The 144,179-nt window shown below is 39.7% G+C and overlaps 1 protein-coding gene across 6 annotated transcripts; it reads left to right on the top strand.

The window, feature by feature from the left end:
- The first annotated feature begins 31,859 nt into the window (after window positions 1–31,859).
- Window positions 31,860–142,539, top strand: ARHGAP12 (Rho GTPase activating protein 12). Of its 6 annotated transcripts, XM_061178003.1 has the most exons (19): window positions 31,860–31,939; window positions 48,577–48,615; window positions 50,227–50,981; window positions 95,019–95,282; window positions 101,038–101,178; window positions 102,265–102,345; window positions 108,559–108,684; window positions 111,942–112,016; window positions 119,038–119,099; window positions 123,173–123,254; window positions 129,005–129,106; window positions 131,401–131,499; window positions 134,277–134,379; window positions 135,911–136,027; window positions 137,822–137,920; window positions 139,243–139,320; window positions 139,420–139,554; window positions 139,784–139,886; window positions 140,716–142,539. In XM_061178003.1, exons 3-19 carry the CDS (start codon window positions 50,304–50,306, stop codon window positions 140,888–140,890), a joined length of 2,520 nt encoding a protein of 839 aa, XP_061033986.1. In that variant the 5' UTR covers window positions 31,860–31,939; window positions 48,577–48,615; window positions 50,227–50,303; the 3' UTR covers window positions 140,891–142,539. The 6 variants fall into 6 exon arrangements, with proteins under 6 accessions (XP_061033986.1, XP_061034015.1, XP_061034005.1 ...); XM_061178032.1 differs by lacking the exon at window positions 101,038–101,178; XM_061178022.1 differs by lacking the exon at window positions 108,559–108,684.
- Window positions 142,540–144,179: the final 1,640 nt, after the last annotated feature.

Below are 144,179 nucleotides of genomic sequence, written 5' to 3'. Positions count from 1 at the left end.
AAATGTGGGGTTACTACCCCATGGGGAATTTTTGCCCTTATTGAGTACTTCAAAAAGCTTTTCTTTCTTTCTTTCCTTTTCTTTTTTTAAAATTTGGCCTCACCTCACAGCTTGCAGGATCTTAGTTCCCCGACCAGGGATTGAACCTGCACCCTTGGCAGTGAAAGCGCTGAGTCCTAACCACTGGACCCCCAGGGGATTCCCTGGATGTTCCTCTTTGATACGACACCAAAATTTGACAAGTAGCAGTTTATGAAAACTTAACTGCAGTGTGGAATCTGAATCCATATCAGTGAACTCTGTGTATTCCTTTCTATTAAAATCCATCATTCATTTGTGCTTTGGATGGATATTTTACCCATGCATGATATTGATCTTGCAGACCCCTGAAAGGGTCTTGGGATCCCCAAAGGTCCATGGACCACACTTGGAGAAGTGACGATTTATTTATTTACTCGTTTATAGTTTGCTCCTCTCAGCCCCACCCTCTAGAGAGGAGTCTTGTTTATCCTGTAACTCCTGCACTTAGAACAACGTCCAGCTCATCGAGGGTACTCAGTAACCATTAGCTCAACGAGTGGACCTCAGTGATTCTCTAAGAGAGGCATCCCAGAAAGTTTTCTTACCACTTCACGGGGCTGGTTCATGTTTCTCCATAACCCTGAGATTACATTACATGTTTCTCCATAACCTTGAGATTACGTCCCATCCCACATGCTGTGAGGTTGACCCTCCTGTCATCCAGTGACAGGGGCAATGTCTCTTCCCCTTAAACCTGGGAAGATCTTTAGGACAACCACCACCAATGGAGTCTGGCGGAAGTGATGCTAGGTGACTTCTGAGGCTAGGTCATAAACAGGCCACTTGGTGAAACCCAACCACCATGCTGTAAGGAAGCCAAGCATCCATGTGGAAGGGATACGTGTGGGTTTCCAGCATCAGACTTCCCCGGCGGTCCAGTGGTTAAGACTCCGGGCTTCCACTGCAGGGGGTGCAGGTTTGATCCCTGGTCGGGGAACTAAGATCCCACATGCTGTGCAGCACAGCCAAAAATACAAGCCAGCATCAACCACCAGACAGCGTGAGATGATTCAGCTCCCACCTTCAGTATCCAACTTCCCCATCTGAGCAGATATGGGAACCAGCTCTCCCCGCCCAGCCCTGCCCAAAGTGCAGGCTTGTGAGCAAAATAAATGATGAATCATTTGATGGCTGTTGTGAGCCACTATGTTTGGGACGATCTGCTGTCCCGCAACAGATAACCAGAACACCGACTGAACTGGTGTCTGCGTTTTTACAAGAGCCCTCAGTGATTCATGTGTACATTACAATGTGAGAAGTATTGGTTTAAGTAAAATTGGGTAACATGAATTCTCCTACTGCCCTCAACGGCACTGATTGCAAATTATGAAAAGCTGCATAATGAGTGAAACTCATATAAAGAGTAATTATTCCTAGAAAGCTGGGTAATTATTTTCTGTTAAATCTGCTGTGCTCTCTAGGTGTTAGAACTTGTCCAAAGCTTGGGTCAGACTCACAGTTGGAGGGTATCTTCTCCACGTGAGAGAGAAAAAACTGGCAAAATAATTGAGGCAAGCCAAAAAATTTTAGAGGCCAACAGTCCTGAAAGTTTGCAAAGATGAACACTGAGGATGTGTGACTAATATCTAGTAAACTCACTGTATCAAGGGCAGTAATCATTTTAATAGCAGATGGCTTTCAAATCTTTCAAAAACAAATGGTGTCATGCTATCAAAGTTAAGTGCAGATGAATATATGCAGGTGTTTGCTATTAGTTTTTTAAATATTTATTTACTTCTCTGGCTAGCCGGGTCTTAGTTGTGGCATGTGGGATCTAGTTCCCTGACCAGGGATTGAACCCGGACCCCCTGCATCGGGAGCGTGGAGTCTTAGCCACTGGACCGTCAGGGAAGTCCCAGGTGTTTGCTATTCTTAAAGCATAACAACAAAGCTGTCATTCAGATCATCCTCCTGGGATTGAGTCTGAAAGCATATTAGCTACAGGTCTATGGTTTCATAACGCAGTATACAGGGGTAGCTTTCGTACCTACTAGTATATGGGGGTAATTAGCATCATGCTTAAGGTCTTTGTTCATTTCAGTTTAGTTTACTGTTCTAAATTCTAAATCAACCCAAATCACAACTATCAATGAATAACGATCATCAGCTGTCACACGATGTCAAACAACTGGATATGTCACAACATCTATAATTTTTTCATGAATGTTCGTCTCCAACCAGGTGTGTGGCATCCAGTGGGCACAGCCAGGTCATTTAGCATTTCCTCCTGACCCTCTCAGCCTCACGTGGGATTAGACTATCCCTGCAAAGAATGGTCCTGTAGCTGCTGTTATATTACGTGCAGCTTGCCTTATTCATTTCCCAGTTATTAAAAATAACTTACTAGTAAGAGTTCTTAGTTGCAAGCAACAGAAATAGATTCTGGCGAACTTAAGCAGAAAAGAATTTATTGGAAGGCTAGGAGGGGCTCATGAACACTATAGGAGGAGGAAAGGGCAGAGATCAAGCAAATCCCAGCCCCACCCACTTCCCCATCCCCAGTGCCATCACCGCACTAAGATCATCTTCCCAAAGACCCACCCTTCCTGTAGCACCACCTCCGGGGCCAAAGCCCTCTTGGCTTCCATAAGCGAGAGGTGGATGTTGGAGATACAGACTGCCCTCCTGCCAAGACTCCTCCCAGCGGGAGAAAGATTACTCCCCGTCAGAAAACTGGGATGTTACAAAAAGTGGGATGATGCTGGACATCCAAAACCCTACATATGTCTGCTGCAAATAACGTGCAGGGTTTGTTTCAATTATAAAATAATGCCTGTTCATTGTGGAAAATACATAGTATTGTCTTTCTATATTTTTTCCTAAAATTGGAATTCTATTGAACTATTGTACTATTTATAACCAACTGTTTTTCACCTAACAATGCACCGTGATCATTTTCCATGCCATTAACTGTTCATCTGCAACGTGATTTTCAATGTTGGGGTGGTCTTTCTTCTCTATATTTATTTTAAGTCACTTAGGCAATTTCTCTTTTACTTTTCACCATTGTAAATGATGCTGGGCTGAACATATATTCCTTGTTTTTTCCCTCTTTGGCTTATGTATGCTGAAACCCGTCATGTACCAGGCACTGTGTTAAGTGTTTCGTGGGCATTTTCTCATTTACTGCTCACAGCATCCCTGTGTGGTAAATCCTATTATTATCACCATTTTACCATGAGGAACACGCTGCCTGGAGGCTTGCCTAAGGTCACTTGCCTAAGGTCGCACAGCCACTGACAGTCACCAGGTAGCCTGCGGGTCACACAGACGGCAGATGTAGAACCTGCCTGTCAACCCCGGCTTGTCCGCTTCCAGGCTCGGGCTTGAACGTCCTACCTTCCTTTATATGCAGAAATAGTTGGGCAATCCACGAGTATTTCCTTAGGGTACTAAATCAGGAGATGTGGAACTGAGGGAGTGAAGGCTTTTGACACGTACTGTCGTCTGCTGTCCTGAAAGTTACATCAAATCATACTCCTCCTTTCCCACACCATTGGCCAAACCTGGTGGGCATCATGTTTAGCAGAGAAGCTTTGCCAGTCTAGCTGGTGCAAAAAAAAGGTATCTTGGGGCTTCCCTGGTGGCGCAGTGGTTGGGAATCTGCCTGCTAATGCAGGGGACACAGGTTCGAGCCCTGGTCTGGGAAGATCCCACATGCCGCGGAGCAACTAGGCCCGTGAGCCACAACTACTGAGCCTGTGCGTCTGGAGCCTGTGCTCCGCAACAAGAGAGGCCGCGATAGTGAGAGGCCCGCGCACCGCGATGAAGAGTGGCCCCCCCTTGCCACAACTAAAGAAAGCCCTCGCACAGAAACGAAGACCCAACACAGCCAAAAATAAATAAATAAATTAAAAACAATTAAAAAAAAAAAAAGGTATCTTGATTTTTATTTATTTTTTTAATTGACGTATAGTTGATGTATAACATTATATAAGTGTTCAATGTAGTAATTCACAATTTTAAAAGTTATAATTCATTTATAGTTATTAAAAAATAGTTACTATATTCCCTGTGTTGTACGGTATATCCCTGTAGCTTATTTTATACATAGCAGTTAAATCCCCTACCCCTATACTGCCCCTCTCTCCTCCCCTCTCCCCACTGGTAACCACTAGTTTGTTCTCTATATCTGTGCATCTTCTTTTTTGTTATATTTGTTAATTTGTCGTAGTTTTTTAGATTCTGCATATAAGTGATATCATACAGTATTTGTCTTTCTCTGTCTGACTTATTGCACTTAGCATAACACCCTCTAAGTCCATCCATGTTACTGCAAATGGCAAATTTCATTCTTTTTTATGGCTGAGTAATATTCCATTGTATATATGTACCACATCTTCTTTATCCATTCATCTGTCAATGGACACTTAAGTTGTTTCCATGTCTTGGCAATTGTAAATAATGCTGCTATGAACATTGGGGTGCATGTATCTCTTTGAAATAGAGTTTTTGGGTTTTTTCAGATAAATACCCAGGAGTGGAATTGCTGGGTCATATGGTAGCTCTCTTTTTTGAGAAACCTCCATACTGTTTTCCATAGTGGCCGCACCAATGTACATTCCCGTCAACAGTGCAGGTAGGGTTCGTATTTTGGTTTTTAAATTGTGCATGTTTTATATTATATTATAACGCCAGCTACATTTTATGGTTGTTTACTATGTGTCCATAGAGTGTAAGCCCAGAGAGGGTAAAGACTGGCATCTCTTTTGTTCACTGCTGTATCCCCAGCACCTAGCAGAGTTCCTGGTACCCAGCAGTCACTCAATAAAAATTTGCTGAATAAATGAACAAATAAGCGAACGTGTGAGGCACCGAGGGCAGCCCTCCACCTGGGTTATCTCATCCGGTCCTGACAACTCTCTCTGTTTACCTGGTGTGAATACCGCGCTCACAGGCGTCTCTGACAAGCGGGGGCCCCAAGAGCCTTGCTCTGAACCTCAGGTTCAGCTGCCATAAGTAGGACTGCCCACCTCCCTTGGCTTTCCCCAGGGTCCCCCAGCTGGGTTCCTGGTATAACACATAGGCTACTTTTAAAGTCACATCACCCCAAACATATCCCCCAATTCGGTGAAAATATGCCCATCCACTTTCCCGTGACTTAATTTTTTTTACAAGCCTTTTGATTTAAAAAAAAAATTAGTATTCAAAAAAAAGCTCATTTTTAAATTTAACTTTTGGTGACACACCATCATGGAAAAGAATATGAAAAAGAATATATACGTATAACTGAGTCACTTTGCTGTACAGCAGAAATTAACACAACGCTGTAAGCCAACTCTACTTCAATACAGTCTGCAAAGAAAAAACACTTAAATTTAGCTTTCCTGAGTCTGCGCTTGTGCCTGCAATACTTTCCTAGTGATTTTCTGCTCCTCAGAAGAAAAGGGCCCTTGACCCTGTCACCGACACGCTTAGCAGCCGGGAGTGGGCCGGGATGACGTGGGCTTTTGCTTTCGGCATCTCATAGGAATGCTCAGTCTCAGGCACGAACCCGCTGGGGTTGACCCGGGCACAGGCCACATGCGGGTTCTGGTGCTGCCCCACTCGGCCTCGTGTAAAAGTGAACAACGCTGACGCCAGGGGCTCAGGACCGCCTGATTTGACGGGCGGTTGTGTCGTAAGCCGGCCTAGGACTGTCGCCCAACGTAGACCATGCCACCTGCCTCTACACCCAGAAGACGAAAAGAAACAGAAACCTAATTTTATTTATAGAGGTTGGAAAGAACTCTCTGTGTATTAAAAACATTAGCCCTAATCCTTTGCCATACATTTTGCAAATACCTGCCATCGTTTTCATTTCCCTGTGAGTTTTATTTACGATATATATATTTTTTAAACTTGCGTATGTTTTTCCTTTTTTTGTAGCAAAATCTTGTCTTCCCCTTTATGGCTTTTTTTCTTTCCTGTTACATATAGAAGTCTTTTCTGCTTTAAGTAGGCTAATAAGCATACAGAATAACCATTTCTCTTGGGAATTCCCTGATGGTCCCATGGTTAGGACTTGGCGCTTTCACTGCTGAGGGCCCGGATTCAATCCCTGGTCGGGGAACTAAGATCCCCACAAGCCGCATGGCGGAAAAAAAAAGGCCATAACCAACTCTCTGTGGAATTATCTGGAGTTGGGATAAAGAAACCTTAGCTTTTCAATGTAAAATCAAGGTGGTGGTTCACAGAATCCCTCCATAATGGCGCTGCGCTGGCACCAGATTAGCTTTGCAACGATTCTGGGGCAAACTACCCACTCCCAGGCTGGGGTGTCAAAGTTCTTGGCTCTGGGGGAGACGATGGATTCATCGGTTCTGTTTCTTCTCCGGGTCCTACAGACCGCAAAGCATCCACCATCACAAGTACTGTAACCGAAAGTGGGGTCTGGCTGCTCCCACTCAAAAGCCAATAAAGAGGCCAGGCTGGTGGAGAGGAAAGGTTGCTTTATTTCAGAGGTGGGCCACGGGGGGTGGGGCAGACCCCTGTCCAAGGCCGACTTCCCCCACTGACAGCCAGCGGGCAACAGCTTTACAGGCGGAGGGAGGGGGCTACGTGCAGAAACAGCGCAGTCAGCTCTGACCGTCATCTTGACATTGGTCATCGGTGGTCTGACCAGCATCATCTTGATCGTTTTAAGTACAGTTATTCTTCAGTTCCAGGGTCGGTTTGTTTCCATTTCTTTGCAACCAGTTCTCAGAATTGTGGCAGCTTGGGTCATGGCTACAGTCTGGTCATCATGTAGTTAACTTCTTCTACCTGGTGAGGGTTTCGGTATCTGTAAGACAGCTCACAGGGTATGGCTCAGATTAGTATCTATAGCCCTTGAGAAGGAACGAAAGGTCCTTGACTATGCTTGATGACTAAACTGTTATTATTTGGTCTCCTTTGACTGTTTTCCTTTGTTTCTGCATCTTCTCACATCTCTGATTAAACTTATTCTTTGGCTAAAGTTGTTCCACAGCCAAAGGCAGGCTGAGGACATGGGGGGCAGGGACCATAGGGTCCTGCACCGTTTCAATACTACTTCAGTTGCTTGGGGTCAATAACCTTGCGTGTTACCTGGCACTCTTGTAGGCAGCAAGGAGGTATGTTTGCATGAACATGTATATATTCATACAATTTTTCTCATTAAACTTCTAAGGACTGAAAAACAACAACAAAAATTAAATAGCTTCAAAACAGTCCTCTACAGTCGTAGAAAGTTAGATAAGGAAGGGAAAGGAAAAACATACAAAAAAAGCACAACTCACCCGAATGCGATATATGTTAAAACATGGAATTTTCTAAGCACATGAGTGAGAATTGGTTAGGATTGAAGGAATTTGCACCGTAAAATGAGTTTACTGGTTATTCGTAATAAATTCTAAGTATTCATTGAATTCCCATGAATTCCAAGTAAAGGGCCCTGCTTCCAGTTTCTTGGAAGAAAACCTGGATCCCATAAGAAGGTGGGAGGCATATTAGGGGCTTATTTTGAGACACTGGTCTCCCAAAATATACAAGCAAATCAACTTTGTTTTGGTTCTATATCGAGCATGCTAATTGTCTGGATACAGCTATATCTTACAGAAATCACAGCAAATGCAATATCGTCCCTTGGGCTATATAATTATCAAAAGCACCTTCAGACCTTGTTGGAGCCTCCCTCTGTTGTATTTGAAGAAATAAAGTTACAGCAGCAGCCTGAGGTTATGTGGTGACAGGATGGAATGATACTCAGCTGCTAATTAGAATTTTCTGAAATATTAGGGCAAATATCACAGGAAAATCCCACTCAACATTATAATAAGTTTAAAATGCCCGAGGGCAGCTATTAACTTCTGAAAATAATAGCAGGTATAAGCTCTTGAACTGAGGTTAATCAACACATCTATGACCTACACAGTTTGCAGAGGCTACAGCCTGATATTTTTATAGACCGATGTCAGTCTGGTTTTTATACCCAGGCTTATGGATTTATACATTTAAAAATATCTTTTATTTTTATTGTAAAGCTGCTGCTAAAGAAAATTGGCTTCAGTAAACATTCTTTTGATATTGGATTCCACCCTCTTTCTTTTTTCCTTGGAGATTATTTTAGGCTTTTCATCAGGGAGAGGTGCTTAGGTAACCTACAAACACAAGACATAAACAGATCTCAAAGACAAAGTCGTGTTGACCTTATACGGACCTTCAGTTCATGAAGATCTGTTTCAGATCTTTTGAATGAGTCAAAGGAAACTTGGCAAAATGATTCTTTTTAACATCAAATTACAATTGAAAACCTTATTTGAACCATGAAAAAATTAGAGAAACAGTCCAGAACATAGCCAAATAATGTAGTCTTTACCTAGCTACAGGATGCTGTTAACTGCTGAATCTTGATTTAAGATTTGTATTTAATAAGATGCGTGCAGCTACTATAGTCAGCCTACTTACAGATTAAAAAAAAAATACCCCATCGTTTCATCCAGAGAAGAAAAGTTCATTTTCTTCTCATTCAACACAGAAAATATTCAAACATATGGCAGAAATCACATATGACATTTTAACAGATTCTTTTGCCTGATCCTGTATGTATTTACCTATTTTTGGTCATAAGAACATAAATATTATCTTATTGCACCAACCCCAGTGTATTAGTTATCTATTGCTGTTTAACAAATGGCCCCCAAATTTAGCGGCTTATAGATTAAAATGTCGATCTTTCCGTTTTTGTGGGTCAGGAATCTGGGCACAGCTGAGCTGAGTTGCATGAAGTTGCAGGTTAGCTGACAGCCAGGTCTGGGGTCTCATCTAAAGACTAGACCTGGGCAGGGGTGGGTGGTCGGGGGAGGAGCCACTTCCAAGCTCACACACCTGGTTATTATCAGTCTCAGGAAATCAGCTTCCAAGCTCACTCACAACATGGTCGCTGGCTTCCCCAAGTGAACCAGGCAAGAGAGAGCTGGAAGGAGAGTGTCCAAGATGGAACCTACAGTCCTTTGTCACCTAATCTCTGCATTGAGGCCATCGCCGCTGCCATGGTGTCTTCTCTAGAAGTGAGTCACTAAGTCTAGCCCACGTGGAAGGGAGCGGGGATCAGAGGGGGATTATTTCAGAGGCTCCTACCACGACCAAAATCAGCCTATGGTGACCTTGTGGAGAGGAAGTAGCGAGCTGTGCTCTGTTGTTTTTGTCTGCCTACTGTCTATTTGGGAAATGACCTCTTCCTCCTTCTCAGTCTGTGTGGCTCTGGAGACTGAAAGCTCCCCTCGCCCTGGCTCTTGCGGGGTGGGCAACTTTGTGGCCGGAGGGAGTGGTTCCAGGATGAGCCTTTCAGAGCCTTTTTCAGGAACTGACAGGGGTGCTGGGAGAAACAGGGTCTCCTAAGGTCACAGGTGCTGTGAAACATGGAAAACTGGAATTCTTCTGTCTTCTATGTCTATATATAGGACTCCTTTGCTCCATGTGAAAAAATTCTTAGTAAAACAGAGCTGAGAGGAGCAGGGTGAGTGAACCACACCAATCCTCATAACATCTCCTGCCCGTCTGTGCCCAGCTTTGCCTGAAGTCAGGCTTAACTTTTCTCTTTGCAGTTAGTTTTGAATTGGGTTTTTATCACGTGCAACAGCAATAGAAAAATGGTTCTGACATATGTTAGAACCATTTGGGACCCCATGAATAACATGGAGGGGGTCCCAAATACTCTATCTTCCCTTAATAAAACCATCATAGCAGTGTCTTTTATGAATTACCTAAATACTTACAGTATATTTAAAATTTTCAACCTTATCAGCATAATGCTTAGAAAATTAAGCTCCATGTTTTTCCTATTGTGTGAACCATTTCCTTTATTCACCTTAAATTTACTTTTCTCAAGATTCAGGAAATGTCTTCTTGTTCCATTTAAGTTCCCTAAGAGCAGGGAGAAATGCCTTCTTTTTTTTTTTTTTTAATTTTTATTTATTTGTTTATTTTATTTATGGCTGTGTTGGGTCTTCGTTTCTGTGCGAGGGCTTTCTCTAGTTGCGGCAAGCGGGGGGCCACTCTTCATCGCGGTGCGCGGACGTCTCACTGTCTTGGCCTCTCTTGTTGCGGAGCACAGGCTCCAGACGCGCAGGCTCAGTAGTTGTGGCTCACGGGCCCAGTTGCTCCGCGGCATGTGGGATCTTCCCAGACCAGGGCTCGAACCCGTGTCCCCTGCATTGGCAGGCAGATTCTCAACCACTGCGCCACCAGGGAAGCCCCAGAAATGCCTTCTTAATTATTATTTCCTGTCCAGCTTGTAGTGCAATAGCTGGCCGCATAGCGGATCCTCAGTAAGTGTTTAATGAATGAATGAGTAAACGAATCTTTTAAGTATCCTTGAGGTTACTGTTCCCTAAGTTCAAGACTTTATTTTTGCCCATAGGAAGATCAGTTCAATATTTTCACGCTAACTTCAGGTTATTCCTATATACTTAGGCTTTTCATAATCACTGCTCCAAATAATTCACAAAAGCATTAAGCAAGACTAATCATAGGAGAATGCCAATGTTTACACTTCTTCCCCCAAGAAGTGCCCTGAATCCTAAACCATTGTTTCTCATCTCTGAGCAACTTCCCTCTGCGTCACCCCAGTCTCCATCATACCACGATGACTCAATTTTTAAAATAGCCTTTTGTGTGGAACTTTGTGAAAGGCTTTTTGAAAATCTTAATGGATGCCATTCATGAGCTTTTGTCCATACGCATATGCACCTCCTACAAGAGCTTTATTAGATCGATGAGGCCTGATCTCCTCTTGGAAAACCATACGTTCCCCTCCAGCTCCTTCCTTGCCTCCCCCAGGTGAATTGGTGTACAATTGTCTTTGGGGGAGAAGGGCTCAGGTCTTCTCTGTGGATCTGCTTTGATGGGTCTTTGATCCTTGTCAGGTATTGTAGAATAATGTAAGGTGGAGAATGCCAAAATCAAACTCTCCTAAAAGGGATGAATAACTATGGTTAAGTTAGCATGTTGAGGTCAGAAACAGGGAAATAGGGACTCAGGTGTGGTCAATATGGGCAGAAAAAAGGAAGTTAGGTTAGAAATATAGGAAGTTGGTGGTTGCTAGTCAAGGGTCAGGAATGTCTCAGGTCCTTTAGGAATTTGATAGTGTCATTGGTTTCCCCTTTCTTCATGCTTCCATCCTGCCTTGGAAAATGTTCCTTCTCAGACGTTCCCTGGAGGCTTTTTTTGTCTCTTTAATGTGGTTGTTTTCCAGATTCTGTCCTTGGTTTTATTGTGCCTCCCTCTAATGTTCTCCATTGTCAATTTCATGTCCTCCCTTGGATTTAGGTTGTCTATTTATTCTATAGACTGATAGAAATGTAAGTCATAACAGCAATACATAAATGTGTAAATTTCGGGCACACACTTCTTCTCTGAGCTTCAGATAAGTCTATTCACCTGCCTAGTGGACATTTCCATGTTGATAGCCCATAGATGCTCCAAACCTGTGTCAAAAATCAAAGAACATCTTAACATGTCCAAAATCAAATGCATTATCTCTATATAATTTAAGGCCTTTTTTTTTCCCCTTTGGCCGCACTGCACGGCTTGTGGGATCTTAGTTCCCTGACCAAGGATTGAACCCGTGCCCCTGCAGTAGAAGTGTGGAGTCCTAACCACTGGACCACCAGGGAATTCCCGAGGCCTTTTTCATTATAGGTGACCAAAAACAAACAAACAAACAACAACAACAAAAAGAAACCCACCATATTTCATGGAATCTAAGGAGAATCTGAACAGGATAGCAGTACAGCTAGGATCAGAAAGACCTGGAACCAGGACCTAAAATCCTGATGATTTCTCTCTCCAAATTATACCTCTACATTCCCCCATTTATCTGTTTCATAGCTCCCCTTGATACAGACTAAATTCTTCTGCTTCTCCATCTACCTGGTGGGAAACAGCGAAGATTTCCATTTTGCCTGCTTCAGTCATACAGAGCAAGACTGACCTGATTCTTTCTGTGTCTTCAGTTCAAAATCCCAAAGAAGAAAGTCATTGGCCTGGCCAGGGTCAAGGTGTCCGCCCATCAATCAGTCAACTTTGGCCTCACGTACAGGGTTACAATGTACGTAATTTGAAGTTGTCCTGTAGTTCACTGATGCTCTGCTCATTTTGCATTCAACCTTTTTTCTCTGTGTGTTTCATTCTGGAAAGTTTCCATTACTATGCATTTCTACTCTTTTCTTCACTTGTGTCTTAATCTGCTACTAATCCCATCCAGTATATTTTTCACTGTAGATATAATATTTTTTGTGTCTAGAAGTTGCTTGGTTTTTTACTTTATTCCATTCCTCTACTTAATGAGCTTAATCTTTTGTTTAGATTCTTAAGCATATGGAATATATAACCATATATAATTATTAATATAACAACTGTTTTAATGTCTTTGTCCACTAATTCTATCTTTGTTGAATTTAATGTCTCTGTCCTCTCTGGGTCTGCTTCTATGGATTGCTTTTTTTCCTCCTTATTCATTGTACTTTCCTGCTTGTTTGCATGCCTGGTCATTTTCCACCAGATGCCAGATGTCGTGAATTTTACCTTCTTAGGTGCTGGGTATCTTTCTATTCCTATAAATGTCTTCTTGAGCTTTATTCTGGGAAGCAGTTAAATTACTTGGAAACAGTTCAATCTTTTCAACGTTTCTCTTAAGCTTTGTCAGGCAGGATGAGAACAGCCTTTATTCTGGAGTTCATTCTGCCATTCCACTGAGGCGATGCTCTTACGCATACTCTACCTGATGCCCCGTGAATTACAAGGTTCTTCTTTCCAAGATTATTCCCTCTGGTCCTACCCTTGAGTAGCTCCCCCACACTCAGGTGCTGATCAGTACTCACCTGAAGACTTTCAGGGACCCTGTGCAGGTCTCTGGGGCTCTGTCCCTGGGCCGTGCTCCCCTCCCTGTGATGCTGCCTGAGATCTCCATGCCAGGGCCTCCCCAGACGCCCAGGCTCCACGCTGGCTCCCGTTCTCTAAGGTGCCCCCTGGAAACTCTCCAGGCAGGAAGCTGAGACAATCACAGCGCTCATCTCATTTGTCTCCCCCCTCTCAGGGATCATTGTCCTCTGTTGCCTGGTATGCAGTGTCTGAAAACACTTGTTTTCTGCATTTTTCCTCCTTTTGAAATTGTTTCAGATGGAGGAGGGTAAAGCCAGTCACTGTCACTCCATCTTGGCCAGAAGTAGAAGTCCAGTTGAATCTTTTGGAACTATTTGCAGCTTTTAAAAACTTTGGGCTCTTGGGGCTTCCCTGGTGGTCCAGTGGTTAAGACTCCACACTTCCACTGCAGGTGGCACAGGTTCAATCCCTGGTGGGGGAACTGAGCTCCCACATGCTGCGCAGCGCAGCCAAAACAAGTTAAAAAAAAAAAAAAAAAACTCTGGGCTCTTGAATGTCTGTGCACTTTTATGTCCACTTGAAATGTCCTTCCTTTCCACCCTGTCTGCCTGGCAAGACTCAGTTCTGGCATTAGCTCCTCCCAAACCTTCCCAGTGCCCTGATGCCTGCACGAGCATTCTTCCTCTGTGCTCCACGACATCATTCACACACCATGCAGGCTGGTCCCCTCAATGAACTCCAAGCCCTGTGTGCGCAGATCAGAGCTTATTCACCTTTGTATCTTGGAATTTAACACAGCAGGTGCTCAACATATGCTTGGTGAAAGGAATTGAAAACTGTATATAATTACACCCAAACAGAGAACAATCTTCGCTGTTTATTTCACAGTATTTTATAAGCTGTTACCTGCACAAATGGGCTATCACTTAAACATTCCTCTATTCTGAAGTTCTGATATTACATGTCTTTGGGTCAAGTGTGTCATTAGCAAAATTCTCAGCCATCAGACTGAGGCGATTCTCAACCAGAGTAGTTTAGTTAGAAGCGTATCTCGCACGCCCTCCTACTGAGGAGGGTGGCAGACGGCTGGCATATGTCTGTGCGTTTGGTTTGTTGCTTTTGTTGAACATGAGCTCTTTTCAGTGTGTCACAGATTTTGAAAAAGGGCTTGTGTATTTACAGCTCATGCTGAGAAGAGCGCAACCGCAAACTCCAAGCAGACAACTTCATCATTTGCTTCCTCATGGGGTGAAACGCTTCCCTGACTCAAATCAAAGTCACACCACTGTCTCTAGCAGTGCTTTAGAGCCTATGGAGGTGCAATGGCCACTCAGTGGAAATAGATGCTAAAGTTTGACATTAGATTTGTCGGGAGTTAGACCTCTGAGATTCCATCATGTGTCCTTCCTGGACTACACATGTTCTCGTATGGTAAAATCTCCCCACTGCTCCCTTCCCAGACCTCTAGCACACCGTGTAGTTTGAGCTTAAACCTACTTGAGGCCTCAGTGCTTTCCTTTTTAACCTAAATAAAAAATTTACCGGGGGAACTTCCCTGGTGGCGCAGTGGTTAAGAATCCGCCTGCCAATGCAGGGGACACAGGTTCGATCCCTGGTCCAGGAAGATCCCACATGCCGCAGAGCAACTAAGCCTGTCCGCCACAACTACTGAGCCTGCGCGCCACAACTACTGAGCCTGCACGCCACAACTACTGAGCTCACGTGCCACAACTACTGAAGCCCACGCGCCTAGAGCCCGTGCTCCGCAACAAGAAAAGCCACCGTAACGAGAAGCCCGCGCACCGCAATGAAGAGTAGCCCCCGCTCACCGCAACTAGAGAAAGCCCATGCGCAGCAAGAAAGACCCAACGCAGCCAAAAATAAATTAAAAAAAAAAAATTACTGGGACTTCTCCGGCGGTCCAGTGGTTAAGAACTCGTGCTTCCACTGCAGGGGGCGAGGGTTCAATCCCTGGTCGGGGAACTAAGATCCCGCATGCTGCACAGCGCGGCCACAGAACAAAACAAAACAAAATTTACCTGAAAAATAACTGACATAGGGCTTCCCTGGTGGCGCAGTGGTTGAGAATCTGCCTGCCAATGCAGGGGACACAGGTTCGAGCCCTGGTCTGGGAAGATCCCAAATGCCGCGGAGCAACTAGGCCCGTGAGCCACAACCACCGAGCCTGCGCGTCTGGAGCCTGTGCTCCGCAACAAGAGAGGCCGTGACAGTGAGAGGCCCGCGTGCCGCGATGAAGAGTGGCCCCCGCTTGCCGCAACTAGAGAAAGCCCACGCACAGAAACGAAGACCCAACACAGCCAAAAATAAATAAATAAATACGAAGCTTTCATTTTAAAAAATAAATAAATAAAATAACTGACATAAATAGGACATGTTAACTGTAAAAGAAACAAAATATGTGTATGAGCAAGTAAATAATAATCACCTATCATCACACCACTCAGAGTGTATTATATATCACATATTGTGTATCACAAAGTGTATAATATGTATCTTACATCGTACCTGCTACTTTGTAAATTGTAATCTCCTCCCGCCCCATATCTTTCCAAGTCAACTAATATCTTTTCTAATTCTCCAAAGCAGTAAAATTTAAAACAAAGTCTTTTACAAACATTACTTTTTGTTATGCTCCCTCTTTCTTTCTCTCTGGAGTATCTGCATTTTAATTAAAAACTCTTCATTTGCAGCAACATGGATGGACCTAGAGATTATCATATTAAGTGAAGTAAGTCAGACAGGACAAATATCATATGATATCACTTATATGTGGAATCTAAAAAAAGGATACAAATGAACTTATTTACAATAGAGAAATAGTCTCACAGACTATAAAAACAAACTTATGCTCAGTTACCAAAGGGGAAGGGGGGGGCAGGGATAAATTAGGAGTTTGGGATTAACATGTACACACTACTATATATAAAATGGATAATCAACTAGGACCCACTGTATAGCACAGGGAACTCTACAGTAAGTCTCCTACATTTGAACGAGTTCTGATCCGAGAGCATGTTCGTAAATCCAACAAAGTTAGCCTCGGTACCCAACTAACACAATCGGCTATATGGTACTGTACTGTAACAGGTTTAGAATACTTTTCACACAAATAGAACATAAAAAACAAACACAAAAATAAAGAAAACATTTTTAATCTTACAGTACTGTACCTTGAAAAGCACAGTAGTACAGCACAACAGCTGGCATACAGGGCCTGGCATCAAGTGAACAGGAAAGAAGAGTTACTGACTGGAGGAGGGAGAGGAGGTGGGAGATGGTAGAGCTGAAGGGTCCTCAGCAATAGGAGACAGAGGGCAAGCTGCAACTCCACTCACGCCTGACGTTGATGGAACGCATGTTCGCACCCTTGAGTGTTCTCAACTTTCTCTAGCCTCAGGCCGTTTCCTCACATGAACGTGCTGATCACACACATGAAGACCTGAGGGGAACCCTCTGCAGTTCCCAAAAGCTCTCTTTTGTAGTCTTCTTTGCTCTCCAGTACTCCTCCCTGCAAATTCTAACCACTTTCATCTCAATTCTATCATTTTCAACTCTGTTTCCTGGACTCAAAGAATCCCTTGGGCGCCATTTGTGTTTCTCCTCGTTGAGCTACAGCCTGGAAAGTGCAGACAGTGAGCTGGGACGACGGTAGAGCTCCCCTCACGTGTTTCCTTCTCTGAGGGAACACTGTCTTTTTTTTTTTTTTTTTTTTGGCCACACTGCCTGGCTTGCAGGATCTTAGTTCCCGGACCAGCGATGGAACCCGGGCCCCAGCAGTGAAATCCTAACCACGGGACTGCCGGGGAAGTCCCAGGAACATTGTCTTAAGATTCTTGTGGGCCAATATCTGTGAACCAGTGTTTCATATATTTTGTCCAGTTTCTTAGTTAAGAGGGTAAATCCAATTCCTATTCCATCATGGCTGGAAGCATAAACCACTTGATGCTTTTTGATCCCACTAAGTGACCTTACTCATGGTGTGATATCTAGTAACAAGACAGGCCCAGGGAATTCCCTGGTGGTCCAGTGGTTAGGACTCTAGGACTCGGTGCTTTCACTGCTAAGGGCCCGGGTTTGATCCCTGGTTGGGGAACTAAGATCCCACAAGCCACACGGCATAGCCACATAAAAAAGAAAAAGAAAAAAACAAAACAAAACCAAAAACAAGACAAACAGGCCTATAATTAGACTGATACACTCAGTCAATTATCTACTGTGTATCAGTGACACTTTGTATCATGGGCTGACAAGCTCCCTGTTAAAGACTAGTCTCCAGTTTTTTGGGTGCCAATTTTTTATTTTAAAAAATGTGAACCTATGGAAAATTTGAAAACCTTGAACAATGGAATCCATAAGCCCTTCATCTAGGGTCACAAATTATTACTATTTTGCTGCGTATACTTCATGTCTCTCTAGTTTTCAACCAATTAAAAGTAAGTGTTACACCTAAATATTTATCCTGCATCTTCCAAGAAAAGGACATTCTCTTACATAACAATAGCATATCCTCCCTAAGAAATTTAACACTGATACAATAATACTGGCTCAGATATAGCTCGTATTCAAATTTCTCTAATTACCCTTTCTTCTTCCAGAACCACAGTCCAATCAAGAATCATGCACTGCCTTTGGCGATTATGTCTCTTTAAGCTCTTTGTCTCTGAAACAATCCCCCTGCCATTTCTGTCTTTGATAATGTTGACAGTTTTGAGGTGCTCAGGCCTGACATCTTGTTGAATTTAGATTTTTAGAAATTATAATTGTGTTAGTAAATTTTATGACAACTTGGGAAAAAGAAACGCCTCATTATTTTGGAATTATATTCATCCTGTCACTTTGAAGACTACGTTAAATTTTGCCTGCGAATAAATCCCACGTTAAGAACTAGTATATCTGAAAATTGCTCAGTGACTCAAGTGTGCTATTACAGAACTTAGAAGTGGAAGCTATCTAATACTGTATTTCTCCCTGGTGGAGGGAAAGGCGATTGAGAAATTTTAGCTGTTTTGTTTTGTCATTTTTCTGTCTTACAGTCACAGCGTTACTTAAAAATGTGGTGCAACGTTTTCACAAGCACTGCTCTTGTGATCATTATAGAAAATCAACACTTTCATCTCTTGAGCAGCTGTACTTGTTGCATACTCCACCCACCCCCCCCCCCAAGTGAAATGGAATAGAAAAGTGCTTGTCATTTTAGTATTTTTTTTAACTTTTTACCTTATATTGGAGTAGAGTTGATTACCAATATTGTGTTAGTTTCAGTTGTACAGCAAAGGGATTCAGTTATACCTATACATGTATCTATTCTTTTTCAAATTCTTTTCCCATTTATGTTGCTACATAATATTGCGCAGAGTTTCCTGTGCTATACAGTAGGTCCTTATTAGTTATCCATTTGGTCCAGTGGTAAAGACTTTGCCTTCCAGCGCAGGGGGTGTGGGTTGGATACTTGGTCGGGGAGGTGGGATCCCACATGCCTCGGGGCCACAAAACCAGAATGGAACGAAGTAGTATTGTAACAAATTCAACAAAGACTTTAAAAATGGTCCACATCAAAAAATCTTTTAAATAAATAAGCAAGTAAATATAGCAGTGTATACATGTCAATCGCTTGTTGTTTTAGAACCACAGGATACGCATGAGAGAAATGAATGCATTTTTCTCCCGATGAAAACTACTTTACTTCCGGAAATTTCAAAACTACCATCTGGTAGCCAACCCTGTTTTTCCACCAGATGGCAATAATCCATAAGGGCTGAGCACGATGAATGGAATGTACACAAGGGCGTGAGCATTAAAAGGGCTGTGAGCTCTCAACGTGTAATGTAAGAAAAATGATAAGCCCCAGGAGAAGAGGATAAATAATGGGTTGCTAAGTCTGGCCCACTGGGGGCTCACAACAACCATCATAAAAGGCATCACGTCATTCATCTTTAACTTATTAGCATCAAATTGTAGAAGGAAACAATCTGCATCATTTCTTTTTTTTGTTTCCAGAATCGCATAGTAAAGGAAAGCTGATAGAGTGGAGAGGTTGTTGATATTTAAGTAGAATTAATCACATTCAGGGCCCAAAAGATGTTGCATGTTTCCTAACAGAAGTCACAAATTCAGGAAGGGTATTTTAAGAAAAAGGAGGACGAAAGGAATTTGCAGGAACGGCTGATGCAACCTGGGAGCCAGTTCTCTGTCTGGCTGATACTTCTTTGTTGGTCTTTCAAAATCTGTGTAGTTAGTATATCTACTTGGTTTCGATTTTAGGTGGCATCACAAAAATCCAAGCCAACACTACACAGTCTCACGCAAATATATCCGTGATGTGCTATCATCCAAAATCATGGTACAGGGTGGGATAGGGAAGATGGGAGGGAGACGCAAGAAGGAGGGGATATGGGGCTATATGTATACGTATAGCTGATTCACTTTGTTATACAGCAAAAACTGACACACCATTGTAAAGCAATTATACTCCAATAAAGATGTTAAAAAAAAAAAATTCTATTCCTTGACAGGCCTTATGCGGAGGGACTTTCCCCCTCCCACTGAATATCTGTCATTTTCTCCTCCTCTGGGTTCTTTGTTTCTAAGTACTGGACAGGCCTCTGATAAAGGCCATGCTGTTCTTTTTTGAAGACTAAATAGTACCAACTTTTATCATTGTTTTTACCATTTTCCTTTTTGAAAAATAACAATATGGTCACAATTAAAATTTAAAAAGAAGTTCTAGCTTGGAGGGAGATGAGAATTTTAGAGTTCAAAGTAAACTGGAAAGAATCAAAACAAAGCTGTGTTTTAGGGCACATTCATACAAAACTTCTAAGGAAACTGTTAGGAACATTTCTTTTTGTTTTGGTTAATAGATCAATTATCTATTTAATATAGGTTAGGATAGTATAGAAATCAAAAAAAAAAAAGTAATAGTTATGAGAGATGAGGTCCAGGGAATTCAGTTTTTCTTTCAGACAATATATTTTAAAGGGGACTATGATGAAAAATGTTAAGCTTTTATTTTTTTTTGTTTTTTTTTGGCCGTGCCACACAGCGTGTGGGATCTTAGTTCCCCAGCCAGGGATCAAACCCACGCCCCCTGCATTGGGAGCCCGGAGTCTTAACCACTGGACCTCCAGGGAAGTCCCAAGCTTTTATCTTTTTTTAAAAAATGCTTTTATCATTATAAAAAGTCCTAAGTGATCAATATGAAACGATTGAAAATACAGAAAAGTAAAAAGAAGAGTTACTAATCTAAAGACAACTCCTATTAACATTAGTGATTTCTTTTATTGTTTTTCTAGAAATAATTTTTTTTCATCTTTAAGAAAAAGCTCTTTGTTTTCATGGTTTTTATGACCTAATTTCTCACATTACATGATAACGTATGTATTTTCCTGTGTGATTAGAAACAATTTTAATTGCTTCACAATATTTTGGTCAGGACGAGTCATACCTAATTAACCTATCATTGGACATTTATTTAGTATCTCCTTCTTGGTTTAACAAACAGCCCTACGATGAACACATCGCTGTAGACAAAATGGTTTCCATATTTGGACTTTCTTAGAATGGATTCCCAAGAGTGGAATTACTAGTTCAAAAAGCATAAAATATTTTAATGCTTTAATTTTGATTTGCATCACTGCCGATTTTCTTTTTAACAGAGCTAAATCTGTTTCCACTGCTGCTAGCCATGGGCCAGAAAGCAGCTTTCACACTGATGCCAGTGTGAGTATTATCATAAACAACAAACAACCAAATGCTTCGCTAAATGCTCTCTCATTAGTGTTTTAATTTGCATATCTTTGATTACTAGTGAGATGGAATCTTTTCCCACTGTTTGTCACACAGCTGAATTTCCTCTTTTGTGAATTGTTTACTTATGTCCTTTGTCTGTTCATATCTTGGGGGTCTTTGTTATCCCTACTTACAAAGAAGAGTAACAAGCACTGCCCAGAGAAAGGCCTTCTGTCTGCAACACTGTGAATTCCTCCCCTTCTAAGTCATTTCAGACTCGGCATCCGAACAGTGAGTGAAGGGGAAACTGGGAAGAGTAGGAAAGATAAATGATGCATTTTCTCTGCTATACCAGGGAAATGAAAGTTCATGTTACCGTGATTCAAAGGCTCTTTTCTTTCACTAAACCCAATTCTCATTTTAATACTGCATTCTACACGTTTTCAAGTATCATGTTATATATATTATAATAACACCAGGAATATGTCTCAGCATGAATCACTGTGAAGCCATGGTGGCTCCACAGTGTCACCATTCCAGGTAGCTCTTTAAATGACTTAGATGTTATTTAATTTAATTTAACTTGGAGTAGCATCCTTTATTTTGTAACCACTTCCTGAAAGCCTGGCATTTCCTTGTATTTTTCTTCCCTGGATGCAACTAGAGCAAGTACAAGACAGGGATTTAAATACAGACTCCTTGGCTTTGCAGTGATGGGCGAGGAGCTGAACTATTTATTCTCACCTTGACCTGGTGACTACTGAGAGCCAGGCTCAAAAATTATGCCTCCGGGCTTCCCTGGTGGCTCAGTGCTTAAGAATCCGCCTGCCAATGCAGGGGACACGGGTTCGAGCCCTGGTCCGGGAAGATCCCACATGCCACGGAGCAACTAAGCCCGTGCGCCACAACTACTGAGCCTGCGTTCTAGAGCTTGCGAGCCACAACTACTGAGCCCGCATGCCAGAACTACTGAAGCCCGTGCGCCTAGAGCCCGTGCTCCGCAACAAGAGAAGCCACCGCAATGAGAAGTCCGTGTACCGCAATGAAGAGTAGCCCCCGCTCGCAGCAACTAGAGAAAGCCCGCGTGCAGCAACGAAGACCCAAAGCAGCCATAAATAAATAAATAAATTTATTAAAAAAAAAAAAAAAAGAAAAGCCTCCGACTGGCAATGACAGAGCTTTAAGACCAGTGAAAGGGACTCAAGTGTTGATAATGACTCTGAACTCCCCAAATTACCCCATCTGGAAAATGGGGGATAATAATAGTTCCTCTTCTTATCCAAGGGGTATTTTACAGATTACATTATACAAGAAAAATATTTTGAGGTTGAAAGGAAGAGTAAGTGTTATTATATTGTAATGTTATTTTAAAACTTAGGTCAAGACCCCAAAATGATTTCCTTTGTCAAATACCTTGAGGTCATAAAGAGAATCAAGGAATACTGGGGATGAATAGGATCTTAGAATCATCCCAGCCAACTCTGGGAAGAAACTGAGGAAGAAACTGAGGCTGTGAGAGGAATTATCCAAGATGACACTTGTATAAAATGACACTGCTAATTAATGACAGAGCTGGAATGTTAATCTAGGAGTCCTGAATTCCCTCAAGAAATCTTTCTACTGCCTTCCCCTCCCCCAGTGTGTAGAAAGTTACTAAGCGTCATCAAGTAAAGAATTCAATTTGATTTCCTTATCATCTTTGATAGACACTGTTTCCAGCTCCCTTTTTATTCTACCAGAGCTAAATTTTTGTTCATAGTAAAAATAATGACTTCACACCGGCTAAACTATGGATATAAAGATTTCTGATAACAGAATGTGAATTTATGTAAATGTAAAACATTATATGTCTAACTTTAAGAAACAAGCATCAAAGAGCAGAGTTTAATCAAACTGAAGCTTCTTTTGAGACTCCCACTGGCAAGGCACTAGCCTTCTCTATCAGCCTGTGCGGGACTGCAAACACCCAGGAGAACGAAGGTCACCGAAATGAAGTGGAACCAGTTTGGCAGAGGGTAATGCAATCTCATGCCACCAGGTTGACTAGGACACGAAGAAATAAATTTGTTAGCGACTCCGGAAGAGGGTTCTGGAATCTTTGTGATTTAAGAAAATACCTCCTTCTTTTCAGCTCATTGTTTAAGGAGAAGTGTGTGGACTCTCTACAGGAATGATGCGGATTTGCCATAAGGAAACTGAGTGTCAGTACATCAGAGAATCTTCTTCAACAAAGACTGGGTGAACAGGCAGCAAGTTGGTTTATTTGTGTGATGCTATGGGACATTGTATTAGTAGATCTACTCAGATGGTCAAGAGTTCAGACACGCGGTGCCAATGAAACCACATGCTCAGATGGAGAGCCGAGACCATCTGTCAAATCAAGGGAGTTTTTTTCCTTTTCTCTCCCAATTTCTTTAACTATTAAAGAACTTTAAAATTTTATTTTATTATTTTTTTAAATTGAAGTACAGGTGATTTACAATGTTGTGTTAATTTCTGCTGTACAGCAAAGTGATTCAGTTATACATATATATACATTCTTTTTAATACTCTTATCCATTATGGTCTTTAAAAAAATTTTTATTGAAGTATAGTTGATTTACAGTGTTGTGTTAAATTTCTGCTGTTCAGCCAAGTGATTCAGTTTTATATATATATATATATATATATATATATTCTTTTTTATATTCTTTTCCATTATGGTTTATCCCAGAAGATTGGATATAGTTCCCTGTGCTCTACAGTAGGACCTTGTTGTTTATCCATTCTAAATGTAATAGTTTGCATCTGCTAACCCCAAACTCCCAGTCCATCCCTCCCCCACCCCCCCTCTCCCCCTTGGCAACCACAAGTCTGATCGTTCTGTCTATGAGTCTGTTTCCGTTTCGTAGATAGGTTCATTTGTGCCATATTTTAGATTCCACATATAAGTGATATCATATGGTATTTGTCTTTCTCTTTCTCACTTAACTTCACTTACTGTGATAATCTCTAGGTCCATTCAACTATTAAATAACTTGTGCTTTCTATCATGCTCTTCATCGTGGCGCGCGGGCTTCTCTCTTGCTGTGGCACGTGGGCTCAGTAGTTGTGGTGTGTGGGCTTAGTCACCCCGTGGCACGTGGGACGTTAGTTCCCCGACCAGGGCTCGAACCCGCGTCCCCTGCATTGGAAGGTGGATTCTTAACCACTGGACCACCGGGGAAGTCCAATATACATTTAGATATACGAAATTCTCTCCTCTCTTGGTCTGTGCAGGCATACACACATGTGCAATAGTATGAACGTGTCAATCAAACGGAAAAAAATGGTGAGAAAGTCCTACGTGGCAAGAACTTTTCTGGTGAATTTTCAAAGTAACCGTATTATTTGCCTATTTTTATTGCTTTTGTTAGAATAAATCTTTTGAAGTTTGCACAATGTGGATCCATTAGATGGTTCACTCTGATCTCACAGACCTTGCAGGATACCGTGCAAAGCATGGCGACTTTTACCACGACTCTGGATTTGAATTCGGTAGTCCTGACCATTTTAGATTCTGTGATGTTACACCAGGAAATGAAGACCAAAAATACCTCATGTTAGCCATTAGTTTCAATCTTGTCTCTTGCTTTCAAACAAAACTGGTAAAGCAGCAAAAAGAGCTGTTTTACTCTCTTACTGACCTTGCACTCAAAAGATGAAAATGAAGACTATGTTGTAAATATGTTAAAAAAAAAAAGGAATTCCCTGGAGGTCCAGTGGTTAGGACTCGCTGCTTTCACTGCTGAGGCCCGGGTTCAATCCCTGGTAGGGGAACTAAGATCCTGCAAGCTGGGAGGCGCAGCCAAAAACAAACAAACAACTACAGAAAACACAACTGCAGCATGTTATTAAAAAAAATATATGTTTGCCTAAAAGACAAAAATAAAAGTAAAATCTGCCCATTGGCACAATGTGAAAATTTGCTTCAGAATCAACGAAAATACACTTTACAGGAATATGTGATGAAGCCAACACCTTGCTCTTGTGTAAAGTGTCACAGATCACACAGTGGCTGCATTTTATGTCTCATATAAGGGTGCCTGTACAGCGCTGAGTGAGGGCTTTGGTATTTTCCTGACTCACAAGGACAGGAGTGTACCATCCACTGAATCATCCTCCTTGCTCCCTGGGGCGCCTGTGTTCCAAGACACTAATGGAAGATTAAATTCTGGTTACCATGACAGCTACCTAAATGCTGTCACGATAATAACAACAGATGTAGTGCAGTGTTCCCTGGAAGTTGAATATTTTTCCCTTTCAAAACCTCAATAATTCAATCATTGCAAGTGCTTCAATAACTAGGCAGAGTTGATCTAAAGAATTGGTAATGTCCTTTTTCTTAACTAGCTGTATTAGGATACAACTCATCTCTTTACTTAAAATGTATTCCTTCTAGTGAATGGTGATTGACATATGATGGTGTTTATTGTATTTTTGGAAATTAAAATGAGTAGTATCTGAGTAGAAATAAAAATGAAAAGTGTAATCAATCTTCTTAAAGTTATAGAAACTGAAATTTGAGAAAACAAATCTGAATACCTAGAGCATTAGCTGGCATCTTGTGGTAATGGGTTTTACCTGTGCCAGAGCGGATGTAAATCATTACATGTAAGGACCTGATGGTGGAGATGTGCTTTTGTGGGGTTTTTTTTGTTTTTTTGTTTTTAACATTTATTTATTTATTTGGCTGCATCGGGTCTTTTTTGCGGCCGTGGGCTTCTCTCTAGTTGCGGTGTGCAGGCTTAGTTGCTCCGCAGCATGTGGGATCTTAGTTCCCCGACCAGGGCTCGAACCCGTGTCCCCTGCATTGGAAAGTGTATTCTTAACCACCGGACCACCAGGGAAGTCCTGAGACTGTGTTTTCGGTAGGAAGAAGTTCTGTCCCTCTCCTTCCTCCATTCTGATAATTAGAGCCATTCCTGAGAGCAGAGAAGCAGCTGTAGAGGTTCCTAGCGAACCTGTATTTTTATTTTAGAAACCTCCCTTTGGGGAGGTTTACAATATCTTTTAGGAGGATTGCTGTGGATCTTCAACTACTCAGGAGCACTTAGAGTCCTCCAAATAAACATCATAAAAAGATCAGTGACGTCGAGGGTTCTCGGTAAAGCCTTTACTAAATGTTTTCCAAACAGCTTGAGCACTAGTTGCTTTTTTTATTCCCCTGCTTTTTATATAGTGTTTGCTCCTTTCATTTCACTTGCCCTCAGGATGTTGGTTATTATTATTATTATTATTATTATTTTCGCTTAAGTATTCTTTGGAATCCTTCTAATTTCAATGGCACAACATATTACCAATGGCCTGTTATATTTGTTTTTATCTTTTTTTTTTTTTGGCTGTCCCACAAGGCTTGAGGGATCGCAGTTCCCCGACCAGGAACTGAACCCGGGAGTGAAAGCCCAGAATCCTAACCACTAGGCCACCAGGGAACTCCCAGGCCTGTTATATTTCTAAACTCTTCCTGGTTAGGAAAACAACCAAATGTATCAGCCAGAGTCCTATCAGGAAAAGGTCCAGCTAAATGAATTTAATGGAAGCAGATTCAACATGGAACTATTCCTAGAGATGGGGGCAGGGATAAGGGAACTGATAAGCGGGTAGTGAGGCCTGCAGACATTAGTACAGCCAGGAGCCCTTCCTGGGCCTGGGACTCTAGGTGGAGGAGGAAAGACCAGTGTTCCAGAGCCTGGAGAGAGCAGGAACCATGACAGAAAGGCTTCCTAAGGGAACTGCATTTGTGGAGGAGAGCAGCTACCTTTCCAGCAGAGCCTTCCAGGCAGGGAGTAGAGAGGAATGAATACCCTGACCTTTCTCTCTTTCCACCCTCTATCCTGTGTCAGTGCCTTCCAGCCAAGAGCCACGGGGCAAGGGAGCCTGGTTGTGATGCAATTCCAAGGGATTAGCCTCCAGGACATAAAGCAGGACAGAGAAGGGTGGAGAATGCATCTGGGGATGGTGGTTGGGATGGAGAATAACCAGCCTGTTGAACTCAGAATTTTGGATCAAGTAAAAGTTTTGTGCATGAACTCTGTTCCACCTTAGCGCTAACTCACCATTTTTTTTTTTTCTCTTATTTTTTGGTTCTCAGCTATTTGGATAGTCTATATTGCCAAGATATCTGATTTGTAGTTGATCTGACTTATAGTTTTGTAGTCATATCATCACATTTGGATTGATGCTGGGAAACAAAACGGTTATATTTTATGTAGCAATAAAGATGACAATGTGCATTTTAATATTCTAATATTTTTAATATAATTCTGACTGCACAAAAACATTAATTTCTTTTTTTTTGATATTTCTTTTTTAAAAATTTCTGTTTTATATGGAGTAAGTTGAGTTAGAATGTTGTGTTAGGGCTTCTCGGGTGGCTCAGTGGTTAAGAATCGCCTGCCAATGCAGGGGACACGGGTTCGAGCCCTGGTCCGGGAAGATCCCACATGCTGTGGAGCAACTAAGCCCGTGTGCCACAACTACTGAGCCTGCGCTCTAGAGCCCGAGAGCCACAACTACTGAGCCTGCGTGCTGCAACTACTGAAACCCGCGTGCCTAGAGCCCATGCTCTGCAACAAGAGAAGCCACCGCAATGAGAAGCCCGCGGACCGCAACGAAGAGTAGGCCCCGCTAGCCGCAACTAGAGAAAGCCCGCTCGCAGCAACGAAGACCCAACGCAGCCAAAAATAAATTAAAAAAAAAAAAGAATGTTGTGTTAGTTTCAGGTGTACAGCAAAGTGATTCAGTTATACATATACCTATATTGATTCTTTTTCAGATTCTTTTCCCATATAGGTTATTCCAGAGTAGAGTAGAGTTCCCTGTGCTATATAGTAGGTCCTCAAACAAATATCATACACGATTATAAGGGTGAATTGGAAGTACAAAGGCTACAAGCAAGGTAAATGTCACAGGCTCAACTAAAAGTGGCCAAGGCCCCTGCTATTGTGGGGCTGGAGGGCACATCCAGGATCTTCAGGAAAATACGATTGTGATGGCCAGCTCCATGTGCACATGTGTTTTGAAAATCCCACAAAATCAAGTATGTATTTGAGCTTAGGGCTGCTCAGTTTTATTTGAAAATGAAAGAGAGGTTATTCCTTCCAGCTCCCAGAATTTCGCTGGTGGGATTAACCTCCAGCTGCCTGCAGGCTGGATTCAGCACCCTGGATGAATTGCCTTCTTCCCTATCTCACTTCCTCACTGCCAATACTGGTGCTTGCATCACCTCCCAAATAACCTTGCACTTTAATCTCTGCCTCTAGGTCAGCTTCTGGAGGAGCCCAAATTAAGAAAGAGGTATACTTTCATCTCCTGCGTAAATCTGTAAAGGTGTGTCTTCCACGACTTTATAACAAATTACTCTTTTACTAAGAGTTGAAAAAACTCTACAGAACTTCAGTTTTATCATTTACTGACCACCTGCCAAATGTCAGGTGGCACCAAAAGGGCTAGGTGTTTTATCTCATTTAATCCTCCCAGCTGCCCTGATATACCAATCATATGGATTTTAGTAAAGTGATTTGTTTGGATATTTTATCTACTGTACCAAATTACATAAATTTACATAAAGTTTTATCTGCAAATTTACTTATCACCAGTTACTTGCTAGAACCACCAGTACAATGTTGACTGGAAGTGGTGAAAGCAGATATCCTTCCCTCATTCCCAAAGTTAGAGAAGTAGTTTTAGTTTTAAGTCAAGAAATATTGGGACTTCCCTGGTGGCGCAGTGGTTAAGAATCTGCCTGCCAATTCAGGGGACACGGGTTCGAGCCTTGGTCCGGGAAGATCCCACATGCCGCGGAGCAACTAAGCCCGTGCACCACAGCTACTGAGCCTGCATCCTAGAGCCCACGAGCCACAACTACTGAGCCCGCGAGCCACAACTACTGAAGCCCGTGCACCTAGAGCCCGTGCTCCCCAACAAGAGAAGCCACTGCAATGAGAAGTCTGTGCACCACAACGAAGAGTAGCCCCCGCTCGCCACAACTAGAGAAAGCCCGCGCACAGCAACGCAGCCAAAAAAAAAAAAAAAAAAAATTTCTATCTTAGCTATGTTTCACATTGAAACATTGCACTACTGTCTAGCTGTGGCAAATATTAAAGGTTGTTCATGCATTTAAAGTGGCTTAAATAATGATTTTTTTTTTTTTTAAGTTTCCATGGAGTTAAACTTTCTTTTTTTAACTTTTTCATCTCTGTGACCTGTGGGAACAGGAGGCAGTTGACATTACAAAGTGGGTGAGTGAACAGATACACACAGAAACACGTGCCTTCGGTGTTTTTTCTCGACCTTAATTAGGAGATGAACAAATGGTCCACACAATTCTAATTTTATTGTTTAAGACAGAGGGTCCAAGTCGTTAAAACTTAAGGCCCCACTTTAAGAAAAATAAAGCACTCTTGAAAATGTACCTATATTTTATACGATGTATACTAAGCCTCAAATGGAATATAGTGACTGGATCTTAAATTATTATAGTAAAGAACAGATATTTGAACTTAATGAAAATAACTCAATTTTTAAAAAAGTTTACCTGGTATGTGTAATAATTTACCTGATATTCTTATTCTAACCAGGTAAACTTTGATAAAATAGATGAAGCCTGAATGTTTTAATAACAAAGATACTGGAAAATTTTTAAATTAAACATTTTAATTTGTTTGGATAAATCCTTCTCACGGTTTGAATATCAAAAAGTTTAAATATGAATACAGTGAAAAGTCCTACCTATGCCTTCCATCCACAGATTTCTCATACCTCAACAGTTACTTTGTCTCAGTTTAATGCATATACAAGCCAATACATTATTCTGTTCCATTTTTCTGCTTTTTTCATTGAACAAAAAAATCTTGGAGAGCTTAATATTAAAACATGTTAACAGCTACATAGTGTTCAAATGGATGGATATATCATAATTCAACTAGTGTCTTGTTGATGGATATATTTAGGTTGTTCCCAATCATTTGCTACTCTCAGTGAAGGATAAGGAATACCTTATCATTTCTCATGTGTGGAACTACATCTGTGGGCTAGATCCCTAGAAGTGAAACTGGAGGTTCAGAGTAGGCGTGCATTTGTAATTTTGATAGATGCTGCCAAATTCCTGTTTCTCTATATTTTAGCCAAAGTAGTGATGCCAGATATAATTTTATGCTTTTTTTCATTTCATTCAGAAATGCACAGTGAAAAGTGGGTTACCTATTAAAGAATAAGGAAGCAAGACAAGTTTATGTGGCAATATACAGAGTACATTTTCACTCAAAAATACATTCAACAGAAATTTATTGTGCATCTACCGCACGCCAAGTGCTTTTAGGCTTTTGGACACACGTATCTAAACAAATCAAACTCAAACCTCTGCCTTTGTGGAGCTTACATCTTGGAACTCTAGGCTACTTCTTAAGAAGCGAGTTAAATGGCAATATCCTGAAAATGATCCGTTGCGATCCTGAGCACTGGCGCCAGACATACGCTACCAGTGTGATTTAAAAACTAACTAGAGGCAATGTTGCATATGATTTCATAGCTTTCCATGAGGTCCTTTTAAACAACACACTTGGGCGAGAGCTCTTTTTATCTGACTCCATCTGCTGTCGGTAGTGGTCAGCATGCTGTGGGCATTGTGGTAGCATCTGAGATTAGGTTGTGAAATAGGAAGCGGGGTTACAGGCAGATCGGCAACGATGTGCAAACTGTTTAGTTCTATCTCTAGCTGAAACCAAGGGTGCCCAACTCAGGCTTGGGGCGTAGGGAAGATAAAGTTATCAGCACATTCTCATCAGGGCACAGTTTCCTTATTGCTGTCTGTCCCTGTTTTGGTTCTACGAAGAGATCACAAGGGATTTTATGGAAAACAGTGTCAGAATCATACAGCAGCAATACTGTGTCTGCTGAACAAGGGCATGGAAAAGGTTACTTGTTAGAAACTAAGGGAGACAGAAAAGACCATTGATGCCAAGGAAAGGGGGTATCGAGTGTATTGGCAGAGATAGTATGGTCTCAGGCTTATGTATCTTTTCTTTCTAAAAGGAGAATATCATTCAACTTTAGACCCCCATTAGATCCAGATCCAATGGCATCTTCAAGCATGAGGTGAAGAATAGAAAAGAGCCAGTTCCAGAGAGTGGCTCTTGAATCACAGCCTGGCCTTTTTTCTTGTATTATTAAAATTTCATCCCAGCCATAATAGATACAATCAACAACTGGTTACTAATGACTGGTTTCTGCAGTCCTAATACACATCAGTTAGTTTTCTCAGTCGGTGAATCTTAGAGTTTAGAAGGAGACTTCGGACTTGTCAACATGCTCCTTTGACAGCTGAAGCGAGAAGGGTGAAGTGACAATGGCAGAAGCCAGGTCTCTCTCGATTCTCAGGCCAGCACAACTCCCGCCCCCGGATCCCCACGGGAAACCTTTTCACGCCTCTGACTTCCGGAGTCTGTGCTGCCATCCTGCAAGCGCTGCAAGCTGGGGTGACTTCGGGCAATGACACCGTGGCCTGCACACTGCAGGCCGGTGGACGGCGGGGCGCGGGGTGAGCGGTCAGGCCGCCCTGGCGCCGCCCGCCCGCCCGCGGAGTGTGCGCGCTGGCCCCGCACTCTGCCCGGGTGGTCCCGGCGAAGGACAGCTTCGCAAGGACCGGGTCAGGGATCAGGGCCTCCAGAGTTGCGTTCCGTCCCGCTGAGGTCGCGTGCGGACTTTTCCCGAGCCTCCCCGCGGGATTTCCGGGCGCGGGAACGGCTGACCGACGCCGGCAGCGCTCCCAGCGGGCCGAGGAACGGGGCAGGCCCTCCTTCCCTGGGCCCCACTTCCGCCACGCCGCGCTCGGGCCGTCTCCCGTGCGCCCGTCCCACGTTTTCCCCACGAGCGCTTCCTCGGCGTCTCCCACTACGCGTTTACAAGGCGCCGCCGCCCCCTCCGCCGGCAGCTCCGGGCGCCCGCCGCACCCCTCCCTCGGCCTCCCCTCCCCCTCCCGGCTCCGCGCCGCCGGTCCCCCCCACGCCCGCCGGGCCGTCACGTGGCCGAGCCCCGCCCCCGTCACGTGGCCACGCCCCGCCCCGCCCCCGCGCCGGCGCGCTCCGACGTGCCCTGGAACTCTGTCTCCTCGGGAGGGCAGCCTGCGGGGACGCGCCGGCCGCGGCCGCCGCCGAGTGAGCGCCCTTCGGGCTCGCCTGGGCGCCCCGCCGCCGCCGCCGCCGCCGCCGCCGCCGCCGCCGAGCCGGGCCAGGAGGGAGCCGCCCCCCGCGAGGCCGCCGGGCCCTCGGTGAGGGGGGGGCGGGCCGCGGGCGGAGGGCAGGTCGGGCCGCGGGCGGAGGGCAGGTCGGGGCGGCGCTGCACAAAGGCGCCCGGGGCCGGGGCTGCGGGGCCGGGGGAGGCGTGTGCGGGCGCGCAGCGGCGCCGGGGTGCGAGAGGTGTGGCCATGGGCGCGTCCGGCGGGGTCGGGGCGCGGGGCGGGCGGGGGGCCGAGGGCCTCTGCCGGCCGGTCGGCCGACGGGGGCGAAGGGGTTTAAATGGCTGGAAGTTGCGGCTCCTCTGCCACCCGGGTGTCCTGACTTCCTGTGAGAGGGCAGTGCCCGCCGTCCCGCCCCGCCCCCAGGAAGGAGGGTGTTGGGGGGTGTGTGTGTGTGTGTGTGTGCGTGTGCGTGTGTAAAAGGCCGGCGTTGCCGCCCTCCTTCCTGGCCTCCCGCCGCCGCCGTGCCCGCTCCGCCAGCGCTGCGGGGGCTGCAACCTCCCTCTCCCGGGAGCCGACCGGGGCCTCCCCTCGAGGGCTGTTGACCTCAGCGCTGGGCATGCGGGGCCCTGCAGCCCTCAGAGGTGCCCCGCCCCTGCTCGGTGGGCTCTTGCTCCTTTCCAGCCCTTCTGCGAGGAATCTCCTCCGGGTCCTTGAGTTTAAAGAATGCTGTGCACTGTCCTCGGGGGTGGTGGGTTGTCTTCTAAGCATGACTGTCTTTGACGTGTTGCGGGTGAAGGTACCGCAGATCCTTTGAGACGAAAAGGCCACAGGGTCATCAGCCCTGAGAAGGGCACGGCCTCCTGGCGTTCTCGAGGCGTGTGATGTTTTCCTTCTGACTGCAGCCACAGTTTTCAATGCACTTGCGAAGGCGAAAACAAAAATGTTCAGAGCGTGGCTTTATGAAAGTTCTGATGTCTTTCCAAGTAGAGTGTGTTGTCGGTAGAGCCTGTTAACACTCGTGTTGCCTTATGGTTAATCATGACGCGAGGAGGTAGACTTTATTGAGCAATTACGCACATGCTTCTAAGGAGAGGTGACGTAGAGAGGAACGAGCTTTTAATGAGGAGTCGCTCGGGTTCAGATTCTGCCCCCCGCGTCTAAAGGCGAGACCTTGGAAGACTCTTCAGTGTTACAGTGAAAGGTGGTTAAAACAAGTGTCCAGCTCCTAGCCACGCCTCTTTCCCGCTTAAACGCTGGGAAACGGAGGCCTGCAGGTGTATGTTGGTCCATATCCAGTGTTCTTTCCTGATCCGCAGGAGGGTGCGTTACAGGATGGGGCATCTTTGTCTATCTTTTGGTCCCAGTAGACAGTCTGGCTGCTGGTTCCAGTATTTTCTCTTTCTTTTTCTGTTTTAAAAATGCAGTATTTTAATTTTTAAATTTTAAAAATTTAAAAATGTTTCACAGCAGGTATTTGGGAGCCCAGAGTAGTGAGCCGGGCTCTGAAGACTTGACCCTGAGTGGGGCACCCCAAAGAGCCAGAGAAGCTGGGCGTGTAGGTGTGACCCGTGGTTGCAGGTAGTAGCTCTGCTGATCTGGGGGGGCTCTCTCTCTGGGGAAAAATGAGTTAAATACAGTCTAATGTACCAGATTACGTGTGCATGCCCCAGTACTGGCTGATAGGTTTCTATTTATACTTGATCAACGACAGACGTTGGAGAAGATTGCTAACTCATTGATTCTTTTTTAAAATTAATTAATTAATTAAGTTTTGGCTGCGTTGGGTCTTCATTGCTGCACGTGGGCTTTCTCTAGTTGCGGCGAGCGGGGACTACTCTTCGTTGCGGTGCGCGGACTTCTCATTGCGGTGGCTTCTCTTGCTGTGGAGCTCGGGCTTTAGGCGCTCGGGCTTCAGTAGTTGCAGCACGCGGGCTCAGTAGTTGTGGCTCGCGGGCTCTAGAACGCAGGCTCAGTAGTTGTGCCGCATGGGCTTAGTTGCTCCGCGGCATGTGGGATCTTCCCAGACCAGGGCTCGAACCCGTGTCCCCTGCATTGGCAGGCGGATTCTTAACCCCTGCACCACCAGGGAGGTCCCTCATTGATTCTTAATATGGTGCCCTCTATAGAATAGTTGTCCATATATAGTCAATATTTTATATACCTTTAGATTTTTCAAATTACTGCACTAGTTGTTGCGAGGCACAAGTGAAAATATGTAAATACTGCAGAAAAACAGCGTATTATTTGTAGTCAGTCATTTGGCTTTTCTTTCATTAATTAGAAAGTATCTGCTAAGTGGTTTTTTTAATAGGTTGACAGAAAATGGGTTTTACGAATGTAAGTTCTTTAAGTAATGCAGTTGACATTTCTGAGCACAAAAGGGTAATAAACAGTTTAAATTAATTCAAACAGTGAATGTGGTGATGTGTAAAATTACTAAGTGGTAGTACTGATTTTTGCTTATCTGAGAAAATTGGTACTAGGAAAAAGCAGCTAAAGGTAAATCTGCCTAAAATGGGCATTACAGTTTTATAATAGTGGGAGAGAAAAGTGAAATTAAACGTTTATTTTATCTTATACTTAACAAATTTAGTCGTAATTGCAAGTACGCGCTGCTTTGTAGAATGAATCAGATGTGAAAAGGCAGGATGGTACCACATAGCGTCATTGTGCTTCAAATCATGCTTTTCAAATCATTCTCTTTTGAGGAACCCATTGGGCCACTATCTTTGTGTTTTCTTCAGTTGTTAACTGTTCTAATTGTGCCACATCCTCATCTGTGGATGGCTTTGCAGTGATTCAGCCGTTTTCTTATTTTATTGACTCAATATTTTGCAGTTTCAGTTTGCAGTTGAGCAGCTTTTCATTTGAACTGAACTGCCAGACACTGATGTCTCTAAGCACCCTTCCCCTGTTGATAGTCTAGTCCTTCTCAGATTTCTCTGTGCATGGGAATTACCTGAACTTCTAACAAGCCCCAGATGATACCGATGCTGCCCGGACTTCAGACTACTGCTTGCTGTCCAATAGAAATGTAATGCCAGTCACCTGTGTAATTCTCAAGTTTTTAGTACTCACATGATAGGTAAAGTTAAAAAGAAACCATGAAATAAATTTTATTATCATTTTTGTCTACAAGACATCTTCAAAATCCCATATGTATTTGACACTTGCAGCACGTCTTAGTTTAGATTAGCCATACTTCACATGCTCAGTAACCACGTTTGCCTACTGTGTTGAACAGCATGGTTCTGGAGTCTAGAATCCAGATCAGTGCTGTTCTAAGTGTGTGTGCGGATTGGCCCTATCAGCAACCCTTGGGAACTTGTTAGAAATGTACATTTTAGGGCCCCCCCTCAAACCTACTCTCATTAGAATATCTGGAGTTTCAGTAACTTGCAGCATATGACTGCAAAATGTGTATGTGATGTTTTGGATGGGATCCCAGAACAGAAAAAGTTCATTAGGGAAAAACTAAGGAATATGGACATTATTAGGTATCAATATTTGTTCATTGAATATGACGAATGTACCATACTAATGTAAGATGTTTGTAGTAGGGGAAACGGTGTACAGGGTATATGGGAACTCTGTACTATCTTTGCAGTAATTCTGTAAATCTAAAGCTCATCTAAAAGAATGTTTTTTTTTAAAGAAGCTCTCCAGGTGATGCCGTCTTTCACTAAAAGTGAGAAGCAGTGATGTAGATCGCTAATATGACCTGCCTGCAGCTTGGGTGGGCAGGATGGAGGCTACTGTTAGGTCTCGTAGGGTAATAATGGTATTTTTTTTTTTTTTGGGGGGCCACGCCTCATGACTTCGGGGATCCTAGTTCCCTGATCAGGGATCGAACCTAGGCCCCCTGCAGTGGAAGCTCAGAGTCCTAACCACCGGACTTCCAGGGAATTCCCAATAATAGTACTTTTGTAATAAGAGCTAAAACTTATAAAACACTTAGCATGTGCTAGGGTTTATACCAAGTACTTTACACATATTTACTCATTTAACTCTCCCAATTAGTACCATTAGTTAGCTCCTTTTTTACAAATGGAAAAAATACTGAGGCTCAGAGAGGTTAGGTGACTTGTCTTAGGTCACACAGCTAGCAAGAGGCAGAAACAGGGACGTTTGAGGAGGGACTAATTTAAAAGCAATCAGTTCATTTGTGAGTGTTTTCCTTCTCTACAAGTTTTGCTTCTCTGAGTAAGCATTGATTAATGTGGATGTTCTGTATCATGCCTTGTAGTTTACAAAGTACTGTGTTCTCTTTCCATTTTCACAAGGATCTTTTGAGGTTTGTGTTGTTTCTTTTGTTTTACAGATAGTTCAGGTGCTGAGGGCCTGAGAGCTAATACATGGCAAATCCTGATTTAAATTTCAGTCCTCCGACCCTGAGTTCTCTGTTCCTTTACCACAGGAGAATTCAGAATACATTTAGAAGTTAGAGTGATATCTTTAAAGTTAGTTGAAAATTACCTGTATTTTGCTGTATATTACTGGTTTGTTTAAAAAAAAATCAGTTTTGAGTTAAAATATACATACAGTAAAATAAAACACTCAACAATAAAATGGGGTGAACTGCGGATACATACAAAGACATGAATGAATCTCAGAAGCAATGTTCTAGGTGAAACAAGCCAGACATGAAAGGCTACATACTGTATGTATATATGCTTTTGTCTCCATTTGGCTTCCTTGAGTAAGCTGTGATTAATGTGATGCTTTTTATCACGCTTTATAATTTACTAAATACTGTTTCATGTTTTCTCTACCCATTTTCACAGGGATCTTCTGAAGTTTGTATTGTTTCCTGTTTTACAGATGAGTGTATCACAGTTAGTTTAGGCATTCACCAGTTGATAGGCCTCTGGGTCATTTCCAATTTCTGGCTGTTATGAATAAAGCTGTTATGGATGTTCATGTAAGGCCTTTTCAAGGATTTATGGTTTCATTTTTCTTGGGTAAATACCTAGAAGAGGAATTGTGAGATCGTATGTTAAATGTATGTTTAACTTTATAAGAAATTGCCCAAATGCTTTCCAGAGTAACTGCACCACTCTGCATTACCACCAGCAGTGAATGAGAATTCCAGTTGCTGGTATCCTTACCCTACAAAATATCCTTTATATTTATGTAAAGCCATTCTAAATATATATAAAGTTGCTCTGCGGCATGTGGGATCTTCCCCGACCAGGGCTCGAACTCGTGTCCCCTGCATAAAGCCATTGCATTACAAGGGTTTTGTCTTAACAGCTTTATTGAGGTATAATTGCTGTAAAATAAACTGGACATATTTTAAGTGTGTAGTTTGATGAGTTTGGACATATGAATAGCTATGCCTCTAAAATCATCACCATTATCAGGATAGCAAACATATCCATCACTCACCTCCCAATTTCCTTGAGCCCAAAGGTAATTTGTTGCCCTTGTTCCCTGGTAACTATTGATCTGCTTTCTGTCACTATGTATTACTTTGCATTTTCTCGAATTTTATGTAGATGGAATCATACAGTATGCACTCTTTCTTGTCTGGATTTTTTTCACTCAGCAGAATTTTTTTTTTAACATCTTTATTGGAGTATAATTGCTTTACAATGGTGTGTTAGTTTCTGCTGTATCACAAAGTGAATCAGCTATACATATACATATATCCCCATATCTCCTCCCTCTTGCGTCTCCCTCCCTCCCACCCTCCCTATCCCACCCCTCTAGGTGGTCACAGAGCACCGAGCTGATCTCCCTGTGCTATGCAGCTGCCTCCCACTAGCTGTCTATTTTACATTTGGTAGTATATATATGTCCATGCCACTCTCTCACTTCGTCTCAGCTTACCCTTCCCCCTCCCCATGTCAAGTCCATCTTCTACATCTACGTCTCTACTCCTGTCCTGCCCCTAGGTTCTTCATAACCATTTTTTTCCTTTTTTTTAGATTCCATATATATGTGTTAGCATACGGTATTTGTTTTTCTCTTTCTGACTTACTTCCACTCAGCAAAATTATTTTGAGATTCATCCAGTTTGTTGTGTATATCCGTAGTGCTTTTTATTGCTCAGTGATATCCTATTGTGTGGATATTACACAATTAGTTTATCCGGTCGCCTGTTGGTGGACATTGGGTTGTTTCCAATTAGGGACTATTACAAATAAAGCCACTGTGAACATTCACATACAGGTCTTTGTGGGGACATGTGTTTTCCTTTTCTTTGGTGACTACCTAGGAGTAGAATCCCTGGGTCATGTGGTAGATGTATGTTTCAAGCTTTTAAGAATCTGCCCAACTTTTCCCAAAGTGGCTGTACCATTTTACATCCCCACCAGCAGTATTTGAGAGTTCTGGTTGCTCCACATTCTCGGAAATACTGGTATCGTCAGTCTTTTAATTTTAGTCATTCTAGTAGACGTGTGGTGCTATTTCTTTGTGTTTTTAATTTGCATTTCCCTAACGACTAAAGATGTTGAGCATCTTTTCATGGGCTTATTTACCATCTATAGATCTTCCTTGGATATGAACACTTGTCTATTCCTATCTTTTTGCCCTTTTTTAATTGGGTCACTTGTCTTCTTAATGGCTTGTACAGTTATTGTATATTCTAGATATGAGTTCTTTGTTGGAGATAAGTTTGTGTCTGAGACATTTGTGTGTTTTCATGAGAGATATTGGTCTGAGGTTTTTCTTTTTTATAACGTCTTTGTCTGGTTTTGGTATGAGGATAATGCTGACTTCATAGAATGAGTTGGGATGTTTTCCCTCCGTTTCAATTTTCTTTAAGAGGTTTGTAGAATTGGTATTATCTTCCTTACATTTTGTAAAATTCACCAGTGGAGCTATCTTGGCCAGGAGTTTTCTTTGTGGGAAGATTTTTAAAGACGGATTCAATTTATTTAATAAATATAGGACTATTTAGGTTATCTGTTTCTTCTTAAGCAAGCTTTGGTAATTTGCCAAAGGAATTTATCTGGTTCACTAAGTTGTTGAAGTTATCAGCATAAAGCTGTTCATAATGTTCTCTTATCTTCCTTTCAGTGTCTTTAGGATATGTAGTTGTATCTCCTGTCTCATTCCCGATACTGGTAATTTGTGTTTCTTCTCTTTCATTCTTGATCAGTTTGGCGAGAGGATTGTCAGTGTTACTGATCCTTTTGAAGAACCACCTTCTGGTTTCATTGATTCCCTCTAACATTTTTCTGTCTTCTCTTTTACAGCTTTCTGCTCTGACCTTTATCATGTCCTTTCTTCTGCTTTCTTTGGGTTTAATTTGCTCTTTATCTAGTTTCTTAGAATGCAAGTTTACATCACTGATTTGAGACCTTTTTCTTTTCTAATTATGGGCATTTAGTATATAAGTTTTCTCTAAGCACTACTATAGCTGCATCCCACAAATTTTGAGCTGTCACCTTTTCGTTTTCATCCGTTTCAAATTTCCTGTTTGATTTCTTCTTTGACCTCTGAGGTATTTAGAAGTATGTTGTTTAAATTGCAACAACAAATTTGTGGGTTTTAAGATATCTTTTTATTAATTTATAATGTAATTCAATTGTCAGAGAACATTCTTCATATTATTTCAGTCTTTTTAGATTTATTGAGATTTGTTTCATGGCCCAGAATATAATCAACAAAAAATGTATGCTCAGGGGCTTCCCTGGTGGTCCAGTGGTTAAGACTCCATGCTCCCAATGCAGGGGGCATGGGTTCGATCCCTGGTCCGGGAATGAAGATCCCACGTGCCACACGGCGTGGCCAAAAAAAAGAAGAAAAGAGAAAGAGAGAAAATGTATGTTTATAAGAAACTACTGAACTGCCTGCCTGTACCATTTAGCGTTCCCACTAGCACTGAATGTGTGTCCAGTTGTTGGTATCCTGGTCAGCACTTGATATTGTCTTTGTTTTTTAAAAATAACTTTATTATAGTTGGTGGGTAGTGATATCTTGTTATGGTTTTAGTTTGCATTATAGGATATTTAGTGGTTTGTAAAATAATTTAAATGGAATAAAAATTAATAATCATGGAATTTTGTGTGCTTTTTTTTTTCCCCCAGTAGAGGACAGAAACCTCTAGGGGATTGGTAGCAGTAGTAGTTCATCATTGTCTGTGTGCCACAGAAGTGCTACTTTTCAGTTTCCTAAAAGGTTGAATGTTTATTTGCCTTTTAATATTTACTTTGAAAGAGGATTTGTAAAAGCTATATGAGGATTTTAGTGATTTTTATGGTTTGGGGATAGACAGGTATAAGGTGATTTAAACTGCCTTCTCCATTTTACATTTCCACCAGCGATGCATAAGAATTCCAGTTTCTCCACATTCTCACCAACACTTGTTATTTCTGTTGTTATTTTTACAGTAGCCACCCTAATGGGTATGGAGTGGTGTATCATTGTGTTTTTTTGTTTTGTTTTTATATATTTATTTATTTTATTTTTGGCTGCTTTGGGTCTTCGTTGCTGCGTGCGGGCTTTCTCTAGTTGCGGCGAGCGGGGGCTACTCTTCGTTGCGGTGCGCGGGCTTCTCATTGCGGTGGCTTCTCTTGTTGTGGAGCACAGGCTCTAGGTGCGCAGGCTTCAGTAGTTGTGGCACGTGGGCTCAGTAGTTGTGGCTCGCGGGCTCTAGAGCACAGGCTCAGTAGTTGTGGCACATGGACTTAGTTGCTCCGAGGCATGTGGGATCTTCCTGGACCAGGGCTCGAACCTGTGTCCCCTGCATTGGCAGGCGGATTCTTTTTTTTTAATTTATTTTATTTTTTTATTTTTGGCTGTGTTGGGTCTTCGTTGTGGTGCACGGGCTTCTCATTGCAGTGGCTTCTCTTGTTGTGGAGCACGGGCTCTAGGCGCACAGGCTCAGTAGTTGTGGCACGCAGGCTCAGTAGTTGTGGCTCATGGGCTTAGTTGCTCCGCGGCATGTGGGATCTTCCTGGACCAGGGCTCGAACCCGTGTCCCCTGCACTGGCAGGCGGATTCTTAACCCCTGGGCCACCAGGGAAGTCCCTGGCAGGCGGATGCTTAACCAGTGCGCCACCAGGGAAGGCCCTATCATTGTGGTTTTGATTTGCATTTGATTTGCTTATTGGCCATTTGTGTATCTTCCTTGGAAAAATGTCTATTCAAGTCCTTTGCCTACCTGACTGTCCTTATCACAATTTAATTTGAAGTAGATTGGCATAATTTAAGCATTTATAATGAGTACTTTTTTCTTTTTTTAAGTAAGTTGCTGATGTCTGACTAGAACTTTGCAGTGACCAGACCATAATAATCACTGTACTTGTAGCTGTATTTGTTTTGTGGACTATATCTTTTTTTAAAGCATGGGATTAGGTAAACATTTGAAAGTGGTTGAATGTAAATAGTCATCTCCGAGATTGAGATGGTAGCGTGTATAGTTTCAGAGGAATATCTGAATGGGTTGGGGTGGTGGTTAATGCTTGGGTAGCTAGTGGAGTTGTGAAGTGAATGGAGTTTTTCTTCTAAAGTGAATTGTTAGAGGATTGGAAATCCTATTAAACTTCTTAAATATCAAGATTATGATTTTCTCCTTAATACATAACAGCTTGTATAATGACGTGGACTGAGACCCTGGGCATGGGGTTGTTACAACAAGCAGGATGGGCGAGATGCCACAGAGGCAAGAGGAAAATTATGTGAACTGTAAATGTGTTAATTTCTTTCTTCTGGGTTTTTTTTTTAGCTGATTATTTTATTTTAGTTATTTATTTTTTTGGCCGGGCCACACGGCTTGTGGGATCTCAGTTCCCTGACCAGGGACTGAACCCAGGCCACGGCAGTGAAAGCTGGCAATCCTAACCACTAGACCACCAGGGAACTCCCTTAGCTGATTATTTTAGAAAGTTCCTAGTGAGAAATTAAAATATGGGACTCAGGTGATGAGGATATAGGAGGAAGAATCCATTGACTCGAGTGCATGTAGCAGGGAGTAAAGAGCTGAAGAATGTAGAGGCTGAATGATGATCATAGAAGGCTGGTTTTAAAGGTTAATGTGGAGCTATTATTGGTATAGGTAGCTTTTGATGACACAGAATATGAAGGAAAGGGAAGTTTAACCTATTGGTTCAAGAAGAAGTTCTTTTTGTTCCTTAGACTTTTTACTGATTATGTGTTTTTTACCTTTAGGCTATCTTCTTGGTATCCTGCATCATCACATTAAAACTCTTAGTGTGTGCAAGTGAATCCGAGGGGTTTAAAAGCCAGTTTAATAGTCTTTGGTCAGAAGGGCTTGATCAGGACTGTCTTCCTAAAGTACTGAATTTGTGAAATCTTTTGGAATACAGTACGCTCCTCACTTTCTGCCCAGTGTCAGTTGGGTCAGTAGATACATTTCCATGTATAAGAAGAGATCATTTTAGAATGATTTTGAAGCTGTAACAACCAGTGATAATGGAGAACTCCTAATACCTCTTAAATAATTGTAATTTGTATTTTGATGAGAAAAGCAGTGTGTAAAAGTAAAGAACAAAAGAAATGTAATTTTGTTTAACTTATTTAAAGGTGGGACAGCATAATGTAAGATATGTTAATAGGAATATCAAATATGCATGATACCACTTTTAATTTGAGTTACGGTTTAAGAAGACAGTTGTCTAATGATAGGAAGCATTTAAATCAAGTACGTAAAAACCAGGTGGGGAGAATGTGTCACTACAGGCTCCAGGCTCACCTTGTATATTTCCTGCCCCAGCCCTTGAATCAGTCATTTCTCCAAAGAGCCTCGGTTCCTTTATTTGGAGAATGGTATTAGAAACCAAATCTGGGTGCTAGGTGTGCTTGTTGCTGCCAGGGTGTCATTTTTACTGACAGCAAGGATCTGTGTATGGTGTACTAAGCAGTGTATAGACATATACCTGTAATACTTCTTTATGTAATCATCTGTATCTGTGGTAAGCTAAAAGTGAGTTCATATTTCTGTCTCCAAGTCTAATGTGTTATCCCAGGACCATTCTAGCCTTCTCCCTTTGCATGTCTATAAATTCATATTCCAGCATTGGGAAACTTGGTGCCCACATCTGCATTCTGTGTACTTAATTCTTCAAGTCCAGTGTGTGTACATGTATAGCAGTATCAGGATTTTTAATTCATACCCCCATGGGAAATGTTTTTTATGTGTTAGAACACAGTACTTATGTGCAGTTCCTTTATCTGTGTTCTTATAAACCTCACTTATTTCCAGAATGAGTGAGGTCAGCCTCTCCCTCCATCCCCTCTCTATTCAGTGAGGTTGTTCCATGTATGTGTAATACCGTTAGACTATCTTGTCACATCTGCTTTCCATCCTGGGATTCCCCCGACCTCCTAAATGATTGTTTAGAATTTGAAAACGTTGAAGTTCATGCTTGTGTTGTAAAGATTAATGGGTTTTGACAAGGGCATAATGTCATGTGTCCACCATTACAGTATCATACAAAATAGTTTATTGACCTAAAAGAATCCCCTGTGCTTCATCTATGGAATTCCCCCCACTTCGTCCTAACCCCAGCAATCACTGTCTCTATGGTTTTGACTTTTCCAGAATGTCATATAATATAATCATTCCGTATGTGGCTTTTTCAGGCTATGTTTTTTTCTTTCACTTAGCAAAATATATCTAAGATTCATTTCTGTCCTTTCGTAGCTCAGTAGCTCTTTTCTTTTTATCACTGAATAGTATTGTAAGTCTGGCTGTCTCACAGTTTATCCTTTCTCCTATTGAAGGACATCTTGGTTGCTTCCAGTTTTTTTTTTTTTTTTTAACTTATTTTATTTTATTATTATTATTATTTTTTGGCTGTGTTGGGTCTTTGTTGCTCCGCGCGGGCTTTCTCTACCTGCGGTGCGGGGGCTACTCTTCGTTGAGGTGAGCGGGCTTCTCGTTGTGGTGGCTTCTCTTGTTGCGGACCACGGGCTCTAGACGCGTGGGCTTCATTAGTTGCAGCACGGGGGCTCAGTAGTTGTGGCTCACGGGCTCTAGAGCGCAGCCTCAGTAGTTGTGGCGCACGGGCTTAGTTGCTCCGTGGCATGTGGGATCTTCCCAGACCAGGGCTCGAACCCGTGTCCCCTGCATTGGCAGGCGGATTCTTAACCACTGTGCCACCAGGGAAGCCCCTTGCTTCCAGTTTTGTGCAGTTATTAAGCTGCTCTGAACATCTGCATGCAGGACTTTTTGTGGAAATAATATTTCAACTCATTTGGGTAAATACCTAGGAGTGTGATTGCTAGATTGTATGGTTAAGACAACATTTAGCTTTGTATCAATAGAAACTGTTAAACTGTCTTCCAAAGTGGCTGAACCATTTTGCATCCCCATCAGCAGTGAATGAAAGTTGCTGTTGCTGTGTACCCTCATCAGCATTTGGTGGTGTCAGTTTTTTTGGATTTTAGCCATTCTAATAGTTGTACAGTGGTATCTCATTGTTTTAATTTGCAATTCCCTAATGATATAATGTTGAGCATTTTTTCATGTGCTTATTTGTCACCTGCATATATTCTTTCATGATGTCTCTTTTCAGATCATTTTCCATTAAAGAATTTGGTTCTTTTGAGTTTTAAGAGTTCTTTCTATATTTTGGATAAAAGTCTTTCATCAGATATGTATTTTACAAATATTTTCTCCTTGTTTGTGGTTTGTGTTTTCATTCTCTCAGCACTACCTTTCACAGAGCAGAAGTTTTTAATTTTAATAAAGTCCTATTTAATTTTTTCTTTCATGGATTATGCATTTAGTGGTATATCTAAAGACTCATTGTCAAACCCAAGGTCATATTTCTTCCGTTTTAAATTGGAATATTTTCTTCACTCTAACAATCCAAGAAAAATTTCTTACGTCCACCTCATTTCTTTCTTTCTTTTTTAAAAAAATTAATTAATTAATTAATTAATTTTTGGCTGTGTTGGGTCTTCGTTGCTGTGCACGGGCTTTCTCTAGTTGCGGTGAGCAGGGACTACTCTTCGTTGCGGTGCGTGGGCTTCTCATTGCGGTGGCTTCTCTTGTTGCAAAGCATGGGCTCTAGAGCGCAGGTCAGTAGTTGTGGCACGTGGGTTCAGTAGTTGTGGCAGTGGGCTCAATAGTTGTGGCTCGCGGGTTCTAGAGCACAGGCTTAGTAGTCGTGGCACACAGGCTTAGTTGCTCTGTGGCATGTGGCATCTTCCTGGGCCAGGGATCAAACCTGTGTCCCCTGCATTAGCAGGCAGATTCTTAACCACTGTGCCACCAGGGAAGTCCCTACCTCATTTCTAAGAAAGACTTGATGGCACAAATCTTTCTGAAATACCCCATGCAAATATCATTTTTATTAAAATATGCTTGCTCTCCCAAGTACTTCTTTTGTTGTTTCCTCATTTTTGTTTCATATTTCAATCTGGTTTTGAATTTCCTTTACCAGTTTATGCTTGGCTGAGTTTTCTGCTGCTTTCCACTTACCTGATTATTTCCTGTATCCTTTCTGCTGTTCCTATTTTTGCTATTTCTTTATGACCAGAATAGTTTATAATAGCAATGAGTATATTTTGCTTCTCTTCTTTAGGCCTAAAGATATATCTTATATTCTATATGTTTTTATTCTTAGAAAACAGGGATCATGCATTAAGAAAAAAACCTTAGGTGCCCTAGCATGGCCTATGATTTCTTGTTAAGTATACAATCTACAAAATTATTTGGTGGAATAATTTCTTATTGTGGAACTTATGCTGGAGTTGTTTTTAACTTTTTTGTTGTGCTCATTAAGTTTAATTGATTTCTTTAGTAGAGGGTTGTTTAAGGAGTGTTAATTTTAAACAAGTACTTTTAAAGCTACTGGAGGACTTGGTGTCAAGAATCGGTGCTTAAATTGTGGTATTTTTAAGTGGGTTAATACGTGTGTGAGGCTATATTAGCATTTTGTTGTTAATGGTGTTAGAATTGCTAAATATGTTGTACATGTATGTATCAGACTTAAATTGTAAGGTCATTAATTATGGATACATTTATCCCAGTCCTCTTAAGACTTTGTTGACTTGTTTACTTTTTGATGTACCTGGTAAGGATCTCATGCTGTGAGATGTAGTTGATTAAAGGAGATGTTCTGGGGGAGGAAGATAACATTTGCTGGCTGTGTAATTTGTGCTAGGAAAGAAAATGAGAAAAATTAGTAGACAGAAAGGAGGAGGCCATTAGGTATTAAAATAGCCTGGTAGAAATGAGTCTGACTTCGGAGGGGGGGGGAAGAAGTAAAAGCTGTAAAAAGTTGTGTGTCTCTGGGTGTGTCTGTTCTTGTTGAAGCTTGAGGAAGAGGACCACTGGTAAGAGGCTTTTCACGCCTCAAAGAAAAGCAGTGGTTGTTACCTAATAGTAGATGTGCAAAAACTCTATCCTGGTGGTTGGGTACTTAGTAGTTGTGCGTGTGTGATGAAAAAGGGTGGAGGAGTGTGGTGATAAGTATAGAATATATTTCAATTGGAGGAGTGTTGTGCTCAGAGGGCGTTGTAGTTGAATAAGATTCTAACCGAAATACTTGAGAGGTTAAGATAGCAGGATAAACAGTGCTCAACCTAATCTAAAGAGAAGAATCCACAGTGGGGGGAGGGATAAATTAGGAGTTTGGGATTAACATACACACACTACTCTGTATAAAATAGAAAATCAAGGGACTTCCCTGGTGGCGCAGTGGTTAGGAATCCGCCTGCCAATGCAGGGGACACGGGTTCGAGCCCTGGTCCGGGAAGATCCCACATGCTGTGGAGCAACTAAGCCCGTGCGCCACAACTACTGAGCCAGCTCTCTAGAGCTCGCGAGCCACAACTACTGAGTGCGCGTGCCACAACTACTGAGCCCGTGCGCCTAGAGCCCGTGCTCCGCAACAAGAGAAGCCACCGCAATGAGAAGCCCGCGCACCGCAACGAAGAGGAGCACCCGCTCGCCGCAACTAGAGAAAGCCCGCGCGCAGCAATGGAAGACCCGACACAGCCAAAAATAAATAAACAAAATAAAATAAAAATTAAAAATAAAAGAGATCACTCTTAATTAAAAAAAAAGATAATCAACAAGGACCTATTGTATAGTACAGGGAACTATATACTCAATATTATGTAATAACCTATAAGGGAAAAGAATCTGAAAAAGAATATATATATAACTGAAGTGCTGTGCTGTATACCTGAAACTTACATGATATTGTAAATCAACTATACTTCAATAAAAAACTTAAAAAAAAAAAAAAGAATCCACAGTTTGGGGAATAGATGAAGAAACAAACCAAAATTAAAACCACAAACATTTGTACAGTTTATGTTTTTAAATAAAAATAGGTAGCATATGTTATTCACATGTATGCAGATAAATTTCCCTTATATCCAAGTTTTTAGAGCTACCCCAAAATTATTTTAATTTTATTTGAATCTGTAGTTTATAATAGGGCTTTGCTCTTCATATTTATTTTATCTCACTTTTCCTAGACCTTGGATTGTGATACATAATTCCTGCTATGTGACTTTCTAGAAGTTTATTGTTTCAGTCGTCTCGGGCTTGCCAGTTCGTTTCCCACCCCCATCCCCGTATTAACTAGAAACCTGTTCTCAGCTCCTGTTACCCCTGTACTCACTCTTGCTCATGTCGTCTGCCTTGTGTCAACTGCCTGTTCTATCTGGATGTCTTGCGACTGCTTCTCCGTCTTTCTTGTCCTCCCACTTCTCATTTCCTTTACTGTACTGAGAACTTTAGTTTGGGTGTCCCATGTTGAGCGGGGTGAAACTGACTTACCTCTTTCCCTGGCTGCTCTTCCTCCTTACCTCTGCAGTCGGTGGGGAAGGTGTGGTCATAAAGCCTGGCAGTGAGAGGCCGGGCGTGGACGCCTCTAGCCTGTGCTGCACTCCACCCCACCCCACGGCCCTCCCCTGCTACCAGGAAACCATTTACTCCTTATTCTTCATACTTCCCTTTTCTCCATTCCTGCGGATCAGTGTCTGAGCAGTTGTGGTACACCTGAGCTCCTGTAGCCTTCTGTGTATTCCCTGACTTGTTTCAGTATCTTCAAAGATGTTTCGTAAGTTATTTTATTACTTCCTGGAAAGTAAAAGAAAAAAACGTCACCTGAGGATAAGTATTTCAGTGTGGAATTTTGAAAAGTTGTAGTGAAAACCTTTTATGTAGGTAAAAGGATTAAAGTTCATAGTGACTAATGCCCTGGTAATGCGTGAAAGTAAAGGCTGATTGCTTTGAAGCTTAGAATTTCTATTTACTGTGCCGGGAAAGACCAGGCAGATTGGGCAGGGTCGGGGTAGATTTTGGATATGGTTAAGTTTTAGGTACCTGTTAGGACACTGAGTGGATTTGGTTGTTGTGTGTCAGTAGTCGCCTTTAATCTAGAAGGATCTCTCTCTCTCTTTCATTTTTCATGAAATTGAGTTTTTGAAGAGTTCAGGTATGTTTCTCATAGAATGTCTCACATTCTGGGTTTGTATTTTACTAACGATTTTACAAAAGTTGTTTCTCATGTTATTAGAAGTTTGAAAAGATATGTCTGTCAGGATAAAAACTAAGGGCGAAAATGAAGTTGAAACGAAGTAGAAATGAAGTAGGAGGGGCAGTGGTAAAGTGTACTTTGTTTGGAGGGCGGTGCTGGACACAGTCGTGATATGTAAAATTGTACTGTGTTCCTTACAACTGTTGTAAAAAAGTTATGTTTCTAAAACTGCGAGCAACATTGCATTCTTAGCCTTCTTTAAGCAATCCTGGTTAAAGTTAATGAACTTTATTATTTTTTTTTCTATAGGTTTAAATGTAAGACTGGCTGTTTAGTTCTCCTTCTAAGGTAAGTTTTTTATTTTTATTATTTTTTTTGAAACAACATTACTGTATTAAATTTATTATTCAAGTAGTTTGTCTAGAAAGTAAATTTTAGTTGCTGAAATTGTATGCCTAACTAGTTATCACCTGGGCTTTGTCTGTTTCAGAGGATGTTGTCCCCAGGGGCGTGGTGGTTACTGCACGTATAGTGTAAATAGTGTGCTGAGGAAAATTGGGAGGCTATGCGACCTTGTGGGAACATTTCTGGTACATCTCACTAGTCAGAGTTACTCTGGTTTGCCTGAGGATCCTGGAGTGCTGGGTTGAGTGTGTTTTCCTAGGGCTGCTGTAACAAAGTGCTAACAACTGGGTGACCTAAAAACTACAGAAACTTATTCTCTCACTCTTCTGGAGCCAGAGGTCCTCTGTGCTCCCTCTGAAGGCTCTAGGGGAGAATCCTTCCTTGCCCATTCCAGTTTCTGGTGGTTGCTGGCATTCCTTGACTTGTAGCTGCTTCACTCCCCATTTCTGCCTCTGCCGGGTCTTATTCCCTCTGTGTGTCTCCTCTCCTTGTCTCCAAGGATTTTGGGCCCCAAATCAATGTGAACTCATCTCTAATTGATTGCATCTGCCAAGACCCTAGTTTCAAGTACGGTCACATTCACAGGTCCTGTGTTAGGACTTAGACATACCTTTTTGGGGAACACAGTTCATCCCACAGTAGTTGGGGCTCGACTTGAATTGTAGCAAAATCGAGATGCTGTGATCATTCTGAAGCTTGAATGCTGTGTTTTATGAGGTACTAAAATATTTGGAATTGTAAAAGTGAATCCTAGGTTTCTCAAGCCATTTTAGGGCTATTTCTAGTAGACTTTGCATGGTGTGTGTGTGTGTGTGTGTGTGTAAAATTTACAAATAAAAAGACTGGTTATTTGCTGGGATTTGTGGGATTCAGCTTAACGAGGATGTGGTCATCTTGGGGTGGATGTAAGAGGAAACAAAAGTAAACTAGCAGTTTCTTTTCTCTGTTTGTGTGTATTTTGCCTAAAAGTAACAATGCTGCTTTTTAATCAGTTTATATTAGAAAATGAAACATATATTTGGATAACTTTTTTTTTAAGCTCACTAATGCACTTGATCGTTTTAGAAAATAAAGAATGCAGGGTCAGTGAATGAAATTCAGGGTCATTGAAATTTAGCCTCAGCTTCAAAGAGGGTTTTTGATAAGGCATACAGTGAACCTAAAGCAAGGCCTGGCCTTGGTAAGTGCCTAATATGTATTAGTTATTGTTAGTGAGCCTTTCTAAGAAAGTGAAGGAGGTTTGAGGTTGTCACGAAAGGAAGGAAAGTTCTCACCTCTTATTTTTGATAGTCGTATGTCTGGTTGGTTAGCATATTTACCATTCCAGTCATTGGTTCAGTTTTGGTCATAAACGACTGAAAAATGTAGATTACAGTTAGAATGAGAGCGTTTGTAACGCAGGACCATACGTACAATATTAGACACATGTTTAATTTCTGGGTTTGAGATTTGAAGGTAATGTTCTTTATTCTGTGATGCTTGTGAATGAATATTAAAAATCCAGACTATGTTAACTTTTTTCTTCATTCTCTTCCTTCATTTAAATAAAAATAGCCGTGTTGATCCAACAAGCCACAGAGTCATAATGTGGCAAAGCATCCTTTTTGAGAGGTGAATATTACGGAACGAAGATGGCTGACAGAGGCGGGAAGATTGTTCCAGGGCAGGTGTGTATTGAAGTGGAGTATGATTATGAATACGAAGTGAGGGACAGAAAGGTCGTGATAAAGCAAGGGGAGCGGTACATCCTGGTGAAGAAGACCAACGATGACTGGTGGCAGGTCAAGCTGGACGAGAACTCCAAAGCGTTTTATGTGCCTGCCCAGTACGTGAGGGAGGTTGGCCGCAGAGCCCTGATGCCGCCTGTGAAACAGGCAGCGGGGCTGCCGAATCATTCTGTGAAAACGATGCAGAGTCTCCACCTTCACAGGTCAACAGAAAATGTGAACAAATTGCCCGAGCTTTCAAGTTTTGGAAAGCCATCGCCGCCTGTTCAAGGAACGGGTCTTATTCGTGATGCCAATCAGAATTTTGGACCCAGTTATATTCCAGGTCAGACTGTCAACCTCAGCCTGGACCTGACCCATAATCATGGAAAGTTCAACAGTGACTCACATTCTCCCAAAGTTTCTGGCCAGAATAGGACACGGTTATTTGGTCCCTTTCCTGGTCCAGAGTTCTTGGACGTAGAGAAAGCTGGCTTCTCCCAGGAACAGTCTTGTGATTCAGCAGGAGAAGGCTCGGAACGGACACGTCAGGATTCGGAGTCCGGTGATGAGCTTAGCAGCAGCTCCACTGAGCAGACGAGGGTAAGACTGAAAGTGGATGATGGAACACTTGTGCCACCTTCATAACCATTTAATTATAGGTGTTACTATTTTTTATTTTTTTAAATTTACTTTATTGAAGTATAGTTGATTTACAGTGTTGGGTTAGTTTCTGGTGTGCAGCAAAGTGAATCAGTCATATATATATATATATATACATATATATATATATACATACACACACCTTCTTATATTCTTTTCCATTACGGTTTATTACAGATATTGACTGTAGGCTCCCAGTGCTATACAGTAGGACCTTGTTGTTTATAACTTGTGGGATGATGGAGGCTCACTTTAGGGTTTCTCTAATTCTTCTTGTTCCTTTATAGGACTAGAACTTCCAGAAGTGTGGACACTTTTTTTCCCCTCTCTATTGATTACCCATTACGTGGAAAGGATTTACTTAGTTTATCCAGGGATGATATTTCTTTTACTGGAAAAAGTATGTTTTCTAGCTGCACTCATTTTGATTTGTTTTCACTAAGTCTTCAGGTAATAATGGATATAAGAGGAAAAATGTCACAGTAGTATTAACTACTAATACTAACTCTTGTTCTTTGAAACTTGTTTATTAACCTTGAATATTAAATATATATATATATCAAGAGAGAGAATGCACAAACCTTTACCTCTGTTCATGCACTTTTGTGTCTTAAGTGTCTTGCATTGAATATTAGCCTTGAAAAAATTTTGCATCTGTGGTTTGATATCCACCACCCCCTTACCTAACTTTATTTTGAGATGACTTTGTGTCAGTTTGTCAAGTGAACTAATTTTAAAAGCACATGCGTGAAACAAACTTGAATGTGTTTAGAAAAGTTTAATTATTAGTGAATTTGATAAGTTTTGGGCCTAAAGCTCTGTTGTAAGATTTATTCATCAAATTAAGTCAGTGAGGCTGCTCTTAAGGTGTGGTCTGATTGTAATGGAACTAGTATGTTCTTTTTCTTTTATAGGTTTTAATTTTTCTTGTGACATTTTGAATGGAGATAGGAAAAAGGGAAGGTTCTCTAGAAAAACTTCTGATGCTTGAGATCAAGGCAATTACTGTCAGTTTATCATCATTCATCTTAGTCTTTTCTTCAGCCCTTACATGATACTTTGATGTAGAATATTTCTTTCGTGTGTCCTGGAATTTTTCTGTATGTGGCTCCTTGTGTATTAGTTGGACTTGGGAAAGACATGTGTTTTCTCTTCCATCTGGCCATCACCACTGTTTCACGCCTGAAATTACCCTTCATGTGTAGGTCCACTAGCAGCCCTGTGTTCTCTTCACTGTGCTCGTCTTAAATTCACTACGTGGACGGTCATGGCTCCTAACCTCTCCTGGACTGTTCGGAAATCCTGTTCGATTTCTCTAGCCAGACCTCGTCCTAGCTCTTCGTGGCAGCTGTTTCAAACCTTTTCCGTCTTATTCAGTTCTCTGATTCACCTGCTTTTCCCTGCTCTCCTAGCAGATAGTCTTGCCTTCTGTTTCACGGCAGAAGTGAGACCCGTGGGGTGGGACCTGCTTCTGCTTGGGGAGGACGTATGCACAGCAGTTAATCGAGCTGTCTTTAGATTTGAATCCGGGTCCATGTCACTTACCGGCTGAGTGATAATTGGGGCCAATTACTTAACTTCTGTGTGTCTCAGTTTCCTCCTCTTGACGTGGGGATCACAAGTGGGTTCCTGTATACCTAGCATGCTTGCAACTGTGCCTGGCACTTAAGCAAGTAGAGTAGGTATCTACTGCTGCTTAATAAATTACTCCCAAATCTCCTGGCTTAAAAGAGTAAACATTTATTATGTCACACTTTCTGTGGGTGAGTCATTCAGAAGCAGCTTAGTTGGTGGTTTTAAAGGCTTAGGGTCTCTCACGGGGTTGGCGTCTTACGAAGGCTTGGCCGGGCCGCTTGGCCGGGCCGGAGCAGCTGCCTCTAGGATGGTCACTCACGTGGTGCTGTTTGGGCCTCTTTGCAGATGCTTGAATGTTGTGACTAGCTTTCCCCGAGACACAGCCATCCAAGAGGGAACAGGGTGGACGCTGCATTGTCTTTTATGCCCCGATGTTGGAAGTTGCACCCTGTCATGTCTCAGCGATCACACAGCTCAGCCCTGCTCTGTGTGGAGGATACAGCACAGAGTGTGAATATCAGGCTACGGGACATTGAGGGTCACCTCGGGGCTGGCTATCGCAGGATGCATTCAGCACCACAGAACTGTCATTACTGTTGTCGTCATTTCTGTTACAGTTATTCCCGCCATGAAACCTACAGGTGCACCAGTGTCGTCAGTGATCTCCCCCAGTACAGGCAGTGCAGGCGTGGCATCTTCTGTCGATGAGCGGTCTCTTCATATTTGCTTTTCGCTCTTTTTCACAAACCTTTTGCTAAACATTGTGTAGCGTTGTGCTCATACGGCTTTAGACTCATTATTTACCAAGTTTTTTCCTTCAGGATGTACATTTGCTCATGTTTTCCTATTTTAGTAAAGCTCTTCAGCAATACCTTATTTTACTCCGAGTATCACCTTATCACTCATGTTTTCCTATTTTAGTAAAGCTCTTCAGCAATACCTTATTTTACTCTGAGTATCACCTTATCACTCTTTACTGGCACCTTCTGGAAAGAGTTGCATGTATTTGCTTCTTTGTGTTTGCTCATTTCCTGCTCATTCCTTAACCTGGTCTCATATGGCTTCACCACCCCACCTAAACAGCTTCTGCTAAAAGCTGCCCACGGTTTCATTGTTGATAAATGTACAGACAGTTAAAAAATTTTTTTATACATAATCACATCATGATTACAGTGAACAAGATTAATAATCAAAAGGCAACTTAAAATAATTTTTCATTGAGGCATAGCCTATAATCACGTGTGTAAATTGTCCTGATCTTAAATGTACGGCTTGATGGATTTGTGCTTATGTACAGCCATGAGCCCCTTCCCAGTCAGTATCTACACCCTCCCCGCCGTGTCTCTGCTAGGAGATTTTCATTCTTCTGACATGTTAGTACTGATCAGTCTTCTGATGATTGTAGCTTCGTAAGCGGTGGTAGGAAACCATAGTGAGGGGTCCCCTGTGCCCTCTGTCCATTTGCCTCCGTTGTAACGTCTTGCCAGACTCGACTGTAGTATCACAGTCAGGGTGTTGACGTTGGTACAGGCGAGATGCTGGGCATTTCCATCAACACGAGGACCCCTTATGTTGCCCTCTTAATGGCCACAGCCGCTCCCCTCCCACCCCCAACGCTGCTTAACCGCTCGCCACCACTAATCTATTCTCCATTTTTATAATATTGTCATTTCAGGAATGTTATATAAATGGACTCACAGCCTATGTAACTTTTTGGGATTGGCTTTTAAAAAAATATTTATTTACTTATTTATTTGGCTGCATCAGGTCTTAGTTATGGCACGCGGGATCTTTGTTGCAGTGTGCGGGCTCTTTGCGGCACATGGGCTTCTCTCTAGTTGTGGCTCGCAAGCTCAGTAGTTGTGATGCGCAGGCTCTGTAGTTGTGGCGCGTGGGCTCATTAGTTGTGGCGTGTGGGCTTAGTCGCCCTGCAGCATGTGGGATCTTAGTTCCCCAGCCAGGGATTGAACCTGCGTCCCCTGCGTTGGAAGGTGGATTCTTAACCACTGGACCACTAGGGAAGTCCCCGGGATTGGCGTTTATCATTCCACATAATTTTCTGGAGGTTGATCCAGGGTGTTGTGTGTATCAGTGTTTGTTCTTTTTGTTGCTGACTAGTATTCTATGGTATGGATGTACCGTACTTAAAAATAATTCACCCATTGAAGAATGTCTGAGTTTCCAGTTTTTGGCTATTGCAAACAAAGCTGCTACGTATAAACATTTCTGCACAGGTTTTTGTGTGAACGTACCTTTTTTATTTCTTTGGCATAAATGCCCGTGTGTATAATTGCTGTTTAACTTTTCAAGAAAATTAAACAGCAATTACACGGCAGTTGCACGTTTAATTTTTCAAGAAACTGCCAAGCTGTTTTCCAGAGTGGCTGTACATTTAACATTTATATCAGCAATGCTTGTGATCCAGGTTCTCTGCATGCTCACCAGCGTTTGGTGTTGTCACTTTTTTATTTTAGCCATTCTGATAGGTGTGTAGTAATTGCTCCTGATTTTAATTTCCATTTCCCTAATGGCTAATGATGTTGAACATCTTTTATGTGCTTATTTGCCATCAATAGATCCTTCTCATTGAAATGTCTCGTCAAGGCTTTTGCCCATTTTTAATTAGACTTTTGTACTGTTGAGTTTGGAGAGTTTTTAAATTTTTTTATTTTATTTTATTTTTTTACTTTTTATTTTATTTTTTTAATCTTTATTGGAGTGTAATTGCTTTACAATGTTGTGTTAGTTTCTGCTGTACAACAAAGCGAATCAGCTATATGTATACATATATCCCCATATCCCCTCCCTCTTGAGCCTCCCTCCCACCCTCCCTATCCCACCCCTCTAGGTCGTCACAAAGCATCAAGTTGATGAGAGAGTCTTTTTTTAGTATAGTGTAGATACTAGTCTTTTGTCAGATACCTAATTTGCAAATATTTTCTCCCAGTGTCTTTTTGTCCTCTTAACAGTGTCTTTTGCAGAGCAAAAGTTTTTAATTTTGATAAAGTCCAATTTATTAATTTTCCCTTTTATGGATCAGGCTTTTGTGTCAAGTCTAAGAACTCGCTATATCGCTCTATTAGTCAGGGTTCTCCAGGGAAACAAGCAGTAAGGCGTGTGTGTGTGTGTGTGTGTGTGTTTGTGTGTATGGAGAGAGATTTATTTTAAGGAATTGACTTATGTGATTATACAAGTTGGCAGGTCCAACACCTGCAGGGTGGGATGGTAGGCCGGAGACCCAGGGGAGAGCCAGTGTTGAAGTTCAGATCTGAAGTTTGTCTGCTGGCAGAATTTATTCTTGCATGGGAGGTCAGTCTTCTGTTGTCTGTGGGCCTTCAACTGACTGGATGAGGCCACCCACTCTATTTGGGGGGGGGGCAACCTGATTTATTCAAAGTCCACCAATTTAAGTGTTAATTTCATCCAAAACACCCTCACAGAAACATCTGGAATAATGCTTTACCAAATATCTGGCCCAGCTGAGTTGACACACAAAATTAACCATCACAGTAGGTTTAGATTCTAAATATTTCCCTCAAGTTTTTTTTTCCCCTAAAAGTTTATAGTTTTACATTTGACTCTGTGATCCATTTTGAGTTTAATTTTTGTATGAGGTTAAATCAAGGTTCATTTTTTTGGGCCTGTGGGTATCTGATTACTACAGTGCTGTTTGTTGAAAAGCTATCTTTCCTCCAATAAATTGCTTTTACACTTTTGTCAAAAATCAGCTGGCCACACTTGTATGGGTCTGTTTCTGGGCCATCTCTTCTGTTTCACTCAGAGACATGTATGTCCCTTCTCTAATACCACACAGGCTTGATTACTCTAGCTATATAATAGTCTTGAAATTGAGTAGACTGATTCCTCCTACTTTCTTCTTTTTCCAAGATAGTTTTGCTATTGTAGGCCGAAGAGGGGGAGAAGGTCTTTGCAGATATGATTAAGGTAAGGATTTTGAGATGAGGACATTATCCTGGACCCTACATGCAACCACAAATGTCCATAGAGAGGCAGAGGGGCACCACACAGAGGGAAGGTGTGAAGATGCCAGCTGGGATTCTCATAGGGATCATCTGCAGGTTGATTTGGGGAGTAATGCCGTCTTAACAGTATTAACATTTCCTGCAGGCAGGTCTGCTAGTGCTGAATTCTCTCAGTTTTGTTTGTTCAGGAAAGTGCTTCATTTTGATGCATGATTTCTTTAGATACAGAGTTCTTGTTGGTGATTTTTTTCTTTCAACACTTGAAATATTTTACCCACTCTTTTCTTGTTTGCATGGTTTCCAGTGAGCAGTAACTCTTATTCTTGTTCTTAGTAGTTCAGTGTTTTTGCCTCTGGCTTCTTTCAAGATTTTCTCTTCATCTTTGGTTTTCTGCAGTTTGTGTGCATTTTTTTGTATTTTGGTATTTGTGTAAGTTTTTGGTATTTATCCTGCTTTCAGTTTGGGAAATTTCTGTTGACGTATCTTCAAGCTCACTGATTCTTTTCCCAGCCGTGTCCAGTCTACTGATCATCACATCAAAGGCATTTTCTCTTTTCTGTTACAGTGTTTTAATTTGTGGCATTTCTTTTTGATTCTGTCTTAGATTTTCCATCCCTCTGCTTGCATTACTCATTTGTTCTTGTATGTTGCCTACTTTTTCCTTTACAGCCCTTAAAATATTAATAGTAGTTATTTTAAATTCCGCCTGATAATTCCAACATCTGTGCCATATCTGAGTTTGATGCTACCTTTATCTCTTTAGATGGTTTTTTTCTTGCCTTTTGCCATGCTTCGTAGTTTTTGTTGAGAGCCAGACATGTTTTATTGGGTAATAGGAATGGAAGTAAATAGGCCTCTAGTGTGCAGTGTTATTATGTTCAACAGGCTAGAAATTGGACTGTGTTTAAGGTTTGATGTAGTTGTAGGTACCAGACAGAGGCTTTAACTTCTTCAAGTACCCATGTTTTTGGCCTTCTCCGAGAGTTCCTCATTAGTGCCTGGCTCCCCAGTACATCTCCCTGCTGCCTACCTGGCCGGGGCGGGGGCGGCGGCAATGCCTCGTTCCTTGGCCCACATGCCCTCCACCGACATGCTGGTAAGAGGATGGCCTCCTTGCCGCTCGGCGGTGGTGCAGGTTCTGAGTCTCCAGTAAGCGCCCTCTGTGTGTATGTACGTAGGTGGGAGGGGTCTTGTGACTGTCTGGCAGTGACCGCCCTGGTTGCTGCCTCTGCCTTCTCTGACACTACCCTGGCGGGGGTCTTGGGGTGCCTGTTACAGCCCTGCTTGCTGCCGCTGGTGGTCTGTGGGTGGAATCGGTGGTTTGTTCTGTGGCATTTGGCTGGACTAGAGCGATAATATCCAAAACCTTTCAGTCTTTCTGGTTTTCCCCTTTTCTGGTTCTTCTGCTAGATGTAGAGCAGGGATTTGTTGGGGCTTTTTTGGTCTGTGCCTGTTGGTGTTTCTGGGTTGCTGACTTCCCTCTTTTTTTTTTTTTTTTTAATATTTATTATATTTTGGCTGCGCCTGTTTTTAGTTGCGGTGTGCAGACTTCTTAGTTGTGGCGTGCGGACTTCTTAGTTGCGGCGTGCAGACTTCTTAGTTGTGGCATGCGGACTCTTAGTTGCGGCCTGTGGACTGTTAGTTGCAGCATGCATGTGGGATCTAGTTCCCCGACCAGGGATCGAACTTGGGCCTCCTGCATTGGGAGTGCAGAGTCTTACCCACTGGACCACCAGGGAAGTCCCTGACTTCCCTCTTCAAACCTGAGGTGTATGAAGCCACAAGTAAACCCAGGGAACTCACCAGCATGTTGTTCATTGGGTCCTGAGGTCACAGTTGGTTTACCTTCTCTCTGCCTTTCAGAGTCGTCTTCTGTTTGTTTTATATATTATGTTTTTATTTATACCTAGTGTGAGGAATAAGGTAAAGTACATTTCCTCCTTTTTCACAGAACTGGAAGTGATTGGTAAGTTTTTAATGGTAGTTTTTAAGTACTCATTGTCTTGACCTCCTAACAGTCTTGGTTAGAGGATGGCCTCTTTGCCACTTGGCAGTGGTGAAAGTCCTCTGGGGGATCCTCTCATCACAAGCTTCCATCATGCCCTGTCCTTTTCCTTTGCTGTACTCATCACACTTATGATTGTTTTCTTTCTTCTCACTAGTCAGTCTGTGGTCTCCAAGGCCAAGCTATCTACCGTGTCTTGTTTATCCCTGTCTGTCCGGTGCCTAGCATAGTACCCTGGTACATAGTAGATGTGCTAAATGCTTCTGTAATGATGACCAGTGTTTAGCCACAAATACATGGAAGGGGAGACCTAGATTAATGTCCCATCAAAGATGCATGTTTCTGCTTGAAAAACAGCCATCCAGCAGTGCTATGACCTTTGACACAGCATAGGCTTTATGAAGAATGTTATTAGGTGAAGTTGGGGGTAGAAAACTGTAATGCAATAGAGAGATTCCAAAATTTGAGTAAAAAAAAATCATAAAATTCAGTCTTCCCCACCCCCCCTTAAATTGGATACATCATATGCAGGGTCTTCATCAGAGCAAGTTTTTATGTCATTTCAAAGTTTATACTAATGATTGATATGAAGATGAAACTGAAAAATCAGTGTTAGTTCCGAGCTCCAAACCTTAGAACAGCCTTAAAAATTATACGCTTTGCTCCTGATGCCCTATTTTTCTCTCATGATCTCATTAATATTCCTTTAATATGTGTGTCTTACCAGCCTTGAGTATCAAGTTTCCTGGTTCCCTGTAGTTAGAAAGTGAGGTCTAAAGCTGGAAAGTCGAGATGGTAGACCTTTGTCTGTGAGGCTGACAGGATGCCAGAAGAAGTGATGACTTTAGGAAGAAGGCCAAAATACTGTAAAGCTGAGAATCATGTTATTTTAAAAATACAGTATGAATGTTTGTGATGACTATGAATCTAGAAATGTTTATGTTCTATACTAGCTTTTTTATGTTGGCAGATATATTTATAGAAAGACTTTCTTCATTGACAGCGCTAAACTAATGTATTTCTGGCATTTGAAATCTAATATTAAACTCATCTGGAAAATTTTATATATGGAACAATTCATCAACATTTCTAGGTGTTATAGCACACGAGGTTCACAAAATCAATTCTGTAATTTGTTATAGATTGAAGCTTTGTTTCTAATTGAAAAATATTTAAATATTTGTTTTTAGTCTTTATTCCCATATTATGTGGACTGTTAATACAGATGGTTATTGTATTTAAAAATACAGATTTTAATTATACAATCATACATATATCTGTGTATTTACAAAGTAAGAATCATACTGTATGTGCAGTTTCACCATTCGGAGTATTTTCAAAATATCTATTATGCAAACAATATTTATTAAACAAAGAAGAGTGCGGAGAGGTGTGATTTTTCAGGCTAATTGGATTTTCTGGTTAATTCAGGATTAGGTGTAAAAGGTTTCAGTGTTTGTTAGAGATTTTCCTGAATCTGTTTCCACAAAGATGGTGCTGAATCTAAAAACAGACGTAAATTAGCTCTGTAGAGCGACAGCTAATGATGTCCCCTTTCGTCCAAACCCTGGCTCGCTGTTGGTAGACCTTTTTGTGAAGTCCTCCCCTGCCCTGCTGCTGGAACCTGTGGAGTCATTACGCAGCTGCCTTAAAATTCTCTGAAATGCTGCTTTGCCACCTGCTCAGACTCAGCACAACTTCCGGTTTAATTTCTTTGTTGCTTAGAGCAGCTCCCAAATTAGGAATTTTAGGAGAGTTGGGTGCTGATGGCTTATACTATATAACGGCTTGAATAAGTTTTAGTGAATTTGTCTGAAAACCTGATCTTCAGCATTTATGTCATGATTTTCTTTGGTAAAGTATGGATGAAGTTCAATGTCTTATTTCAAAGCAGTTGGAACTGTCTCTTGAGTACTGGTATTGTTTATTTTACTTTTGTTGTTGTTGTTGTTGTCTTTTGTGATTTGCTCTCAAATTATGTCTCTCTCTCTTTTTTTTCCAATAAATTTATTTATTTGTTTATATTTATTTTTGGTTGCATTGGGTCTTCGTTGCTGCACCCGGGCTTTCTTTAGTTACGTCGAGCGGGGGTTACTCTTCCTTGCGGTGCGCAGGCTTCTCACTGCGGTGGCTTCTCTTGTTGCAGAACACGGGCTCTAGGTGCACGGGCGTCAGTAGTTGTAGCACAGGGCTCAGTAGTTGTGGCACGTGGGCTCAGGTGTGGCTCGCGGGCTCTAGAGCGCAGGCTCAGTAGTTGTGGCGCACAGGCTTAGTTGCTCTGCGGCATGTGGGATCTTCCTGGATCAGGGCTCAAACCTGTGTCCCCTGCATTAGCAGGCGGATTCTTAACCACTATGCCACCAGGGAAGCCCTATTTTACTTTTTAAATTTAGGGCAGTGTGGTGTCTGAACTTGAGTTAGGACAGATGTGGCTTTTAAGATTTGGGATCTGCTGCTGTGTAGCTGTATGTCCGTGGGCAAGTCCCCTAATCTCTGAGCCTCAGTTTTCTTACCTCTAAAAATGAACTGAGAATTGTTGTTATATTTAATGAAATACTGTGTGTGGAACTCCTTGTGTATCTGGCACAAAGGGAAGCCCCAAGCACGATACTAGTTCTATTCTCTCCAAGTCTTATAGTTGCTGGCAGTCTTAGAGATTAGAATGCCCAGGCACAGTATGTTTAAGGGTTTCACTGCTCTTTCAGAACCCTTAGTTTTCTAAAACTTGACGTTTTAAGTTTGTATATATATTAAACATCACTAAAATCTTTCTTAGACCTTGAATCATAGGAGATGAACATTTTCAGTGGTTCCTGGATTTTTAAACAATTTTCAAAATTATTTTTAAATGTTTTTATAAAGTAGAAAGCTGTACCTTTACTTATTTGAGTGTGAAGGTGAACTTTGTATTCCTTTTGGTAATGATTATTAGTAGAATTGGTGGTATATTGTTTTGCACAGAAACTGGAGTGATTAATATCTCTACCTAATTTCAGAAAGGCGATCTCATGGGTGGCATATCTACTTAATCAAATCAAAGCAACTGGCAGGTGTATTTAGTGGCTTTGCTTTAGAAGGCTGGCCAGCTAAATGACTGTCAGATTCTGGGTTTTCTATATCCCCCTGCCCAGAATGCATAATCTAGTACTAACAGTACTTGACTCTTGAAAAACTAGTTAAAACAGTTGACTGTTTTGAGACAACCAAGATAGGTGTATCTGGTGACTTAATCTTTAGAAAATAAAAGGGAAAGTGCTGGTAAACTGGAACTGACATTTCATTTAAATAACTAAAATAAATAATAAATAAAAGACTCAATATAAGAACAGATGTACATGAAATCGAACCTATTTATAGTAAGCCCTTAATAATCTCTGCCTGTGTTGAACAGGAAATGTATTAATGTGAAATCTGCAGGTGGAATAATAAAAGTTTTTCTCTCCCCTCGTTAATCTTTTTTTAATTCTTTAAACTTACCTTAGCAAGTAGTAATTGATCGGCATTTTAGTTCCATTCCAGTTCTTGGACTGTCCTTTGCTTGAGCATATAAAGTACTAAAGGGGTGGGGGGAAGTAAAGAAAAGGGTTCTGATGATCTGCAGAAATGGTCATCATCGCCACATATGGAGAGTTGTTTGTATTAAGATTGAATCTTATTTCAGTAATATTTTAATTCGTGACATCCCTGGGAGTGACGAGATCAGCAGTGCTTTTTTGGGTGGTTTTGTTAGTTTGACTTTTTCCTTTATAATCAGCTGTAGATAAAGACAGCCATATTTAGGCAAACTTACGAAGTTTTTCATCTACAGTGTCCTTCAGCTTTCCTTTCTTTGTATTTTCCTCCTCTGAATAGCATTTGGGAAACTCCATGTTCTATTTTTGCTTTCTAGGATCATCTCCTTGTCAAATCTTTCTACTAAATCAAAACAGGAAAGAATAAAAGTTTTTTTGATTTTATTTGATTGACTACGTACATATTTATAAAGTCACAGGATTTATACGAAAAATGCAATTTGATGAAAAATGCAATCAGAATTTGGTGAAAAATGCAAACTCCTCTCTCAAGAAATGCACATTTACATCAAATTTTTCTCTAATTTCAAGGTATCCAGAAACCCAGATTCTTAAAGTGAAAGTTTTGGGCAAAGTAATTATGGAGTGAAAATTGATGAATCTTCTTTAAGGAAATTTAGGCATAAATGTCTAATTAGATGGAAATTTGGGAGAGGAGCTAGATCTGCTTGAAATGACATTTGGGTCAAACCTGAAGGCAGAATTAATTGAGATCTCTTAGGATGACTGCTCTTACTCTCTTCGGCATGCCTTCTATCCTCCATGAGAAGAACAGCTTGTTCTAACTGCTGGGGGGTCTTTTCTCAGAAACTCTTGATATTAGAAAGTAAATGCTTTATCATCTATCAGTAACTTCCTTCTGGAATAAAGAGACTGCTTTAATTTAGCATCGATCTGTTTATCGGCTCCTTCCTCTTTGGTTGGTTGTGACCTTTCCGAGGATCTAGTGAAAGCCGTAGACCATCTTTTCAAGAAAATGCCTGCGTGTATATTCATGCGTGTGGTACCACTGGGTTCACAGTCCACAGGAAACTCTTTACGTCCACCTCCCTTTCACCTTTTTCCTGACCCTTTTCTCGCCTTTGCCTTTTCTGAGACAAGTTGGTCTCTTCTGTACCTTTCTTATAAACTTTACCTGTCCTTCTGCCTCATGATCCTAGATGCACTTGGCTTTATTTTACCCTTTTCTGCTTTAATTCCTGTCTGTTAGTCAGAACTTAGTGGTAGAAACCCAACTGTGCCTAGTTTGGGCAAAAGGGAGTTTACTCGCTCATGTAACCAAACTAGAGGAAGGGTTTATTCATGTAGGCGTTAGGGGTGATTGGAACTAAGGCCTTCTCACTGTCAGGATTCCTTTTATCCTTTCTCTCTTACCTCTGGTTCCCCTTCCATGACTCTGTCATTCTTCCAAACAGACTTCTTCCACATGGCTGTAGACAAGTTGCTGGCAAGTGCTAGGGTCACATCCTTAGTTTTTCTATTAGAGCATCTATTTTTCCTCCCTTAGTTCTAATTCAGAAAATCTTGGAGAAAGAATTGGCTTGGCTTGGGCTATGCTTATGCTTATGACCAGGGGCATGGTTGGACCATACCCAAACTGCGTAGTTGGAATTTGAGGAGAAGCAGTTCCTCCTCAGAAGTGGCAGACGTGCTGTTCCCAGAATAAGGGAGAGGTGCCAGGCAGGCATATAATAGTTGTCGACCATATCTTCTTCTTCTGAGGTCTTCCCAGTTCACACCCATTCTGTGCCAGGTCAGTTATCAAGTGCCATGAAGGCCAGGGGAAGAGCTGGCCGGGACAGAGTTATCAGACTGATTCTAGTTCAGCGTAGGAAGAGCAAAGTAATATTCCCTTTGTGCATGTCCTACTCTCTTCAGATTGTAGTCTTTAAAGCCAAAGATTGTATCCTACCCATTTCTGCCAGCAAACTTCTGACAACAAATGATATAGTAAAGAATCTGTATAGTGAAGGCAATACTGATTTTAAAAAAAGCAACTTAATATGCTTAACATGATATGTCTACAGTTGATAAGAGGTGAACTTGTGATGGTTAATTTTAAGTGTCAGCTTGGCTGGACCATGGTGTCCAGATACTTGGTCAAGCATTATTCTGGATGTTTCTGTGAAGGTGTTTTTTGGATGAGATTAACATGTAAATTGGTGGACTTTGAGTAAAGCATGTTGTCCTCCATTATGTGGGTTGGCCTCATCCAATCGGTTGAAGGCCTTAATAGAACAGAGAATAGAACCTCCCCTTGGTAAGAAGGAATTCTGCCACCAGACCACCCTTGAGCTCGAACTGCTATGTTTCCCTTGGTCTCCAGCCTGCCAGACTGCTCTGTAGATTTTGGACTTGCCAAGCCTTCACCATTGCATGAGCCAATTCCTTAAAGTAAATCTTTTTCTGTATCTGTCTATCTGTCTGTCTGCCTGTCTGCCTGTCTATACACATCTTCTTGTATCTGTTTCTCTGGAGAACCCTAATATACAGGTTACAGCTGCTGACTGCTCCACGCTTTTATCATCACAGTTAGATCCAGAAGAAAGACCTGAAGTGCGTACGTGAAATCCTTTGCAGGGACAGCTCACCTTAGCTTAATTAAGTCTTGTGCTCGTCTCTGGACCAATTCCTCTGGTAGGTAGGCTGAGCACTCTGATGCGTCAGCACTGTACTTGTTGCCAGCCCATCACAAAGAAAGCGTGAGGTGTGCAGGGTAGTATGATTGGCAGTACCATCAGAATCACATCATTCGGGGGAGGGCAGATAACCGAAGAAAGGACGGCGGTGGTGCTCGTACCTGAAAAGAGGGCCTGCTAGGCAGTCAAAACAATACATGTTCATATGGCACAATTATTTGCTACGCGTTGGAATATATCTATCTTTTGGAATATGGAATGAGTGTATTCTTTATGTTTTAGAATTCTTGGATACTGTGTAACATCAATTGCATATAAATTTCTTCACTTCTGTAGACCAGTTCTGATGGACTTTAATGCATGAATTTTCCAGTTTGTGATTTTAAGTCTTAGACATGTTTAAAGATTAAAGTCACAGTGTCAGTTGACTTGAGATACTGGAAATTTCTCTCTCTGTCTCTTTAGATGTATGTATGCATATATGTATGTATGTGTGTGTATGTGTGTGCACATATGTGTGTACATATGCATGCGTGTATGAATGTGTGTATATGTGTGTGTATGTGTATGTATGTGTGTATGTGCATATGCATGTGTGTGTATGTATGTGTGGGTATGTATGTATACACACATACATAATTTTAGTATGATTGTAGTAGAGTAGCAGTAGAAAAAGATGGTTGGAAAGATGACATAATTTTAAGAGTCATTTAAAAATGTGTTCATTAAAAATGTTAAAATGTTCTGTGTTTTCACCCTGTGTTCTTCGTAGGAAAGAATTTGCTAATCTAGGTGACATATCAACAAAAACAACAGATGTGGAAATATTTTTGCATTTTTGTTGAGAAAAATCTCATCTGTATGCATAGAATATCTTTAGCAATTGCTTCAGTAAATGCCAGACAGATGGTTTAAACTCAGGATGACTCCTTGAACAATTTTATCACAACAATTATTTTGAAGCGTGTTATAACAACACTCGAGCTCACATTTCTGGAGAATCATGAATGTAACTTGGTACATTAAAGGGAGAGGGAAAGGGCTAGGCTTCTAAACCAGAGAAATTTGTGTCTCAGAGCCTTTCTACAAGATGCTTGACTTCTGAAGCCCTCTTTCTGTAACCTATGGTTGAATACTACCTGTCTGTTTTTCTGTCTCATAGAGAGGAATTCAGTAACTTAAAAGTGGTTGGAAGGTAGGTGAGTGACAACTTGGTTACAGAAGAGAAATAGAAAAATGAAGAACTAGAGGGGATTCATTAATATTAATATTATAGTGAGAGACAGGATGATGGAAGGAACTAACCATGGTTAGTTGAGCATCTTTACTGTGTCAGGCACTAGAATAGATACTTGCATATGTGGTTGCTTCCCAGCTGCTTTGTAAGGCAGGTAGGGATAACTTTCTTTTTACATTGAAGAAACTGGCATATTCTCAGTTTATGAAGTCGGGGGAGTATTTATACCTTTAAAAATACTTAAAAATAATTATATCAAAATTCTGACCTTGTTTGATTTTTTTTAAATATTTATTTATTTGGTTGCGCTGAGTCTTAGTTGTGGCAGGCGTGGGCTCCTTAGTTGCCGTACGTGGGCTCCTTAGTTGCAGCTCACAGGCTCCTTAGTTGCGGCATGTGAACTCTTAGTTGCAGCATGCATGTGGGATCTAGTTCCCCGACCAGGATTTGAACCCAGGCCCCCTGCATTGGGAGCGTGAAGTCTTTAACCACTGGACCACCAGGGAAGTCCCCTAACCTTGTTTGATTGAGTTGTGAGTTTAACCAGTTACTTTTTTAATGGGACACCAATTTTACTTGAAAGAATGACTGACAGACTGCTTATTCATAGCAGGGCATTTGTTAGACATTTTCTCAAAAATGAACAAAGTAAGGCCATTGCTTTAAAAAAAAATTGATTTTTGTTGCAAATGATAAAAATCAAGCTTTCAAGTGAAAATTAGAATCTTGAAAACTTGTATCTGCCGCCGTGAGCTTATCATTTTTCAATCTCGAGACTTTCCTGATGAAAGCAGTGGTGATGTTAAAGATTTTGTATTTGTTTTTTTGTTTTTGATACTGTGTAATGAAATGTTCCAACATTTGGAAAATAAGATAAGCCTAACTCAGTGAATTAATATTTTTCAAATGACCAATGCATGATGGATACAAGAGGCATTCAGAGGCAAGATAGACCAATGGATTTTAATGTGGCAAAGTACAAATCGTTAATTGATGTGATTTTAGATTCCACATTGCAACTAATCTTTAAGAAACTGCTACTCATTGAGTTTTGGAGGATGTTAAAGAATGTCCACAATTATCTGAAAAGCTTATTAAAATAATTCTCCTTTTATTGTCTGCATGTCTGTATAAGACCATTTTTTCTATATGTGCTTCAGCCGGAACAACATATTGCAAGAGGTTTAATGTGGAAGCAGGTATGAGAATCCAGGTAATGAGGAGATTTGAAACTGCGAGACAGTGCTGTTTTCCTCACTGATGTTTTTGGGGGAGGCTATCATTATTTTTCTAAATACATATTCATATTAACGTGCAATAGGTTTATTATTTTTAAATAAATTTAACAAATAATTTAAAAATTTCCTAGTTTTAACTTCTAATGGTAAATATCAATAGATATGATATTGAACAGGAACAAAAGCTCTTTTGTATCCCAGGTAATTTTTTAAGAGGGTAAAGGGGCTCTGGGATCAAAAAGTTTGAGAATGCTGTTTTGGTGAAAGGGTCTGCATTTAGCTAAGGGAAAGTAGTATCTGACTGAGGCCTCATAAGATTCTTCTCCTTAGAATCTAATGCCTTTATTTATAGGTTCAGGGTGTATGTTAGTGGTTTAGGGTTTGATGATGATAAAATTTTTTGGTAAAATGTTTTAAAATTTGGCCAGAGACATTTTGGCTGAACTCTATTTCAGTTAGAGAGATGAATTCTTTGTTAAAATCTGTTATCAGTTAATTTGGTAGGCATATAGTCAGTGGTCTTTTTTTATTTTTATTTTTTTAAATTTAATTAATTTATTTATTTACTTTTGGCTGTGTTGGGTCTGTTGATGCGCACGGGCTTTCTTTAGTTGTGGCGAGCGGGGGCTACTCTTGATTGCGGTGTATGGGCTTCTCATTGTGGTGACTACTCTTGTTGTGGAGCACGGGCTCTAGACGCGCGGGCTTCATTAGTTGTGGCACGCAGGCTCAGTAGTTGTGGCTCGCGGGCTCTAGAGCACAGACTCAATAGTTGTGGCGCACGGGCATAGTTGCTCCGTGGCATGTGGGATCTTCCTGGACCAGGGCTTGAACCCGTGTCCCCTGCATTGGCAGGCGGATTCTTAAGCACTGCGCCACCAGGGAAGCCCATAGTCAGTGGTCTTTTAACAATACATAGAATTAAATTTAATTTTTTTGCTGTAAGCATATATGCAGTGTTATGAACTATAGTAATATTAAAATGTTGGAAATTTCTTGCATTAGAAATTGTTCATACTTACATATAAAATTATATATAGTTTACATGAAGTCCCATCCCCACAGGGAGGGCACAGCAGGAGCACACTCAGTTTCAAGATCTGAAAACCCTGACCATGCAAAAATAGAAATGCCAAGAAGTGAAAGACGTGTGTCTCTAGTAAGGATGGAAAAGAGGAAGATTTCCCGCAGTCAGACTGTTTTAAATATTTTTTTGTGCTGAAGTTAGAAAATGGAAAGCTTATCAAAGGGGCTGGGTTGGGGGGAAGTCTGCCTTCTGAATCTGTTCTTCCTTAGGCAGAGTGAGAGACGGCTCAGTCAGTGCTGGGACTGTTTCTCAGTCCTTTCCTATAACATGAATTAACACCATTTCTCTTCTTTTATCTGTTTAGCTTGTTGAACTAAAATTTGAAGCAAGTTCAGGCAAGGAGATAATTAATGTGAGTCTTAGGGAGTAAATAAATATGTAGTTTTTAATGCACTGAAACCTCAGTCAGTTTTTCTGGGGGATAGAAATTTTTGCCTAATTGAATATCCAGTATCTATGTTTCATTCAGCACCTATTAAAGGTTTTCTATGTGCTAGAAGAGATGCCACGTCTAGTCTGGTTTCTTTCTTTAAGGAGCTCATAGTTTAGTGTATTTCACTCTGCTCTCCAGAAATAGTAAAACTAGCGTATGAAAGATTATTGAACCTTCCTTCAAAGAATCAGACGTTTGTAGTCATCATTATTATTACTCTTAGTTGTTTGTATAGTACATAGTATATTTGTTAGTTCATAGTGTCTCCAGGGCATACTCAGTGTTACTTCTGTAGGAAAAAAATAATTGTACTGTCAGGTGTCATTTGTCTAATTCTGCTAAAGTGAAAATGTTGAAAAATTCCAGGTAACAGTTTTGGTTAGATAGGCTCTAATTACTATAATTTTTTTTTAATGTGTGTGTTTACTTTTCTTTTTGTCTGATTAAAAAAAAATACATCTAAACCAAAACACTTGTTTCTCCTGCTCTGTGATCTCTTTATCTCTGTGTTCATTATTCTGACATTCACTTAAAATCCTATGGATGTGGACTTATTTTGGTGACTCTACCCTCTGAATTTTACTTATCATTCTTGGCCTCTTAATGAGAGCCCAGAGCATATGTCTGGCCTTCTTTATTTTTTTTAATATAAATTTATTTATATTTTTGGCTGCGTTGGGTCTTCGTTGCTGCATGCGGGCTTTCTCTAGTTGCAGCGAGCAGGGGCTACTCTTTGTTGCGGTGCGCGGGCTTCTCATTGCGGTGGCTTCTCTTGTTGCAGAGTACGGGCTCTAGGCGCACGGGCTTCAGTAGTTGTGGCTCACAGGCTCAGTAGTTGTGGCTCACAGGCTCTAGAACGAGGGCTCAGTAGTTGTGGCTCATGGACTCTAGAGTGCAGGCTCAGTGGCGCACGGGCTTAGTTGCTCCGCAGCATGTGGGAATCTTCCTGGACCAGAGCTCGAACCCGTGTCCCCTGCGTTGGCAGGCGGATTCTTAACCACTGTGCCACCAGGGAAGTCCCATGGCCTTTTTAATCTTTTTGTCTAATAGCTTCTCCACAGATGAAGACCAGAGTTGTGTTAGTTAGAATCTCATAAGTACCCAAGCACGTAATCTAGTGGAAGGTTGTCAGTGGGGGAAGTTCAGCCTCCCTGTCTCTTTGGGAAACTAGTTGAGTTAGGGGCAGGTGTCCCCTCCCTGGCTTTGGGAGAGCAGACAGGTGTGACACCTGTAGGCAGAAATGTATGTGAAGGTCATTTAAAAGAAAAAATGGTGGGTGTGTTTGGCAGTTATTTTATAGTTCCCAAGTGATTGTGATTTTTTTTGTTACTTCAGCATACTGAAGAACCATGAAATGAATCTTGAGAATTCTTTTTTCGCTTAAAATTACCTAGTGTCCCATGTTTACAGGTGCTCAGTGACTTGGGGTATTGAATCAAGGAATCTGTTTCCTAGTGAAACACACTTCCGCACTGTTAATCATCCTGCATTTATTTTGCATTGCAAACTTAGCTGGAGAGCTGGCAGCATTTTGAGCTTGGAATTTTGGTAGTGTCATGGTGAGGCAACCGTACTTACCAAACCAAAAGTCACAACATTTTTCTGATGAGCGTAAGTGAGAATGTACTTCTGGGGACGAGTGGGAGGTAGTATTTGAAATCTGAACTGCGTCAAATGGTTGCCGTGCTCATGGAGAGGAGAGCATTATTTATTTAGGTAAGTATTTATTGCTTACTTTTGCGTGACAGGCATGATTTAGAAATTATAGACCAGTATTCTAAAATCTTTCACTGGAAGATAGGCAAAATGAAATTAAAGTGGAATAACTTAGCACTTAATATTTCTTGTTAGTGTTTTTCTGTTTGTAACTTTAGGGAGAGAGAATGTGCCAGTTCTTAAATTTGAAAATATTTTACACTGTGGTAATAAGAGTATTTATTAATAAACACAGCTGTAAGATATGATTACTGTCACTTGTACTTGGTAGGGACAGTATAGGTAGTGAGTAATAGCCTGGACTTTGAAATCAAACAGACCTAGTTTTAAATCTTGGTTCAACAACTCCCTTGTGAGGAGGGAGGAATCATGGGTGCTGAGGACATTAATGACATGAGAGAGTCAAGTGCCTCGAACAGAGTATATGCTTAGTAAATATTCATTGCTATGTAGTATTTTTTTATTGCTAAAGTAAAATTTTATTTAAAAAAAGACAGTTCTAAACTCTGTGGGTTTCTGTTTGAGACCGTTCAAAAGAGATTTTCTAACTTCTAAGGACACAAGCAAAAAGTTTTAAGAAATGCATAGTTGGCACATTGGGTTAGAATCAGTTTATTTGGGTGTGTGCTTTATGTATTTTGTATACTATATTGGGCCTCTTGTAACATATCTGTGGGCCCAGGGCATTTATTCCCGTTTCTCAGCCTATAGGGATAATGTTACTCTCTTAGGCAGGTTTTTTTTTTTTTACCATGACATTGGTCACTACATTTATATATTATATTTGATAATCCTTTGTCAGTTTTAATGTTCTTATGGAAAGCTGACGTGATATAGTTTTGGGGGGAAAGCCTATGATGTAAAGTCTGGGAAATACACTTTACTGCTTTGAGCCTTGCTTCTCATTCCTGAGTTGCAGAGCCTCTCAAGGACAGGGATTTGTCTGTTACTTTTTTCTATCCTGTCGGTCAGGATGTATTGAACATTTCTTGAATGAGTAAGTGAATGAAGGAGAGCATAAAAGGCTCTAGTTAAATCAAAAGACATTAAAGAGTATGACTTCTCAGTTCTGTTTCTTAATTAACATACGTGTTGTCAAACAGAAATCTTACTTTATTCACTGGCACAAGTCCTTTTCTTGTTTTTCCAATTTAGCCTATAATGTACTTCCAAAGAAGACATGAATTTTTGTGTGGTTTTACTCTTTATAGCTCATAACTAATAACTCTTTCTAAGAATTCAATATTATATTTATAACTTTCATAAAGGTTTTTCCCATTAATCAAGTATAGAGGCAGCATAGTATAAGAGAGGCAAAGAGCCAGGTTGCCTGGGTTCAAAGTTCAGATTGATCACTTTCTAGTTGTCCAAACCTGGACAACTACCCAAACTTTTCTGGAACTGTTTCCCCATCTGTAAAATGGGAATAATAGTAGTACCTATGTCATAGGGTTTTTATGAAGATTAGTTGGATTTATATAAGTTCTTAGAATAGTGCCTGGTCCACAAATATACTGTTAAGTGTTTTCTATACTTATGTGTAGATGTACTCTTGTTACTTTGATCTCAAACATACCCATAGAGCTATATGTTTTTGACATTTTAATTAAAAATAGAAGAAAAATAGCACAAGCCTATTTTAATTATGTAGGAAATAAAGTTTACTTAGTAAGTGAATGGATGAATGTATAAGTCATAGAAATATAATTATCTATCTGATCAAAATATTAAAGGTAGAACTTAATTACTGGGGTTATTTGATGTAGATACTTACATGTGTATCTACATTTGGTTCTTTTCCATGAAGTGATGTCTGGCTCTGTTTTCTGGATAAGCATTTTTCTGAGACCGTAAGTCAGGATATTTGAAGATAGAATCTGCAGTGTCTTCCCTGTGTTTCAGAGAGGTTTGGACACATCAAATTAAACAGTAGTTTTTTTCTTCTCTTCCAGTTGTAGCGAGATGCAGTTGACATACAGCGCTGTGTATGTTTCTGTACAGCATGATGATTTGACTTATACACATAATGAAGTGATGACCACACTAGGTTTAGTGAACATCCATCACCTCATGTAGGTACAACATTAAAAAAAAGAAAACAAAAAGAGTTTGATGAGAACTCTTAGGACTTACTCTCTTAACTTTCATAGGTAACATACAGCAGCATTAATTATATTAACCATGCTGTTCATTGCATCCCTTGTACTTGTTTATCTTAGAGCTGGAAGTTTGTGCCTTTTGACCCCCTCCACCCGGTTCCCCCTCCCCTCACAGCACCCTCTTCCCGCCTCTGGTGACCACAAATCTGATCTCTTTTCCTGTGAGTTTGTTTTTTGGAGTATAATTGACCTACAACACTATGTTAGTTCCCTGTGCACAACATAGCGACTTGATATTTCTATACATTACAAAATGGTCACCACTAGGGGCTCCCCTGGTGGCGCAGTGGTTAAGAACCCGCCTGCCAATGCAGGGGACATGGGTTCGAGTCCGGGAAGATCCCACATGCCGCGGAGCAGCTTAGCCCGTGCGCCACGACTACTGAGCCTGCACTCTAGAGCCTGTGAGCTACAACTACTGAGCCCACGTGCTACAACTACTGAAGCCCACGCTCTGCAACAAGAGAAGCCACCGCAGTGAGAAGCCCGCTCTCCGCAACTAGAGAAAGCCCACATGCAGCAACGAAGACCCAACGCAGCCAAAAAAAAAAAAAAAAGTAATTAATTTTAAAAAAATGATCACCACTAAACAACAGTTTTTTAAAACCCACTGTGAACTATCAGCTTTAATAGAACTGTTAGATTTTTTTCATACATATTTGTTAAATATTTTAATCATTTTTTATTTAGAAAGGAAAACACTGATGGAAGAGAATAAAATAAAACAAAAACCATAACTTTAGATTTAATGGAATAATTAAATAATTTGCATTCACTAAATATTTGTTGAGCACCAGCTGTGTACCTTGTATTGTGCGAGGTTCTGGGGATTTGATGGTGAGCACAGAGCATATCTTTTAATAGAGCCCTACTTTATGAATGCATACAGGATACCTGTATAGAACAGTGGATCATTTCTGTTGCTTCCCTATTATCTCCCATAAGAAAATTTTAATTGGACATTCCCTGACCTCCAGGGGTTGTTAAAAGTACCTGCAGAGAATTGCCGGAAACCTTGTAGAAGCGTGTAGGCGCCGTTACTGTAACCGTGGAGGAGCTGTGTAGGAGATTCTAGTACGGCTCTGGTAGTGCAGGTGGCGGCGATTTTAGTTAAGGAATTCATTTGATATAAAAACTGCCGGCCTAGTGTCAGTCTCTTAGTCTATATTGGCTTTTTTTAAAACTGGAGCCAGACGTGAGCGTGTTAGGTGCTTTGTGGGGATGCAGGTAATTAGTAGGGTAAGGCAATGAACTAGGTAATACAAGATCAGAGGTCAGAGGAAAGATACATGGGGAAGGATAAGTTAAATAAGTTAAACAATAAAGTTTAGCAAGAAAGCTAGAGATTCTGCACTTAATTTTTGTGACTATTTGACTTAGGCTAGGTCTAATAAAGTTATATTTTTTAAATAAAATTTTCCTTTTTTAAAGGAAACCACTGAAGTTCTCTGTGATAAGTGTTTATTTCCGTAGTTAAGGAAGAGAAAATTTCTTATCTTTGAAATAGGTGTTAAAACTAACATGTGAATTAAGAAAATCAGTTGAAACTCACTGTTAACTTGGAAGTGACACTTGTACGTAGCTGAAGATTGCACTTTCTGTCCGTCCTTTCTGAGGTTTCTAGAGAAGGAGAATGTCAAGGTTGAAGGAATCTAAAGTTTGTAATTATTTGAAGTAATTGCTTTGGAAGAATGCAGCACAATGCATATCCATCTAATTTTTGTGTGCTTGGTTTTAATAAAATCTAGCTTAACTTGAGGAGGGCATTTTCACAGGAGTTGGCAAACTTTCTCTGTGAAGAACCAGAGAGCAAATATTGTAGGTTTTGTGAGCTATATGGTCTCAGTCACAAGTATTCAGTTCTGCCATTGTGGCATAAAGCAGCCAGAGACAGTGGGAACAAAGGAGCATGGCTGTGCTTCCGGCAAGCTTCATTTACACAAACAGGCAACAGGCTGCATTTGGACCGTACCTTGCCTGTCCCTTTACTATAAATAGGGAGATGCTGCAGTATTTTTTTTCCATTTTCATAGTTTTACCTTATTTTAAAAAGTGTAAAATTCAATAAAATACTCAAATACAAGACTGCAGAAACATTGCTATACAGAGAAATCTAAGGCTTCTGAAACAGAATTGTTGCCATTATTTGCTCAAAAAGTTCACCAGCTGGTATAAGACAGTTCAAATTTTATGTATGAAAGGAAGCTTAGGAGTTTGATTTTGAAAATATGGAAGTGCAAGATGTTTAAAACTTAAAAATTCTAAGCAAAAGGTCACAGCCTGCACCTATTATGATTACAGCTTCATTGGAGACATCAATAGGTTATACTTGAGTAGTTTTCTGGAGGTTTTTTTTTTTTTTCCTTTTTAATTCTAGTCTCTATTTTCCGTTTTTTTATAAAAGGAAGATAGATTTCTTCTTTGCCTTTTATATCTGTATTTTATAATTAAAATCTAACATTTTGTGCAGCTTATTAATACATCACTTTTCTAGCCAGCAAAGTATGGTTTCAAAATTTTATCAGTTATCTGCAAAATATCTCCCTTGAGTATGTCAGGTTTTCCTTTACTTGATTTATTATGCTTACTGTAGAAAAGCATTGAGAAAGACCCATGTCATGTGGATGTTATTGCTAAATATTCAAGTAATGTAACATATACATAGAGATTAAAACTTTTTGTTTTTATAGAAAAACCATCTATTTTACGTTTTAGTTAAAGTAATTTTTCTCATCGACAGTTTTGTGACTATAATTTAAATGAGTTTATGGAGAAAAACAATCAGTTTGTTCTTCAGTTACAATAACTTAATCGCCAGCTGTTAAAGAACATGTGACATAATCAGGTGGGGAGGAATGTGACCTTTTTATCTTTTTAGCTACAGCTTTAAATATTTAAATAGGAATTAATAAATCTCAGTGTTCCTATAAAAAGTAAATATGCTGTAGTTAGAAAAATGGTATGGATACTCTTAAAATAGTTACTTGCTCTGACACATACGTATCATAGATTTTATGTTAGTGCATTCACCAAAATAGCACGTGGAGCCTGAAAACTGTGATAACCAGACTTGTTCCTTCCTGTGGCCAGCCTTTTCTTCTCTTAAAAGGAACCAGGCGTCTTTATGCCACTTTCAGTATGTCTCATTCTGAAGAGCAACAGTATCCCAAAAGGACAAGCTAGGCAAGAAGTTAACAAAGAATTTAGGTCTCTGCCACAGTTGTTCTCTAGAGACTTCTGAACCCTGAATGAAAACCTTTTTATTTCTCCTGTGAATGTTCAGATACCTGATAAAAAGGAACAAACATATAAATAACTGATTTGGGGGACTTCCCTGGTGGCCCAGTGGGTAAGGCTCTGCGCTTCCACTGCAGGGGGGGCACAGGTTTGATCCCTGGTCGGGGAACTAAGATCCCGCATGCCACACAGAGCGGCCAGAAAAAAAAAAAAAGACTTCACCTTCCAACGCAGGGGTTGCGGGTTTGATCCCTGCTCGGGGAGCTAAGATCCCACATGCCTTATGGCCAAAAAACCAAAACATAAAACAGAAGCAATATTGTAACAAATTCAATAAAGACTTTAAAAAAATTGTCCACATCAAAAAAAACTTTGAAAAAAAAATTGTAAAGAGAAATACTCAACACACCACTGACAAAAGGACTCAGAGGCAATAACTGAGAGGTTAATTGCATGTTAATATCCAGGAATATTTCTCAGCTATGCAAGGAGCTCTACTATCACTGTAGGACAAGATCCTTCTGCATTTTACTTACATAAGAATCAGTGCTTGGGCTTCCCTGGTGGCGCAGTGGTTGGAAATCCGCCTGCCAATGCAGGGGGCACAGGTTTGATCCCTGGTCGGGGAACTAAGATCCCGCATGCCACACAGAGCGGCCAGAAGAAAAAAAAAAAAAAAAAGACTTCACCTTCCAACGCAGGGGGTGCAGGTTTGATCCCTGCTCGGGGAGCTAAGATCCCACATGCCTTATGGCCAAAAAACCAACGCATAAAACAGAAGCAATATTGTAACAAATTCAATAAAGACTTTAAAAATGGTCCACATCAAAAAAAATCTTAAATAAAAAAAAAAAGCTGATTGGGAACAGAGGGAGCCACCATGTCTCACGTGAGCCTTGGAACAGGGTAGAGTGATTGTGAGTCTTAGGTGAGGATTGGGAGTGAGCCTTGGAACAGGGTAGAGTGATTGTGAGTCTTAGATGAGGATTGGGAGTGAGCCTTGGCACAGGGTAGAGTGATTGTGAGTCTTAGATGAGGATTGGGGTTAATTTGACTTATGGGAAACATGTCTTTTGTATTTGGGAATCTTTTCTGAAAATTCTGAACTGAGAGCTAGCTGTGATGAAGAGAGGTTAGAAGGGGCTCTAAAAGGAGACCAAGGATCTTGGAAAACAAACTGCAGCTTTGACTAGCTTAACTCTCCATTGACCTGGAGTACATTTGTTAGGTGGATTTTGTTTCCTGCCCGTTAAAATATAAGTAGAATGTTTTATATTTTTCTCCCTGGGAATGGGGCTGTATGAGGAGGTCAAGAGGAGCAAAAACAAATTGCTTTTAAACTTATAGCTGCTGATTGATTTTCCCGCCTCTTTTGGATTAATGGTCTTCAGTGTGTGTAAGATGTTGGGAAGCAGAAAACATGTAAAGCATCAGTGTTATTTTTAGATAATGACCTCTAAAGGTAATGGTAAGCCTTACTTAAGCAGTTTCAAGAGAAAAGGGCTCTGGGTATAAATCTATCAGTCAGGGTTCTCCAGAGAAACAGAACCCACAGGGTATATGTAGATACATATCAGAGCATATTTATTACAGGAATCAGCCCATGCTGTTCTGGAGGCTGAGAAGTCCCACAGTCCGCTGTATGCGAGCTGGAGAACAGGAGAGCCAGTAGCGTAATTCAGTCCAAGTCAGACACCCTGAGACCTGGGGCGGGGGTGGGGGGAGGGGTATGTCTCGTGGTCCAAGGCCCAAGAACCTGGAGAGCCATCGTCCTGGGGCAGGAGCCGTGGATGTCTCATCTCAAGCTAAGAGTGAATTTGCTCTTCCTCTGCCTTTCTGTTTTGTTGAGGCCCTGAACTGCTGGATGATGCCCACCTCCACTGGTGAGGACAGTCTTCTTGACGCAGTCTGCTGATGCAAATGCTAATCTCTTCTGGAGACACCCTTACAGACACACCCAGAAGTAATGTTTTACCGTCTATCTGGGCATCCCCTTAGCCCAGTCAAATTGACACATCCAGTCAATCATCACAATACCCAAAGGAATTGAAAGCAGGGACTACAACAGATATTTGTATGTCTATATTCATAGCATTATTCATGATAGCCAAAAGGCGGAAGCAACCCAAGTTCCATCAGCAGATGCATAGAAAAAATTTTGGGTGTACATACATACAATACGATGTTATTCAGCCTTAAAAAGAAGTAAATTCTGACATATGCTACAGCATGGGTGAATCTTGAGGATGTTATGATAACTGAAATAAGCCAGTTACAAAAGGACAAGTATTGTGTGATTCCACTTATATGAGGCACCTAGAGTAGTCAGATTCATAGAAACAGAAAGTGGAATGTTGGTTGCCACTGGCTGGGGTAGAGGGGGATGGAGAGTATTGTGTAATGGGTACAGAGTTTCAGTTTTGCAAGATGAAAAAAGTTCTGGAGATGGATGGTGTTGATGGTTCTAAAGAAAGAAGGGCTGGGAATGATTACCCAATGTCTAGACAGGTCTCAGCTTGTGAAACTTTTAAGATGAACGGCTCAAAGAGGGACTAGACTTTTGATCACTGTCATTATAGAACAATCCCATTCTACCTACCCTGCTTTATCCATTAGCTACTTGGAGAACTTGCTAAAGGGAACGCTATTCTCATTGTGGCTTATTATGAGGATCATAATTCTAAGTTCAGTGACTACATTTTTGGCTTAGAATGAACCCAAAATATCGATGACCATGAACAAGCCCTTCCTCCTTGCCTGCTCTAGACTTTCTGGGTAAACTTGAAGTTTTGAGTATTGACCTCCATGGATATCATAAATGTTCTTGCCTTTGTAGCTTAGGCTATAGAACTTCCTCAAGGTCATTCCAGAATTGTTTTGTGGGTTTAAAACTAATGGCCTTTTTTTTCCCACAAATTTTTAATCTTCAAAATAAATGTGCTCCTTGAAGAATAAATTAGAAAATACAGGACTTCCCTGGTGGCGCAGTGGTTAAGAATCCGCCTGCCAATGCAGGGGACACGGGTTCGAGCCCTGGTCTGGGAAGATCCCACATCCACGGAGCAACTAAGCCCGCGCGCCACAACTACTGAGCCTGCGCTCTACAGCCCGCGAGCCACAACTACTGAGCGCGCGAGCCACAGCTACTGAGCACATGTGCCTAGAGCCCGTGCTCCACAACAAGAGAAGCCACTGCAATGAGAGGCCCGCGCACCGCAGTGAAGAGTAGCCCCCGCTCGCAGCAAGTAGGGAAAGCCCGCGTGCAGCAACGAAGACCCAACACAGCCAAAAATAAATAAATAAATAAATATTTAAAAAGAGAAAGAAAATACAGATAAACAAAAACAAAACAAAACCAGCCATAATTCCATGAAATAAATTGCAAAATCTTACGTAGTGTGTGTGTGTTGTTTTTTTAAAAATAAATTTATTTATTTATTTATTTTGTTTTTGGCTGTGTTGGGTCCTCGTTGCTGCGCGGGCTTTCTTTTAGTTGTGGTGAGCAGGGGCTACTCTTCTTTGTGGTCCGTGGGCTTCGCATTGCGGTGGCTTCTCTTGTTGCGGAGCACAGGCTCTCGGTGCGCAGGCTTCAGTAGCTGTGGCTCGCAGGCTCAGTAGTTGTGGCTTGCGGGCTCGAGAGCACAGGCTCAGTAGTTGTGGTGCACGGACTTAGTTGCTCCACAGCATGTGAGATCTTCCCGGACCAGGGCTCGAACCCGTGACCCCTGCATTGGCAGGCGAATTCTTAACCATTGTGCCACCAGGGAAGCCCCTTACGTAGTGTTTTGATCTTCTTTCATGCATGTATGTATGTGTGTGAAAGTATACACATATTTTTATATGTATAGATTCATACTATATGTATTTTAATACGTATTTTGAATATTTTTTAAGGAATTCAGGGCTTAAGTATTTCTTGCTGGGCAATCACAATGATGGTAAATCATCAATTTTTTATTCACTTTGTATACTTAGACCTTCTTTCAGTATAGCTTTAAGGAAGTAATGCTTTAAAACATAACTAACACTCAGTTTGGAATTAATATAATAATAGATTATCCAAGGAGTTGTATTACAGTGTTCTCATGCAGACTTGTTAATGAATTAGGACATGTGGTAAGTTAGAAACCCATTTATTTAGTTGTATTATTCGAAATAACAATTTATAAATTACTTTCCTTAGATAATGAAAGTTTTTCAAAATATTTTATTTCCAGAATCTTATTTTTGAAAAGCAAAAAGGAATAGTCATTTGTCAGAAAATTAGAGGAAAGATAGTATGTCAGCCCTTTAAATGTATCCCATATTACTATGGATTAATTTTGTACCTTTTTGAAATTATTATATTTTTTGCTGTTGCCAGATACCTCAGCTTCTAAGCTTAGATTTGTACATGTAGTACATGCTTTCAATAATTAAACACAGATGCATTTTTTTCCCTTTGTAATTGTACCATAAACTTTTACCCTCTAGAAATTTCAGCAACAGGGTATTCTTTAGTCATCCCCTGGGTGCTGATCCTAGAGTTACCATTCAAGTTCCCAGGGAGGGAGATTTGTAACAATGAATGGCAGTGCACCAGGCCATTGCACTGTTGCTTCATCAGCATAAAATAGTAACTAAGTCTTGTTATCTCAGCATTATGTCCTGCTGAGGAATTTTGTTTGCTTAACTGACCAAGGACAAGCAACTCTGGTTGAATACTTTGAACACAGATTAATAATGAGGTTTCATCAATAAATATTAGTATCTAGCAGCTATCCCCTTTACCTTTAAAACATACTCTGGACTGGGAAAGCAGTTACTGGGAAAACAGAAATCATCAGAGTCTGAGTCAGGGCTTGAGAAGGGATCTTCAGTTCTAGACTTTGAAACCATATGATGATTAAGACGTGGTCTTGCTCTGAACTCTTCAGGGGCCTACAGTTTACTGGGAGGGAGAAGAACAACAAGTAATTACTGTGGGGTGTGCTGGGGACAGTTAGTACAGGTGAATACGAAGTGCTGCCAGTTGGCCCTATTTGATCTAGCAGCCACTGGCCAAGTGTGGTAATTGAACACTTCAAATGTGGCTAGTGAGGCTGAGGAACTGAATTTATTTTATTTTATTTTATTTCAGTTATTCCGAGTTAAAATTTTAAAACTCATACTTGATTCATTTATGGGAAAACTTTTAAGACTGTTTGGAATCATTTGAGTCTGTGAATCTAGTTTTCAACTGTAAATTTTACGAAATCTGTATATAGATCAAGTATTTTTGATGAAAGTTTAGGATCTGAATTGAGATATGCTATGAAATACATGCTGGATTTTGAGGACTTAGTCCAGAAAAAATAAAATATCTCAATAATTTTGATATTCATTAGACAGTAAAATGCTAATATTTTGAATATTGGGTTGAATGAATATACTATTAGAATTCATTTCACCTCTTTATTTTTACCTTTTTAATGTGGTCATTGGAAGATTTTAAACCACCTGGCTCATGTGATATTTGTGTTAGTCCTGCCCTAGAGGCACAGGAAATCTATGAATTCTGCCCTTGCGGAATAGAGGGGCATCGCAAAGACAAAGTGACCTTTGAACCAACTCGTTATGGTTTATATGTGGTTCACGGGTTGGTGGTTGGGGACAGTATATTGTAGATAGAGGGATAATGATTTGAAGGTGTAACAAGGGAAAATAGCATGACATTAATAGAATTGTGAGTAACATGGCCGTTTTAGACAAAGAATGTAAAAACAGTCGCAATAAAAGGCAGAAAAGATTGTTTGGGACTGAAGTTTTTAGGAGGCTTCAATTCTCTGCTGTGATATTTGAACTTCTACAGTCAATGAAGTATTCATTGATGTTTTTGAAGTGGGTGAGTAACGAGATCAGATTTGTTTTTGGAGAATAACTCTTGGGACTGGAGGATCAGTGTGACAAGGTGGAGAGATGGGACTTGTCCTCACTTATTCACCACCTCGATTAAGGCGGTTGTCTTGGGATAGGAGAGGAAGGAATTCAAGACAGAGTAGGGGGAAGAGTTAGTAGAAGCTCACTGGGGTAAAGAGAAGAGACACAGGGTGACTTTGAGATCTCCCCCTGAGGAGCTCGCGATGCCGTTGTTTGAACTGGTGAGGATACTAGGGTAGTGTGTTATGGACAGAGGCTGAGGCCGAGGAGGTGATGAGTCTGAGCGTCCGGAGGATCCATGCCAGTAGGTCTTTCACAACACGTCTGCTGTTCAGGGGAGGGAGGTGGGTGTTTGAGAGAGAGTTTGATTTTTTTGAAGCAGTGGAGTCAGTTAAGATTTCCCAGGGAGACTGTAAACACAGGAGTAGGAAATTAACTTTAGTGCATGGGTTTCATGATAGCTTCTTTAGTTCTATAAAGGTAATTTTCCTTTAAGAACATCCTGAGTGTTTACCGCACTCGAGTGCTGTGCTTGGCGCCAAAGACGAAGCGAGAAACCAGGCAGACGTTTCTGCGTGAAAGGCGATCAAGCTCCAGAGGGAAAGGCCGGCAGTCCATGTGGGATAGGCCGGCAGTCCATGTGGGATGACACTGCAGTGTCGTAAGTTCCACGACAAGCTGCAGGGTAGCTAGGCCCAGGAAGGACCCACGTGAGGACAACAGAAGCTGACACTGGAGAGGTGTGGGCTTGATCTCCAAGGGGAAGTTTGTCACTTGTCCCTTTTTGGCAGATCTTTTACTTGTGATAAACCTCCCAACTGTACACCCACCCCCCATGACTATGTATGTGTTGGGCCCCAGGACCCTGGGCTCTTCACTGTGGTGTCTGTCAGCTGCTATCTACCCACGCTCTAGGTCCAGAGTCTTGAACCACAGCGATTTCTGTTGATGGCGTGGCCCGGTTGCTCTGTTGGCAGCGGTTACGGCAGGTTTGGTGGCACAGGAATGACTCCAGTGTGTTTGTGTGGTTCCCAGAAACGAGCATCCGTCAGGCCTCTGCGCTTTCCCGCCTGGGACCTGCCTTGTTTATGTCTGTCGGGGAGGAGGCATAAGTGACGGACCTGTGATGATGTGAAGGGCTCCTTCAGGTTGTTGGCCACGGTCCGCGGAGCAGGGGGAGGACAGAAGCCAGGTGGAATGGGAGCCTTTAGTAGCTGAATGTAAGACAGCAAGCCCCGGAGGAGTTGGGCAGCCTTGGGTTGCAATAACTAGAAAACCAGTAAGAAAAAGAATTTATTTACCATGAAAATAATATCTGTGAAAGCTTTTCACAGCACTGAATTCACTTAGCTACCAGTTATGTTTCATTATTGAAAGACTGCGTTTCATTTCCTTGTGTTATGTCAGCTTAAACACCTAAGACCGTGAGTGTTCTTGGAGGGTCCTCACCACTTCTCGGCCTCCCTGGCTTCCTCCTGCTTTCCTTAAAGATGCAGTTAAACCTGCCAGGAGCCTTTTCCCGACCACCCCATCTCACCCTCTTCTCTCTGTTGAGTGCTGCTTCTCTGTATAACTCTCAGCTTCTGCCCCTGGAGTCGTGTTCTGCCTGTCTCTTCCTCTTTGCTAGGCTGCTGGCCCTGAAGGACAAGGACTGTCTCATGTTCATCTCCCACCGGGCTCATAATTAGTTCTTAAATGATAGTTAAGTAAGTGAGTTGCAGAAAATATCAGAATACTGTACAGAGCTTGAAATCGCAGTGCAGCCATGCTTTAAGATATGAACACTTCAACTTGCAAGTGTTTGTATTTAAAAATTATTAAACAGAGGATAATATATTTCCCTCCTCCCCCTAAAATTTGACTTTAAGTGAGAATACTGTCTTTTGGAAAGTTGCATTTTCCAGTTTAAAGTTGATGTGCAGGGCTTCCCTGGTGGCGCAGTGGCTAAGAATCTGCCTGCCAATGCAGGGGACACGGGTTTGAGCCCTGACCCGGGAAGATCCCACATGCTGTGGAGCAACTAAGCCCATGCGCCACAACTACTGAGCCTGCGCTCTAGAGCCCGCGAGCCACAAGTACTGAGTCCGTGTGCCACAACTACTGAGCCCGCGCGCCTAGAGCCTGTGCTCTGCAACAAGAGAAGCCACCGCAGTGAGATGCCCACGCACCGCAATGAAGAGTAGCCCCCGCTCGCCACAACTAGAGAGAAGCCCACATGCAGCAACGAAGACCCAACTCAGCCTAAAATAAATAAATTTTAAAAATAAATAAATAAATAAATAAATAAAGTTGATGTGCGGTTTTCAGTTGTGAAACTAAAACAAATTTCAGTCCTATTTTAACTGAAAATTGGCTTGTTGACCATATTTTTTCTTTTTGTCCTCATTCTGTTAACTGACCCAATGTTATTATAATTAGCAATTATGGTAAAGCAGAGTTTAAGCAGGTAAATTACCAAAGGCACGTAATTGTCGTTTTTCCACATGAATTAAAATAGAGTTTAAAAAGTAATTAGAATTCCATTTTGGAGTTTGATACTTTGGTATATGTTTTTTTCCCCCATAAATCTAAATCTAAAGGTATGATTATAGGCTGCAGGGACTGATTATTCCATAATATAAATTGCTGATTATTCAGTAATATAGATATAATTTGGCATTTATGGTAAGGTAGATATAATACTTAAGTATTAGTACAGAGTAGCATATGCTAATAAAGAAACAAGAAGTGTAGCTAATATGTATTCTCCTGTTCTCTGAAGTTTATTTTAGAAACAATGACTGAATGTCAAAAGTAAAGAGGGCCAAATCTCAGTATTTTTGGTATTAAAGTAAGAATTCAGGTACAATCGAAGTTTAAAGTTACCTTCTTTATATATGGCTCCCCAGTTTTTCCTTTCTGTGGATAGTGGGAAGACTATTTTCGTCTCATGTAGATAGAAGTGGAACAGGCCAGGTCTTTTTTTAAATATTAAATTGGGTCATGTGCAGAGGTACTGGTCCCAGTTCAGTTGTTAATTAATGACAGATATGACCCATAAAATTAACTTTGTTTCTGTGTTCTCCTTTTAAAGATTTTTTTTTTTGGTATGAAAAATCCACTTATTTTTGTTGGTGACAGTTCATGAACAAGGCTGTTTGTTCAGTTTAAGTGTGTAATACTTAAGTCTTATAAATATTTGAGAGCTAATTTTTATTTGATTCATATATTGGAAGTACTTCTTGTTGCTTATTCTTTTAAGACTTCTTCCTTTGAATTATCTGCAGAGTAAGAAGCTGGTGGTGTCGACTTAAGAATTGTCTTTAAGTTTTTTATGTTTTTTTATAATACAAGTATATTGGACCAGAGGCCCGGTTTGCCCTAAGTCCATTCAGAAAGATTGAGTATCTTCTGAATAATAGTATACATAAAAATCACATAGGGTACTTAAAAATACAGATTCTTGACTCCCACCCCCATTACTCTCCACCCCCAGTAACAAGACTTTTAATCAGCACCCCTAGATGAGTCTGCTATGGATGATCCATTGACCATCCCGTAAGAAACACTAGTTTGTATAGTGTTAATACTATTGCGGTCACTTTATGAGTCCAGTAGACTAGACAAATGCCCCAGATTCTTGTCCTAATCAAACTCTATGGGTAATAATTCTCATTGTGATGAAATTGGGTAATACAGCACATAGAAAAAAATATAATTTCATTATGCAGAGAAAACTGATTTTTTTTTTTTCTGGCCATGCCGAGTGGCTTTGGGGATCTTAGTTCCCCGACCAGGGATTGAACCCGAGCTCTCAGTAGTGAAAACGCCAAGTCCTAACCCCTGGACCACCAGGGAATTCCCGAGAAAACGGATTTAAAAATTTTTAAATTTTAATTTAAAAATTTTTTCTTCCGGTTTTAATGAGATATAATTGCCATACAGCACTGTGTAAGTTTAAGGTGTACATTATAATGATTTGGTTTACATACATCATGAGGTGATTATCCCAGTAAGTTTAGTGAGCATCCATCTTCTCATATAGATACAAAATTTCAAAATAGAAAAAATTTTCTTTTTGGGATGAGAACTCTTAGGATTGACTTTCTTAACAACTTTCATATATAACAGCAGCGTTAATTATATTTATCATGCTGTACATTGCACTCCTAGTACTTCTTTATCTTATATACCTTTTGATCACCTTCATCCAAGAACCACCTCTGGCAACCACAAATCTGATCTCTTTTTCAATGAGTTTATTTTTTTGGGTTTTTTTTTGTTTTTTTCTTGTTTTTTTTTTTAAATTTATTCATTTATTTATTTATTTACCTACTTAGGCTGTGTTGGGTCTTCGTTTCTGTGCGAGGGCTTTCTCCAGTTGCGGCGAGCGGGGGCCACTCTTCATCGTGGTGCGCGGGCCTCTCGTTGTCGCGGCCTCTCCCGTTGCGGAGCACAGGCTCCAGACGCGCAGGCTCAGCAGTTGTAGCTCACGGGCCTAGCCGCTCCACGGCATGTGGGATCTTCCCGGACCGGGGCACGAACCCGTGTCCCCTGCATTGGCAGGCGGACACTTAACCACTGCGCCACCAGGGAAGCCCTATTTGTTTGTTTTTGAAGTATAATTGACCTACAACACTATGTTAGGTCCTGTTACACAACATAGTGACTCAATATTTCTATCTTCTCTTCCCTTGTGTGACTTCCTGACTATCTTTATTGCTGTGTTTGGATTTCTTTCTCTTTTTTGTGTGTATCTATTATAGATTTTCGGTTTGTGGTTACCACGAGGTTTATATCTATCTATCTATCTATCTATCTATGATTATTTTAAGTTGCTGATCTCTTAAGTTCCAACGCATTTTAACAACCCTGCATTTTTACTCCCCTCTCTCCCAGGTTTACTGTTTTTGACATCATATTTTACACCTTTTCGTTTTTTGTATCAATTACTTACTGTGGATAAGATGATTTTACTACTTTTGTCTTTTAACCTTCCTACTAGCTTTATATATGGTTGATTTACTACCTTTACTGTGTATTTGCCTTTACATTTCATAATCTTCGTGTTTCTAGTTGTGGCCTTTTTCGCTTAGAGAAGTCCCTTTAACATTTCTTGTAAAGCTGGTTTGGTGGTGCTGAACTCTTAGCTTTTGCTTGTCTGTGAAACTTTTGATCTCTCCATTAGATCTGAGTGAAAACCTTGCCAGGTACTCATAATGTTTTAGGTTGTTTTTCTTCATACTTTAAAATTTTAAGTTGGAAGTTAGATGCACTTTTATATTTTGCTTTTCTCATTAACCTCATAATTTTTTTTTATCATGTTAAGAATCCATTAGCATTTCATTGCTTTTATAGTATTGCCTTATATATTAGATCATTATTTACTTAACCATTCTTCTGTTGTTGGATGTTTAGACTGTTTCTAATTTCTTTCTGATAAATAACACTGGAATGAACATCTTTGTGGGAAAAATTTTTTTCTATGTATACAATTTTTTTCTCCCCTTTCCCCTAAAAATATTTTTAAAAGCTTTTGAAACATACTGTCAAACTGTTTTCCAAAAGGGTTCATCTAGTTAAAGTTACCAGCAGTAAACTAGAGTTAACATTCATCTTCACCAGCATTGTGTTCATTTAAAAAACCCATAGTTTTGGTTCACTAGACAAAATGGTATATAATTATGTAACCATCCTTCATTGTGGTTGATAACATGTTTTGTGTGTATGTAAAAATAAGTTTGATATTTTATACTAAGTATTTTTTCTACCAAGAGTTTAAGTTTTCAAGAGTTCTTGAGGAAACTTGTTAGTGATCAATCAGTGGTAATTCCCTTGAATTTTTCTCAGTGGTTTGAGCAGTTGATAATAAACAGGGACAGTGTCTTTTTGCCAGAGATCAGAATATTAAAAATACTGAGTCCTCTTCTGTTCTCTTTCTGCACATTTTGGAAATTGAAGGTTTAAGCTGGTCTTCAGTTTGGAGTTAATTTATTAAGAAAACAAAGTTCTTATTTCTACTAGAAGCTGTTTATAACAGCAAATGAGCAACATTTCAAATGAACATCTGTCCAAAAATTTAGTGGTAAGTAAAAGCGTGAAATATTAAAGTTTTACCATTCATCCACCGTCAGTAAACCTCTTCTTTTTTTTTTTTTTTACAATTAATTAATTTATTTTTGGCTGTGTTGGGTCTTTGTTGCTGCACGCAGGCTTTCTCTGGTTGTGGCAAGGGGGGGTCTACTCTTCATTGCGGTGCACGGGCTTCTCATTGCGGTGGCTTCTCTTGTTGTGGAGCACGGGCTCTAGGCGCGTGGGCTTCAGTAGTTGTGGCACGCGGGCTCAGTAGTTGTGGCTCATGGGCTCTAGAGTGCATGTGGCTCGTGGGCCTAGTTGCTCCGCAGCATATGGGATCTTCCTGGACCAGGGCTCGAACCCGTGTCCTCTGCATTGGCAGGCGGATTCTTAACCACTGCGCCACCAGGGAAGTCCATCAGTAAACCTCTTCTAATTATATGTTCTACTTAGAATTACTGTTATATCTATCTCTTGATTTCAGACATAACTCTTGCCTCTATTTCTTGGTTTATCAATTTTGAAGATTCCCTGATTTAAAAAAATTAAGGGCTTTTCCTCTCTTCTCAGTGTTTGGTATTTATGTAAGTATTTTCATTTCTTATATTATTTCCTCTGTTACTTTAAGTAGTAAATGTGAGCCTGTATCTCTCTCTCTCTCTCTTTTTTTTTTTTTAAACTTTTTAGCCATGTGGGCATGCGGGATCTTAGTCCCCTGACCAGGGATTGAACCCGTGCCCCCTGCAGTGGAAGCACAGAGTCTTAACCACTGGACCACGAGGGAAGTCCTGTGAGCCTGTATCTCTGTCGTGTTACTCACTGAGATTCCTAGACCCTGAGTTTCCCCTTGTGCTGCTGATTTCTGGAAACTGCCTCCAGGCAGAATGGTGGTGGGTGTCCGTATTTTGTTTCTTCTCTCTGAACTGCTTGTTTTGTTATACAAGGCCTGAAAATACTTGTTTCCTATATTTCCTTTACTTTTCTAGTAGTTTATGGCAGGAAGGTAATTTCAGATCCTCATGTCTTTTTTTTTTTTTTAATTAATTAATTTATATGGGCTGCATCGGGTCTTCATTGCTACACGCAGGCTTTCTCTAGTTGCGGCGAGCAGGGCTACTCTTTGTTGTGGTGCATGGGCTTCTCATTGCGGTGGCTTCTCTTGTGGAGCACAGGCTCTAGGCGCGCGGGCTTCAGTAGTTGTGGCTCGCGGGCTCAGCAGTTGTGGCTTGCGGGCTCTAGAGCGCAGGTTCAGTAGTTGTGGCTCACGGGCTCTACAGCACAGGCTCAGTAGTTATGGCGCACGGGCTTAGTTGCTCTGCGGCATGTGGGATCTTCCCAGACCAGGGCTCGAACCCGTGCCCCCTGCATTGGCAGGCGGATTCTTAATCACTGCGCCACCAGGGAAGCCCCCTCATGTCTTCTTAACTCCTGAATCTAGTGGTTGTTTCATGGCCCTTGTATTGAAGTCTTCAGAGTGAAACAAGTTCCCCTTCTTTTGAAATTTTCCTTCTCCTTGACTTTTAAATACCATCTTTTCCTGTCAGGCTGTCTACTTCTGACTTTGTTTCCTTTACTGGATCCTCTTACTTAGTACCTTAGTTATATTAATTGCGTCAGTAGTTGTAGTAACACCACCAGAGGTCACGGTGCCAGACCCAAGCTAACTTCATGCCTGTGTCCTCACTTTACCTCATAACGCAGCTGTGTGGTGCTCCCCAGGGGCCTGTCCCCTCTCCCTCTGTGCTGATGGCTTTTATGTTTTTAGCGCTGATTCTATACTGAGCTCCCAATCTGGGTACCTGGCAGCCTGAGCATTTCCACCTGGACTTGAAAAGGAGTTCCAACCTACTACAATCTAAGTGGAACTCCTCTGTGTTCCTCTCTTCATCCTGTTCTTCATCTTGACATTATTTAACCCATGGTTAAACACACACACACCAAAAATCATGCTTCACATAAGCAGACATACAATCTGCATGTTAATATAATTTCCTAATTGTTTCTCGCATCTGGCCCTGCTTCTCTGTTCCTACTCTTCTTGTCCTGTTGCCTCTCTCATCTTCTGTCTGTACCGACCTCCTCACTGATCGCTGCCTCTAATTGTGTTCATCTAAAATCTGCAGTATTTCAAAATTTTGACTCAGAATGTACTTCCTGGCTTAACTTCTCCAGTTATTCCCTAAATGCTGCTGGGTAACGTCTGCTTTTGAACATGACACACAAACTCTCCTTGTTCTGGCATTTGCTTCTCTTTACATCTTTCTCGTGCCTCTCCTCTCACCTGCCCTCTGAGTCGGCATCCTTCCCTGAGTGCACCGTGCTTTTTTTTCAGACGTTTGTTCTTCTGCCTCCTGTTTCCCCTGCTTTGACCTGGCTAATTCTGATGTATTCATTTCTGAGGCTTATTCCCTTGGTTCCAAGTCTCTTCGATTTTGCTCCTACACTGTCCCATGTGTAGCTCTAGCATGAGGTCTGTTATGCACTTAAATGACCTTTGTTTCACGTTCTTTTACTACATTATGAGGTCCTAGAAGACAAGACTAATTTTTTAATCGTATTCGTAACCTTAGCACCGCTGAGTGTTTGACGCTTAGTCCACTTTTAGTCCTGTCTTAAATGGTGACACAGTTGTCCATCCTTGTTCCCAAACTAGAAATGTGGATGGTTTCCTAGTTTCCTCTCTTTATCACATGTAACCATATCCAAGTCCTTCAGTTTTGCTTTTACTTGGGTATATATGTTTGCATTCTTTTGTTCACTTGTTTGTTCATTCAACAAATTTCCTTCAGTGCTCCTGTATGCAAGGCTGTGAACTAACTATACTGTGTGCCAAACATTGCATTGAATTTGTAGAATTTATAGATTAATTTTTTAAGAAGGAACACATTTACAAAATTAAGGAACAACAGTTTATCTAGAAGTACTCCTCATTTTTTTTTTAAGCTTATTTTTTTTAAAGCTTTTTGTTAAGCTTATTAACTGTGTTTTAACAATTCTTAGTGTGAATGGGATTTTTAAAATTCTGTTACAGTTTCTAACTTGTCATTGCTCATGTATCAGAAACTGATTTTAAATGATCTTTTTATCTGGCCAACTTATTAAACTTCTTAGTAGTTTTCATGGACTTAGGTTTTCAAATATTCATTATGTCAGTGACAAATATCAGGGTTGTTTTCCTACTGGGTATTTATGAGTTAACTCATTTTTCATGTCTCAGTACATTTCATATCTTAGTATTGTACATTTGTTGAATGAAAGCCATGGTACTTGACATGCTGGGATTTTTCTTTTTTTGGCTGCACTGCGTGGCTTGCAGGATCTTAGTTCCCTGACCAGGGATTGAACCCAGGCCCTGGCAGTGAAAGCACCAAGTCCTAACCACTGGACTGCCAGGGAACTCCCCCTGGAATTATTCTTGACTTTAATGAAAATGCTTCTCTCAGTGTCTTGCTGAGTATGATGTTTATTTTGAATAATAATTTAAAAAATCAAATTAAGGAGGCATCACCTGTTCCTCACTTGCTAAGAGTTTTATCCTGAATCCATGTTGAATTTTATCAGTAGCTTTGTTGGTGTCTGTGGAGATGATCAAGTTAATCTGTTAATGTAAAGAATTACAGTAAGAGATTTCCAGAAGACAGACTCCCTTAATATTTCTGCTTTTTCCTGATTTATTTAATGCAGTGCTAGATTTGAGTGCTAATGTTTTATTTAGTATATTTTCATTTATATTTATAAGTGAGGTTGGTTTGTACTTTTCTTTCATTTAATTCTCTGCTTTTGTTTCAGAATTATGCTAGCCTTATAAACTTTGTTAAGGTATTTCAGTTTTTTTAAATTGAGAAAACTGTTTAAATTTGAATTGTTTAAACAACAGGAATTAGTTATTTCTTAAAGCTGTAGTACAGTGTGTCTCTAAAATTGTTTAGAAAGTTGCTGTTTCTTGGCGTCTTTATTTCCCCAAGTCTAGTGAAGTATCAGGAGCAAAGAACTTTAACACTTGTTGAATTTTCTAGATAAGGTCCTGGGAAATGATTTACTATATAGAATTGCTTGTTATATTAACAGAGTTGGTTTTAGTCAGAGAAGCACTGTTATCCAGCTAAGTCATCAGGATATGGAATTAGTCTGGAAGAGAAACACATGGAAATCTGTCTTCATGGATAGATTTTCTTCATAGAAAAATGCTCTTTGGTGATAGTCTAAATTCAAAGCTAACATTTATAGGAAAATGGTCTAATTTGTATCACTGAGTAGAATATTTGCATAATTACCATGTTTAAAAAGACCAAAGGTAACCGTTTTATAAATGTATTCAGGTCTCGGGTTATTTTTACTATTTTCTTTCATTTTTATTTCTCTATTTTTGGCTGCGTTGGGTCTTCGTTGCTGTGCGTGGGCTTTCTCTAGTTGAGGTGAGCGGGGGTTACTCTTCCTTGTGGTACGCGGGCTTCTCATGCAGTGGCTTCTCTTGTTGCAGAGCACGGGCTCTAGGGGCACGGGCTTCAGTAGTTGTGGCTCGCGGGCTCCAGATGCGCAGGCTCAGCAGTTGTGGCGCACGGGCTTAGTTGCTCCGCAGCATGTGGGATCTTCCCGGACCAGGGCTCGAACCCACGTCCCCTGCATTGGCAGGCGGATTCTTAACCCCTGCGCCACCAGGGAAGCCCCTACTGTTTTCTTTTGTAAAGCTTATTCTGTGATTTAGATTCATTATAATTAATTTATAGGCAAATAATATTTTAGAAGTTACAGTACTTTAATTTCAATAAAACTGATTCAGTGTATCCATCCACATTTCCCTTTTATAAAATTTTTATTAGAGTATAGTTGATTTACAGTGTTGTGCTAGTTTCTGCTGTACAGCAAAGTGCATCAGTTATACATATACATATATCCACTCTTTAATTTTAGATTCTTTTCCCATATAGGTCATTACAGAGTATTGAGTAGAGTTCCCTATGCTATGCAGCAGGTTCTTATTAGTTATCTATTTTATATCTAGTAGTGAGTATATGTCAATCCCAGTCTCTCAATTTATCCCTCTCTCCCCCTTCCCCCTTGGTAACCAGAAATTTGCTTTCTGCATCTTTGACTCCATTTCTGTTTTGTAAATAAGTTTATTTGTACCATTTTTTTAGATTCCACATATAAGCAATATCACATGATATTTGTCTTTCTCTGACTTACTTCACTTAGTACGGCAATCTCTAGGGCCATCTGTGTCACTGCAGGTGGCATTATTTCATTCTTTTTCATGGCTGAGTGATAGTCCATTGTGTATATGTACCACATCTTCTTTATCCATTCCTCTGCTGAATTTAGGTTGTTTCCATGTCTTGGCTATTGTGAATAGTGCTGCTATGAACATAGAGGTGCATGTATCTTTTTGAATTATAGTTTTGTCTGGGTATATGCGCAGGAGTGGGATTGCTGGGTCATATGGTAACTCTATTTTTAGCTTTTTAAGGAACCTTCGTACTGTTCTCTATAGTGGCTGAACCAGTTTACATTCTCACCAACAGTGTAGGAGGGTTCCCTTTTCTCCACACCCTCTCCAGCATTTATTGTTTTTAGATTTTTTGATGATGGCCCACATTTCCCTTTTTTAATTCAGTGTTTTCAAGTGTTCATAAAACTATGGGTGTATTATAGAAGTAATTGAACATCTGAATAATTCTAGGACTAATATGGCAAAGATTCTCAACCAGGGGCAGTTTGTCCCCATGAGACATTTGGCAGTGTCTGGAGACTCTAATTGTCACAGTGAGGGGAAGCCACTGTCATCTAGTGGGTGGCGGCTGGAGATGCTAGTGAACATTCTACAACGCCCAGGATAGCCTCCCGCAAAAAGAATGATCTCTTCCCAAATGTTAGTGGTGCTGAGGTTGAGAAACCCTCTTGTAAAAGGGAAGATGTATACACAGATACAAACAGATAGTATTAAAAAGACGTACTTTTTCTTTCAGCAGTTATAATTCTAACTTAATACGGTTTACAGTGTCCTTCTGCAAAGTGTATGAAGAGTATTCTGCTCTTGATTGACATCTAGTGAGACATTTAAAAATAAAAAGTAAAACTGAAGGTTGAGACTGAATAGGCATGTAAATCAGAGTTACTACTAATTGTTTTTCCAGTCTTAGGAAATTCACAAATAAGTAGACTAGGAAGAGAGGAAAGATTTGTTTATGGCTACTGAGAAATTATAGCTGCAAAGTAGTATGTGGTAAATTCTTAGCTGAAGTATCTCCTTTGTCTTTTACTTATATTCTTGATTTAATGTTAGAGCTTAGGATATGAAATCTTTCTTTTGATAGTTTTCTGAATAAATGCTGAGTTACCCATATGTAAGCCTTTTTATATTTTAAAAATTGCCTAAAATCATAGAATTTTAGAGCCAATGGGGACCTAGGTGGTTTAATCCAGTTTCTTCACTTACAGAGATTAAATAGTTCAGTTTCAGAGAGATGAAGTGATCTTTTCCGTTGTCTTACAACTTGTTAGGCCAGATCTTGAACTGGAACCCACAGCTCCTGACTTCTAGTCAAGTATTCTTTCAGGGTGAGGGGAAGTAATTAAGCACACTTTAAAAAAAAAATTTTTTTTTTAATTTATTTATTTATTTTTGGCTGCGTTGGGTCTTCGTTGCTGCGCGCGGGCTTTCTCTAGTTGCGGCGAGCGGGGGCTACTCTTCGTTGCGGTGTGTGGGCTTCTCATTGCGGTGGCTTCTCTTGTTGCGGAGCCCGGGCTCTAGGCGTGCGGGCTTCAGTAGTTGTGGCTTGTGGGCTCAATAGTTGTGGCTCGTGGGCTCTAGGGCACAGGCTCAGTAGTTGTGGCGCACGGGCTTAGTTGCTCTGCGGCCTGTGGGATCTTCCTGGACTAGGGCTTGAACCATGTCCCCTGCATTGACAGGCAGATTCTCAACCACTGCGCCACCAGGGAAGCCCAAGCACACTTTGGATTCTCTTTAACGCTTATGTTTTTTTCAAACTATGAATATTAAAACTGTTAAATTCTTATTTCCTTAAAAAGAATATATACACCTGCATATATGTTTTAAAATGAATTAGTATTTATGTTTATAAATCTCATGTTTAATTATAAGCGTTATGCCAGTTTAAACATGGATATTTCACATTTTTCACAGGCGACACCACCTCCAAATCAAGGGCGGCCAGATTCTCCTGTCTACGCTAACCTGCAAGAACTGAAAATATCCCAGTCGGCTCTCCCCCCGATCCCTGGAAGCCCAGCAGTTCAGATTAATGGAGAATGGGAAACTCATAAAGATAGTTCAGGGCGTTGTTATTACTATAACAGAGGAACACAGGAAAGAACTTGGAAACCCCCTCGTTGGACTCGAGATACAAACATAAGCAAAGGAGATTCCCAGAGTCCAGGAGATCAAGAGGTATGAGGAGTTAGGGGGTCAACCAGTGAGTTACCGAGCTTTTTCTCTTCTTGTTCCTCAAAGAAGTGAATAGGTTTGCTTCTAACCCTTGAAATCTCTAAGATACTAAATCTTTTTTCCACGTTTTATTATATTACTGCTTGTTGCTTCCTAATCTCTAACTAGTGGACAGCGGCTAGCCTTGTAGCATGCTTACTAGTTCCAGAATTAACTGGGTTAATGTTGCCTAGTGCCAGTAGTTTCCCTCATGCGCTAGAAGATACTAATTCAATCATTGTTATTGCCCAAGGAGTGACATCTTTTAGAAAAAGGAGAGAAAATATGTGATATGATTTAGCCAAACAAATAAAAACAAAGTTATTTAATTGACACTTTTCTTTATGGTTTGGTGGGGCTAGCAAGATACTTGTCAGTTTTTGTTAGAGATACAAGATCACTTTTTATTTCTATGTAGGGGAAATAAGTGTAATTCCTTTGCTGTGAACGGACCACCCTCGAAGTCTGACAGTTCACTCTGTATCGTTATTTTCTCTAACATGTGTCCATGCTGTCTCCCCACCTGCCTTGGTCTCACCCCCCTCCCACCTCTCAGAGGGTGGTGCGGTGAATTGGGCAGCGGGGTTTTGAGAAACACTTATCTCCGAGGCCTGGAGAGAGTCCTTGGGACTGTTCAGATGGGCAGGAGAAGCTTGGGTAGGGTGGATAGAGTGGAGTTGAATCCTGCTGTTTGGTAGACGGCGGCCCCCGCACCCGCACAGGACACCTGCTCTTAGAGAGAGCAGCTGGCTTGTACAGTAAGAACAGAACTCCAGTTAGGTAGGAGCTGGAGAAGTCAGGTAACACATCCTGTATCTAGCAGAATCTGAAAGCTTCTTATAGTTAATAACCCCTCATCTTACCCTGTTTTTCAGTTGGATATTTATAGCTTTGCTTTGGTGGTAACTTGTACTTTTAGTGTTCAGGAATGAGGTGGAGGATAGTGAGAAATTGTTCATGTGTTACTATAATAAGGAAATGTTAGGAAAGTTATTTGAATTTGCGTGTCCAGAAAGATTTGAAAATAAGTTGTCCTGTGTATCAAAGTAAAATCTTATAATTTGGAAGAATTAGGGTAAGGGCTAAATTGTAGAATAATTTAAAGAAATTTGAAATACACATGGGAACTTTAACCCTTCTTAGCTTTCTATTTCAGTGACTAGATGGGAGTGATTAGTATGTCAGAGTCTGAGCTCACACCACTCACTCTCTGCAGGTATTGTGTAAAATAGGTATTTCCAGAGTGGCTGGAGCATATCTTCCAGTAACTTCTTGAGAAAGGTTGTGCATGGGAGGTAACACTGACACTGTGTGTGTGAAAAAGTCTGTATTCTGCCCTCCTATTTAATTGATAGTTGGCCTGAGTGAAAAATTCTAGGTTGGAAATCATTTTTTCTCACAGTTGCAAGGCATTTTGAACTTGACCTTACGGCGATCTCGGTCGGCTGCGTGTGGGGTGTCTCCAGGGTTGGAACCATTCGGTCTTCCCTTTCAGACTGACCCGTCTCTGCAGAAGTCTTCACGCCTGGACAGTAAGGGCCGCCTGGGTCTTGGTACCCGGCGTTTAGTTTGCACGTAGTTCCTTAGTCTCCCCTCTTTCTGTTTGGTACCTGCGTCCCAGTCGTGCCTGTTGTCTTCCAACTCAGCATCCCTCTTGAGAGGGAGTAAAACCCTACACTTGGGCTGGAATAAGGGAGGGGTGCACACCTAGTGGCCAGGCATGAGGAAGGGGAGTCTGGCGATTTCAGTCCTCAGTTCAGTACCCGCGGTTCCAGGGGGACCTGATACTGTCAGTTCCTGGGCCATTTGAAGATTTCGCTCCGCAGACCTGTTGGATTTCATCTTCCCTCCCTGGCGCCCGCCCCCCGCCCCCCACCAGTTTAGATTCTGCTTCCTTTGCGGATAATTCAGGTGTTTGTTCCTCTGCTTCTCAGCCTCCAGAGTTTTGTGGCTGTTGTGTCTCCTTGTGTTCTCCCTGTTCTGGACGGTTCGGGTCTTTCTAGGCTTGTTTCGATACTTTTATTTTAGTAGGGTTTGAGAGGGGGCAGGTGCTCGCCCTCTCATCCGAACTCAGAAGCTTGTCATTTCAGTGGTTGCCCTAGAACAGTGGTTCTCACGTGGGGCAGTGTTGTCTGCGGGGGGACCTAGGCAATGTCTGGGGATATTTTGGGTTGTCACCACTCAGCGGGGGCTACTGGCATCTCGTGGGTAGAGGCCAGAGAAGCTGTTGAGCATCCTGTGATTCACAAGACAGCTCCCACCGCGAGGGGCAGTCTGGCCCTAACTGTCCACGGTGCTGCTGATGAGAAATGCCGCCTTAGAAGTTGTAACTGGCGTACTTATCAAAGTCTGCGGTTAATCAGCATCTTCTTGCTCCTTGAAACCATACAAGAACTATACGTGCAGTGGTGCTATTGTTGTTTATTTTATTTCTATTTTTTAGCTCCCTTACTACTTGTTCTACATGGTGACTCTTAAAATGTATCCTCATACGTACCACTTTCTTTTTTCACATTTCTTAGGCAAATTAGATTATCTTGGATAACTTTATACTGTCTTAAGTACCTACTTTTAAATTTCCTTAGTGAGCCTCTGTTAGTGATAGAATCTTAGTTTTCATTTGCCTGGAAATTTATTTTTCATCCTTATTTTTCAAGAATATCTTTACCTGGTACACAGTTCTAAGTTGATGGCTTTTTATTTTTCCCTTGTTCGTTGAAGGCTTTATTCTCATGTTTTCTGGCTTCCATTGTTGATGTGGAAGATTTAACTTGTAGGTCTCTTCTTGCGGGTGGCTTTGAGGATCTCGTGTCTGTAATTTCACTATGATGTGATTAGGTGAAGTTATCTTTTTTATTTCCTTCCGGGGCTTTGTTGGGAATCCCAAATTTGAGGCGTTCCATCTTTGATTAGTTCTGGAAAAACTCTTAGGCATTGTCTATATACAGCTCCTGTCCCATTTTCTCTTTCCTCTTGTTTTGGGACTTTGATTAGATGAACGATTAATCTGCTTACTCCGTTTATCATGTCTCTTGATTTCCCTTATACTTTAACATTTTATTGCTGTGTCTCTCTCTGCTTGTTCCCAGTCATTTCCAAGTCAAGCTCCTGTTTGCTGTTTTTCTCTTCATCATGTATGTTTGTTTGATGTTAAACCAACCCTTGAATTTAAAAAATGTGTTATTTTTTATTTGTTTGGGGGAGCTTCCCCATCTTATTACTTTGAGAAGTTTGAAACATACAAAAAAAGTAGAAAGAATAGTATAGTGAGCTGCCAGGTACCCTTCATCTGGATTTACAAGTTGTTAACACTTTACCACATTTGCCTTATTACTTTCTCCCTACTTTTACCCTTCTAACTCTGCAGTAATTTTTTTTTCTGAATCATTTGGACCGGACAACATAATATTTTATTCTCTATGTATAAGGACTTTTTCCAGCAAAATCTTTTTGTGTGTGTGTGAAAAATACATGATCACACCCAAGAAATTTAATATTAGTATATTATTTAATACAAAGGTAATGTTCGTGTTTCTCACTTGTCAACTCATATCCTTTATAGTTTTTTTCCTGCAGTGAAGGATCCAGTGAAGGATCATATATTGCATTTATTTGTCATATCTTTCTTAAGTCTTATTTTCTACTTTATTTTTGATAATTTCAGTATATAGTCTTTAAGAGTCTGAATATGCTGTTTTTCTGCTGACTCTCACTCATGGCGTTTGTTTTACATCGTGTGTGTGTGTGTTTTAATGTGAGATTATAGTTGTTGGAAATTCATATAGCAAGTTTAATGCTAGGGTTGAAAGTTTGTTCCTTCAGAGAGGATTTGCTTTTGTTTCTGCCAGGTGCCTGGGGGAACTAGTATGCTGTGAATATTTGAAACTAAATTTTCAGTTTGCGTTTTCACAGGCCACCTAGGTAGTAGTCATTTTGGATTGCATGAAGAGTGGCTTGTTGTGTTCTCCCCCAGTTTCCCCTGATTAGTCCTGTGATTTTCCTGGAATAAAGGGCCAAGATTTGTTTCTGGTTCACCCCATAAACTGCAGGTATAATTCTTTGGGGTCCCCTTTCTTTATTGTGGGACTCACTGCCTTAGGTTGTTCCGAGTCCTGTTCCCCAGCACTTCTGCATGGCCTTGAAAACTAATGTTCTAGTTCAGGATTTGGCACATGCCTTCAAGGAGGAAGCTGCTTTTTTATTCTACTTACCTTTCTGGATTCTTCTTCTTCTTCTTTTTTTAAAATAAATTTATTTATTTATTTATTTATTTGGCTACGTTGGGTCTTTGTTGCCGCACGCGGGCTTTCTCTAGTTGCGGGGAGCAGGGGCTACTCTTCATTGTGGTGCGTGGGCTTCTCATTGCGGTGGCTTCTCTTGTTGCAGAGCATGGGCTCTAGGCACGCGGGCTTCAGTAGTTGTGGCTCGCGGGCTCTAGAGCACAGGCTCAGTAGTTGTGGCTCATGGGCTCAGTTGTTCCACGGCATATGGGATCTTCCCGGACCAGGGATCAAACCCATGTCCCCTGCATTGGCAGGCGGATTCTTAACCACTGCACCACCAGGGAAGCCCTCCTTCTTTTTTTTTTTGATGGTTGAATAATATTTTCCTGTACAGATTGCCTTCTTTTATTCTGTTTCTGAAAGATTTTATTGTACCTCTCCTATATGAGCTTACATTTTAAGTGGTCTCAATTAAATTAAAATAAATCCTGATTTTTGAGTTAGGTTTTTCATTTTTTAAAAACATTACTGTTACAAAACATATATAGCTCACTCTACACAAGGCTTCTGTTAAGTTGTCTATGTCAGTTTTTGTGAACATATTACTAACATTAGGATGTTTACGTATGTTACTTCTACAGCATTGAGAATCTACATATCTTAGTGTTTCAGACCAAATTATGGTAGAAAATCCAGTCTGATTGAGTAGAATTAATTGTAGAAGCTATTTTACCTGAACGTGACCCTGGAAGGGTCATTTGCACATTAGAGTTAGCCTAGTAAATATTACATACTGAATTTTTAAATCTTTCTGTATTGTGTTTGTATTTTCTCAATATTATTTTTTCTTCTTTCAAAGTGTAGTTTTGAATAGTTTTAAGAAGCATTTGGTTGAGTTAGGAAAACTTGACAATAAATTAGAACATAAAATAGAGTGTTAAAAAGCTAGTGTCTTTTCTCCCCCCATCTCCATCCCACACGCTTTAAAAAAAATAGTTCAAGATATATCTATTGAGCACTTTATGTGGGGCATTTGGCTAGGAACTTGCAGTAAATAGGTGAGAAGTTTCAAGAATCTCAGTCTAATGAAGTGCCCTCACCTCCTGCTTTGCTTACACATAGATGTGTGTACACACACACACACGCACCCCTGTCATTTTTTAACCTGATTTCAGTTCAAAAGCAGCATTAAATAGAAGGCAGCATTTTATCTCTCAGTCTGAAAGCATTGTCCTCAATTTCATTATAGTAAATTTTTCTAGGCTTGCATTAATGCGATAAAATAACTTACTAATTTCACCTTACCACTTACAGTGTACCATTAGAAAGACTAAACAATTTGTTTTGAAAACTAAATATTTAAATATATTCAAGATATATTAGTATGTATAGCCAAATAAAGTCAATTGCTTAGATTTTCAACTGCTGCATATATATATATATATATATATGTATGTTCAAAGAAGAAAAATCCTTATGTTTCTGACTATTTATAGCTTCTTTCATCAGAAGAAAACTACCACAGCATTTGTTACAGCCAGTCAGATAGTCAGTGTGGTTCTCCTCCAAGGGGTTGGTCAGAAGAGTTGGATGAACGTGGGCATACCTTGTATACCAGTGACTGTACTAATGAAAAGGTACTTTCTTTTTTTCTCATCTAGTTTTCTTGGCAGATTCCTCTCATAAAATCATTGTGTACTGAAGCTTTAGTAGTAGTTTTAAAACTCATGAAAATATTTTCTTGTAATTCTGTAATCATGTCAACTGACAATATGAAAACTCAGTGTAACTACTTATTCATGGTTTTAAACTGCTTCCAGTTTACAGTAATGTCTGTGGTGTCAACCTGTTTAAGACAGACCCTTTGAAGAGTAGACCCATTGAGTGTCAGTCTGCTTACACTTCTTCAGTAAACATATTTCTTTGTGTTTTTCTTGGGGAATAGTGTTTTGGGAATAGTTTTCTCAACATGCTGTTATGACATACCACCTCACTTCCTACACTCCTTTTTCTTTTATAACCAAGTTACATAAAACAAAAACCATGAATCTAGTATTTTATGATTAATTAACTAGTTTGAGAATGCATGTTGAAATTTTATGTGTTTATCATCAGAGAAGGTAACGGGTTGTTGTGCTAGTTTAAAGAATAAGACCCTTGGGAATAAATGGAGATATGCTTTTTTTTTTTTTTTTTAATTAATTAATTATTTTTGGCTACATTGGGTCTTCATTGCTGCACGCGGGCTTTCTCTAGTTGCGGTGAGCGCGGACTACTCTGTGTTGTGGTGCGCAGGCTTCTCATTGCGGTGGCTTCTCTTGTTGCGGAGCCCAGGCTCTAGGCGTGCGGGCTTCAGTAGTTGTGACACATGGGCTCAGTAGTTGTGGCACATGGGCTCTAGAGCGCAGACTCAGTAAGTTGTGGTGTGCAGGCTTAGTTGCTCCACAGCATGTGGGATCTTCCTGGACCAGGGCTTGAACCTGTGTACCCTGCATTGGCAGGCGGACTCCTAACCACTGCACCACCAGGGAAGTCCCTAGTTTACTTATTTTTAACAAACTTAAAATGCAAGTCTATTAGTATAGGTTTGTTATATTTCTTTTGCAGTGGTCTTGAGCAAGTAGAATAACATTCATAAGAATGTCATCTAATATCTCTGGTTGTATAGGCTTAAACTCAATTTTATGTACATTTAAAATATAACACCTGTTTTGTCTTTATAGTGGCTCAAGCATGTTGACGATCAAGGTAGACAATATTACTACAGTGCAGATGGATCTCGGTCAGAATGGGAGTTGCCAAAGGTAATAAACATTAACACTGGATTTCTGTTTAGAAATAGTAGATGAAATAATATCTGAAAATGGTTACAGCAGATTCACTTTTAAATTTTTATTCAACTTCTAAAAAGCAGCAAGACTAGTTTTTTCAGAATTCATCGAGAATCCTTTGGCTAAATTTTTCTGAGATGTGCATTATCTGATAGCTATATAATACTGATAATCCCTATTTAAAGATTCTTTTGGTTTAACTTGAAATCAGTTTTTCATTGTTCCTGGATACAGTGTCCCCTTCAGTGCCAATAATGCCAATAGTTCCCTTGAATATATTGCGTTTTCTACATGAAGTTGGTCTTATATTTATTTTTTTAAAGAAAGAAAAGCAACTCAGTATTCAAGTTTATTCTTGTATGTAGATGTGTGTTGTAATTGAGTCAGTCATCAGCAGCTTGTGGCAATGAGATCTAGGGTCTCACTGGCTCTCTCTCTTTAGATAAGTGCACCAGGGCTGAGTTTATCTAAAGCAGTAGGTTTCATAGTGGTCATATACTTATCACTACTAGTATTCAGATAATTTTAAGTGAAATCTGAGCAAACATTTAAATTTTAATTGGTACATTATTTTAATGTTTTAGAAGACAAGTGTAAGTAGACATATCTGTAGTGTCAATTACCAGATAGACTTTAGTTTTCTTTGTCCTGGAGTAAGTCAGTTTAAAGAAAAATATTATTAGTATAAAGATACATGGATATAGAAAAAAAATCATTGAAATATAAAGTGCAGTGGATAGTGTAAACTATAGACAGAGGGACAGGAAGGTAACGAATATTAAAGCATGGTTAGGAGAAATGGAAGATGGGTGGAAAGTTTCCTATATTCATATATCAGGAATTCTAGAAGAAGAAAATGGAGGAAATGGTAGAGAAATAGTATTGGAAAGTATTACTTCTGGGAATTTTCTAAAACTAAAGGAAGGCATGCATTTTTAACTGGAAAATATGCCCTCAATACAGACCAGAAGAGAGAAAAATAAATACACGTGTTGACAGATTTTACTGGATCTATGGAAGTTCAGTAGAGGAGACAATCTTAAAAGCCATCAAAGGGTAGACAGCCAGATTACCTGTGGTGTCAGATTGCAGCATTGGACCCATTCCTTACCCACTCCTGTATCTGTGCTGTCTGCTGTGTACCTTTGTAGTGGCCTCCCGCTGTGGATGGGGCGTATTGTCCTGCTGTTACCATGACTGAATCCAGTCTAGTCATGTGACTTGCTTCCACTGGTGGGACATGAGCAAATGTGTCACAAACATGGTATTGAAATGGGCTTGTGCGCCAGGGCTTGCTCTTCCGCTTCTGCCACTGCCATGAGAGGAATGCACCAGGTTAGCCTCCTGGACCCAGAAGGAGTAAATACATTTTAAGAAAATGAACAGAGCCTCAGAGATCTGTGGGAAAATACAGACGATCTAACATTCATTTCATCAGAAATCCAGAAAAAGTGGAGAAAGAGTGTGAGGCTGAAAAATATATGCAGAAACAATGTTTGAAAACACCCAAATGTGGCAAAAGACAAATCAACAGATTCAAGAAGCTGAATAAATACTAAACAGGATAAACTCAAAGAAATCCACATCCAGATGCATTGTAATCAAATTTCTGAAAATTAAAGACTTCCCTTTTTCCTCCTCCAAAAAAAAGTCTTGAAAGCAGCTCAGTGAAACAACGCAGTACCTGTAGGGTAATAATGATTTGAATGGCAGTGGATGTCTTATCAGAAACCATGAAGCCAGAAGGAAGTGGTGTAACATTTTACAAATGCTGAAAAAAAAACCTGTCAAGCCATAATTGTACATCCAGCAAAAATATCCTTCAGGAATGAAGGTGAAATGAAGACATTTTCAGATGAAAGTAAACTAAGAGATATATTACTAGCAGTCTTGTTCTCAAAGAATTGCTATAGGAAGTCCTTAAAACAGAAGAGAAATGATAAATGAAGATAACTTGGAACATTAAGAATGAAGAAAGTACAATGGGAAGGGTGAATATCTGAGGAGAGTTTTGTCCTGAGTTTTAAAAATTATGTTTGACCTTTAAAACAAAAATTATAACATCTCTGAAGAAGTATTCATTGTAGGCGGAGATGATATTTAAAACAACTATATCATAAGGAGGGGAGAGTAGTGTGATGTAATTGTTGGTAAGGTTTCCACATTTCACTTGAAATAGTAAAATGCTGATATTGGTAGACTGTGAGAAATTAAGTATGTACATTGTAATCCCTAGAGCAAGCACTAAAAAACTGTAACAAGAGATAGACTCAAGAAACTATAGGTAAATTAAACTATAATAGTAAAAACTCCTCAGGGTAGTCCACAGGAAGGCAGGAAAGGAGAAACAGGAATGATAAACAGAACAGAAAACAAATAAAATAGACTTAAATCCTAACATATAAATAATTACATTAAATGTAAATGGTTTAAACACAGCTGTTAAAAGATTCTCAGAAATGACAGAAAACCATGACCCAACTATATGTTTCCACAAAAAGATCACTTCACATGTAATGATATATTACATCATGCTAAAGGTTATTTATCATATAGTCATCAGTAAATCTCATACTTCATCGTGCGATTACAGAAGCTTTGCCAATAGAGTTAGGACCTAGACTATAACTTTCCCATCAGTGTTTCTATTCAACAATAAAATAAGAAAAAAAATGAATTGAAAGATTCAGTTGTTCTTTTGATTATTAGAAAATCAGGAGATTCGGCAAACTGAAGAGTGATGATATTAAAATCAATCTAAAAACTACCCATGTCTCTAATAAAAAGTCAATTTGAAAATGTGATAGGAATAAAGATCTTTTTTACATTAGAAGCAGCAGCAACACTAAGAAGAGTCATAACTAAGAATACACCTGTAGAAGGTTTGTAAGATCTTAATGAAGAAAATTTCAGAGCAGAATTGAGGGACATAAAATTGACCTGAAATGGTGCAATACACCATTATGACCTTGGGTGGGGACACTTAATTTTATAAATGTCCCCATTGATCTGTAAATTCACTGTATTTCCTTTTCCTGTTGCCGTCCCTACCTTTTTTTTTTTTTTTGAACTGATGCTAAATTTTATTTGCAAACAAAGGTTTATGAAGAACCAAAATATTCCTGAGTAGGGAGAATCTGGGGGCAGGGATGGGGTTCCTGCTGTAGTGATTAAGTTGTGGGCACATGTGTAGAGAAATAGACAAGCAGAACAGAATAGGAATCTCAGATGTGGCATCACAAATCAACAGATAAAGCATGGGCTGTGCAATAAATGTTGCGAAGATTATTGGTTATTCCCATGAAGAAATGAAATAAACATAGATCTTGACTTCACACCTAGTAATTAATTCCAGGTAGATGACAGTTGTCAACATAATAAGCAAAACTTTAATGGCTAAAGAATGATATGTCAAAGAATATCTTTGACTTCAGAATGGGAAGGATTTCTTAAACAAGACTGTATAAGGAAAAATTATAAAGGGAAAGATGGACAGATATAACTACATAAAATTCAACAGAACACCTTTTGATACAAAAGATACCATACACAAAAGGCAAGAGATGAGCTTCAGACTCGGAAAAGCTACATTCAACTCACATAGCTTACGAAGCCTTAGAAGCCTAAATATATAAAGAGCCTCCTGGTTCTTTCTGTACACACTAGTGAGAGAGAGAACCCAGTCAAAAATAGGCAAAATATATGACTAAGCAATACAGAGAAGAGGAGATTCATGAAATAAGTATTTGAAAAGATGTTCAAATTTATAAGTAATCAGAGAATGAAAAAGAGATAACATTTCACTCTTCTAATAGAATTTTAAAAATTTGTGCACATGTACATACATTTATTTTATATACACAAATGCATATAAGTTCAACAGTACCAAGTAGGGCAGTCCAAAGTATTATGTTCTGCTGGTAGAAGTGTAATTAGTACCACCACCTCGGACATGTCCATTTATAACAGAATGGTTAAATCGTGGTATCTGCATGTAATGTAGTGTTACATAGAAGTGAAACACAAATGAGTTAGAGCTGCATACTCACCAATATGGACGCAGTTTTTTTTGTTTTTTTGTTTTAATAAAAACGTATTGAGTGAAAAAGCAAGTTGAAGATTGATGCATGTGATATGATTCCACTTATATAAAATCTAAAAGCTTACAGGTACTGTGTATTTATAGATACATACATATGTACTAAAGTGTAAAGCATGTGAGAATGGTGAGCACGGAACTATATGGTACTGTCGGGGAGGGAGGGAGAGGAATGGAATCTGGAAGATGTCTTCAGAGGACTCTAATATTTTTTTTCTTTAAAAAAAAAAGGTACCTGTTTTATGTTAGATGTGCTGAAGCTTGTGGTGGGTTTTTATTATAATCGCTGTTCTTTTGTATGTTTGAAATAATTCAAATAAAATCGCAATTAAAATTCTTAAAAGAGAAAAGGTGTTCTAAAAAGATTTCTAAAATGTTGTTTTAGCCATCTTGTTTAACTAGACGTGTGTGTGTGTGTGTGTGTGTGTGTGTATTTTAGCTGTGGTGTCATCTTATTTTTCTTTTCTCTGATTATGTGACACTTTAGTTTTGTTTTCTGTCTACACTAGATTTTATATGACATTTTATTGGTGCTTTATTTGCTTTTATGAACATACTGTTGCCTAATAAAATTACCAGCACCTTTTAAATTGTGAATATTACCCAGTTTAATTTTACATTATTTTTCTTGCCCCTTGGAAAGGATTTCTAAACAACTGTAGTTATACAGCTCAACAGCTAGGGTAGGTATCCATTAAAGTTCATACACAAGCTTACACGCAACTACACATTTTAATTATTGCTAACGATGATTGTCTGGAAGGAGCTCTGCTTAATAACTCGGTCTCTTTTCACTTAGCGATTTACAGTGCAGAATTTTTTGGGGGGAAGCCTTTAAGCTTTGCCTTTGTTCATTCTAGAAATGATCCCTTTGTGAACTTCTGTGACAAATTTTAAGATTGCAGCTTGTTAAGCAACAATGAATGAAAAACATATACCCATATGTGATTGCCTGGCTTTGGCAAATTTTTAATGTAAAAAACAAAGTAACAGCTTTGGAAACAGTTTGGGGGACCTGTCTGGACTCATTTTGGAAAGTGAAAAAATGGCATATTATGGAGAAAGATGTTGGAAGGTTTTTAAATATTAAAAACAATATAAATAATAATATATTACTGAGATTTAGTAGTATAACATGTAATGAAACATAATTTCACTGAAATTACGAGTCATTAAAATTTAAGATTTACTGGGCTTTTTAGAGAAGTAGATATTAGGTATCCTTTGGTTTCAGGAGAAGAATGTATCCCTTAAAAAGTAGATGAATTTTCTTTTGTTATTTTATTATAATTTATTATTTATAATTTATTAAAACTGCCTGTATAAAACAGCATAACTCTTAAACCTCACATTTCTCAAATGTTTATGCCTGGTGGTCTACTTGACATTTCAGACACTCACAAGACCTAATACCTTATTGATAATGTGTTCTTAATTTTATATTTCATTTTCAGTTGGTAGTTATTACTTATCCTTTGTACACAACTGATATGTTCAGGATTGGTGTTTGGAACTAGTACCATCTCCACCTTTTGACTTGGTTATGGTTTACCACTTCAGAGAAACAGATAATAGTGTGTTTGGCCTATATATGGAAAGTAAAAGTAAAAACAAAAACTCCTTTAAATGCGAGAATACTGTTGTATATGAAAGCATCATTAAAAAAACCTGAACCACAAATTGAATTCATGTGGATTTTCGAAGTAGAAGGAACCTTAAAAAATTAATTTGTCCAATGACCTCATTTTATAAATTATGACTACTACTATTTATTGAGAACCTATCAGGGCTACATCTGGCACTTTTTATACTGTTTAATCCTTAGAACTCTATTATATCTGTTTTATAGTTGATGAAACTTAGCCTTGTGGAGATTAAGTGTTTTGCCAAAGGTAACATTAACTTGGTCTCTCCAGTACCCAAATCTCTGATCTTCTTGATTGTGTCACAGTGCTGGTCAAAGATGAGAAAACTCAGGTTAGTGTCACATGGTGAATTTTGCCTAACACCATGTGTCACTTGGAGCCAGCATGTTTAGATTCCACTTTTGTTTCTGTTATTTATGAGGTATAATTTGTTTTCTTTAGTATAATGCCTCATCTCAGCAGCAAAGAGAAATTATTAAAAGTAGGAGTCTGGACAGGCGGCTGCAAGAACCAGTAGTGTTAACAAAGTGGAGACATAGCGCCATTGTGCTGGACACCAATGACAAGGTAGGACCTTCTGAGAAAATCTGCTGCGGACTTTGCCAAGTTCTTTATTCTGTATTTTCTCCTCGGCTGAATCTCATACCTTGGTGATGACTGTTTTATTGTATGTCATATCAGTTTGTCCCCAAGTGGGGTTTGGTTTTGAAGTTTTTTGATTTTTGCACAATGGACTGACTTACATGTGGCATAACGATGTGTTTCGTGATACATTTGGGCCTAGTAGGTGACAGGTGTTTTTTCATCGTCTCTTTTTAAAGTCACATATCCGTTATTGTTTGTCTTCAATCTCTAGGAGGTTTAATGGTAAAGACGTTTAACTAACTTTCCCATCCCAGGGAAGATTGGAGCCCTGCTCCTCCTGTTTCCCTAAGTGCTCTTTGCACAAGTGCTTCTGAGAAGTCATGTTCTCTGTTTCAAATAGGGAATGCATTTTGATGCAAACATGAGATTGGAAAAGCCATGAAGTTTTGAATTTCCCTGTGAGTTACATCTTTACATTGTGCCTTCATTTTGGGGATAGAATAGGAAATTAGTACGAATTTGTAGAACAGCAGACATACTAATGTTAAAATCTGAGGGTGGTGGCAACACCCTAAAGCTAAAATATTTGTCGCTGGGGACTCTCTGTTATTTTACCACCAGGCTGCTCCTTTGACATAATTAATAGGTTTCCTCCATTTTTAGGTAGTTAGTGAAAACAGGGTGAACTCTCCTGAGGCATATTTCTCTGTGTTTGTATACTTTCAGTCTTAAATTCTTTTCTAAATTATCTCAGTCAGTCAGACAAGTACTTCGAATTTCTACTTGTAAGGATGTTATGTGGTTGAATGTAGGGGGCATATTAAAGGAATGAAATTTTGGAGTCTGTCTATTGAAGAATGCTTGAAAATATTGGGCTGGCCAAAAAGTTCATTCGGGTTTTTCATAAGCGCTTGTGGGAAAAACCCGAACGAACTTTTTGGCCAACCCAATATACTAGCATTGAGGTTAACCTGTGTAGGTAAGAGTCCTAGAGATTTTAATAGAAAAATTCATTTAACTCCAAGAACCAGATTACAGTTCAGTGTATACAGAAAGCTCCTACTGTATGTAATGAAAGCTCTAGTGCAAAAGCCGTTGTTGAGCCAGCTCTACTGCCTCTTCGTACTAGAACAAAAAGGATGGTTATTTTAGTGATGTAGACTTAAAATTCGTTACTCCCTTACAGTCTTTCTTGAGATTCATTTTCAGTCTATTATTAGAATAACCTGCATGAAGTTCTTATTATATATCCTTTTTCATCTAATTGTTTCAGCCTGTGATAACATGATTTTCTTGAGACCAGAGCTCTTCTTATTTTTGGTAGGCATGTCTTCCCCCGCCACCTTTATAAATGGAGTCATAGATAGCTACTTCACCAAGTAAACTCTTCTATTTATCATCACACAGTATACACGTTTTTAAGATTTGAGATTGTAAAAGAGAGACTATACCAGAACAAACTAGCTGATCAATATATGATAAGGGGTGAAATGCGTATAACTTGAAAGGTAATCAGAGAAACCTAATACTATGTAGAGAATGTCGTTATGATGATATGGGTCCTAATTCAGTTGCCAGACAACCTTGGTGGAGCTAGGTGTGTGTGCGTGTGTGTGCGTGTGTGTGTGTGTGTGTATGGATACATCTGTTTGTTTCTGCCTATGTATGATTTTTACTAAAACCTGCTGCTTGTAGACATTTAAGATGTATTTATATATGCATATACATTTATAAGTATACATAAACAAATGTGTAAATGTAAAATTGTTTGTTTATAATAATTATAATTGTTGTGTTTACATTATTACTCCATTTGCTATGGTTTTCATTTCTGTAGGACTGATGCCATGAAAAATAAGTTATAATTACCATTCATTTTATTCAGTTACTTATTTTCTAGTTTATGGGTCATCAAATCTTTCCTCTTTTTCTCAGAGTGTTTTCATATTAGACACTTTTAGAAGTCAAGAAATTGAAAAGTAAAACATCTGAAGCTGTTAGAAAAAATACTTAAATGAGGCTAAACTGATATTTGGACATTAAATGTAGTTAATTTTTATAAAGATATATTTGATAATGATTTTAATGTTTTCTCCATTTATAGTGTAGGTCTTGGATTTTAAGGTTGTTACCTTCAAGGATTTTCCCTGTACAGTTTCACTGCTACCTGGTTTCTGTATTTACAAATTGTACAGGATATAAACCTGAAGACTTTTTTTCTAAGTGAATGGATTTTATTAATGGTTTTTTGTATTGTGATTTAATACAAATTCCCAGGCTTATCAACAGTACGTTATCCAGTTTCATAAGTATAGTAAAGTAGATGATACAGATGTGAAGATGAATGTCCAAGTAAATTATATGGTTTTATAGGAAAAATAATAATAGACATTGGCATATGATTTTCCTAATTCTCTTTTCCTGAAATTATTCAAAGCTTCTAGGAGAACAGAGAAAAATAGAGCTTGGCTGTTGGTACCAAAAAACGTTTTTTTCAGTCTTATCCTCCATGAATAGTTTTACAAATATCTGAGGTAGAAATCACATACCATGTTTTAATATTGACAAAGCAGAATTGCTTTAAAAATGCACATTATTGGTTTGTTCCTATTATATATTCTTGTAGGCTTAGACATTAAAATATTTCTTTTTTTTTCCTGGTGAGTTATTAATCTGTAAATCTGAGGTTTCTTCTTTGCATTTTAAACAATCTTGCTTATTTCTAATAATTGGAAAGTTAGCTATAAATTACATTAAATATTAATAGCAATTTAATTTAATTTCTTAATACAAGTTCTCATTCTGGCAGTTGCCAAGTAGTTCCTTTGACTATTCCTTGCCTAATCCTACCAGGATTCATACCAAGAGCACGTTAGTATGGTGACTGTTACATTTTTATCCGTAAGTGTTCAGATTTTACTTATTTTAAATATGGTTAATTTAAGCTCATGCAACATCATGATTTTAAGGCAACACGCATCATTTCTTTTGAGTAATTAATTACGTATGTGGTATTTAAATTTACTGTAATTGGTATAAAATATGCCATATTTCATAAACTTTATGACATCTGTAGTTTTCACATCTGTACCATATTAGTTTCATAGCTGAATATAGAAGGGAAATAACTAGGAAAAAATTTTTCTTAGCCTCCGTTATTAAGCTTTCCCACTGTGAGTAGAGGGAGAAATATAATTATATGAAATAGAGTAACATTTTTCATTACTTATTTCTTGTAGGAATCTCCAACTGCCTCAAAACCCTGCTATCCTGAAAATGAGTCTTCTCCCTCTTCACCAAAGAACCAAGATACAGTTAGTATGATAGCAGCATATAGATAATATAGTCCAATTATTTCAATCAATTTCAGTAAATTAATTTTCTCTAAGTGTAATGTTTAAAAATATCTCTTGGGCTTCTATTAAATTTCATTGGTCTTTCAAAAAATAATCAGATAATAGGTTTAAATTAAAAATCAGATTTTATTGATTTAAAAATTCCCCCTTTTATGCAAAATATGGTATCTTCGTGATCAACTTGTATACCATATTTGTAAGCAGTGAATTTATGTTTGGCTTTTAAACATAAATATAAAAATCCCTGGAGCATACTGTCAAATTACACTTTACCCTTCCTTCCTCAGGCCAGCAGTCCAAAGGTAAGAATCATTTCCCTCCTTCTTAACGAGCTTAGATGCCTTTTTTTCCCCGCTCAGCTGTCAAGTGCATTGCCCAGCCTAGGCCAGGTAATATTGGCGATACAGCGACTTCTCTTTAGTTATTCATTCATTCATTCATTCATTTATTCATTTATTTATTTGCTGCGTTGGGTCTTCGTTGCTGCGTGCAGGCTTTCTCTAGTTGTGGTGAGCGGGGGCTACTCTTCGTTGTGGTGCGCGGGCTTCTCATTGCAGTGGCTTCTCGTTGTGGAGCACAGGTTCTAGGTGCTTGGGCTTCAGTAGTTGTGGCATGCGGGCTCAATAGTTGTGGCTCACGGGCTCTAGAGCGGAGGCTCAGTAGTTGTGGCGCACGGGCTTAGTTGCTCTGCGGCATGTGGGGTCTTCCCGGACCAGGGCTCGAGCCCGTGTCCCCTGCATTGGCAGGCAGATTCTAAGCCACTGCGCCACCAGGGAAGCCCTTCTCTTTAGTCGTAGCTTTGGAGGAATTCTCCTTGGTCTTGGTGTTTGCAGCTCCCCCCGTCCCCAAGTCTTCCCTGTGACTTGCTCCTCCTGCTTGTCCCCTCCAGTGGCTCTCCTTTCCTTTTAGCAGGAGGACTCAACTTTGTGACGAGGTCTGCAGCACGGCGCCTGTCCCAGGTCCTCGTCCCCCCTCCTTGCCCCCCCCTTGCGTGTTCTCCTGCCGCCCCGCTGCTCTCCTCTCTGCAAAGGAGCCTGTTCTTCAGCTCCAGGCCCTTCACGCCCTGAAACCCGTCTCCCCCCACGTCTTTGCCCGGTCAACTTCTGGTCATTCCTTAGAGCTTGGTTCAGACTCGGAATTTTCCTCAGATCCTCTAGATTTGGTCAGGTTTCCCAGTGATACTCTTAATAACATTTAATTATATGTTATTTGATTCCATAAAATCGAGTAACTCTTCTCATTTCCTATTTCTTGTAGGAACTTCCAACCCTCAGTTAATGTCTTCCCCACTAGACAAGGGAAAGACTCCTTAGAGCAGGGCCAGAGTAACCCCAGCGCCGTAGAGCAGCTGTTCCGTGGAGTTCTGCCGAAATGAAGAAATGAAACTTTTAAAGCTTTCCAGAAGACAAACTTTTATTGTTACTTCCTTAATTTTAAGAAACTATAGCAGACTCTTGGTTATTAGGATACCTCTGATTTTCTACAGGCACAGGTTTTTCACAGATGCTCTTTTCTCCATCCCCTGAGCAAATCAGGTCTTCTGGTTCCCATCACGTGTTGTCCAGCGGTCCTGCTGACATCGCTCGGGCGGGTTCCCTGCCCACCGTGGTCCTCAGCCTCTCTGCACCTACACTTAATCTTGTGCTGACCAGTGGGTGACCCCTTAGGGCCTGCCCACGCTCACCTCGGCATAATAGCAGCTCTTCTTTTTCTCTGAGCTCTCAAGTCACTGATGGCATTAATGGTGTGAAAGTTACCTCGTGTGCCCCTCAGCTCTCTGCTAAGGGTTTAAACTCTGAAGGGACTCAGAGAGAGAGGGGCTGCTTTCTAATAGTTTTTATCTTTTGCGTTATTTAACACAGTCCTGGGTGCATGAACATTAAATAAAGATCAAAGTGAACGTGATTTTAGTGGTTTTGTCAGGATTTCCTGTGTGAATGTAAGGTGCTATTACCGCAGTATTCTTAATCTATCCATCCATCTAGAAAAGAAGCAGAAACCCTTTTTAACTTATTTTAAATATGGGTAATACGTAACTTCTGAGAAGACCTTTTATGAATTATTTACATTTTGGTAAAAGGGAATTTCTCGGTAATCCTGGAAACATGAGTTTATAAATGTTCGCATGGGAGTTACAAAGGACGGTTTGCAAGTTATTTCCCCGGGCAGTTACCCCTTCCTCAAGAGCTTGCCAGTCACCTGACCGCCCCGGACTCGGGGTCCCCTCTCATGGCCATGGCAGGGAACTGCCTCAGCAGGATTGTGTTTCGTTCTTCATTCGCCTTCAGCTGGAAGACAGGAGCGGCTCTGTTAATGTTGCCGATGCTGCTCTGTTTCGCTGTAAGTGTGCAGCGTCCTCCCCCCCAAGCCCCGGTCTGGCCCCCCAGGCTTCTGCTCCCCGGAGCCTCTTTCCTCCTGCAGCCTCTGCCCCCTCTTCTCTACGTGCCCTGTTTGAACGGAGTCTTTTGCCTGCCTTTCCCACTCTTACCCAGTTAATACAAGCAGATTTTTTTCTTTAGTTCTTTGTGAGTTAAAATCTGGTTGGTGTAAAGCCTTAGTGGTAAGAAAAAGAAACTGACATCGTAATCAGTGTTAGTTACCTGATGGCATCTTTAAATCTCTGCAGATTGCCTATTGACCTCTTGAATCTCTCTTTTTTTAATTAAAATATGACTAACATACTACACCGTTCACCCGTTTGAAGTATACAGTTCAGTGGTTTCTAGTATGTTCGGATAAGTGCACCCATCAGGACAGTCATTTTAGAGCATCTTCATCACTTCGAAAAGAAGTACTCGTTGCTGTCACCCCTCTACTTCCACATCCCATCAAGCCTTAAGCAGCCAGTAATGTGCTTTCTATCTCACGAGATCTGCCTCTTCTGGACACTTCACATGAGTAGAGTCATAGAATACATGGTCTTGTTTGACAGGCTTTGTTCACGTAGCATAGGATGTTTTCATTCAGTCTCCTCTAATCAAACCAGATTAAAATTTCATCCCTTAATATAAATTTTAAACATGTTCATTTTTTCTTGTTGTATTTCCAGTTTTCAAATGCATTGTTATTTTTCATAGTCACTTCAAGTCCTTTTTTGAAATAGGTAGTGTATACATTTTTTTAAAATTGATATTTCTCTAAAATCTGACTGCAGCATGGATTAAACAGGATTTTGTAGGCTGATCTAAGAACCTCATTCTATTTGTCCCAATGTGCCTATGAGGATGTGCATTTTAAAGTTCTCATTTACTGAATACTGAATACAATTTTAAGTATATAATTTGGAAACTTGAGCTTTTGACCTTGTGTTTCCAATTATGGTATTAAAATGCTTTACTCACTTTGGAGAAAAGGACATTTCAACACGTTCGTTACCAAAAGGGTTTAGTGGACAAATAGGCTAATTTTTTTTCATTGAATATTACTATTCTAAAGCCTTTTTTAAAAACATGATTTAAACAATTTTTTATAACACTGGTTCTTTAAACATTTTTTTTTAATTGAGGTGAAATTCACATAACATAAAATTAGCCATTAACCATTTTAAAGTATATAGTTCAGTGGCTTTAGTGTATTTACAATGTGTGTAGCTGTCACTCCTGCCCAGTTTCAGGAGACTTTCATCACCTCAGAGGGAAACCCCTACCATTAAGCAGTCACTGCACCTTTCCCCACCTCTTCTCCCCTCCCCTCCCCATGGCAACCTCTAGTTTGAAGGTCTGTATGGATTTACCTGCTCTGGAAGTTTTATCACACTGGTTCTTTTTCAACATTATATCACAGGGCAAGGTTACTCACTCTGTATAGAAAGAATCTTTTTATTACATGATTATAACATGATTAACTGAAGATAAAGATTTTAATGGGAGGTATTGACTTTGATATATAATGATTATTACCCCAAATTGGGAAATGCTTATCTTACTAAATGAATGTAAAATCAATTAGAAATTCTGGAGCCTGCAAAGTGATTATGAACCTGTGGAAGTTTTCCCAGATTACTCAATAGAACTGACATTTTATTGTTTTCTTGCCTTAATTAGGATAGGACAATCTTACTACAATATTTTTGGTTAAAATTGAACCATATTTTGCCAGTTCATATTAAAACATTCCTGCTTATTTTCAACACGAAGTTTCCTTTGGAGTATCGACATATTTAGACTAAGAAATATTCATGTGTGAGTATGGGCAGTTTTTACAGGACGTAACAAGGTATTTTTATGAAGTTATTTTAGTAAGCTACACAAAAACATTGGTTAACTTTGAATCATGTTAAGTAGAGAAAAGTATACCAAACAGTATGAAATAATAATCTGCCTAAATTTCCCCCTGAAATCTACACCTGTATAGCCAAACCTATATCTGCCTGCTTGTCACTTTTATGTCAAATTCAGAACTTCAGTGTTTAAGAGTTAAAGCTTTATTTTCTCCATCACTGACCTTCTCTTACATTTCTTGGTAGTGTGATAGCACGGCTGCTTTGTTGGTTAATTACTTCAACAAACATGTGTTGAGCCCTGGCACCATGCTAGCCGCTGTGCTGGGCGCTGTCATACATGGTGAGCACAGCAGATGTGGTCCCAACGCACAGCCTGACAGCAGGTGGCGAATAAATAATATGTAATTGTGCTTTGCATTAGGTGCGACGAAGGAAACAAACTGAGGGCCGTCGTCAGTCATTGGAGGGCGGAGGAGCTCCTACCGGAGGGGTCGGGGGCGGCTTCTCTAAAGATTGTCGTCTCAGCTGAGGGCCCCCAGCTACCCAGCTGCTCAGGCTGGGGGTCTCCCCGATCTTGCCTCTTACCTCCCGTCCCGTCCCGTCCCTGTCAGTTCTGTCTTCCGATTCGCTCTCACGTGTGGCCTCTCTTCACCCTCTCACGGCCTCTCCCTGGGCCAGGCCGCCAGCACCTCTTGCATTGATAGGAATTATCAGAATAGCGTTCCGGTGGCTCTGCGTCACCTGCTCCTGCCTCACTCTTTCCACAGCCCCCTCTCTCTTGCTGCTGTTCCCCTGCACCCCGTACGCTGAGGGAACTTAAGCCTCGTAGAGATGATGCTCTTCCAGCTTCTGTGCCTTTACCCGTCTGCCGTTTCTGTCTGGCCAACTCCTGTTCCTCACTCCTGGGTCAGGGTCTCCGGGAAGCTTCTCTTCCTCCCTGCTCCCCTCTCAGGTGGAGTTAGGGATGCCTTCCTCAGAGCACTTCTCACACCGCGTGGTCATGGTCATTGCATTGGTACATTTTGGACGTGGCACATTTTGTTCTTATTTTATGTTCACGTTAGAGTGCTTACTACTTAGAGCATTAGTGCTTGGGTCTTGGTCCCTGTGAGAACTTCATGAGAGCTCTGGGCCTTTCCCTTGATCGATGCGTGTACATGCACGATTATGTGCAGTGTTGGTCCATCCATGACCCAGGTAAGAATCCCTGATCCAGAGTGTCTCTTTCCCCTTTAGGCATTGGCCGTCTGTCACTGCTGCTGTCCCTTGCATTTTTCTTCCTGTTTGGATGCTGGCATTTCCTTCCTGTCTCGGCTGTTTCACCCTGCATAGTTCCAGCTTTGGTGTTGTTTAATAGGCTTATTCCTACCTCCGCCCTTCCAGCGCCTGTGCTCACATCACCAGTGCCCATCCTCCCAGATTAATGTGACTTAGTTCCTGGATCGTTGAAAGGTTTCTTTTCCTCCCTGCTTCTGATGGTAAATTGGGAAAGTTCTTACGTAACATCCTGTGCATACTTATCACCGTGTCATTGATGTTTTTATTGAGAGGCAACAGAGAGCTCTTATGAAACGTATCAGGCTTGCATATCTAAGGAGATCCAACCTAAGCTTTGTGAAAAAATTATAGTAATATGGATATTTCCCAAGTTCCCAGTATAACAAAAGTGAATAGCATAATAGTTTGTCAGCTTTGTCTATAGATGTGAGTTATTATCAGACCAGGCGAAACTTTCAAACATTATCTTTTAGACATTAGTGAGAAAATAATGCTATGTTTATCTCTCATACAAGAAAGAATTTTTTTTCTAATTAAAGTACATTGAGAAAATAGCTGAGGTAAATAGTTAGAAATAAATTCTGAATGGAGAATATTTTTTCCTGTATGTGTGTGTATTGTGTGTGTGTGTGTTAATTGAAGTAAAATTGACTGCTTTGTCGTTCTCATACAGTGCTCACTAATGGATGATTGCTGTAGGCACAAACTCATTTTGATTAAATTCATTTGACTGTAGAAGGCTAGAGCAATGAGAAAGTGCTTCTTCACTTCCACCTGGAAGAATTTTAAGATAACATTTAACTTGAGCACAGTGACTTTTGCCTTCCTAGGGTTTGATGATAAAGCTGTGTTGCTGTTTTTTACATCAGCTGACTAATAGATCTGGTTTGTCCAGAGCCCAATTTGCCATCTGATAATATGTTTAATGAAGTACATATTGAATTCTTTATGCCACATTAAGGCCAGTTCTATGCATAGTGCCACTTACTTTTAAGTAATTTATTAAATACAGTCACTGCATTTGTTCTACCTACTTATTTTCACATTCTGATAAAGTAGCTTAATATCTTAAATAATTTTCAGACTATACTGTTGTAAAATGACAGCAAAGTAAACAGTTCCTTTTTTGTGGTATTTATAGCATCGTGTCACTTGCTTTGAACAGGAAGTCATAAATCATTTTTCCAGTGCTGACTTGTAGCATTCATATGGAAATTTAATTTGATTTCACCTTATGGCTGCTATTACTTGAGAAGACCAAGTGTTTAATTACAAGAATAACTGAAAAAAACTTTACAGACATATTAGGAAATTACATTCTTAAGGTAGTCTAGAACTAACCATATTACACACTGACTGATCTTTTCTTTTAAGCTAATATTGAGAGTACCAGATCATTTTGATTCAGTCCTATGTAAGAATTTGGACCTCATTGTATGAATGATCTATAAACAGTAATACCTCTATTCCATATCATAGGGTCAAGAGAAATATGGATTATTAAATGTAACAAAAATTACTGAAAATGGGAAAAAGGTTCGGTAAGTACACAGATCATTAATGTTCTCACATGTTTCATCTGATTGATATAAATAAAAACTGAATATAATTATATTCTAGTAGAAGTGATTAACAGGTTCAAAGAATTTCAAATGTATTTTCTAATATGATGTATATAAGATTGTCAGGAAGTAGAGGAAAATTTTTCTTTGTCTTGACGTATTTCTTAAGGTAAGATTAAATTCAGAGGTGATAAGGCAGAGGATTCTGAGCAGGCATTAACTTTATTAAAATTTTTTTTCAATAAGTAATAAATGCACATGACAAAATACAAACGTACACAAAACATGTAGTCAGAAGTCAGTCACCAGCCATCAGTTTCCCTCCCCAGAGGTAACCAGTTATGTCTAGTGAGATGTACTGTCTTCCTCCAGAGATAGAAAATAGATATATTTATATGTGCATAGATTAAATTTTTTTTAACACAATTTTTTAACAGTTTATCTTGGAGATGGTGCTATTTCATTGCATGTACAGCTGGCACATAGTTTTTAACTGCTGCATAGTTGTATGTTGTATGGTTGCATCATTGTTTATTTAACTGTTATTTATTTGAAAGTATGTAAATATACCTGTCTATTGGTAGACATTTAGGATGTTTCCATTTTTTGCTATTACAAACAGTATTACCCTCCGTGTCTTGCACGGTTCATTTTGCAAGTATGTAGATATGCCTGTAGAACATATTTTATGAAAGTGGGATTGCTAGGCCATATGCAGTTGGTCATTTTCATACAATTCCAAATTGTGCCCTAAGGCCCTCAGTCAGTTCCAACCTCAGGAGCCTTGGATTTCTCCATGCCTTTGCCCATTCAGTATGTTGTCAAACTCTTTGATCTTTGCTAATAGAGATTTGAGAGAAAATGGTATTTTTATTTGCGTTTCTTTTTAGTGGGGTAGAGTACCACAAGCCATTTATATTTCTTTTGTGTTGTTGTTGTCGAATTATCAGTTTATACCCTTTGTCTCTTTTTCTGTTGGGTTGTTGGGTTTTTTTGGTTAATAAATTAAGGAAATTAACTCTTTGTAAGGTAAGTTGCATTTTCCCCAGTTTTAAAAAACTGCTGAAACGCTATGGTTTTATAGCCAAAGTGAGATCAGTCTGTTGTTTAAGAAAGAGTTTAAAATTTACATGTAGTTGAGTTTTTAAGACTTGCTTTAATTGAACTGTCTTTGTCAGATTTTGGTACTTGGAAGTTTTTCTTTTAAGTGCTTTGAAATAGCTTTACAAATACTGCAATTATCTGTTCCTGAAGCTGTTCCTTGGTAGAAGTCATGTGAATTGGATCTTTTTTTCTTTCTCCCTTTTGGGCATATGTAGTGCAGATAGGTCTTTGGCCACTTTCCCTGTTTTCATTGTTGTCATTTTTCCTGTGATAGTTTTTTAGATTTTCTACTTGGAATACTTTTTGGAATACTTTTCCTAAGAATATCATCCATTTCATTATATTCAAATTTATTTATATAGAGCTGAGCACAATGGTGTTTTAATTTCCTGTATTTTAGTGTTTATCAAACATTTTGCTCTGAGGACCTCTTTAAACTCTTAAAAATTATTGGTTAGTGCAAAGAACTTTTGTCTATATATAGTTTATCTAGAATTATTTACTGTAAGAAATTAAAACTGAGAAATTTTAAGAATCTCTATTAACTCTTTTAAAACCAATAACCTGTTACATGTTATATTCATGTTAACATGAATAACATCTTTTATGAAGAAAACCCCCTGTATTTTCTAATGCAGAAAACTTCCATGAGAAGCGTGGCATTGTTTTATGTTTTCAGAAGTCTTTACTATTTGGCTTAATGGAAGACACCTGGATTCTCATCTCTGCTTGCAGTCAGTCTGTTGCGACATATTATTTTGGTTGAAGTATATAAAGAAAATGCTCCTTTACATAGATAAAGTTGGAAAAGGGAGGAATATTTTAATAGCCTTCTCAGATAATTGTGCATATTTTTCTGCTACACCAAAACGCCAAAAATGTTAGTTGCAATGAAGATTCTGAAAAACTATCCTTGAACTTTCAGTACTCAGTTACATTAAAATCCATGGGTCTGTGTTGCATTGTGAGTGAATCTTTACCTATGCATAATTTTGTAGCATCTTGTAGGTCATTTGGAAAATACTGGTTTACTAAGTTTGCCTATTTTTCAAATGTTGGCACATTTTATTTTATAATATCAAAGAATCATAAATCAGTAATATCATCATCAACGTCACTAAGTTTTGGAATATTGTCAACCTCACAGTGGCAGATGTGCCAAGTTTTCCAAAATTCTGCTTTCTGTTTGAAAGCTTTTATTTGTTACTGTGAACATATACTATCATTTATTTTCCTTGAAATGAACGGCTCACTTCATTTATTTTTGAGATAATGTCTACCTGCCAAGTAGTCAAGTCTAAATAATCACAGTGTATCCGTCAGTTGTTTGTTCAGGTAAAAATTGGTTCCATGAAAAAGGTATGACTAATTCTACCTGCAACTCAATATTTGGATACTGTCATTCATTCAGTATCCAAATATTCAATATTTGTTCTGAGATATACATTCTACAGTTTTTTTGATTTTGAAAATTAAAAAGTGGAAATACATATATATATATTTTTAAAGTGGGAATATATTTTAGCATTTTTCAGCATAGAGAAGTTAGATATTATCTAAAGAAATATAAGATTGAATATAAAATAAATTTACCAATGAAAATAAATCCTTCCAAAATATCTTGAGATCCACACAAAACAAAATAATAAAATAAAATGAAAATATAATAAAATGATGACAGAACAGGTACCAAACATATGTGTCATATCAGTATAAATAATGTAAATGCACTATATTCATCCATTGAAAGAAAAAGGTGCTCAGACTGAAACACAAAGCAAAACCCAATTCAATATTACATACAAAAGAGACATCTGAAAAATGATTCAGAAAAGTTAAAACAAATAAAAAGGCATATCAAAGGCATAAAAAGTAAAGCAGGAATAGGGATCTTAATAGCAGACAGGTTCAACTCAGGGGGAAGGCACTGAGCATCTTTAAAACGATAAAGCACTGTGGATCAATCCACAGTGAAGATCTCATCATTAGAAATAGCCATTCACTGAGTAAGTAGTGTTAATGACCATAAGCAAAACAACAGGAAATAAAAGGAAAAATAGAGACTCAGTAGGAGTAAACTTTATTTCGCTTTTCAAGTTCAAGTGGACATAAAAAGTCATAAAATAATCAAGTAGGTCTAATTGGTAGATATTAAATTCTACATTCTGAATATGGAGAATAAACCTTCTTTTGAGTGCCTATAAAGTTTTCACAAAACTGGCCATATGTTTGGCTGTAAGGTGAGCCTTAATAAATTCCTGTGGAAGATACATTTGACGTTCATTTTAGCCTGCCAGCAGTTATATTGCCTTATAAGGTGAACACTGGTTACCTCTGGAGAGGGGGTTGAAGGAGAAGAAACGGGGCCTTTTTCTGTATACATTTCTACGTTCAGAGTTTTGATGTAGTATGTGTGTTGATTTTGTAATTTAGGGAAGATTTTTTAAAAGCCTCATTTTAGTAATAGTAACCTTAGTTATCAACCAGCATGTAATTTATACGATCTACCACTTACCTGGTGTAGCCTTATTAGGGGAAGGAAGGTAACTAAGAGATATGAAACAATCTGTATCTACAGAGAATGAGGTAAGATGAGCATGCTTGTCGAATTTTTAACTGTGAATAAGAATTCTTGCCAAATGCAGTGTTCAGTCTGTGTGACTCTAAATTAGTGCCCTTGATCACAAATGTGCTGGATCACCCCCAGTGCACACAGTTAGGTGTGCAGTTATTCTGATAACTTACATCTCTCATTGACTTCATTTGTTTTGGGGCCGTTAAATGATTGTAATTTCCATTAGAATTATATCCCCAATAAAAACAATTAGAATGTCAGTAAGACTGTAAATTGTGGACGACATTGATAACAGCTAAGTAGGTTTTAAGTTGTTAAATTTGGTGGGAAAAACTGGATATGGAGCTTTAATTGGCCATCTTTATCATTACAGAAAGAACTGGTTGTCTTCTTGGGCCGTGTTGCAGGGTTCATCTTTACTGTTTACCAAAACTCAAGGAAGTAGCACAAGTTGGGTAAGTATTTCTTTTCTTTGGAGGCTTTCTACATTTAAATTATGTGGATGGTGTTGCACCTGAACTTCACGAAGTATTCCAGAGTCCTCCTAGCTACCGCTAGCTTGCAAATAAGAGTAAATGAGGTTTTCTTAGTTAAAGATGCATTTTGACTCACAAGAGAAAGAAAAGGGCTACTTAGAAAAGTCTGACTCATATTGTTAAAACCAACCAATTATATTTTATGCATTGAACTGAAAGGTGGCCTTACTACTTGGGCATTAGAGAACAGATATATTTCTTGGTTTGTTTTCAGGATGCCAAAGCTTTCCTGTGTTTGTGACTTGGCTCTTTCAAATATTTAGTCAGAAAATAAGCAGTCATGTGACAAGCCCCACCTTGAATTGTGATCTGACCCTTGGATACTAGTCAGGTTTCCATGTCTATATATGATATCAGCCAGCTTTGAGAAGAAAAAGAAATGTCACCATTACTTGTGGGACTTTGAAGCTTTTCGTATATTTGAGTGTTTACTATCGTTACTCCTTGGTTATTTGTAATACAAATACCAAAAATTATAATTTGTGACATATCATAATAGCTAACATTTTTTGAATGCTGAAAATGTGTTAGGTCCTGTTCTAAGTGTAGAGGATGGTATATATATTATCCTCTTAACTCTGGGAGAGTACTGTTTATCATTCCCTCTCCCCCTGTTGGAGATGAGAAAACAGTTCAGTGCCTCGCTCATGGTCGTACAGGTACTAAGTGACAGATCTGGGTACCATTTTGGCTCCAGGGTCCATGCTCTGGGTATTTCCAAAAAGGTTTTAAAATGAAATTAGTCTAATGTTTTTAGTCTGCTTTATATCCTGCCTTAACCAATATTTCTTACAATTACGGAGTTGATTTAAAATTAACAGGACCTATTGACTTTACGTTTGATAAAAGAGAAATCCATTTGTAAAATTCAAGCAAATTTTAGTCATCTACATTTACAGTGCAACCATGTAACATTGTTCTGAGCCAGGACTGCCACAGAGCATATTAGTCCTCTAATACTCTGATATGGCAACCCCAAAAATCTGCTGGATTGAGCACGAATGTGAACTTTCTGGAATGTTTCTTCCCTTTTGCTTCACTGATGCTTTGATTTGCTCTCTGGTCAGCCAGTACAGTGGAACTGACCTGTGATATGCTTTCCACATTAAAAGATTGAAATTTTTGTTTGACTTGTCTTAAAGTAAATTGATAATTATTTCTCCTTTTTCCCCTGAGGTGAAGCATATGGTACTTTTTTGTTTATATTAATGCATTTCTAGAAGAAGATGCAGTTAAATTTCTTCTTCCTACTCGTGGCTCAACTTTTATTTGAAACTGAGTGAAGTGAATGAAAGAAAAGGAATGGAGAAGCAATTAGAGATTAAAATAATAAAAAAGTTCCTGAAGAAAGCTGGATAATGGTCGTTTGTTTGATAATTACTGACCCCTAAATATTGAAGGTTGTGGTATATACAGATAAAGCAGGTACATAGATCATTGTGGTAAGTGAGGCATCATTGAGGTAGGCAGATAATGTGTGTGATTTAAAGAAAATGAAATTTAAAAAAAAAATGTGAAGATGTTAAGTGAATACCCTGGCACAGAACCATTAGTACAGGCTGGTTGCATTTTATGAAGGTCTCTTGAAGACCTTACATAATTCAGAACTCATAATTAAAACTAATGCCGACAGAGGGTGTGGGGTATTTCTGTTTATCAGCTGAAGTTGTGTTATTGTATTACCATGTGGTAATAGCAGAAGCGTAGCTTAAAATTCACTGAGCTAGCCAATTTTGAAATTGGAGAATTCTTAATGGAGTTTTAACTTTAGAGATTTACTCTTTGAATTTTTGCCTTTAAATAAAATTTTATTAATATGTTGTTAATAATACAGTATATTATGGTAATCATTTCAGGTTGGTATAATTAAATAAAATATAGTCACACGGTGTTTTATAGTCTTAAAAACTAAACAGATATGATAAAATGCTTGTTTATACAGTCAATTCTTAATTTTTATTTTATGGCTAATTAAAAAATCTCAAACTGCCTTGCTTTTTCTTCCCATATGTAACACATATTAAGGGAACGAAAACTAATTTAAGTGGCCTAAGTAAAAGCTAGTAAGATTATTCAAATAAAAAGTGTGTAAGTATGTGTAATATATTTTGGCATATACAACACTCATGAATATTAAAAATTGATGAAATATGCAAGATGCTTCTTAATTAACTCTGTAATTAAGATTGTTCAAAAAGGGTTTGAAAGAATCCTAGCTTTGTTTCCCTGCTTGGTCACCAGCTAGATCTTTCGTAGGTAAAATGTTATCCTGTTTATACCGTGAAATCACACCTAACCTGAGGCTAACACATAAGCCCAAAAGACAAAAATCACCTATAGTGAAAATTTCCCTTGAGTGTCTCTCAGGAAGATGCTGTGAGAAGTCAGTCTCTTGCAGAGCCAGTTTTTTCCTTTGATGTTAGAAGAGATTGCTTCTCCTTCAGTTGGGTTCAGATGGTTTGTTCCGGGGCCATGCTGGAGAAGTATGGTTCTTTACAGATTAGTTTCACACTTGGTGCAAAAACCTATACCGAGATCCACTGGAAGAAATAGCCAGTTCAAATCTTACAGTCGACTCCAGGGCATATACTCATCGATGGGATGCTGAGCAAAATCATCCGTACTGTTTGAAGCTCTGTGTTTAGAAAACCATGCATGCTTTGTGTTTATTTTTGGTTTCATGGGTAGTAAAAACTGAGTAAATGAAATGTGCATATGCCACACGCAGCTCCACTCTAAGATAATTTTACACCAATGCTGTATCATCCAGAATCCAGCGAGCCTTTCCTTCTCCTTGGGATAGGTAGACGTCACTTGTTTTCCGGAAAATATTAGTTATCTCCCGGGTTGTTATATCAGTAACTTAAATTATACTTGCCCTTTTCTTACTTCCTTCACGTCATTTGTTCAGCAGACATAAAAGCCTGCTCTGTTCTGGGCCTGGTGTTAGGCTTGGGGGTTCAGAAGTAAGTAACGTGACCCCCGTCTTCAGAGCTTACACTGTAACAGGGGGACCAGCGCGTGCACAGTCACAAGACGACACGACATACACTGTGTTCCTTGCAGATTTAAATACTCATATTCCTTGAGTATTTCAAAAGTCACCCCACAGATATTGGCAGTTGTTCAAATTCATTTATACGATGCTTTCAAATTTCTAAAAGTAGTGGCTTCTTTGGACCAGATAATACTTTGTTGTGGGGACTGTCTTATGCATTGGGGGGTTCAGCAGGTAACAGCAGCACCCCACCTCCAACTGAAAGCGTCTCCAGACATTGCCAGACGTCCCCGAGTGGCAGAATCGCCTCTGGTTGAGATCCACTGTCCTAGAGGAAGGGGAGGGCAAGCTGGGTGGCAGGGTCTCTCCCGAGAGAGGACGCAGACAGGGACCAGAAGACGAGGCCCGCAGACCACAGGAGGGGCTCAGGGACTCCTCTCCATTCCCCCAAGGCTTCTATTGTGAGTATACGGGAGAACAAGTTAGCTTAAAGTAAGTTGTATAAAGCATTCATCTTAAAAATAAAACATGAATTTATAGAATAAATTCAGAAGTCAGAAAATACTCTTGAGATAAATTCTAGGGCCTTTGAAAAATATTTTGGAGGTGCAGCTTGGCCTGTGTTACCTGCTTACAGAGTCCTATTTTTGTCCTCGCTGGTTCCGTTATGGTTTTCTCTTGTACGTCATTTTGCCATTGTGCACTGTAATGACATCGTCATTTTCTTCCCTTTTCCCATCAAGTCATTCTGCCGGCAGGGCTCAGTCTCTGAGCTCCTGCTCTCGCTGCTTTCTTCTTGGACAAACTCTGTCAGCCGCCGGCCTGCTGTCGCATATGTAAAATCTGCTCCTGTGTCCGCTGTCACTGTATGTGTTCTTGTTGCATGTCCTTTGCCACGGTAGTTCTGTTTTCTTTGCCATGAATGCATTGGAGCGATGATTATAGTAGAGAAAAGCAGGACTAGATTTTGAGAAATAACGGATAACAAACCCAAAATTTTGCCAACCACATTGAAGCATTTTTATAGCATTCCATGTCATGTGATAGTATTGATATTTGTATTTGGTTGCTATAACTTATTTGGTTGGCTACTTATATCTTACCTTATAGCTAACTATCTACAGAGCATGTCATGATGACAAGTTAAATTAAGTTGATTTCTATCATTTTGTTAAATGTGTCCATTTAAGTTTTGTGACTTTTGAGATATATCAAATTTGCTCAGAAAGTTATCTGTACCCATCATAGCTTTATGATTAATTACATGTCTTTTGAATGACAGAAGGTACTAAGGAAGGCAAAGGCTTTGTAGAATTGTTGAAATTTTTGTTGTGAATTTTATTATGATACCACTAATAAAATTCCATGAAATACCCTAAATTTTGTTTTGAGTCCACTAATAAATTCCATATAATATCCTAAGTTTTGTTTAGTTATAACAAGTATATTATTTAAGTCCACACTGAAAAGATGAAGCAAACGGGAACAGATGAAGTCAAACCATTTATTAAATGTGATACTACGAAGTAGTCATTAATGTTATGAATAGCGGTAAGTTATCACAAGATGGGGGGGTAAGATCCATTTCCAATGACAAACATAATTTGAAAATATTTTAGCAAATAAAATTTCCTGTAACAAATCTTTATGACCTTAAAGATTACAATTCATCAGCCCTTAAAGATTTTAAAACCCCCAAACCCTACACTAACATAGGAATGCTATTTTCTATTCTCAGTTAACAGACTAAACAGAAATTTAAGTTACGATAGCAAGATACAGAGTAGGTCTATATTTAACATAAATGTTCTGATATTTTCTAATCTTTTCCTTATCTGGTTAACAAAATATAATAGCTAAGTGCGGCTTCTTCTCAAACCGCCCATGTCAGCTGTTTTCCTCTTCTGTTCACGGTTCCTCATTAAATTGCTGAGGCTTTAGAGCACGTGGCTCTAGTTTTTATTTCTAGCAAAGGCTGAACAGAAGAACATGGGGCTTAGGATTTTGTTTTTACAAGTTATTGTTAGTTGTCGACAACATAAATAGTTGATAAGAAAATAACCCTTGAAAGCACAAAATCAGGTTTAGAGAATATTTATTAGGTGGAAAAGAACTTGGTTTTCTGTCAGATATTATTTATACGTATATAAGAATATTGCCTTTTGAACACATCATTTTACCTAGTCATAGATAGTTTAGAATAAATTCCAAAAAATAGAATTGCTAAGCCAAAGGATACGTGTGTTTATAAATTTGTAAATATAGTATTAGCAATTTTTCTTCTCTAGGAGTTCCAATCTATATCCTACTTGCAAATGAGGGCCTGTTACTCTGTAGCCTCACCAATGCAGTTTTTCATCGAACTTTTTTTGTTGTTTTTGCACTAATGGGTGAAAAAAGATTTTACTATGGCTTTATTTTGTATTTTTCTTATAATGATGGAGGTTGAGCCATTTTGTTTCCTTTTCTATGAACTATATATAATCATGTCTTACATTTTTCAATTTCAATTTAAAGTAGGAATTGTTATTTTATAATATAAAAAGAGAAGAGGAATTTGAGGTGACCACCTTTTTGATTTATTGTTAATATAAAATTGGCCTTATTCTTTTTGGATACACACATGTACATGAATATAACATAAAGGTTTTTCCTTTTTTCTAAAACGAAGTTTGGGAGTAATCAGTCCAAACCAGAGTTCACGGTGGACCTTAAGGGGGCGACGATTGAGATGGCTTCAAAGGATAAATCCAGCAAAAAGAATGTATTTGAGGTAATAAATTATTCTTTAAGTATAATCCACATTCTTCACCATAGTAATTTCATGTTCTGTGTTGAGTTATTTCCGGAAATGGTCTTTCAGTGTGACTAGTTAAGGCAAAGTTAGTCATTAAGTTACTTTGTATCATAATTTAAGGAAAAAAAGCTGGTGTAAAGATCTGGCTTCATTTGCATAAGTCATTGGATCTCAGACGATGTATTACAAGCCTTTGTTCCACAAGTCGTGCCTTTCCCCAGCAACAATAAAAGGGTGTGGTTCCCTTTGCCTACCAAATCTAATATTAAAAAGCAAATTAAAACCTTCCTATTTGTCATTAAAAGCCCGCCGCGGTAATACATGATCCTGTATCAGTTACTTATTGCTGCCTAGCAGACCATCCCAAAACTTAGTAGCCTGAGGAGAGAACCGTTCTGTTTGTTTGGTTTGGCCTGTGCGGAGCTGAATGCTTCTTCTGATCTCACCGGGACCCGTCACCCGGCTTCAGTCATCCAGTGGCTTGACTGGGGCTGGACGGTCTAGTTCCCCGCTCCAGGTTGGTGCCAGCTGTTGGCTGGGCTCCTTCTCACCATCTCTCCTCCTCAAGGAGGTGACCCCAGGCTTCTTCACATGTCAGGGTTCCAGGCGGGCCAGAGTGGGAGCCGCAAGGCTTCTTGGGGCCCGGATGTAAGAGTCAAACAGCAGTGTTTTCTGTGGCTTAAAGCAGGTCGCGGGGCTGCCGAGGATTCACGGCCCCCCCGCTGGTGGAGGGGCAGCAACACTGCACAGGGCTGCGTATGCAGAGAGCAGGGGGCGCTCGGCCCGTCTTTGCAGAGAATCTCTCCTGTCTCAGGTCTTTCCTGCTTGTCGTCTAGGCAGATTAGAATAGTTGATATTTCCCGAGTGGAACCAGGGTTTTCCTGTCTTGATGGTTTTCACTCCTGATGAATCTGCCTTTAATACCAACGGCTGCTGGTCTCTCCTTGTCCAATGTTTCCTCTCTTCCAAGACCCACAAGAAACATTACCACAGCACAGATGCTGCTGCTTTATGCTTTTAACATAGCACTTGTTCTCATGTACCTGGAGCTTTCATCATCTGTAAATTATTCCCCCGCTAGATTATTAAAAAAATTTTCTTTTCGAGCAAAGAGACTGCATGTTTTTCCTTATTTTTATAAAGTGAGAACCTCTAACAGAGTACCTTGGCCCACTCTCTAGAAGAAATGCAGGAAAGGAAGTCACTGTTACCTGAGGTAGCCTTGTTTCATTCCAGAATGAAGAAGGTCCCATGGTCAATTAAATTTGGGAAATAGTGTATATTTTATTCCTCTGTTAGGAGGTCACAGTGCGCCCTGGAATAGCAAAACTCTGAGAAGTCTTGAAGGATAGAATCTTGTTTAGCTCTTTTCAATCCAGCATTTCCCAAATTAACATCACATAATGAGTTCTTTATTTTTTTGAGGAATGCCTTTTAAAACATTACTTCAGGAGCTGTTTGAGGAATATATCTCAGAATGTTGTTTGGGAAATATTGCCATATGTTCCTCTAGGAAAAAAGAAAATCAGACACTTACCAAACAGAAAATAGAAGGAATGATTTCTATAAATACCTCAAAATTCTTCCTCAGTCAGGTGAGAGAAACTTTGAGCCCAGGAGATCATACATAAATGGGTTATTGCGTTCATATAGAATCATATATAGTGTCCTTACTTTAGTTAGTTCATGATTTGACAATTTAGTGATGTTTCTGTCCAAAAGGGTTGTGACATTTATTCTCTGTGCCCTCTCTTTGTACCAAGTCATTATAATTTCCTATTATATAGTCAATATTGAAAGTCTAACTCTTGTATATTCTCTTTCTACATATATTTTTTTAGCCAGAGAGAGAAATTCTCAAATTTATGTTAAAATACTATAGATTTTATTTCTTAACAAATTATGTTTCAATTCTCATTTAAAATGCACAGCATAGATACTTCAACTTATTTTTTAATGATAAAGTATTCTAGATTCCAGCAAGTTTTATGTTGTTTGTGTGACGGAGTTTGGGATCCTAAATTATTAGATTTTCGTTGAGAATTTACTGTGAGAAAAACGTCATGTTTTGTACAATAATCCAGCTGGTATTCTTTTATACTAAAATAAAAGATAATTCCATCACTGTGGAGTACTGTAACCTTTCCACTATTAATATAATATATGGCATCCAATCTTCTGGTGGTTTTGTAGACTTTGAATTAAATGTATTTATTTTCTTCATTGAAAGCACTAACCATACTTTTTTTTTTTCCTTCTTATCTCTAAAGCTGAAAACCCGTCAAGGAACAGAACTGCTGATTCAGGCTGATAACGATGCTGTTATCAATGAGTGGTTTAAAGTTCTTAGTAGCACTATCAGTAATCAGGTATGTGTTTGACTCAGGTAAATTTTTGTTTTTGACTTTAGAGCTGTTTTTCTTTTTTTTTTTTTTTTTTTTTGGCTTTCTAACTGGTTATTATATATCTAGTTTCCAATTTATATTTGAAAAAATACTTTAAAAAAATATATATTTTGACAGAGGTAGGAAAGATAGTGATTAGTTTAGCAATTCCCAGGGGCTGATGAGTGATTTAACATTGTCATTTATAGGATTTCGCCACCAGTAGATTTCACATAACTTTCACATGAGGCATTGGTTCAAAAAAAAAAATAGCTCAGGAGGTAGCGACAGTCTAACTGTGCCTAGTACATAGTATTTATTCATGGAGTGAATGCTTTGGAAATCATCATATTTGGTGGAAACAAGTCCTGAGCAAAATGGTGAGATGCATGAAGCTGTCGTCTTGTCATTCGTACTTTTTCTTTCCTAGTGACCTTTCTACTCAGAGTACCCTCATGTTCCTGGAAAACTTCTTCTCATGTGTATTACAACCAAAAAGAACCTCGCATTTATATTCTGAAGCTGTGTTTGTAAGAGCAATAATAAACAACTAGAAGCTGTACTTTCTTAGCCTGTACTCTTACCCCCTCACCATATGGGGACATGGTTCCTGATTAAGGATCATGTATCAGTGACAGAAGTGAAATGAAAGTGAATACTTACGGGAGTATGTGATACAGGTTTTAAACTAAATGGAGACAAAAAAAGTTGGGGAATCACTGGCTTTAGTAGAGATGGAGATGTCTTTCAGAGACTTTACAGGTGATGCTTCATTATTAATAAGGTTTGTGATTGTACCAAGGTGTTCTCCTTCTGTGGGTCTCAGTTTTTCTACTTAAAAAAAATAGAGAGATTGCACTGGATTGTCTCCAAGTATCCTTTTAAGCTCCAAAATTGTATGATTCACCCAGTTCAAATCACCCAGATTTGGAATCTGAGTATTCTTTAACTCTTCCGCCTCCAACTTTTACCTCTTCTAGCAAATTATTTACCAATCTAGATGTGAATTCTTCCTTTGCAGTTTGAAATATTGTGTGATATTTCTGAACCTTGTCCCTTTCTTTCCATTTATTCCTGAAACCATGAACAGGCCTTTAAATGTTGATATTAAGAGTAACCTCCTAAACAGTTTTCCTTATTTCATCTCATCCCCCACCAATGCATTGTTAATGCCACTACTGTATGAAACTTCCTAATGTCACTTTTATAATCCTCCCCTGCACAGAAACCTTACGTGACTCCTATTAGAATTCAACAACCTGAGCCCCGTCTGTCTTTTCAAATGTACCTTCTGCTCTACCCAGAACGGGCTTGCAGGTCTCGTCACTGTAATGTGCTCGCTACCCCTTGAAAGCAAGGGTGCCTGCGTCCATCTCACACACATGTGAGTGCCTTACGCACTGGGGTATAGCAGCGTGCAACCGGATGCTGCACCTTTATGCATGGAGCTTGCAGTCAAAGACAGAAGATTACTGAGGACAGACAACTGAACAGTTAATATAATGAACATACAAAAACTCTGATTAAGTAGGGGCTAATCTAGTGTAGGGATCAAGGGAGGCCTTGCAGAGAAAGTGGCTTTTTAAATTAAGGCCTAAGGGTTCAGGGAATAAGCCAACTGAAAAGAGAGGAACATATAATTGACTCTCAAAATTTTACATGTGTACTGTTTACAAAGTGGCAAAAGATACTGAGGGCAAAGAGATGGGCAAGATTACAAAACTTTATTAAGAGACATTGACAGAAACTTAAATGAGAAGTATATCATGTTCATGGATTAAAAGATTCAGTTATGTAAAGATATAATATTCTTCCAAATGACTTATAAATTTGTAGGTTTGAGATTTTTGAATCTCATTCAAAATCCCAGTAGGTTTTCTGGTGGAACTTGACAAACTTATTCTAAAATTCATATAGAAATGCAAAGGGCTAAGAATATGCAAGACACCTTTGAAGAAGACTTGCTGTAGCATATGTCAGGACCTTATAAAGCTGTGTATCCATAATGGGGTAGATATACAGACCTGTGGAACAGAATAAAGAGCCTGGAGACAGACCCACGTACCTTTGGACACTCTGTGCCAGGTAGAGCATGTGCTGGGTCAGCTGGATGTCCGAGAAGAATTGGAGCCTTTCCTTACACTGTGCACAAAAATAAACTCTGGGTGGAAAAAGGACCTCAGAGTAAAAGGCAGAGCAGTGTTTTTAGCTTTGAGAATTCAATCCGCTTTTTAACTTGTAAAAGTGACCGTAGTTAGGCTGTAAATGAGTTCTAGGATTTCTTTCAATTCCTGATATCCGTAGGTCTGTGAGTAATGTCAATTAACTATTGACACAAAGTGCAATTTTAAAAGATTGTTGGTGTGAAGCAGTTAAGGTACCATTGCTAGTTAGCTTTATCTGTCCTATTATCAACAATGTAGCATCATCCTGTTCTATCACCACAGATTATAGCCCAACCTTTTAACTGTTATTACTTGTCACTTGATCAAAATGAGGCAAGATAACATCACCATCAGTACAAGCGCATTATCCTTGTGAATTATCAGTAATTTTTTCTTTATCGAAATTCAGAGTTAATGCCATCAATGGGGGTGGGGAGAAGAGTATTTTTAAAGATTTATGAAATATCTAAATCATATATCCTGTATACTAATTGGTTCCCTAAAATCATTTGGAAGAGTTGATTACTGATCATTCTGAGAATTACATCTAAAGTAATAGCAAAAGTAATATGTGTTTGGAAAATCTCTAACCAACAGACAGTAGAACCCGATGAAGCGATTGAGGAGGATATACCAGATTCACCAGGAATAGAAAAGCACGATAAAGAAAAGGACCATAAGGATCTGAAGAAATTGCGTTGTAAGTTTTCTTGCCCTGTGTTGCTAGTGGTTTGAGTGAGCTTATTCTCTTAGCAAAGGTTTAGAGTAAATATATAAAAGCTGAGTGGACTCTCCAGTGTCACAAGACTTCTGAGATTCAGGAGTTGCAGCCTCAGTGGTTCAGTGTTCTCTCTCCTCATTAACTCATCATCATTTTTCAGCCTAATCGTATGCACCCCGATGGCATCATATTAATTTTAAGAGATTATGATACCCTTTCAAGAGAAAAAAATGGGCACAACAGAATGCGCTTATGTTGAGGTCTCTAGGAAGCTGAACTTTATTGATTGGAAAATATATAATTACTGTTTAAGATTCTAGATAGACTCTTAGACATTAAGAAGTCAGAAGTCACGGGATATGTACCATAGTTCCCTATTGGATGCCAGGCAGCCGCCTCTAGACTGGGATATGTCTGTGCATTTAATCTCCAGATCACATATTATGTGTACAGGACCAGAGAAACGCCAGCAGTTGTAAGGATTTCATTTTCTTTCCTTTTTTTTTTTTTGGCCACTCCATGCTGCATGCGGGATCTTAGACGGAACCCGTGCCCCCTGCAGTGGAAGCACGGAGTCCTAACCACGGGACCGCCAGGGAATTCCCAAGGATTGTATTTTCTAACACAGGCCTCTTGTGAATTATGTGCTTTAAATAGGCCATTACCCGTGACTTGAACCTGCTTAAATCTATTTTAACAAATCCACATTTAACTGAGAAATTTTTGGTCTTCACATTAACTGAATGATTAGAAAATCAGTGTTCCTTTTTTTCTCCCACATTCTTATGAAGTTTAGGCCTATTACTGACACTGTCACTGTATAATAGTGTAAACCACGAAACTTTTATTGTTTTAATTCTTTACTAATATATTGTTTGTGCTCTCAACTTTCTTCAAATATGGTTATTTTCAAGAAATTTACTTTCTGAATTTTTATTATTGTAACCCAAAGAGAAATCAGGTCTGCAGGCAATGTGGAAATCCAGGTGGTCCCATCCTTAGCTCAGAGTAGAGATAATTATGATGAGTCTTAGCTTGAAGTACAAATAATTGTGATGGATATGTATACATATATATCCCCTGACTCCTAGTTCAGTGAGGATGGGGAAGGGTAGGGATTTTGTTTATGTTTTATGGGTTGGTTACTTTATTTTTTGCTGGTCATTTTACCGTCTAAACCTGATGGAGAGTCCAAGACTATATATCATTTGTGAAATAATGAATATAAATTAGAATGACTTACAAATGTCTTGGCACATATACTAAAGAAGGCACAGTTTGCGGTCAGTGCTTAGTGATAAAAATGAAATGTTTCATTTGGTTTGTCACTTTGAAATTGTGTTAGTTTTTGATTCTTCATGTGTTACTCTTAAACCATATTAAAGTTAGAAAAACTGAATTTATATACTGTGATTTTTTATATATGAGATTAATATGTTTTGAGTACTAGGTGGAAAAATTTTCATCAAAAAAGTATTTTATAAAATGCTTAATATCTATCTGTCTTAAGCCACGAAAGTATCTAGCATAGATTCTTCAGAACAGAAAAAAACCAAGAAAAACTTAAAGAAGTTTCTCACACGACGCCCTACTTTGCAAGCTGTTCGTGAAAAAGGTTATATTAAAGGTAGGTAGAAGTGATGTTTATAATAATGAACTTCGGCCCAAATCGGAAATAAGACATTTTACATTAAAAGCTGAAAATTTTCCAAACGGTAAAAATGTCTCATTCTTTATTCATAAAGTTATCAGGTTCAGTGATTAAAATACATTTGAGTAATTAAAATTGATTTTTTAATGCACGTGAAGAGTTTATTTTAACTAAAGCATCGAACAGACGTAAATACCAAATTAGCTTTTTAGAAACCCTGTACCAGAGGAGCTACATGGATGTGATGGGATGGCGTGGCAGATTTTCAGAATGACAGAGTTTTAGTTTTGAGATGCACAGATCAGAAGAAATTTCAAATAAATAATCACTAGCTGTAGAAAGAAAGAAAAAATAATGTACAATTTTATTCTTGATTGTTTGCCTTCAGTTCTCATTTAAGGTAATTTTAAAATTAGGATAAAGTGTTTTTTTGAACTAATTTTTGCGTTTTATTTTCATGTATAAGAACCATAATGTACTAACAGAATTTTTTCTTAATAGGAAAGTATTCTTTAAAATCACATATACTTGTATATACCTTTAGTTTTTACAAGCATGTTTAATTCCAAAGATAAAATTTTCTAACACATGACTCAAAACAGAGACATTTGTTCATAATAAAAATATAGGAAAAGGTAACATAATTTATACCATATATGTTAGAGCTGTCTTTGATTATGAAGTTTCTAACAAAGACCATTGCAGAAACATCTGTTATGCAAAGCATCTAGATTAAAATACACAAACGAGTTTCATTAAAAAGCTATTTAAAACTTCTAGGAAGAGTTCAGCTAATTAAGTGATTCAAATTAGCGACCTTAAAGAATTAAGGGTAGACGGGTACCCCCAGATAATGCACGTGAATTTAGTACATTGAGCTTAGAACCTTAAAAAAAAAGCCTGACAAATAAATGAATAGAAACTGCGGCTCATTGTTCGTCAGACCTTTTCAATGAGAAATATAAACGGTTGCCACTTTCTGGTGGTGTTCATCCACTTCAAATACTGTATTTTATTTGTTTTCCTGAATATTTAGCACTAATGTGGAATTTCAAAACTGTTGGGTTGAAAGATTACTAGAGCGGACTTTGATATATTTTGTGAAATCAGATGTTGGCACACGATGGACTTGTGTTGTTTTGGTTTTTTTTTGAATTTTATTTTATTTATTTTTTTATACAGCAGGTTCTTATTAGTTATCCATTTTATACATATTAGTATATATATGTCCATCCCAATCTGATGGGCATGTTTTAATAGTTTAAAAAATATTTGAGTATTTGCTAAGTGGTGGACTTGAGCCTCAGTGCTGGGAATACCTATTGGCATTCAAGAATTAGAGGGTCCCTGCCCGCATGAAACTTCTATAAAGATGAGAGACAAGGTAATTTAGAATAATGGTGACTTACGTGAAGAATCTGACATAGTGATAAAACAGAGTGACTGGAACTGGGCTGCCTTAGGATGGTCAGAGGGTTCTTAGAAGGAGGTGACATTTTAGCTGAGACCAGGAGTGATGAGAAGGAGCTCCGTTTGGGGGAAGGTTGATCTCTGCACAGGAGGAGAAGGTAAGAAGGGAGCCCGGCAGGAATGAAGGAGGGTGTTCTCGGAGCTTGGAGTCGGAAGAGCTAGGCGAGTGCAGGTCAGCCAGGCGTGCGTTGTGGTGAAAGTGTCTGCATGCAGGGGTATCTTCTCTTGCACTGTGCATCATTTAGCCATTTTGTGAACTAAAGTTTAGCAAGGTGACTCATTTCTTGAAATCTCTTTCAGATCAGGTATTTGGAGCCAATCTTGCTAATCTGTGTCAGAGAGAGAATGGCACAGTGCCAAAATTTGTGAAGCTGTGCATTGAACATGTTGAACAATATGGTAAGAAAATGAATTTTTTTTTTTTAAAGTTAAGCACACAACCCATTGTTTTGCCATCAAAATCCCTAGGATTTTTATGATTTTGAGTGTTGCAACCAAAAGTTCTTTATAGTCATAAGTTGTCAAGAAAAGCATCTTTTTTGCAAAAAAACTTATTGTTTTTGTATTGTTTCAAATTAAGACCTTTGCAGTCATCTATTGCATGTTCAGTACTTAGGGTTGATTCAGCATATGGTATTCCTTGAAGCCATTGGGAGTTGGCATTGGCTTAAAATGGACGTGGTGATTGTGAAACTGTTTATTAAGAAATGATCCAGCAGTGTAAGAGACAGGAGGAGAGAGTGTTTACTTACTAAGGGGAAGTTTCTTCTGTTTATAATAAAAATGAGATGACATTCCCAAACTGGCTAAATCAACTCTAAAGTGTGCAAATAGACAAATCCTCTTTAGGTCATTTCCTGTACTTCTGAAGACTTAAACTAATTTCTGTTTTGGTTAATTTTAACATGTTTATAATATTGATACTAGCTTTTAAAATAGCAGTATCTTGACTGCAGTCCCATTAACTTATATCAGTATATCATCAGAAATATCTTGTGTAATTAAAATATTTGCATAAAATGTAATTTCTGCTAGTCACAGATCTCTGACTCTCAGCCTGACAGTAGAGATGCCATGCTACTTGGCTTTACTAGAAGTTAAATGAGTAGCACATTAGATAATGTTAGGTGTGTGCATCATTATCATTTACTGAATATATGAATTTTGGGGCTTCATTGTGTGAATTTCAAATGATTCTATTTCACATATAAAAGAAATTAATAACTGTATCAAATTATCAGTTGTTATAGAACCATTATTTTAGTTGCTGGCTTGTATTAAGTTTATTTATTACAAGCACTTAATATGAGAAGCACTTTGATTCAGGGAGCACCTTAATATGTACATTTACACTCTCAAATGACGTGCAAAGAAACGGGTGGGCTGATTTTTATCTACTGGCTTCCTTTACTTTTTGAATTATCTTCAGGTGTTTGCCGAAGTTTATCTTAAATTGCTAGTATTTCAAGTTTGAGATGATTTCCTTGAGATGGTGATCCACAGTCTACATGATAAAGTAGATTTGTTGCTGTTTACCAGACAATTCAGAGTGAATCTCCACCCCTCTCTCTCTGCCAAGCATCTATAAAAAGCCATTTAGAGGAAAAGAGTAATTTTATTTTAGGCTAATGTTAGTAAATAAGAATTCTAAAACATGAAAGCATCTTTAGAAGAAGACAACAAGAACTTTAAACATAAAATTATTGTTATTTGTCTCTTAGGGTTGGATGTTGATGGGATTTATAGAGTTAGTGGCAACCTCGCAGTGATCCAGAAGCTGAGGTTTACAGTCAATCATGGTAAGATCATATATTGTTACATACAGAATAAATAACTCATGACTGTTAGAATTGGTTTAAAATAATTTCAAAAACTTTCCCGTTCCTACTGTTTTCCAGATGAGAAATTGGACTTGAAGGATAGTAAATGGGAAGATATTCATGTCATTACTGGAGCACTGAAAATGTTTTTTCGAGAATTACCAGAACCTCTCTTTACATTTAATCATTTTAATGATTTTGTTAATGCAATTAGTAAGTATGTAATTAATGCCACTCAGTTTTTTCCCTAGATGTTGAAAACCCTCTGTAGCTGCTACAACACTGTTTGATATTTTAAACAAGTTTTTTCAAAGGATTGTTTTACTCCAGAAATTTTAAATGTAACCACCAGGTGTCACTGTGCATTACCAAATACCAGGTTCCAAAATAATGTCACTGCTTTCAGTTTCATGCAAAATCTCCAGTCATTGTCTTTTTTCAGAACAAGAACCAAGACAGCGTGTCTCTGCTGTGAAGGATCTAATCAAACAGTTGCCAAAGCCAAATCAGGACACAATGCAGACTCTGTTTAGACATCTCAAAAGGTAGGAGTCTCACCACAAAAGAGAAGGAGTAATTAGGGGGAAAAAGAAGGTCGGAGAAGTGCACAGGTATGAGATGTGGTGCAGGCCCCCCGGGGCCGGGGCCACGCAGACCTCGGTTCAGAGCCCAGCTGTGCTGTCCGCTGTCTTTGTAACATGAGAAAGGTGACTTCTCTGAGCCCCAGTTCCTCGTAGGTAAAATGGTTTGGTATAAAGAATACATTGAAGTAGATTTCATATGTGAAGCATTTATATAATGCCTAGCACGTAGTAAGTGTTCAGAAATTGTTGCTAAAAGTTAATTATGAAGATGAGATTGGTTAAGTGAGGAATATTCAGTTACCTTGAAGTCAAGGTAATTAGGTCTAAGTTACTACATAGTCACTCTGAAACTTCTGATAGAAAGAACACGAGATTACTAAAAGAAGTGATCACAGTATGAGAGATTTTTTAAAAAAATAGCATAAAATGAGTAAAATTCAAAGTTTAATCTCTGTGCCCTAATGATATTTTCCCCCTGTCACCCTAGCGGAGGAATCATTGTTCCCTGAATTGTAATAGGTATTCAAGTCTATGTCTTATTTTTAAAACTAAGCTGAAATATCACACATTTAAAGTTTGTGAGAATATGTATACCTTTCAGCTGTGTTTATGCAAAAGAAAGCTTTACATGCTATTCAGACTGAATTCTGTTTGGTTAAATAGTTTATACATACCTTAGGAAAATGAGCATTATTTCTCTTTTCTAAATGCAAGCTGTTTATAATACTCTTTGAAGAATTTCCCCTATTTTAAAATTTTCTCTTTTAACAATTTTTTTTTTTCCTCTTAGAGTTATAGAAAACGGAGAAAAAAACAGAATGACGTATCAGAGTATAGCAATTGTGTTTGGTCCTACTCTGTTAAAGCCAGAGAAGGAGACTGGCAACATAGCAGTTCATACCGTCTACCAGAATCAAATTGTAGAGTTAATTCTTCTCGAGATAAATTCCATCTTCGGACGTTGACTCTTACTGAAGACAACCTGTGGAATAGAAGCCGGATTTCATCAGATTCCAAGTCCTTATACCTGATGTATTTTATGTTTGGACCAAGCAGTGACTCTTTGATTTTGCACTTTTCTGAGGGATCAGAAGGGAATGGGAGAGTCCAGATGTGTGATAGGCCCTCATATTTGCTGCTTTGTTGCAAGTTGATAGAACTGTGTGTACGTTTGAATTAATTTTATCCTGAATGTTTGCATTTCATACTCTGAATTTCAGTAAAAAGCAAAACTTGCGATTCTAACCAGTCATATACACTGGATAATTTGGTAAGAATACTACATTTTTTCTCCTCAAACTGGATAACGTAGAATTTCTTCTCATGATTCAATAGGTTCATCACTCGATAGAACAATACTTAACTATCAGCTATTTTGAAAACGCTCCTGGGCATTTTAAACAAAATGAAGTATATCTGTTTTGAAACCTGTGTATTGGGTTTCTGCATGCAGTGGCAGTCTGATTGCTAGGACCCATTATAACCCAGATGCGATCCCTTGATGAAGGCTTGCTGTCTTTACGGAGTAGCACAGCAGCATACTAATAGTACTTAAAACACTGTGATATACTGGAGTTTGATTTAGCATAAGCCAGTTCAGGGTATTTTGGGGCTGTCTGTGCTACACTGACTTGTAGCTAACAATCCTAATCTACCTGGTGCCATACTGAGTTCTTGGTATGACCCTGTGGAAACCAACGTTATTTGATGTAAATACAGGCTAAAGACTCACTGTCCTTTAGCTTATGTATATAATTGTGTTATATAGTCTCAGAGTACATTCTAACCTCTCATTTCTAATCACGATATTGGTAATTCTCCGTGAATATTAGGTTTCCTCCAGAAATAGGCCGTTATTTGAGAAAGTTAACTGTGTGCACTTTTAAATTTTAATTACATTTACAGGCAAATCACTGTAATGCAAATGGTACTGGAACAGTGCTGAATAGACTTGCTAAATGGTAAATGCACTACAAGAGGAACCCTTTAGATTATTTAATATGTACAGAATACATTAGAAAAAATTTATTACAGAATTCTAACTCTGCAGTACGAATAGTGGAAACCCATATGTAAATTAGAGGGATGTCAGATTGAAAATGACATTGCTAAATTTGAGAATTTCTTTTTACATTACTATTGTAGATTGGTTTGTATAATAAAACAGGGTTTGGAAGGTTTTGTTACAGAGAGCATGGTCTGCTGAAGATTTTTTAAAATGTATTTTTCTAGATTAACTGCTGTATATGAAATGTCTAATCTGAATAAAGAAAACTATAAGAGGTTTAGAGATTTTTCCATTGGAAATGTGCATTTTGGTTTTTAATTTTGTTTCGTTTTTGCATTTACTGGCACACTCTTATAATACCTCATTTAAAAAAAAAATCAACTGAATCCAGTACTTCCTGTGGCAAATGTTTTCCTCGTTTCACACCTTTTGTGCTCCCTGCCATGCCTCTGCTACCCACCCCTCCCCTCCCCTCCCCTCCCACCCCTCCCCTCCCCTCCCTCCCCACTTCTCCCCTCCCCTCCCACCCCACTTCTCCCCTCCCCTCCCACCCCACTTCTCCCCTCCCCTCCCCTCCCCTTGCCTCCCCTCCCCTCCCCTCCCCTTGCCTCCCCTCCCCTCCCCTCCCCTTGCCTCCCCTCCCCTCCCCTCCCCTCCCACCCCTCCCACCCCTCCCACCCCTCCCCTCCCCTCCCACCCCTCCCACCCCTCGCCTCCCCTCCCATCCCCTCGCCTCCCCTCCCATCCCCTCACCTCCCATCCCCTGCCCTCCCACCCCTCCCCTGCCCTCCCACCCCTCCCACCCCCTCCCTCCCCTCCCACCCCCTCCCTCCCCTCCCACCCCCTCCCTCCCCTCCTACCCCTCCCATCCTTTCCTCTCCCCTCCCATCCCTTCCCCTCCCCTCCCCTCCCATCCCCTCCCACCCCTCGCATCCCCTCCCATCCCCTCCCATCGCCTCCCACCCCTCCCACCCCCTCCACTCTTTATTTCTTCATCAGTATTTGAAAGTGAATGATTTGTAGCCAAGACACTTTTTCTTAGGGTTGCATCTGTAATTTACAGATTTCTTGGGGACAAATATTTTTTGTATGACCTGCGTGAAAACCTCTCAGCTGAGTTTTGTGGTGAAAATGTTGTTTGTTGTTGTGATCTTGTTAAATTGATAACAAACCAAGCTACTTGACAGCAATGGGAAAGCATTGTTTTGGGTAGGGAGAAAAAGCTCCCAAATGAGAATGTTTATGTTTGCCTAAAGATGTCCTTAACAATATACAGTATGCTTTAGGCCTGGCCTATATAGTGATTGTATGCCAGGAAAACAATTAGACTCAAATCAGTGATGTTCTTTCTCTTGGTAGTTATGACATATCAAAGATTAAAATTGTCCTGTGTTTCTTGTTTCAAAGTACACCTGTGTGTATGTGAAGTCTTAAATGTTTTAATAGTCCACAGCTAATCAGCTTATTGTAATATTGTATGTATAATGAGATCAATGTCTTGTGTTTTCATCCTTTGTGAATTAAAAATTCTCACTTGTTTTCTTGTCATAACAAAACCAGTAATATTTTTCTGTCTTGACAGCTTGATTTTTAGTAGAAAATATATTAAAGGCTGAAATAAATTGTCAGTGGAATTTCATTTACTAATGGGCTTTCCTTCAGAATGTCATTAAAAAAAGTAGTTGGAAATTGAAAGGAAAAAGTATATTCAATATGTTATTATAATCCAATAGAAGGAAAATACTTATTATTTAAATGTTACAGCAGTAAGAAATTTTACCTTTTACTCTAGAAAAATTATGAAATATTTCTGGGAAAAAGATGTTACCTTTTAGATAGAGGCAAATCTATAGATTTTTTTTTTCTTATGTGAAAAGTACAGATGGAATAATTCAGCCAAACTTTGGGCCTAGGCAGTTGTGTTATATACACGTATGCACATATATGTGTATGTAAATGTGTGTGTGTATGTGTCATTGCTTACATACAAATGAAAACTCATCAATAATAATCATGGCAGATACCTGGAGACCTTTGTACTATTTTAGTTTTATCCTATGATTCTTTGTAAGCCTGTAATAATAGATATTAAGATAGCAGTGAGAGGAAATTTTTCCTAGTTCGTGGAGGAGGCTTCTAATTAAATGTTTAAAGTAAACATGCAGTTTCCCATGACACTGATTGCTCCAACATCTTTAAGCATTTAAAAAATATATATATACAGAGGAAACTACAACATGTCATTT

This window comes from Eubalaena glacialis, chromosome 2 (assembly GCF_028564815.1).
Source record: "Eubalaena glacialis isolate mEubGla1 chromosome 2, mEubGla1.1.hap2.+ XY, whole genome shotgun sequence".
Taxonomy (NCBI): Eukaryota; Metazoa; Chordata; class Mammalia; order Artiodactyla; family Balaenidae; genus Eubalaena; species Eubalaena glacialis.
The sequence above is the reverse complement of the archived record's forward strand: the minus strand, read 5'-3'. Positions and strand labels throughout refer to the sequence as shown.

Excerpts from the sequence above, each read along its gene's own strand:
- ARHGAP12 (XM_061178003.1), top strand. The coding sequence starts at position 50,304 with ATGGCTGACAGAGGCGGGAAGATTGTTCCAGGGCAGGTGTGTATTGAA. Across the intron at positions 119,100-123,172 it reads GAAAATGGGAAAAAGGTTCG|AAAGAACTGGTTGTCTTCTT; the intron begins GTAAGTACACAG and ends TTATCATTACAG. Across the intron at positions 123,255-129,004 it reads AAGGAAGTAGCACAAGTTGG|TTTGGGAGTAATCAGTCCAA; the intron begins GTAAGTATTTCT and ends TCTAAAACGAAG.